At 42.3% G+C, this 144,179-nt stretch overlaps 1 long non-coding RNA gene across 1 annotated transcript; it reads left to right on the top strand.

The window, feature by feature from the left end:
• The first annotated feature begins 41,067 nt into the window (after positions 1 to 41,067).
• Positions 41,068 to 125,992, top strand: LOC132342282 (uncharacterized). The gene is made up of 3 exons (XR_009490596.1): positions 41,068 to 41,249; positions 79,773 to 79,894; positions 125,433 to 125,992. It is a non-coding gene; the product is annotated as an uncharacterized lncRNA (long non-coding RNA).
• The last annotated feature ends 18,187 nt before the right edge of the window (positions 125,993 to 144,179 follow it).

Here is a 144,179-nt window from a genome sequence, read left to right as displayed (position 1 = left end):
GCAAGTAGAGATGATCATACTAAGTGAAGTCAGAAAGAGAAAGACAAATACCATATGATATCACTTACACGTGGAATCTAAAAGATGACACAAATAAACTTATCTGTGAAACAGAAAGAGAATCACAAACATAGAGAATAGACTGGTAGGTGCCAAGGGTGGGGAGGGTGGATGAGGGATGAATTGGGAGTTTGGGATTAGCAAATGCAAATAGACATATATAGAATGGATAAACAATAGGTCCTACTATAGAGCACAGAGACCCATTTCAGTATCCTGTGATAAACCATATTGGAAAAGAATATGAAAAAGAATATGTATGTATAACTGAGTCACTTTGCTCTACAGCAGTAATTAACACAACATTGCAAATCAACTGACTTTTATACTTCAATAAAAAATAAATAAAATTTTAAAAAGAGCGTGATTCCTTTTCAACACTGATGAAAAGTCTTAAAATGAAACTTGAAGGTACTTTCCAATAGAATAAAAAGTAATATATTCCTTTTGAATGAGTGAAAAATAAAAAAGACATTAGTAGAAGGACTTCCCTGGTGATCCAGTGGCTAACAATCCACCTTCCAGTGCAGGGGACAAGGGGACAAGCTGCAACAGCTGAGCCCATGCTCTCTGGAGCCTATGTACTGCAAGCCCATGTGCTGCAATAAAGGGCCTGAGTGTCGCAATGCAAGATCCCATGTGCCACGACTGAGACCTGATGCAGCCAAATAAATAAATATTTTTAGAAAGACATTACTAGAAACAGCAATCATCAGTCATAGCTTCCCTTTTATAGGTGCCATCTCTGAAAACCAGTGCTCTGCCCAGAGCCCCAGCAGCCAGAGTATGCCACTGAACCCACACAGCAGGGTGAATACTGAACCAAGGATGCAGTTCAGAGGTAGGCCTGAACCATCCACATTTCTCTGCTTGGAAATTTGAACAATAAAACGTGAAGACTGGTCAGCACTCCCTCTGGACTAGCTCTGTAGGTCACCTCAGCCTCAGGTGAGCTGATCCGAGTGCTGTGTGTAAATTGGAGAGGTGACTTGCTGAAATAAGCTTCAGAATGGAGCAAGCACCCAGAAGAAAGAAGTGAGTGCTTTTATCTATAGATGTTGTCTTTCTATATAAAGACAAGAAAACTGCTTCACCTCTGAGAAAGTGTAGAGCTTTCTGTTCCTTATAAATAAGATTCTTAAAAGTCACTACACTTAGCAAAAGAAAAAGCAATGGAACATGAAACCAACAAATATTACAACATTGGTGATAGGAAGTTTAATAGTCCTCATATCAGATATAAATGGGTTAGAAGTTCCTAATAAAAAATAATAACATAAGTAACAATTCTCAGATTGCCCAGTCACCCCCATGAAAGGTGAAGAACCATCTGATTATAAGAAGAAGACAGAGATAACTTTGGAAATTAAGTGGCTCCTGCACTGTGGGAGAGCTGGTACCTATTTCTACTCTGCTGTCCACCCTGTCACCACTGTTTGGTATTGTTATTGTTAAGTGCAGGTGATCATCTTTTGAAAAGCAAAGAACATTTTCCTGATACGCTTCCTTCTTCTTGCCCTGTAATGAATTTGTGGTTACCAGTAAATAAGGTCTTTTGTGTATGGAGATGGATAGCATAGTGATGGCAAGGAGAAGAAGCAGAATCTCTGTAGATGTAGTTTATCTGGAAACAGAGTGAAGACTTTTCCATGTGTGTCTGAAACACAACCCCTGGGTCAGCTCAGGGGTTGCCAAGTGAACTTGGATAAGGAAGTAACATTTTACAGAGTGCCTACTAAGTGTAGGCTCCTTGCCTGGTCCTTTAAAAACTTGAAACTATTCCATATCAGTGATTTTAGGAATCTGATAAAAGGCTGCTGCAGCCATCCAAACTTTGGCTCAAAGATTGCTAAGGGATTACTTCCTATCTGTTTGCTTCGGGCCTTTTGAATTTTGTCTTCTTTCCATTTCAGTCTTATTTGCTTTTATATCTGGTTTCTCTCTGTCTATCTTGACTTGGATTAATGAACCTTTTACAGAGCATTTCCCCAGAATTCAAAGAAAAACACATTCCATTCGTTGAACAAAGCATGAACAAGCAACTAATGCATGTCATGAACATTTGGTGCATTTTTTTTCCCCCAAAAAGAATCCTCAAGTGTCAAGCACCACTGCTGAGAACGAGGCAGAGGGCCTCTCCTACCATATCCTGTCCCAACCTCTGGGTCTCCCCCTACTCTTAGCCAGACCCCTGCTTGCCAGGACAGGGAAATGACCACCATGGCATCTGCACTGTAGGTTTCTAGCCTCATGACATCTAATCCTGTAAGTTAGGTTTTAGTATCTCCCTTTTTCCAAGGAGGAGCATATGCCCTGCACGTAAAAGTCAATTGCTCATGGTTCCAGTGCTATAAAATAGAAGAGTCAGGATTCAAATCCAGATTTGCCTGATTTCAAAACGTGTATGCTTCATAGTCTACTGCAAAACATTCATTTATTTAAGAAGCCATGTGAGAGCATCAAATTAAAACAAAGAGTTGTCGATCCTCCTGGCCAAAGGGTGCTGTCAAAAGAGCTCCTTCACTGTAGAACAGCAAATACAAGCATTGGGGTTCCATGTTTCTGTATTGTCTTCCTACAAGAAGGTGGTACCAGAAAACCCAGCCCGTGTCTCATTTTCTCTTATGCCCTGGATGGTGCCTAGCTTCTGGCACTTGATAAATGCTCATGGATTTATGTGTGCCATAGGCACAGTGAGACATGGGACACACTGAGAAAGTGTAACACTGGGCCCTGGGGTTCAACCTTTCTCCTCTCCAATCACACACAGAACATGACCTGCCCCTCACCAGGCTGAGCACATTCTTCAAGCAATTAATTATCATGGTAGATGGCCCCCTCCCCACTGAGCCTTGTCTCTGCCCATTGGCATATTGTTGAATTATAATGCATTGCTAATTAGAGGTGACCTCACGCCAGGCTGCTGGGTCTCTTGGGTCAGGACCGACCACAAAACTGGTTATCACAACGTTTCCTACTCCCGCCACCCCCACGCTTCCCCTTTTGGGGGTGTGTGTGTGTGTGTGTGTGTGTGTGTGCGCTAATTTCAAATCCTTTCCCTGCATCAGTGAGCAGATGAGATCCTCAGCCAGCTTTCATCTTTCAGAAAAATGAATAGTGCAGAGAGAACATTATCAAATGAGCTGTTGAAGAAGTCAGTGAATATGTCATTGAGTGTGACTGCTTCCCGAATGAATTTAGATTTATCTCTGTTATCTACCCAGTCCCTCTCACCAGCCCCCCTTGCCAGGCTGGCCCTCAGGGCAGGCGGGTGCCCACCATGAATTCTGACCGACAGCTGTCCCTCCTGGCTGACAGGTCCAATAGGGCCTCTGAGCTTGTTCAGGAATTTGGTTTGTTAATATTATAAATGAACTCATTGGGCAGCCTTGTTAAACACCTTGTATCTCCTGCTTCTGCAGTTTCTTAGAGAATTCCATTTCCATTAGGCAGATGTGGGGAAGGGGCCACACTCTCTCAAAAATTGTTTTATCATGTCAAGAGATACTGAATGGCTGTGACAACACAAAAACAAGAGAGCATCTATTTTCTTCTTATCTGGCTGTTTCACTGAAATTAGGGAACTCCGGTTCTTACACCATTCAGTCATTCATTTGCCAAATGTTTTAGAACACCTAATCACGTGAGGAATCACATTAAGTGTATTTGTTGTTAAATAGAACAGACGTGGCCCCTGCCCTTGTGTAGCATATACTTTAGTCTATGATCTACATCAGGAAGCAGTTGCAATTGATTCCAGGTTTTCAAAGGAATAGACTTTGACAACCAGGAAAAGATAGTTTTGTTTTAGGTAGAATGTCATCATCAGAACATGATCTCTGGGGTCAGGCCGGTCAATCTTCTCGGATAGAAAACAGAAACCATTGCCTCTGGAACAGGATGCTATGAATAAGAGTAGTCACAAAAGAAGGAAACTTTAAAAATTAAAGATATAGTAAAAATAATATAAAAGTCCAATGAAAATGTTGGAAGATAAAAGTAAGAAAGTAAAAAAGAAAAGACAAAGAGATGGAAATTAGGAAATTAGAAAAGATAAGAAAATTAGAGATTAAAATACACTTCTAGCACTTGCTTAACATGAGTCCCAGAGAAAAGAGGGGAGAAGAAATTATCAGAAAAATCATACAGGAAAATTTTCCACCATTAAAAAATATGTTTCCAGATTAGAAGAGTTCACTGAGGGTTGAGAAATGGAATGAACAAAAGCCCAACCCAAGGGCACACCATTGTGAAATTTCAGAATACAAGGATAGAGAAGATTCTAGAAGCTACTGGGTTGCTATTATTTTCTCCCATTCTGAAGGCTGTCTTTTCACCTTGCTAATAGTTTCCTTTGATGTGCAGAAGCTTTTAAGTTTAATTAGGTCCCATTTGTTTATTTTTGCTTTTATTTCCAATATTCTGGGAGGTGGGTCATAGAGGATCCTGCTGTGATGTATGTCAGAGAGTGTTTTGCCTATGTTCTCCTCTAGGAGTTTTATAGTTTCTGGTCTTACGTTGAGATCTTTAATCCATTTTGAGTTTATTTTTGTGTATGGTGTTAGAAAGTGTTCTAGTTTCATTCTTTTACAAGTGGTTGACCAGATTTCCCAGCACCACTTGTTAAAGAGATTGTCTTTAATCCATTGTATATTCTTGCCTCCTTTGTCAAAGATAAGGTGTCCATATGTGCGTGGATTTATCTCTGGGCTTTCTATTTCTATGGGAGAAGCAGAAGAAAGTCACATACTGAGGACAGCAATAAGAAGGGCTTCAGGTGTCTTAGCAGCAGCCTGGGAAGCTGGAGAGATGCTAGAAATTCTGAGAAGAAAAAAGAAAAAAAAAATTTCAAATTCTGACCAAGCCAAGTGATCATCATATATAAGATGCTGCTACTGCTGCTGCTGCTAAGTCGCTTCAGTCGTGTCCGACTCTGTGCGACCCCATAGACGGCAGACTACCAGGCTCCCCTGTCCCTGGGATTCTCCAGGAAAGAACACTGGAGTGGGTTGCCATTTCCTTCTCCAAAGCATGAAAGTGAAAAGTGAAAGTGAAGTTGCTCAGTCATGTCCGACTCTTAGTGACCCCATGGACTGCAGCCTGCCAGGCTCCTCTGTCCATGGGATTTTCCAGGCAGGAGTACTGGAGTGGGGTGCCGTTGCCTTCTCCATTATATAAGATGAGAACAAAGGTATTTTCAGAAAAACCAGGTTTCAAAAAAAATTTGCCTTCCATGTGTCCACTCTCAGGGTGCTTCTGCAGAATGTACTTTGTAGAAGCAAAGGAGTAAAGCAAAAAATGAGGAAAACGTAGAATTCAGGAGACAAGGGTTTGTGAGAGAAACCATAGGATTCGGAGCATGGTCTTGGAGGGCAGTGGGTGCGGTATAAAGAGAGGTTTAGAATTCTGTCGGTCTGCAGATAACTGAGGGATATTAAGCACTATGGAAATATTTGTTAAAGAAATGTAAATAAGAAAAATAACACTCAAAAAGCTATAGACCCCACTTTACAGGTACGGTCTCTTCCCAGCTTCCAAAATCATCCCATAAAGGGCATATTCCACATGATAGAGGTAAGAAACATCATCTCTGCATGGCAGGTGGAGACTCTGGGGGACTTGGGCTTGCTATCTGTAGGACTAGAATCCTCTCTTCCCCTGGTATAGCCACCTTTGGGAGTGTAGACCCATAAGGGAAATATTTCCCTGAAAAAGAACAGATCTCAGCAAAGTGTCCCGGGTCAGAAAGTGACAATGTGACACACAGGGAATGTAGTGGCCTCATTCATTCATTTGCCAATTATTGAGTACCTGCTCTGTACCAGACCTCTTAGGCAGTCTGGTGACCTCAGCTCCATAATGCCTGAATGTCTAGATGGAAAGTGGGATTCATAGAACACAGTCAGCATGGTGGAAAGTCCCCTTCTTATTTTAGCCAAGCTGTATGTGGTCAGTGAAGATTCACAATGGAGAGACAGAAGGAAGGGATGGGGTAGAGACCCAGAGTAGGGAGGGGAGACCCAGAGTCAGAGAGAGGGAGGCAGAGAGATATTGAGAAAGAGAGAAAACAAGGATTTCGTTAGCAATGCATTCAGTAGTATAAGAGATAAAAAGGAATATCCAATTAACACACCATATAATTGCTTGCAGACATTCTTTTTTATTTAAAGATGAAATAGCTAAGAGTTCTAATCAAAACTAGGGTCACAGCCTACATATTAAATGAAAGAAATTGATTGGGTTTTTATTATGCCCTGACTACTGCCAATGCGCCTGGATCACAGATTGCCATAAATTTATACTTATAAACTACTAATTGCCCAAGTCATAATGGTAACAATGGGATAATGAAACCATCCTGATCAAGCTGAAGCCAAATTCTGCTTGACAACACGGGGGCTTTGCGAGAGGGGACAGTGAAGGAGGAATTGTGCACATAAACGCAGAAGGCTTTATCATAATAAACACCAGCAGCAGAAACACAAAGACCTCTGAAGGTCTTCAGTTCTTTGCTAAGGGGGCTTCCTTTCTAACAAATCACTTAAGAAGGGGGGCGGTTACGTTTATAATACAAGCACTTGTATCCTTTATTTGTCTTGAGAAACTAATGACTGACTTAATCACATTTGATTAAAGGAGATGTGTTGATGTAGTCATGTGTTTCTGATTGCATTAGGCTTGATTGAAAGTGGCAGGGAGAGTATGTAATAGTCTAACTGCCCCCTATATCTTGTCATTGGGGCTTGGCAGGCATGACGTGGGAAAATCCTGGGGGAATCATTGTAGTGAACAATGTCATCTTTCAACTTGGGGGAGGGGGCCTGTGGTAGTGAACTTAAACAAAAAATCAGGGCTCTCGTATCAGAGCTGATGAAAGACCTAAAATTCATATGCCAACACTTCCATATTTAGAGGACTGAAAAAAAATGAGGAAGAAACTGCATGCACATGTAAAAACATTCTCCTTCCAGAACATGTAGATATTGAATGACAAGCTGGGAGGGTGTTTAAATATTTTATATTAGTGTGCACAAGAAGGCAAGTGCTTAGATTCAGCAATTAATAGTCAAACCCATTTTTTTAAATGGATTTATTGAAGACCTAACCTACCTTGTTCCAAGAAAGATATACATAGATGCAAAAATAATAGATTAGTTAAGTCCTGCTGTGATAATACATAAGTGCACATGGTTGTGATAATTCAGAAGTTTAGGACTGTCAGCTCAACCAAACCCAGATGTTGGCATGGCTGGAGTGGGCTTCTGACAGCCATTCTCCCATTTATACCTTCTGAGGAACTATGATTCCCACCCAACTTCAGCCTGTCTTTGTATCTCACCTTGATGACTAATGCAGAGGCCTTGTTAAAAATCAGATTTTGGGATCCCCAACTCCCAGAATCTTGGATTAAATCTGGGGCAGGGTCTGAGAACTTGTATTTCTAAGTTTCTAAAGTTGTATTTCAGTCCCTCATACTGGTAGTGCAGGCACTACATTTTGAGCACATTGTGGGAGAAGAATCATTAATATGTATTTTATTAATACAGTCAGGTTTCACATCTGCTTAAAGTTCTTCAGGGTTTCCCAGTTGTTTACAGAGTTAAGTCTTACATGTCTTATCATTTCATCTCCAACTATCTTTGGAAGGAGACAGAACTTGGGAACAGATAAATATGCCAGATATATAACTAATCCTGCCATCAAAAGTTCTTTATCATCTAGCCCCAAATGACTTTTCTAATTAAAATTTCTTAATATAAAACATGGGGAAGGCAGTGGCACCCCACTCCAGTACTGTTGCCCGGAAAATCCCACGGATGGAGGAGCCTGGTAGGCTGCAGTCCGTGGGGTCGCTAAGAGTCAGACACGACTGAGCGACTTCACTTTCACTTTCCACTTTCATGCATTGGAGAAGGAAATGGCAACCCACTCCAGTGTTCTTGCCTGGAGAATCCCATGGATGGAGAAGCCTGGTAGGCTGCAGTCCATGGGGTCGCACAGAGTCAGACATGACTGAAGCGACGCAGCAAGCAAGCAAGCAAGGAATATAAAACAAATACACAGAATGTATGAAAAGTTTGCAATGTATAGGGAAATATAAAGAAGAAAACATAAGTGTATTTCCTGACCAAGAAAAAAAAAATATCTGGAGAGATAGACATGTGTGCGTGCATGCTAAGTCGCTTCAGTTGTGTCCAGCTCTTTGTGACCCCATGCACTGTAACCCCAGGCTCCTCTGTCCATGGGATTTCCCAGGCAAGAATACTGGAGTGGGTTGCCATTTCCTTCTCCAGGGGGGTCTTCCCAACCCGGGATCGAACTTGCATCTCTTTACCTCTCCTGCAGCGGCTGGCAGATTCTTCAGCACTAGCGCCACCAGACCCACTCCAGTGTTCTTGCCTGGAGGGTCACAACCTTGCCTGGAGGTTCTTGCCTGCTGCTGTCTATAGGGTCACACAGAGTTGGATACGACTGAAGCGACTTAGCAGCAGCGGGAGTGCCACCAGGGAAGCCCAGAGAGATAGATAGTCAATCATTATCAGTGAATACCACCTGATGGTGGCATTCTGGATGATTTCCACCATTCTATTTGAATTTTTCTATATTGCTTGATTTTTCTGAACAATATGGCTATTTGCTGTGAAAAAGACAAAAAAAAAAAAAGTTGAAATCTTCTACAACTCTACAATCTAGAACAAAAAACAAAGCTAGCTTTTTAAGCACTAATTCTTCTGCTTTCTCTTTCATGCAACCAGTTTTTCCAAGTGAACAATACATATTCTCTAAGTTCAACTTGACTCTTCTCAGCTTACCTTGCCCTTACCTCTCAGCTCTGTCCTGGTGGAGACAAGTATAAATATCAATAATGACTCAGTGCTAATTGTGGTCCCTTGGTGAAGTCTCTGAGCTTGTTTCCTGAGACACCCTAGAAAGGTTTCTGGGCTAGAAGACGAATCTTCAGCCCTGACTCCTCCACGGGCATGTGGCATCACCTGAGGGTTTGGCCACATCTCGTGAGGACACAGTTTTCGACAAGGCTCGATTTCACCTCACACTCCAGCTGAATACCAGTTAATTTTGCTGAACCTCAGGCTATAGAACAGTGTTATAAATACTTAATGGCAGGGCTAAGGATTACATAACATGTGGAAGTGCCTGATTCACAGGCAGTATTCACTAGACCTCACCTGTTTCATCAACTATGTACTAGAGATGTTCCTACCTACCTCACTTCTGGTAGGGTTGCATGAGGCTTGGATACCCTCTTACGTTTTTTTTTTTAAAGAAAAATATTTTGGAAATATGATTATCACACCAGAATTTTCTTGATAATGAACAAAGTCTATGGAGGTCAGAATTCTGGTGTCTTATTCCCATCCAAACCCCTCTCTGACCCACTCCCTGATCAGGTAGCTCCCTTACAAAATTGTTCACTGGCTTTCAGCAAGTTGCATCCTCTCGCAAACCCACCTCCTCTCTTACCCATCTATCTATACCATGAGGTGGTTGGATTTGATTTTTTTCCCAAAGCCCCTCCTCCAACTTTTAATCAGAACTCTCTGAATTCTGTAAGCATATGAAACTGATAGGTGAATTAATGCAGAAGGAAGTAGAGGATAGGATGATTGTTGAAGAAGGGAAGGAAAGTGGTCCATGGGAGAGAAAAAGAAGTAAAAGGAGAAATGGAAAGAAAAGGGAGCAATGAACAAACAAAAATGGAGCCTTGCATATCCGCAGAAGGAAGAGGCATAAGGCAGCCCATCAAAGAGAAGATAGACATATATTTTTCTGTAAAGCTATTTTTCACCCTCCCATACAATGAAGGCAGAGCCATAGTTAGAATTTTTAGTAGCTTCAAGCTAATTTAAACTTCATCTTTCTGTTTGACTAGCATTAAAATATCATATATATTTTTCTCCAGCGGGTTTGTACATCACCACATAATTGGCACCCTCAATACCTGCTATTACTCTCTCTTCCACAATAGAGATGGTCAGAAAGTTCAGAGAAAAAAAAAATTCCCCTTCTGCATCTACTTGATTTCACAACACAGAATGAATGTGATACATGGATCTGGTTTTAAATAAATTATTAGCACCATATAATTTCTTGTCATATAATCGAGGGTACATTTCATGTGAAAAAAAAAAAGTGAGAAAATAATTTGCAAATAGGTTTCAGCATGAAAACATGCAAGAAGAATACCTTCAACAGAACTTTTGGTGATGAAAAATGTTTTATAAAATATGTGTTGGCTTTCTCTTGTCATTTTTGCTTTCTCTCTCTCTTTCCTTAAGGAAAAAATCATTTATGTTGCAGATAACTTCCCCTTGGTTATTGTTGCCATTCCCTGCGTTTGGGGTCTCCACAGTGTATTAATTTCCGTTTTATGTTGTCGTTTGAGAATTAGATACTCAGAGTTAGGAGGAAGGTGTGGATTTTTCAGGGCTGATGTCCTGTCCAAAACCGAACACCTCTACAGTTTCTCCGGCATTTGGTGACTCTGCCTCTGATTGCATAATTCCAGGGACTGATCACCCACACACTCAGCAGGCAAGCATCATGCTGGGGTCAGGGATTGGACTTGGGTCCTAGAACTATCATTTACTTGTGTGACCATGGGCAAGTCATTTAATCTAGTCATCCCCCACCTTTTTGGCACCAGGGATCAGTTTCGTGGAAGACATTTTATAATGGACTGGGGTTGTGGGGGTATGATTTTGAGAGATTCAAGCACATTACACTTATTGTGCACTTTATTTCTATTATTATTATATCAGCTCCACCTCAGATCACCAGGCATTAGATCCTGGATTGGGTACCCTGGTTCATCCCTGTGGGCACTGGATGCCTCATCTGTGGAGCGGGGGTCATTTCCCTAATCCATGGAGGAGGTGTGAGGTTTCAAAGAGAAAGTGGTTATGAGAGACCTAGCACAGTACCTGGAATGCAGCAGGTGCTTAATAAATGTGCAGCCTATTCTGCAGGCTACACCATCCAATCCCTACTTGACAGGTTTCCTCTTCCCCAGTTAGTCTGAGATTAAGCTGAAATCTGTCCCCAGGGGACTTCTACCCACTGGCTGTTGTTCCTTCTTTGAAGACCATAGAACAAAGCTGCTTCTTCCATATGATGGAAATTGTTTGACAAACATCACATCCCTGTGACTCTTCTCATCTCACTGCACATCCCCAGTGCTGACTGAACGAGCACACTGATTATGTTATCACCACAAACCAGCCCGAAAGCCATATCTGAAAGTTCATCTGTGTGCGTATAATGGAAATGGATTGTTGGGGACGTCTATGAAGGTATATTCTATAGGCATGTCTGGTTTCACAGGCCCAGTCTAGGAGGTCTGATGGAAACTTCTAGTTGTAAGAAGTATCTGATTCTTTATCCTAACACATTTCTCTTGCCTCTGTAACAGTTTCATCCTCCAAGCACTTGCTACTAATGAATTATGCAACATACCTAAAAACAAACAACTAAGATATACAGTGACTTCTATAAATGGTTTAATAAATGCAGTATTAACCAAATGTTGATTAAAAAAACAACAACTCATTTTGGGTCTTATCTCAAGAAAAGAAGAATCATCTGGAGGAAGTAAAATCATCTGGTGATTAAAAGGTTGGGGCAAACAACCACCCACCATTCAGAAGCTTCTCAGGAAGCTTCATGGGGGTCTGTAGCTTCCCTCCGTGGGGGTTTCTGTGAATGTACCTGATGACCTTACCTCACTCAGATCTTTTGTATCTTCTCCATTCCCACTGTGACTGCTTTTTCTCAGGCCATTGTCAAGTTTCTCTGGAGGAATGTAATAGCCAGTCTCTCTGTATCAGGTGTAGCTGCTTCTAATCCACAAAGCCCCCAAATCATCTCTACATCCAGGTGCATCACTCTTCTATTTAAAATCCCTTGGCGGGTCTTGATGTCTTCACAAATGTAGCTGCTTCTAATCCACAAAGCCCCAAAATCATCTCTACATCCGAGTGCATCACTCTTCTATTTAAAATCCCTTGGTGGGTCTTGATGTCTTCACAAATGTAGCTGCTTCTAATCCATGAAGCTCCAAAATCATCTCTACATCCAAGTGCATCACTCTTCTATTTAAAATCCTGTGGTGGGTCCTGATGTCTTCACAAATGAAACACAACTTCACAGTCTTGCACACAGTATCCTTCAAGATCTGATTCTAGCTGATACTCTTGCCACCACTTTGCTTCCATCTAACTTTTTCTCCACTGCATACACCTGGCTTGTTCCTGTCTCTACTTTGCTCATGCCATTTGCCATGGGTGAAAGTCCCTCCCTTCCCCTTCTCCATATGCCTCAGTTCAAATGTCACTTCCCCTGGGATCTCTCCGTGACCTCTGCATGTGGCCAAATCTTTCTTCTCTGTACTTCCACAGCACCTGGTAGAATTCTGTATTCGAACTCAACACACCATAGCATGCAGCTGTTTCTTCTCTAACTTTGAGTTCTCAGAGGGCAAAGATGGTATTTTGTTCATCTAAATTCCCACCCATTTCTCATTCTGCTAACTTTAGTTTTGACTGCTAGAGAACAAAGAATTTGTTTGGGAAATTGAGATTAAGTGGTAAAATATGGATTTAATTTACAGAACATCTGTCCTGGTAGGCACTGTATTTGATGCTTTAGGTTCACATTCTCATTCAGTTTGCTCCAAGCCCATGAGATGGGTAACTTCCCACCATTTTACCAAAGAGGCCAGAGATGGGGGGTGGGGTGAGGGACGTCAAAGAGTAGGTGATGGAACACCTTGTTCAAGAAACTTGGAGTCCTGAATTGCCTGCCTCCCTTGGTATCTCCCTGGGTTCTTTCCCTCTCTCTTGCTCCCAGATTCTTGCTTCTTCTGTCCAGATTCGATTTTTCTGTCTAGATTTTCTATTAACTACTCTTCTCTATTTCTCATCCCTCCCCTCCACCTCTTTCTTTCCCAATCTTTCTCTCCACTGTTTTTTCCCTTTGCTTCTCTTCCTCTGATTCATATTTCCTCTTTTCCTTCCTTTCCTTTCAGTTCTCTGTTATATTTTTTCCAGCCCAGTAGTATTTCCCTAGGAAAACAGACTTAATCTACTATCAGTCCTTTGCGGCTCTGTGCCCAGTCTCCACCCACTCCAGTTCTTCAGCTGTGGATGAGCCTCTGATCGCTGTGCCCCACAGCCTGATACCCATTTCCAATACACACATGGTCCTCCTGATGTCTAGACAGGTGGGCAGCTATCCAGGCTGCTTATCAAGGAGTTACCCTCCACAAAGAGAAGAGGTCAAAGACCGGATCATCTCCCTTTACCCAGCAGTACCCCAGTCCACTTAGATGGCGAGACCTATGCTGTAACTTCCTCTTGGCAGCTAGAGTCTCACCAGAGTGGAGAATGAAACTTAGCACACAGAATGAGTGCCTGTCACTACCTGAGCTTCAGTGTAAACTTCCATGCAAAGGGCTCCACAAACCATTTACTCATCCACTTCTGAAGATGGAAAAGTAAAACCTGCTTTTGGAACTCACTTGCTTATATAAACTTTTCTGTGAGAAAAGCTTGAAGTCCTATATGTTTAAAACACGCTTGTTTCATGGTCTTTGAAATAAACACTAGAGAACCATTAAATGACATTTTGGGGGGAGATGTGTTGATTATTTGATTGCAAACAATTTTGTTCATTTAACTATTGATTAACATAAAAAGATGAAAAATTCTTGGAATGTATTTTGCATAGATTCAGAACTTAAAGAATTTAATCAAAAATAAATATAACTTTGAGAAATTAAGCAATTTAATATTAGAGAGCTAAACACTAGACTAGTATGATTAATACTTGTAAATTTATTTTTTTTCCCTTTTTCTGGTAGAGCAAGTCCTTGGTGATTAAAGCCCTATAGGATCATTAGTGATATAGCCCGAGGAGCTTAGTTCCTGTCATTCAAAGGTAGGAGCAGAAGTAAAAGACTTGGTCCTGAAGAGTCCAGCTGGGAGATGTTTGCAGACAGAATTTGGGGAAAGCAGAGCATCCCCCAAAGAATGGGGAGATGAGAGAAAACTCAGTCGTTGAAAAGTACGCTAAGGGAACTTTGGGAACTCTAGGAAAGGCAGAACATGTAGTTCTCGTTCTTGGGACAGTGATCTCCTTAAGGGCCAGCCTGGGTCTAATTCATCTTTGTTACCCCAAAGCCTAGCACAGAGCCTGGGCATAGTGGACATCCAGTGAATGTTTACTGAGTGAATACTAGCTAGTGTTTCGTGAATGCTTACTATATGCCAGGCTGGCCTAAGTGCTTTATATACATTAACTTGTTTATATTTTTATGACATCCCTAAGGCACAGGTACTTTCATTATTACCATTTTGAAAGGAGGAAACAGGCACAAAGAGTTTAAGTAATTTGTTCAAGGCTCTGGGGGTAGTAAGTGGCCCAGCCCAGATTTGAAGCTATAGAGTCTAGTTTTAGTGCTCACATTTTCGGTGATTTGTGGAGACTTGTCACCAAAATGCAGGGAGTTCATGAACCATTAACCTTCTTGGTTCTTTGCCAGAGAAAGGAGAAATAGAGTTCCATGATAACCCTGGGAGTGGGGGGTGGGGCAGTGAAATAGGGTCTTCCAGAGGCTATACCTTTTTTTCTGGCAGAAAAACAGTCAATTTAATCTCATTTAACCTTGCTAATCTTATGTAGTAGGCAACATTAGAAAGCTGAGACTCAGCAAATTCAAAGCCACAAGCTGGTAAATAGCAGAGTCAGTGTTCTCATTACGCCAAGGTTCTATATCAGGTAAGAAACTATAGTTCCTGGATTATGTTTGATAAGAAAATGAGGCTAGACCCCAGCCCTCCCTCTATCCCTTTATTCTCAGAGCATCCCGGCTGACACCCTCACCATCTTAAACTTGCTCAAGACAATCCAGGGGGTTAGAAAGTACAGCAAAGGATAAAGGGACATTCCTTTACTAAACAGAATCAGTTTGTTTACAATGAATGCCCTAGACACTGAGCCAAATGCTTTAAGAGACATGAAGATGATTCTAAGAAAGGAAGATTGACTTGCTGCCTCCAGGCTGAGCCATCATCCTATCTGAGAGGTCCTGAGACCAGGCTTCCAGCCTGTGTTAGAATCACAGAAGAGTTCAGCTTCCCCAAAAGAAGCTCCCAAGAGGAATCCTGGATGCCATTCTCTTTAAGCAGAGTTGCTTTCTGTTTTCAGCTTTCACACCTGGGTCTGAGGAAACCCTTTGCAAGTCTGGTTGACTGAGCCCAGTCACACGACCAAATCCTAGCTCAAAACCTGGACCTAGCCAGTCTCACAATCCTTGACTTCGAATCTAGAGTAAAGAATGCAAAGAAGCAGGCATCTTGGAGAATTTGCTGAGCCTGATTCTCCAGACCGCCAACAGCTTTCCGAGCTCCCACATGCTTTTGGTAAAATCCTCCCAAAGACAGAGGAGATGGTCAGGCTCATTCTGCAGCTCCATTCTGCTGCCATCTTTAGATTTTGGCCAGATTCTTGTCAGGAGTCACACAGCCTTTAAAGTCCAAGTTAAGAAATTGGGTTGGCAATTAAACAGGGAAACACAAGCATCAGCTGAAGGCTGTTTTGTTGCACGGTGATTCTCAACATCTTAGCCAACTTCTATCTGTGGGCTCCTTTTGGAGCTACTAGCCTTCACTCCTGGAACTCATCCCTGGGCCTTTGTTCATCCAGGATGCTCAGCTTCTGTCCTAGTTTTAGGATATTGCCCATATTGGTGTCTGAGTCTCCAACCTTCTGCTTACTCTACCTAATGGACCTTCAGGGGAATCTGATCCTCCTATGCATATCCACTTTCAGCCCACAAACAGCTCTCTTGAGAAGGATTAAGCTTAACCACAGAGGAAGAAGGGCTATAATCTTCAAAAGCCAGGATGAGATTTAGGTAGAAGCCTGCTTTACCTTAGCTGTTTGACCCAATCTCTCCAAATTTCAGTATTGGTAACATGGGAATAGAAATGGGACCTATCACAGGGTTGTAATGAAGCAAAAATGAGATAATGCATTAAGAATCTGTTCAATAAATGGTGCCTCTCTTTCACTTGAGTTTGTGTCATCCATCTCGTTTCTGTCCATTTGACACTAAAGAAACATTCATGCTCCTTGAATCCCATAACTAATTTACTTCATATATACTAATACATATTAGAATATATAATATACCAATATACTTAGTTATGATTTTATAACTATTATTTCACTGGCTCTTAAGACAATTGTTTTGAAGAAAACAGCAAAAAGAGTCATATCTGTTCTACTGATGTCTGAGTCTTTCAGTCTTTAAAATGCAAACGGTCTGCTCATGGGAATGACTGGTTATTTGCTTAAAGATGATAAACCACTCTGGTATTCTTGCCTAGAGAATTCCATGGACAGCAGAGCCTGGCAGGCTACAGTCCACAGGGTCACAAAGAGTCAGATATGACCGAAGCAACTGAGCGCACGTGCTCCGCATTCAGTCATTTCCCAAGTTACTCATACTTTGTCGGCTTAAAGTTTTAGTTCAGTTTTTGAACTGACAACTTTGGATTTAGTGACCCATCTTTGAAATATCTACTTGACTCATACCTTGACTCTACTTCTTGGGTAAGCCATGAATTGTCAAATCTTATCAGACCATCAGAATTTCCCTGTTAGAGGTCACCCAGCAGCTCACTAGCTCGACTAACAGCAATCTTGGAGAAGAGGTACCTGTCCCTTGGCAACCCAGTTTCCAGCCTGGCTTGGTGTTTCACCCCTGGTGACCTCATTATACAAGGAACTCTCTCAGTTTAGACAGCTTTCCTAAGAGTTAATGTTACTTTCTTATATTTCCTTATAGTTCTTATACTTATGTCTTTTAATTTTCTATAGTTAGATCTTACTGATTGGTATGGCACACACACACAATCCTTCCTTTCCTTCTCTGAGAGTAACCATATGGACTCTGATGGCCTGCAAGATCTTAGCACACTCAGTAAGAATTGGAAGCCTGTCCAGAAGATAGAGTCACTTCATTCTAAGGTCTAGATCTCTAGTGGTCAGTAGCTGGCATGAACAGTGGTCCTAGGCTAGTCTAGTTCTGGTCTAAGCTTTGTCTCTAACTCCATGGAGCTTGGGCACATTATTTCCCCTCTGTAGATTTGAGTGTTTTCATCTGTAGCACTAGAATAATTATATCTGTCTTGATTAATTCCCAGGGTAGTTGTGAAGATCCAAAGATATGTGAATATATTTAAAAAAATTATAAAGTAGCATACAAATGCATGATGTTCATATTATTAAATTTAATGCTAATCAGAGTAATTGACTAAGAATGAAAATGTACAGAGAGATGAACCATTTTAATTATTGGTCAGATGTTAACATTGCCAGTTAATCACTGAAATTCTGACTTTATGAAAATGCTTTGGGAAGACTGGCTGATACTGAGCTAGTATTTCTATTTTAGCAGAAATAACTAAGTAGATATTCAAGAAATAAGAAATCAGGATTTCCTCTTTTGTGCTCCTTCCTCATCAGCTAGGTATATACAGTATAATGAAATATTGCCCAGTTAAGAAATAACATAAAATTTTTTAATAGCTAAAGTCAGGAAGGAGTTTGTCAAATTCTATATGCCAGTGATGGGTTGGCTGCATGAATTATGTTACATCATTTAATTCTACTGTTCAGTAGGCACCTTTGCCCCCATTTTACAGATGAAGAAATTGAGACTTGGAAACAAGTGACTTGCTTCTAGTCACATTGTTAGTAGATAATAGAACTAGGATTCACACTCATGACCATATTTGCAAAAATTTCTGAATTTGTCAGCAACCCTTGGCTTCCCCCAACCAGGCACTTCAGAGCCCAATATGCCATGTCAGAAAGGATCTAGAGTGGTGTTTATTTCTGGAAAAGATAAAAAAGGACATCTGAGAGGACATCTGAGAAATCAGACAGCTGGACAGACACACACACACACACACACACACACACACATACACTTTTCCTTTCCTTAATCACAAATGTTCACTCTACTTACGTTCCAATACAATTGAAGGGAAGAAGCTTTTGTCTGTATTTTTTACTCAGGCCCTCCAAGTCTCGATTATAGACCAGCATCTAGTATATAACAAATCGCCATAAATATCTGCTAAATGGATGAATGAAATTTGTCAATTTACTTTGTGAATAGATGGACATGCAAATAGATTGGAAAAATAGATATCAGTCCCTGGCTGTATGTTTGCTTGTTTCTCTGTAAGACTTGGAAACGGTTAATGCCTAGTGCAGATGTTCCAGTTCAACAATATGCTGGTCCTTTTCACAGCTCTGTAATCCTTCTTCTGAAATTGTTAATGCAGGTTGGAGTTAAACAAACCACAGTTCAGTTCAGAATTGGCCTTCTCGGTCCCTTTGGTTCATTTCCTCCAAAATTCATGAATTCAGGAAGAGCTTGTCAACTCTCTGAATGAGACAACTGTGGCAAAAACAAATTTATGAAACTGATCAGAAATGAACAGAAGTGATTCCTCTGGTTTGATGGATGTACCTCAACAAATCCCTGCCTCCCCTGGAAGCTGGGCAATTGGAGGAAGTTTGAAGAGAGGACATGAGAAATCTATCTGTGACACACTATGGATCCCAAGTGAGTGGGCCTGGAGGTAGGGAAGGCAGCAGGCTGCATCCATCAGCATCGCCAACATCTGTCCTCCCTTCCAGCCACTCCACCGAGGCCCACTGACCACAGTCTGTCACCAGATCTAGTGCTCAGATATTCCACTTGAGCACGGGTGTCAGGGTAAGGCCAAACCTTACAGGGGGAAATAGAACTGGGACAGAGGAAAGGTGTAAGGCAAGGTTAGAAAACACCCCCAGTAATGGTCTCCAGATTGCTAAAGGCATCAGTATTCCAGAAGACTCGATTTTGTGCTGGAAGTGGTGTTGGTGTGTGCCTCAGTTCATTTTACCCCAGCTCAAGCACGCAGATTTTCCCATGCCTAGGTGGTGCCGTTCAGCTATAACCAGCTTCTTGGAAATCATAATCTCAGCCAATGTTTTGGGTACTTCCTGTGTACCAAGTTCTATGATGAGCACTTCAAGACATGATGTCTTTGAATCCCCATGATAAGATAGAAATCAGAATCACCCCTCTATTTCACAAACAAAGAAGCTGATGCTTGAAGAAGTTAAATAATATATCTAGACTACACAGCTGATAAGAAGGGGAGCAGAGACTCTGTCTTCCCTGGACCTGGAGCCCCAACTCACCCAGAATTTCCATTCTCTGAACTTGAACAACTATGAGAACACCCCATCCTCACCCTTAGTCCTTCAGTTTGACCTTTTAGCTTCTCCCAATTCCTGGTCTCCTTTGTCCCGATATGGGCACTCCAATGCTTTATACTTCATCTGCACCTATATTTATCTCAATAACCATAGGTTCTCTGAGGCTTCTGGCCAAATTTTTCATGCAGCTCTCAGTATTTCTGCACAGTAGAAAAGCAAAAGGGAGGCAGAGGACTCTTTGGCATGGGTGAATCAGGGCTTGGGGGAGTTATAGCACCATTAGGAGTGAGGTGATGGGGTCTCTGAGACATATGTAGTCCAAAGGGTTCTAGGAACAGTTGCAGAGTTCAAATCCTGATTTGACTGCTGTGTGACCTGGGCAAACTACTTCACTTCTTTGGTCCTCCAAAACCACATCTGCAAAATGAGAAAAATTGTTCCTACAAGACAGAACACAGAGTTCCTGTAAGGATGAAGTATGGGGCGTCCATGGCCCATTGCCTGCTGCTTAGAAGTTTAACTAACATTGGTTTCCTTGAATCCATATTATGAAAGGGATGGTTTCTAGAGAGTTTCTCACTGAGCAGTAATCCCAATGAACACTATGTTGAGTCTTCTTTGCTAGGCTGATTCTGTGGCCCCAGAATCCAACCCCGCAAATTACTCTCCAACCTTCCATCTGAGCTCAGAGCCTCCTATTTTCTGTGAGCACTCAAGAGCCAGAGTCCTGTGGCCCTCAGAGGACAGGCACTTCCTAGCCATTCCCTTGGTGCTGCAGCTCCCAAGATAGTCCCCATGGACATCTGCCAGCTCTTAACCAGACCTCCTTTTGTGGTCTGCACAGACTGAAGTCTCCCGGCTTCTTGGCGCAGAACCAAGAAACAAGAAATTTCCCTGCCATGGGAGCTCTGAGCCAGGTCCCAAGAGAAGGCAGGAGAAAGACACTGCATCCTGTTTAGTGCTCTCCTCACTGCTGCTTTATCTCCCAAAACCCTGACAAGTGTTGTGTGGTATTTGCTCCCACTTTTTACCAAGGTAGAAACTCAGAGGCCTTAAGTGACATGTCTAGATCTGTCAGAAGATGAGACTTCTCTGTTAGCACGCTGCTCGACATGGGAAGGGATGATAGGGACGTGAAGGGACCGAGAGGAAAGGGCCTCTGGATTCTGATCCCAGGGCAGAAAACTTGGAGCAGCAAGATCTGCGACTCTGAATGTCAGGCTCGGGTCCCAGATGCCTCCTTGCATGTGCCTCTGAGTCTTTGTTTCCTTCGGCCAAGATTTCAGGGAGACAGTTGTCAGGCGAGGGCTTGGACACCTGGTCTCCTCTGCCTGGAATCAGGGAAGGTCATCTCATAATTAACTTTGGGACACAACTCATTGGAATGAGAAGGATATTCTTCAATTGTTTTGTGGTGCAGAACAAATGCCTCATTAATCAGAAATGCATCAACCTGAGCCAGAACACTATTAATGTGAGGGAGAATAATGAGTTGGCATCGCCTGGGACGCAACTGTAGCCACACAGCTCATTCTTCAAAGGAGCCCATGATACTTGGACTTGCAAGATTGTCACAGGAGGAGTGAGGGGCAAGAGACGTGGGGAGAGAGATGCAGAGAGAAGAGGAGGGACTCTAGTAGATCTCCTTCAGAGACAGTGGGGAAGAAGGGAAAGCACAGCATTTTGAGGATCATAATCCTGGACTGATAGGTAGAGTTAGAGGCCAGACTGTTTTGGGGTAAGGGACAACCTTCCAGAAGCAAAAACAAAAAAAACCCCATAGGGCTGTACTGCCATGGGCTCTTGGTTCCAGTGTGGTCTTCCTGGGACCATCCTGACAAAAACATAGACATGAGACCTCTAGCTCATGTTCTGGTTTCAAATACATAAGCTATTATTTCGTTTGTTCCTTTGCTCATTCATTCATTCACTGATCTTCTCACCCGTTCAGTCAATAAGTAGTTATTGTGGAGGGTCTTGACTTTGAACCAGAAAGACATCCAATGAATGTGGCCACCCTGGTTATACCATACTCATTGAAACTTCTGAGCGGATCATCGTAGATGTCTTATGTGGTGAATCACAGGAGAATATCATCCCAACATCCAAATTAAATGAACCCAGTTTTAGCTACTTTTGATTTATAAAGCTGAAAATAAATTATTACATAATTGGTGCACTTTATTTGCAAACAAAAACAAATCAAAACATAAGATTCAGCAGGGATTATGAGAATAAGAGGTCTTTGGTGATTTTTTTTTTTAAAAATCAGAATCATCTGAATTAGCAATGTGTGTCTGTGTGTGTGTATGTGTGTGTTAGTCGCATAGTCATGTTTGACTTTTTGTGACCCCATGGACTGGGGCCTGCCAGGCTTCTCTGTCCATGGAATTCTCCAGGCAAGAATATTGGAGTGGGTTCCCATTTCCTTCCCCAGGGGATCTTCCTGACCCAGTGATTGAACCCGGGTCTCCCACATTGCTGGTAGATTCTTTACAGTTTGAGCCACCAGGGAAGCCCAAATTAGCCTTGCTGCTACTGCTGCTAAGTCACTTCAGTCATGTCCAACTCTGTGCGACCCCATAGACGGCAGCCCACCAGGGTCCCCCATCCCTGGGATTCTCCAGGCAAGAACACTGGAGTGGGTTGCCATTTCCTTCTCCACAAATTAGCCTTACTCCCTCGTTTTAAATATGAAGACACCAGTGCCTTCTGAGAAGGTTGTTTTGCCCTAAATCAATATGAAATCTGAGACAAAGAAGGAATGGAAACCCAGAGAGTCTTGACTCCTGGTTCCAGGCACCTTCTACCATATCACGTCAGGAAACCTTCTGGTGCCAGGAGTGATCTTCCCAGAAGCCCTTAGGAGAGACTAACTTTCCACAGCAGAGTACCCCCAGATACTTTCTGGGATGCCTGTATGCTTTCTAGTTGTGCAGGAAGCTGTTCTGAACATCTATAATGCACCCCTGGGTCTCCTCGGCCTTTCTTGCCTCATCCCAGGTCAGAAGCTGGCCCACCTCAGAATGAAGCCACCCTTCCCTCCAAATGAGAACTCAGTCTCCAGCCTGATGAAGATCCCTTTGAAAGAACGTGGGGCTCAGGAAAGAACTTAAAGACTGAGAAAGTGTTGAGAGGCTGATAAGATTTCACAGAAACATAAAGTGAAGTCAGCAGAAGAGAATCTTCAATTGAACAAAGAATCTGAGGAATAATAGATAGGCTCCTAAAAAATGCCTTTTTTTTTTGCCCCCCTTGGTCAGTTCCCTTCCTCTTTGGTCCCATCTTTCCCCATATTCTCCTTGAAACATGTCTAATATTTGGAATACACTTTTAAATTTATGGCATCTAAGCTTTTTCACATATAAGTCAGGCTTATAGATGAGGAAACCAAGGCTCCTAGAGATAACTAATTTACCTAAGGTCACATTATTGTCAGGAGGAAACCAGAACACTGCTTTGGGCAGCCTGGTTTCCTTCTTTGGAGTCTTGTGGGGTCATGTAGCATGCAGGGTAGAGAAATTTCAATAGCCAGGGTCTCATCTAGTATCGGAGAAGGCAATGGCAACCCACTCCAGTACTCTTGCCTGGAAAATCCCATGGACAGAGGAGCCTGGTAGGCTGCAGTCCATGGGATCGCTTAGAGTCAGATATGACTGAGCGACCTCATTTTGACTTTTCACTTTCATGCTTTGGAGAAGGAAATGGCAACCCACTCCAGTGGTCTTGTCTGGAGAATCCCAGGGACGGGGGTGCCTGGTGGGCTGCCATCTATGGGATGGCACAGAGTCGGACACGACTGAAGTGACTTAGCAGCATCTAGTATGGTTGGAGAAGAAAATGGCTACCGGCTCCAATATCCTTGCCTGAAAAATCCCATGGACAGAGGAGCTACAGTCCATAGGGTCACAAAGAGTCAGACACGACTAAGCAACCAGCCATGCATGCATCCAATATGGTAATACTTTCTCCAGTAGTACCCAAGATTCTTTGTCCTGCCAGCAGGTTAACTGACAGCAACCACTATGCCAGACTCCACACTGGGGAAGAGGAGAGAGGCTCACTGGTGCCACCTGGTGGTTATTATTCTACATCTCATTGTGCCCTCCAGGGCAGGGGCAAAGGGTTTCCCTGTGCTTGACTGACTCAAGTGTAAGAATAACTACCCATCTGGGCCTCATCTTCTTCCCCTCCTCCTCCTACTGCTCCTTCGTTTTACCTTCTGCTGCTTCTTCATCTTCTTCCTCTTCTGCTTTCATCTTTCTACTGTTTCTTCTTTCTCTGTATCTTCCTTTCTCTTTTTTTCTTCTTTGCCCTCTTTTTTAATTTGCTTTTTCTTTTGCCTGCAATCCCCAGCAGGACAGCACTTTTGACTGTGATTCTCATTGGTCCTTGGCATCTTGTTTGTTATAAGAGGAAATCAACAGCTCTCTCTTTTCTCCTCTGCCTTACATCCCCAGTCTTGGGCAAAGGTCTAATCCTACATAGCACCGTGCTCTGTGAGTCCTGAGGGTCTAAGTCAGGACACGTGTGTTTGATTCAGGGATTGCTTTAGTTAGAGTCTGTGAGACTTCAGGTAAGACATTTCACTACTGAGAGCCTTTGCTGCCTTACCTATTATTGTAGGGATGATCAAGACTACTTTGCTAGACTGGGATGAGGATTAAATGAGATAAGACACTGTGATGGCATCTTGTCAGCTACAAGTTCTCAAAAATCACAGTGCCTGGAAACCTGCTAATCCTGGGAGGTTACCGTCCTCCGTGTGCCCATCACCCAGGCTCTGATCTAGGTGCCTCTGGTCCCCTCCCTGCCACCCTGCCCCAACATGGCCTTCTGATTACTGCGTTTGCGCCTTAGCCCACATCCAGCTTGTGCATCTGTCATTTGCCAGAGACCAGCTCCTGTGTCAGTCTGGCCAGAGGCCTTCCCAGCTGCAACTCCTTGAACATCAGCGTTCCCTCCAGCACTGTGTTCTTCACTCTCTGCCTGCAGTGAAGGTACAAGCAAGAGGTGAAGGAGAAAGTATTTTCCTTTTAAATTCTCTATGACACTAAACTAGCTCTAAGTACAGAGGTGACTCTCAATCAGTATTTGATTTATTGATTTCCTAAAGCTCTCCAGAGCACTAGCTTATTTCTAGTGACCTGAAGGCTCATGAACCATGTCAACACCCCTCTGTTTTTCTGCAGAAAGCAGTGCATGAAATCATTATAGGATCAGACAGAAATGGCTTTGAGCCCCAACTTCACCACTTGCTGGCTGTGTGGGGTCAGGCATAATACTTAACTTCTTTGACCCTGACTGCTTTTTTTCCTGTATAATGGGAATATTACTAGTATCTACCTCATAGGGTTGTTATGAGGACTAAATAAGATAATGGTTATTAGATTCTTCCAAAAATTAGCAAGAGATTCATTTTAGCTCCACTTTCTCTACTTTTTCCCAAGTGATGCCTCTGTCCTGATTCCGTTCCTTGTCAGATGGATTGGAGAACTGAGGAATCTATAAGTACTGATGGCTCAAGAGGTCAAAGCTGTATTCACAGAGGCAATGACCTTCCATCCAGTCATTTAGAGCAAGCTTACTGCTTTTTAATGCTAGGGACATTTTGACACAGTTCTCATTTTCCCTTATCAAGTCATGGGTACAACAGATACTATTGTTTTCTCACTTGCTTCTATCTCATCCTTGCAACCCACATCAAAACAGCCTAAACAGAATCCCCACTTTCGGCCTAAAAAAGTCTGAAGATGCAATCCCACTGTTAGGGCAAGATAGAGTTCACCATACCACTAAGCAATTCTTCGTCATCAAGCCGGGTGTCCTGTAGTTCAACTCAATTCTGACACTGTCTATGAAGAGATAGCTCAGATTCTGCAGGTTAAGGGCTCAGTCCCACAAGATGGTCCCCACTTCAAATGCCAATTACTAGTCCATGTTGCTCCCTGCACTTCTGCCTGATTATACATCACAGTTCCTACAATCTCCTTTTGGGTTTGATTAATTTGGTAGCTCACAAACTCAGGACGCCCATTTACTCACTAGATTAACACACTATTACAAAGGACATTAAAAGGTACAAATCAACAGCCAGATAAAGTGACTCATAGCACCCTATGCTTCATAGGTTTCAAACAAAGGAGTTTCTGTCCTCATAGAACTTGGGGTTCAGCTGGTAGTGCAAGAGCTTGTTCTACTTCCCAACCTGAAATATCCCCACATGCACTCCTTTTGGAAATTATGGAGGCTCCATTACATGGGCATTGTTGATTAAATCATTGGCCAGAGGTGACAGATTCAACCTCCAGCCCCTCTCGCTTCCCCAGAGATCTGGAGGCAGAACTGAAAGTTCCACCCCTTTATTCATGGTTGGCTCACTTGAGAGCCAACCACCCCCTCCAACCCCATTCTTAGGTGTTTTCTAAAAGTCACCTCATTAACATAAACCCAGTAGGGGTGGAAAGGGGCTTATTATGAATAACAAAACACTCATTTCACCTTCATGGATCAAAAGAGTTTTCAGGAACTGAGGACAGAAGGCCAAATATCATAACAAAAGATTGTTCTTATCACTTGAAATTCCAAGGGTTTTGGGGAGTTGTGAGCCAGGAGCTTCAGACAGAGACCAAATAAATATTTCCTATTTAAGTCATAGTATCACCCCTGCCAGGGAAGTGCTGAGACCCAAAGGAGGCTGCTGGTGAGGGCTCAATTCTGTAAAGATACTTCAGTTCAGTTCAGTCGCTCAGTCATGTCTGACTCTGCGATCCCATGGACTGCAGCACGCCAGGCCTCCCTGTCCATCACCAACTCCTGGAGTTTACTCAAAATCATGTCTGTTGAATTGGTGATGCCATCCAACTATCTCATCCTCTGTAGTCCCTTCTCTTCCCGCCTTCAATCTTTCCTAGCATCAGGGTCTTTTCAAATGAGTCAGTTCTTCATATCAGGTGGCCAAAGTATTGGAGTTTCAGCTTCAGCACTCAGTCCTTCCAATGAATATTCAGGACTGAGTGCTGAAGTGCTGAGACCCAAAAGAGGCTGCTGGTGTGGGCTAAATTCTGTTGAGATAGGGACCAAGCATTTCTAGTAAGGGCCCCAGGCACAGAAACACAAACAAAAATATCAGTAGCTGTCAAAGCAGAAATAGCTGCCACCTAGGAAGGCAAGTTCTAGAGAAGGGAATGGCAACCCACTCCGATATTCTTGCCTGGAGAATCCCATGGACAGAAGAGCCTGGCGAGCCCCGGTCCATGGGGTTGCAAAGTCAGACACGACAAGACTGAGCAACTGATACTTCACTAACACTTCAGGAACACAGGTTAAGAAATGCCACCCTCCCTCAAAGCAAGTAGAATGGCAGATACCTCAGTGGGAAGGAAGGTATGGTCCTCAGAAGCCCACATCAACTTCTTTGGGCCCTAAATTACAATTTCAGCTAGGTTTTTAAAATTCATTTGCTCCATGAGAAGGAAAAAAACAAAAAATTCTTTTCTTAATTGGAGTATAGTTGATTTACAATGTTGTATTAGTTTTAGGTGTACAGCAAAGTGATACAGTTTATATATATATATATATATATATGATTATTTTCCATTACAGTTATTACAAGATATTGAATATAATTCCCTGTGCTATACAGTAAATCCTTATTTATTTTATGTATTATAGTTTGCACCTGTTAATCCCCATACTGCTAATATATCCCTCCTGCCCTCCCTTTCCCTCTTTCCCCCTTTCCCCTTTGGTAACCATAAGTTTGTTTTCTGTGTCTGTCTGTATATTTCTGTTTTATGTATAGATTCATTTGTATTACATTTTAGATTCCACATATGAGTGATGTCTTGTAATCTTTGTCTTTCTCTGTCTGCCTTACTTCAGTTAGTATTATATTTCTCTAGGTCCGTCCATGTTGCTGCAAATGTCAATATATCATTCTTTCTAATGGCTGAGTAGTAATCCATTGTGAATATAAATACAAATATACATACAAATACAAATAAATATAAATATATATATAGGATTCCCTGGTGACTCAGTCAGTAAAGAATCCGCCTGCAGTGCGGGAGATGCAGGTTCAATCCTTGGGTTGGGAAGTTTCTTGGAGCAGGAAATGGCAACCTTTTCCAGTATTTTTGCCTGGGAAATTCCATGGACAGAGGAGCCTGATGAGCTATAGTTCATGGGGTCACAAGAGTCGGACACAACTTAGCAACTAAACCACTACCACCATAGATATATTGAGAATAACATGTGTGTGTATGTGTGTGCGTGCTCACTTATGTCTGACTTTTTGCTACTCTGTGGACTATAGCCCACCAGGTTCCTCAGTCCATGGAATTTCCCAGGCAAGAATACTGGAATGGATTGCCATTTCTTCCTCCAGTGGATCTTCCCAACCCAGGGATCAAATCCATGTCTCTTGCATCTCCTGCATTGACAGCTGGATTCTTGATGTGTGTATATATATGTGTGTGTGTGTGTGTGTGTGTGTGCATATATATATATATATATATATAACTCTATGTGTGTGTATATATATATATATTACTTCTTTATTATGATTTTTATGTTTTATCATCCTCCACTAGAGCCTAAGCATATTTGAGTCAGGTCAGAGATATGTGCCTGGCATTTAGCATAACACTTGGCATATAGCAATACTTGTGGGGAAGAATGAATGGATAGATGGATAAATGAATGAATGGGGTTATTCTTATCATTTCATTGATGCAGAAACTGAAGCTCAGAGAGGTGAAACCCTACAGCCATGGTCAGTCAGCGAGGGCATGTCCAAGCCAGGATCTAAGCCCAATCTTCTCAGCTTGAGTGCAGCCACGGCCTAGGCCGCTCCATGCCTCCCTCATCCAGGCAATGAAACAGAGGCAACAGGGCACAGGATGTATCAGGCTGAAGTTAAGTGGGAAGGAGAAGCTGAGATGTTCCCACAGGACAAGTTTGATGAAATAAAAATTGGTGCATAGAATCCATTTATACTAACTCTGTTGGAAGGCAAACCTGGGGCAGCTAATGCCATAGCTTGTTTTCATACTGAAAGCTAGAAATGAGGTGTGAGGTTAATGGTTATGCAATCTACTTCATCCTCTACGAGAATTAAATTTTATCATCAGCCTCATTTTATAGGTAGGTGATTATATGCTCAGAGCGTCTGAAACACTTTCCCATAGTTGCATAGTCTGGGGCCTGAGACCTTCACCCCACACCTTCTTCTCCACTCTGTCTTTCCCCTGGTGCCTAGAACACAACACCTGGAGCACAGAGAGTGGTGTTCAGGACACCCCCCACGTGGCAAGGGTGGGCCACCAGGCTACCTCACGAGCTCACTCCTACATGACCATGTGGGCTGCCGGTTAAGCTCTGGGCTCCTAGCACGCAGCCTCTGCTGGCCTGGATTCCTGCTGGACTGATCAGCTGATAAACCTCACTTACAAGGCCAGAGAGATCTAGGTTCATGTCCTAACCCTGCCAGCGCAGTCACTGTATGACATGACTGAGTCACATGACCTCCAGAAGCCTCAGAGGATTTATCTGCAAAACAGAGACACTGATTTGAGCCTCAGGGGCTTTATGAATTAAATGAGAAAATGGACATAAAATCTTTGTCCCAACACAAAAAACAGCATGTGATGGCCGTATTGTCATCATCTTTTACCTCTAAAATATAAGAAGTCCTATAATATCCTGAGCTTTGATGTTATTCCCTTTAGCCTAGGCATGCATGTGCATATATAGAAAGATGATGTACACATATTTGTGTGTCAACACATGCATCTATCTTCACTATACTCAAATATACATGTCTGTGAACCTGCACAATAAGTATGAACATATTCACAGATGCACACGCATATCCACATGCATGCACACTTTATGGCCACCTTGCTCTTTCATGCTTTCTTCATCCCCGTGGACACTGGCCTCCTTTAGTTTTCTAAATCCCAAATATGAACAACACTGGCGAGGAGTTTCTTGAAGATCTTCTGTTTCTTTCTTTGTTGGCTTTCAGTCTCTTTTTTGTATGTATTTGTTTATTTTCTCCCCATAGCTTACTACCTTCCTCTGCTCCATACTCACTTCCCCTACAGGGAGATGGTTGACAGAAGATAGGCATTCCTTTAATCACTAGGAGTCAAGGGTTCTGAGTTGATTCAAATTGGGGGTTTATATTCCTGTTTTTCAAACTTTGCCTTTAGGATACCTTCTGGGATTGCCCAGTTTCTCTCCAGTAAACTCTAGGTTTTAGTTCTATGCTGGGAGGAGTTCGTTCAGCTCAATCACTCCCATCATTTCCCTTCATCCACGTTAACACCTTTGGGTTTCTTCAGAATGTTTGTAACTAAAGGTGGGCCATTAATCCTCTCTTCTCAACTCTGAAATCTGCAAAATGAATTCCCATCAGACCTTCATCCGTGCATGGATAGAAACGTATGCACTTGCACTCAGAGACTTACACATACATTCTCTGTACCTTCTTTATTTTATTGTGGTTTCTTTCTACAGCCCTTTTGCCCCATTACTTCATGTTCATGTACTAAAAGATAGAACTTAGGTAAAAGAGAAAGTTGAACGTTAATACTTCATAATATGTTTTATATTTTCTCATTAAGTGTTTATTTGCACCCAAATGAACCTGAAATCCTCACTGTTTTTCCTATTCCTTCCATATACTTAGTAGAGATTGACATGTGAGTGAAATGGACCTAGGAGGTTGGTGAGGGAAATAGAAGACTGGTCGCCTCTGCAAAGAGGTTCTTAGGATCTTCTCCAATAAGAATCAGGCTTGACTGTGAAGATTCCATGGATGTCCTCCAAACCCCTAGAGTTGGCTCATGTAAGACACACTTCTTCCCATGTAAGATAGGATGTAATTCTTACAACCAGTCTATTGGGCATCCAGAGTGGAATTCCAGGTCTAAACTGTAGGGTAGGGGTTAGCTCTAGGAATCAGAACAAGAAAGATGCCTTAACCTATTCAGTAATTCAGCAAATATTTCTGAGCACGTGTTTTGCAGCAGACATCGCACTAGGTATTAAAGTTGGTTGGCAAGACAGATTTAAATCCAGATAACTCTCACAGTCAAATGAGGTTGCTGCTGCTGCTGCTAACTCACTTCAGTCATATCTGACTCTGTGTGACCCCATAGACAGTAGCCCACCAGGCTCCTCCATCCCTCGGATTCTCCAGGCAAGAACACTGGAGTAGGTTGCCATTTCCTTCTCCAATGCATGAAAGTGAAAGTGAAGTCGCTCAGTCATGTCCGACTCTTCATGACCCCATGGACTGCAGCCCACCAGGCTCCTCCATCCATGGGATTTTCCAGGCAAGAGTACTGGAGCGGGGTGCCATTGCAAATGAGGTTACATGGCATTAAATGCAACAGGACACTAACAAAGTTTCAAGTACAATTGTGATAAACACTAGGAGGGAAAAAAGTAAGATCTGTGGCAGTGAGACTAGGGATCTTGACCTAGTAAGAGTAGTGATGGTGTGCGAGAGGTGTTACTTAGGAAAATGTCCCTGAGCAAGTGATGTTTTACACAGCAACTTGAAGGATACACAGAAGTTGGCCAGAGGAAGAAGTGAGGAGAACATTCTAGAAAGGGGAATTGCACATGCAGAGACCCCAATTCATTAGGTATCTGGCTCATCACAAAACACAGAAGCTAGAGTGGTTGGAGCATGGTAGCAGGGCAGAGTGTTGTGAGATGGAACTGGGGAGGGGAGCTGAGCACTCGGACACTTCCATAGTTGACCCTGATCCCTCCTGGTGCCATGCCGGCAACTATTAGACAAACAAGACCAAGATATGTGAGGAATAAAGGATGGCTTCTTGAATGCAAAAGTCTACCAGGATTAAAAAAAAGATACATACTTCATGTTTGCCTTTAGACTTTGACAAACTTATTTCTCCTTAAGGAAAGACTCTTCGAATGACAACTTGACATATTTCCCTGTGGCAAAAGAGCCATATGAACATATGTGACACCCCACCCCCCAGTTGTTGAAATGACCTTCTTAAATGGCTTGTTGTGATCTCAGAAATTCTGTCACAGGGCAGAGACACCTAGAAGCCAAACATTTTATTTCCCAAGTTAGTGTGTACCTTTAATCTTTGTTATATCAGTACAACTGTAAAACATCTTAAGTTGTTTTATGTCTGGTCAACTTGGTCTAATCTGCAAAGAAATCTTTAATCTGATTTACTCCCCAACAATCAGCAAACTAAAAACATTTGTTAATGAAGCTTTTTAGCTACTTGTCCGTGTGAAAGATAATTCTTTAAATTTATTTTGTTTGTATGATAAAAATGATAGAATAGCAGCCTGAAGAAGTTGAAATGCATTTTCAGGAGTTGGCTGCTTTACAAAAATCCGTGGGTTCTCTGAATGTGACAGTTAGGCCAATTGACGTTCTTCATGCAAATGCTGAAGAGATTGATGGCACTGTGAGAGAAGACAGCACATTAAACCCACACAGGCCCTGGGCATTTCCTCAGGCTCCAACTTCTCAGGCAACTCTTTCCCTTCCTGTCAGCAAAAATGAGGTTGTTGACACAAACCAGTAATTATAGAAGACACCTTAAGTAGAATAAAACCTGATCTATATTCACTCCTTAGCCATAGTTCTAAACCTCAACACCCATTTGAGTGTTACCATTTTTGACTTCAAGAACTGAAAGCCTTTATACAAAAGAGACATATGCTTCTTGGATTGGTTAGGAAAGAGCCGTTGAAATTTGTGGAGGGTCCAATTATTGATCTATTTTTTTAAGCAAAAGCAGTTTGATTCTTTAGAGCGCTGATGAGAATAGAACTGACCCATCGGAAATGAATTCTGTAACCTCTGCCCCTTTCTCTTCTGGTTTCCCCAGTCTCCTGGGTCATTTATCAGAGTCCATACTACTTTTTGTATATGATTTTTGGTTCACCTGTGTATTGGTCAGGAAAAAGATGAAACACTTGGAGTGGGTAATTTGAGGAGAATTTAGCAAGAAGCAAGCATTTACAAAGATGAGAGCAGGGATTAAGGAGAAGAGGAGAGCTGGTACAGGACCCCATGGGGTACTCTTACCATGCCAGGGCTGAAAGGGAAAGGGGAAGGCGTGGTTACCTACAGGAGTTTGACCTCTGACAGAGGGACTCAGCTGACTCTTGGCGTCTCTTCTTGGAGGGAGTTGGGAATAAATACCTGATCTCGTTTCTCTTCCACCATCTGATTTCCAGTGCTTCTTGTTGACCAAACCAAACCAGAAGCCAGTAGACAAGGGAACACACTGAAGTCCAGCAGCCTTCTGGAACAGAGTGGGGTCAGGAGTGGAAAGGAAATCTCAGGGGTGTGGGGGTGAATATCAGTGAATGCAACATTCAGAACAAAATGCTTGCCTCCTGCACTTAAGACTGTGAAAGCCTTTTCAACAGAGGATGTGTCTTTCATTTTTGTAGTCCAAGCTCCAAACTCAAGCCCTGGCAAATAGAAAGGACTTAATAAATTCTGAGTAAATGAGTGGATATAGGGATGGGGAATGGATGGGTGATTAAATGACTGGATGAATAAGCAAGTGACTAAACGAATGATGGTAGGATAAAGTTTTCCCTACTGGAGTCCTTTAGATGATCTGCTCTGGTAACTACCTAGGGACAACTTGTAATTAACATATCAAATTCTTCTAAAGGTCTTGAAAGAGTTTGTTTCTTCTGCTGCTTAAGCAGCCTGCACAGAAGCTTGCGTACTGGATGAAATTGCTTCCTTCATAGCAGAGACAAAGCACCGCCTACCTCCTGTTCCAAAGACCTCAAATTCTGAATTAGGAGAGACATGAATTAATGAGTTCTGCATGTAACAAGAAAAACCTCTTTTAATAACTGGGAGTTAAACAGAGTTTGGATCCCTGCTGATCTTATTGGCAAAATTAAATAAAAGTGACATTCTGCTGGCCCAAGCAAATTAGCAGCCAGCCTGTGTAAAGGCTCAGTTAACCCCAGACATTGTGTGATGTATTACCCATTGTTTGACGTACTTTCATAAGAGCAAGACGAAGTGTCCCATCCTTTAGACTCTGGTAATGTGCTTCATTGTTAAATTCAATAGGAAAAGCGATTCATACTGTGGTATGATTGAAAAGAAAATTGAATCCTTTTGATGTTATAAATGTGTCTATTACTGCGTGTGCACACAAATTTTCCATGGAAATTATGGTGAAAGTAGTGATTCTCCTAGAAAAATGCATTAGTGTTGACACGTTCAATTTTATCTGCATCAGAATATAAATACCCTTTAACCATGGTCAAATTGTGCGGAATGTATATACCACATCTGCATAAGTCACTTGTCTATCCATCTATTGGGAAAAAAGCATTGAGCTCTGAGATCTATCCTGTTTCTCCATTTGCAGTTTTGAAAATACATAATACTAAAAGCGTTGGTGCAGGATTTGTGTGAGGGTCTTTCTAATTTGAGAAACAGCTTCATAAAGCAGAGGTCTGTAATTTCATGTCTTAGTTACACAAAGCTAGTTTGTAGGCTTTGGGAAACTTGGCAAGTTGCAGTTTGAGTGTCATGTTAGCATTGGCCACCAGGCCATTATTGGCTATGCCCTGACCGAGTGGTCATGGAACCTTCTTACAAAGCGGTAGGTGATGTCAGGGACATACACTCAGCTTGGCTCTGTGATTTCAAATCCCGCTGCTTACAAGCTAAATGAGGACAGTAAAATGCCTGTCATCTCTTGCCTCCCTCCACCTAAGATCTACCCCTTTTCTGCTCTGCTGCTCCATCCTCCTGACTTTGTCCTTCTTTATTCAGATCTGAAACTCAAGGAAACACTTCTCCTCTCCAGGTTTCAGTCCCCTCTTCTACACACCAAGGTGGATGTCTCTTTGTCCTTCAAAGTTAAATGCTTGGTACTATTTGAACACAATATGCTCTTTTTTGCTTTCCTTCCTATATGTCAGGACTTTGGGGGTCACAAACAGTAAAAAAAAAATTTCAACACAAAATGGCCTAAGAAATACAAGAATTCATTGCTCCTCTACCGTACCACTTCACACTCTGAAAAAACTCTCAGAGGAAAATCTGCCAATGGGCATTGACAGCAGAACTGATATCCCCCTTAGGATTGAGTCCATTTGCAAATTCTCTTGGTGGTCTCTTCTCCTGGTGGCAACAATACTGACCAGGGTTCTTGGCTTTCCCCAATCAATAGAAACTGACTAGACGCCAGACAAATTCAGGTTTTACTGGGGCTCCTGTGTCAACTGCTGGAGAGACGAAAACAAGTTAACATGTTCCCTTGCTCACTCGCCAATGGGGAGTGAGCTCATTCCTTAAGTGAATGAGGGTAGGGGAGTGTCCAGAGGGTGGGCTGGAGGGGTGGCTTAGGTGGTCTGCCTGCCCCTTTGTGGTATTGAGCTCAGGGGGACATGCACAGTACCCTGTTTTTGCTCCCAACACCCAGTTCCTTTGCTCCCAGTTCTTCAGAAATGGCTGCTGAGTTTCCTGTCTTTTTGTATCTTGTGGTCCAAACTTTGTTCCAACTGCACATGCACACAGCTATCGTTAGTCCCATATAGTTTCTTTGTATTTTGTGTTTGAGGAGAAGTGTGTCCATATTTAAGCACTGCAGCACTGCAGTGAACCGTCCCAGGTCCCAGGCCTGTCTCAGCAAGATGGCCATATTACTTGTTCACATCCTTCCCACTCCAAAATCAACCACACAAAAAGTCATGAATGTATTTTTCAGCCATGTTCCTGGGCCGGACTCTCCTTGTTCCAAATTAAAGTCAGTACCTATCCATGAACCAGTCACTGCAGTCGGAAGCAGGCAGTGCTCTGATTAGCCAGGCTGCAGTCACATCTACCCTTGGAGTTGAAGGGTAGGCTAAGAGTAAGGAAGAGTAATCACTCCAAGAAAATTTATGTCCCTGTTCAAAGAAGGATAAACATGTAATGGAAGGGGATGGACAGACACATCTATTGTAATGTGTTCATGCAAGCAGTTTCTGCTGCCTGAAATAGTTCCTTTTTCTTGTCAGTGTGATGAATCCTTGCTTATCCTTTAAGACGTGGTTCAAAAGCCCTTCTTCAGTGATCCCTCTCAAATCCCTGTGTGTCTTTACTTTCTTAGCACTGAAACACATCTCTGTTACAGAATCTGCAATGCTCACCTCATCCGTCCACAAATATTTATTGAGCACCTACTAGGTACACAGAGCACTGCAGGCTTGCTTTTTCTAAGGACTTGAAATACTAGGCTCTCTGTGCCAACTGAATGATATAATAGAAAGAAATGTGGGTCCAATTTAAGGAGGAGAGTGGTGAAAGTGTTGGCAGGGGAACAGAGAAACTCACAGAAAGTTAACAGAATAACTTGTTCTTCTAGGAGGGCGCTGGCAAACCAAGGTCACTCAACACGTGTTGTTGCTGCATATCTACTAAGGACCAGATATTGTCTCAGTGCCTCAGGGGTAAATCAATTAAAAAAAAAAAAAGTGCAGTCATATCTATCTTTGTGGAGGGAATCTGGAGGAGGGAGTTCCAGGCTAAAGAAACAGCCAGTGCAAAGCCCTGAACTAGGAGTATGTTTGACTTATCACAGGATCAGCAAAATGGCTAGTGTGGCAGAAAGAGAGTATGGAGGAAGTGATATTAGAAAGATACCAGGGCCAGATCATGGAGAGGCTAATAGGACTTTAGCTTTTACTCTTCAACCCCTCTATCCAACTCCTGAAGCAATCCAGAACTGTACAAAAATACATTATCAGTCTGTGGAGATAATGGGGCTAGGATTAGACTTGAAACAGGGACCCTGGGTTCTCACCAATTTATCACCTTCCTCATTAATGTATCCCAAGTTATGAAAATAGACTTCTGTCTCAGTTTCCTATTAACAATTCCAGTTGACAAGCTAGCTCTGCTGAGACTCTGACACCTTCAGTAGCCTGCAGCTCCTTGTACGGAGCTGTATACAGGTTTCAGGGGGCAGGAGGTTGGAGGATAGTGAGCGAAGGGTAGAGGAAAGGGTAGAGTTTAATATTCAAGGACAGGGTCTGAGTCAAAGTGTTGTATTTGAACTATGGCTCTGCCACTTATTATGTATATAGCACTGGGTTGTTACTTGCTCTGAGCCTCATTTTCCTCATCTGTTAAATGGGAGCAAGAAAACCTATTCCACACCGTGCTATACAAGAATGGATATAAACTGCACAGCGTAGAATAATCCCTCACTAATTACTCTCCTGGATATTTCTTGCAAATCCTCTCCGCCTAGAGTTGACAGAGTTCTTTATTCTCCCTAGCACTGGCTGAGACCTGCTTTCTAAGAGCCATGAAGCTGCTGCATACTTGGACTTTCAGTGTCATCAGTCACCTGGGTTTTGACCCTTTATCACCCTTGTTCCATTCCTTCTCAAGGATGAATCGGATCCTGTTGGTTCTTAAATCCTGCCTGAGTTGATGACACAACTCCTGTTGACGTGTTGACACATCAACGCGTGATGGCACCGTACCTATCTGGACATGGACTATTTGGCTGCTGACCATTCCTCCAGTTGTGGAGATCAACCTGAGAACTGCCTTATTTATGTCCGCAGAAGTTCTATCCTGCCTTGTCCCCATTCCCATCCTACAAGACTGGCTGGTCCCAGTCTTGCAGCAGCCAGTCCTTAGTAGAATCGTGCCACATGCCCACCACATTCTTCCTCCTCCAGAAAGCAGTTTCTCCAGGTGCTACATAAGCAGCAGAACTCATCCATGGACTCTTTCATACAGATGTTGTCTCTAATTCACCTCCAGGGCAAAACCGACCCGTACAGTGGCCCTTTTCTAGGGAAAAACCCTCTGGTGTCATTTCTCTGCCTCTCACTCCTTTCTCTCTCTCACGTGGAACTCTCTGCCACTCTCGGCCTTGTATCATGTGAGTGTTGCCTTGTAAATCATTCAGAATCCAAGTCTGGGTGGGATATTTACCCAGAGCGGGTTATGACTGGATGCACTCCTATGTCACCACGTGCCATGCTCATTTCTTATAAAGTAGTTTATTATTCTGTGGGGCATTAATAGATTACCAGATTGATATGATTAAGGCTAGTGAGTCATTAATTAGCATCTAATTAAAAGAGATGAGTTACATACCCATGTACAGTAGCTAATGTTATGTTTTCCTTGAAAAAGAAATGATTCAATGTATAGCAATTGTGTTTTCAAAGAAACCACACCAAACCATATGTGTGGTTTTCTTGGGCTGCAGGGGCAATGTGTGCCTTAGGGCATCAGAAAATTGAATAATGCTCCTTCCCAAAGAAGTGGGTGCCAACACGGGCTAGGATCTTTCTGGTTACAGGAAGCTGGCTTGAGCTTTGCATGGTTTCCAGAAATAGCAACAGAGAAGTCATAGAGATAGCTTCCTAGAGCCAGAGCCTAGGTTCCAGGGCTATGTCTCCTGTTCAACTTTCTATCAACTCACACTGCCAAGTGTGCTTACATCCTTTATCTGATTTAATTTTCAAAGAACCCATATCCCCATTTTATAAAACAGAAAACTAAACCTCAGGCAGGACTCAGTTGTGGCTGATGTGATAAAACCAGCGAATTTCTGCAGAAGCACCAGGATACAAGCCAAGGCCTTCTGAAACCTGACTTTGATCCTCCATCTAGCCTTCCCTCTCTATTCCTTACTTCACACCTTTTCCTCCCGCTGAACCACTCTCCACCCTGTTTCTTCTAATGGCCTCATTCTGCTCACAGCCGACTGAGAAGGCTCTCAGTTTATCCTCCCTGTGTCCACATCCCACTTGAACTTCTGGATGCAGATCAATCCTAATTTCATCAACACTGAATGACCTGGACGACAGTCATTCTTCCTCTCCAAGAATTCTCGGTAGATTTGTATAATAGAACTCAAACTGGAAGACGATGAGCATTCATCTGACTGTAGCTCTCTACAGTGCAGACATTTCCATTATGACACCCTACAAATGTAGTCACTGAGCCTCACTGAGCAACTGAGTTTGTTGTGTGTCATTTCCATTTTTATAACTTGCTACCTCTAATTATCAAAATAATACATAAAAATGATCTGGAAAGAAGAAAATCATGGTTACTCCTATAGAAGGGATTAAGGTGGGAATAGGAAGGGAGCAGCTGAGAATATCAAAAGGAACTTTTATTATTGGTACTTGTATCTTTTACATCACTATTTTATTCATGTATTTCTTATGTAATAAAAAACAATAAGCAAAATCAACATGTTCCTATTGGAGGAATCTTGTATATTTATAGGAAGGATAAACAAATAGAACAAACTGTAACTCTCTTGTCTATAAGTTAACTGCTGTTATCTATATATCTACATTTGGTATCTTTATTCTACTTTATTTTTCATTACATTTATATTTAAATATTATGATACTGTATAAGAATTGGAAACCCTTATTTTTAATAGGTTAACATATGCATCTCCCAAATTATTAAAAAAAATTGATTCCTATAAAATGTAATTATAGCATGATATTCTATTGAGGGTTGAAACATCACTCATATAACCTTTCCCTGAGGTTGGACATATATGTTTCTAATATTTTCACAGTATAAATATTGCTGAGGAAAACATCTGTTTTTAATTGGAAAGTTTAAATTATTTATATTTCTTGTCATAACTGGAATGCTCGTTTGTTCTTGTTCTGTTATGTTTATTATATTTGATCCTTCCTTGCTGTTTTCTTTGGATCATCTTCTCTTTCATTATTTTTCCCCCATGGTAGTTTTAAAGGTATATATGTTGTTTTTAACTCTACTAATGTTTCCTTTTAAACTTAGTACTTAATAGAGAACTATTGAAAGTTCTCTTCTAAAGTTTCTAATCTTGCTTCTCCAGCACAATATGGCTAGCTAATCTTACTGTTAAACTCATCTCCTGAGTTCTTAAATTCAATGATTATATTGTTCTTGAGTCTATAATTTCAGTTTGATATTTTTTCATAGATTCCATTTCTCTGGAATCTTAACCAAATTGCTGCAAATTTTAGAAGATTTAGAATTTTTATATCTTCATGAGGGAATTTGTCATTTGCCATTATGCGTTATATATATTTAAAGTATATTTGCACTAAAAATTTCCTTGTCTGGAATTACTGTGGTTATATCAGATTTTTGTTCTCTTCTTTTTTGAAATACAAATGATATAGGCTAAAATGCACTTCAGTGTGTTTTAACAAGTTCGTATAAATATGATGCTTATCTCCTTAAATATATACAAAATATTTTCATCACTTCAGAGAGTCCTAAGTCATTTTTTTAATCCTTTACAACAGTAAAAAGAGATGAGTCATGTACCCATGTACTTATTGCTTATTTACATATTACAGTATATACTCTTTTATACAATGCACAGTCTTTTGTATCCAGCTGAGAGTAAAATCTGTGAAATTCATCCATGTTGGTGCATGAATAAGAAATATTTCTTTTTGTTTTGGCACAGTATTCCACTATATAAATAAACCACAATTTATATATGTACTCACCAGTTGGTAGACATTTTTACTGTTTCCAGTTGAGGCTACTATGACTAAAGGTTTTATGAATATTCTTGTACAAGCATTTGTACAGACCCGAGTTTTCATTTCTTTTGAGTAAATGCCTAGGAAAGGGATTGCTAGTTCATAGAGTATACATATGCTTAACTTTATAAGAAACTGCCAAACTACTTTTTAAAAAGGTTGTACCATCCAAATTGCTACCAGAAATATATAAGAGTTCTGACTGTTCTGCATTTTCAAGTTGAGGAAGTTCCTTCAATTTCCAGCTTGCTGAGAGATTTTATCATTAATGTATATTGAGTATTTCAAATGTTTTTCTCTTGTTATTCAGTCACTAAGTCGTGTCCGACTCTTTGCGACCCCATGAACTGCAGCATGCCAGACTTCTCTGTCCGTCACTATCTCCTTGAGTTTGCTCAAACCCATTCCATTGAGTCAGTGATGCCATTCAGCCATCTCATCCTCTGTCTCCCCCTCTTCCTCTTGGCCTCAGTTTTTCCCAGCATCAGGGTCTTTTCCAATGAGTCAGTTCTTCGCATCAGGTGGCCAAATTATTGGAGCTTCAGCTTCAGCATCAGTTCTTCCACTGAATATTCAAGGTATTGATTTCCTTTAGGGTTGACTGATTTGATCTCTTTGCAGTTCAAGGGACTCTCAAGAGTCTTCTCTAGCACCACAGTTCAAAATTGTCAATTCTTTGGCACTCAACCTTCCTTCTGGTCCAACTCTCACATCCATACGTGACCACTGGAAAAACCATAGCTTTGACTAATGGACCTTTGTTGGCAAAGTGACATCTCTCTGCTTTTTAAAACACTGTCTAGGTTTGACCTAGCTATTCTTCCAAGGAGCAAGTGTCTTTTAATTTCATGGCTTCAGTCACAGTCTGCATTGATTTTGCAGCCCAAGAAAATGAAATCTGACAGTTTCCACATTTCCCCATCTATTTGCCATGAAGTGATGGGACCAGATGCTATAATCTTCATTTTTTGAATGTTGAGTTTTAAGCCAGCTTTTCACTCTCCCATTACACCTTCATCAAGAGACTCTTTAGTTCTCTTCACTTTCTGCCATTAAAGTGGTATCATCTGCATATGCAAGGTTGTTGATATTTTTCCTGGCAATGTGAATTCCAGCTTGTCCTTCATCCAGCCCGGCATTTCACATGATGTACTCTGCATATAAGTTAAATAAACAAGATGACAATATATAGCCTTGATGTACTCCTTCCCCTATTTTGAACCAGTCCATTGTTCCATGTTCAGTTCTAATTGTTGCTTTTGTTAGAAACCTGTATGTCTAGACCTGCACACAGATTTCTCAGGAGGCAGGTAAGGAGGTCTGGTATTCTCATCTCTTTAAGAATATTCCACAGTTTGTTGTGATCCACACAGTCAAAGGCTTTAGCATAGTCAATAAAGCAGAAGTAGATGTTTTTTGGAATTCTCTTGCTTTTTTGATGATACAGTGTATGTTGGTTCCTCTGTTGGATCTCTGGTTCCTCTGCCTTTTCTAAATCCACCTTGTACATCTGGAAGTTCTTGGTTCACATAATGCTGAAGCCTAGCTTGAAGGAATTTGAGCATAATCTTGCTGACATGTAAAATGAGTACAATTTTACGGTAATTTGAGCATTCGTTGCTATTGCTTTTCTTTGGGATTGGAATGAAAACCGACCTTTTCCAGTCCCATGGCCCCTGCTGAGTTTTCCAAATGTGCTGGCATAATGAGTGCATCACTTTAACAGCATCATCTTTTAAGATTTGAAATAGCGCAGGTGGAATTCCATCACCTCCACTGTCTTTGTTCATAGTAATTCTTCCTATGGCCTACTTGACTTCATATTCCAGGATGTCTGGTTCTAGGTGAGTGATCACATCCTTGTGGTTAACTGGGTCATTGAGAGATTTTTATACAGTTCTTCTGTGTATTCCTGCAATCTTTTCTTAATCTCTTCAGCTTCTGTTAGATAGTGAAATTATCACTTTTTTCTTGTTTGTTCATGAATCTCCTTTAGTCTGCCAATTAATATTTTAAAGTTATATAACCTTGTATTCCTAGAACAAATTTCTCCTAGTTTTATATATTATTAGATTCAATTTGTTAATATTTTATTAATGATATTTTTGTATTTTTTGTGTTCATGAGGATTATTGTTCTGTAATTTTCTTTTCTTATGCCTGATTTTGGCATTAAGGTTTTCCTGGCCTCCTAAAATTACTTCAGAGGTGTTTTTGCCATTTTCTGAAGAGTTTTGGTCAAATTGGCATTATTTCTTTCTTTAAAATATGGTAAAATGAACTAATAAAGGTACTAAATCTGGAGTTTTCTTTAATGTCAGTTACATGTTCAGGTTATTTAAATAAGCATGGGACTATACAGCTATTTATCTTTTCTTGAGATAGTTTTGACAGTTTGCATCATTCAAGACATTTGTCTAATTTATCCAAGATGTAAAATTTATTGGAATAAAAATTTTTATAATATGCCCATATCCTTTGGATATCTGCAGAATCTGTAGTGAAGTCCCCTGTGTCATTGTTTATACTGGCAAATCGTGGTTTCTTTTTTCTTGATGGTTTAGCTAGAAGTTTGACAGTGTTTTTTTTCTTTTTTTGTTTGTTTTGTTTTAACCTTTCCTCCAAATACCAGATTTGGGTTACATTGGTTTTCTCTGTTGTTTATCTGTTTTATATTTCATTGATTTGTTCTCTTCATTATTTTCTTCCCTCTTAATTAGGTCAAATTTACTCTTCCTTTTCTAGCTTTCTAAAGTGGGAGCAGATTATATTACTAATCTGTTTTTCTTTTAAGTTAGCTTAATTAAGGTAGAATTTAAAACAAAATCCATCAAGTTTAGGGGGAGGGACATATAGTTCAACAAGTTATGAAATGTGTATACACCGAGGTCTCTAACACCAAAATCAATGCATTAAATATTTTCATCTGTTGAAAGTGTCCTCAAACTCCTTTTTCAGGAAATCCCCCAACTTTATGGCAACCACCATTGTGATTCTTTTCCATGATGAATAAATATTTTCTTCACTCAAAACAATCCTTTTGGGATTTATCCATGTTATTGTACATATCAATAATTTCTAATATTCTACTTCATCAATATACCAAAATTTGGGTTTTTTTTTTTTTGCTCACCTATTAACAGATATTTGCTGCTGCTAAGTCGCTTCAGTCCTGTCCGACTCTGTGCGACCCCATAGACCGGCAGCCCACCAGGCTCCCCCTTCCCTGGGATTCTCCAGGCAAGAATACTGGAGTGGGTTGCCATTTCCTTCTCCAATGCATGAAAGTGAAAAGTGAAAGTGAAGTTGCTCAGTCGTGTCTGACTCTTAGTGACCCCATGGACTGCAGCCTACCAGGCTCCTCCATCCGTGGGATTTTCCAGGCAAGAGTATTGGAGTGGGGTGCCATTGCCTTCTCTGATTAACAGATATTTAGGATGTTATAAAGTTGATATTTTTCTTTCCTACCTTTTGACCCCCTTATTTTTCCCACCCGCCCCCAAAACCTTGCATCTGGCAACTACCAATCTGATTTCTGTATTTATAAGTTTGAGGTCAGTTACTACTTTTATTTTTGTCAGAAAACATCCTTGAGCCTATACAATGAAAATATATGTAATTATTTACCTCCTTCAGTGAAGATGGATAATACATCTCTTCCCATTCTTATTTTACATACTACCACCAGTTTGTGGTAGTATGATAGTTTGGTGTAAGATAGTTTTATCAAGTTAATTATTGGTGTAAGATAGTTTTATCAAGTTAATAATTGGTGTAAGATAGTTTTATCAAGTTAATTATTGCTCCTTTTATAAAATAAGAATCCTCTATTTCAAGAATTATTTATGACACTTTCATTCTGTTTTGTAACCATGTTTACCACAGTTACTTAGAATAAATTACATGCTTGAATGCTTTTAGTTGCTCATTACCAGTTCTTCCACACCATGATGTTATTATTTATGATTTTTAAATTTTGATTCTTTTTTTTTTCATCTGCCTGAAATAGATCTTGAAGTAACTTTTCAGGAAGAATGCATGAGTCAAACACTTTGTTAGTCCTTCATAACTGAGGTTATTGGTCTGTTGACTTCATATATAAACCACAGTTTTCAACTATTCAATCATTTACCTAAAAAAAAGCAAATGCTAACCTGAGCAAAGTACGGTGCTGGATGCAGAATACAGCCATATGTAACCTGTGCACCGTTGACGTTTTCATGAATTTTACACTCTGGTGCAGGAAACAGACATTAACAGCTGATTCCAGAATTAATTACTGGTGATCACAGTAACAAAGGAGACTAACAGAGTTCTATTTAGGAGAGAAGCAAGGGGATGGAAAAGGCTTCTCTGAAAGGGTAATAATTAAATGAGGACACCTAAAATGAATGACTGATGTGGAGTGTTTTATTTAGGAAGGAATGATAAATTCTAGGGCTTCCCTGGTGGCTCAGATGGTAAAGAATCTGCCTGCAATGCAGGAGACCCGAGTTTTATCTTTGGGTTGGGAAGATCCCCTGGAGAAGGGAATGACTACCCACTCTAGTATTCTGGCCTGGAGAATTCCAAGGAGAGAGAAGCCTGAATGGGCAACGTACGTAAGAACTTGAGGATGGATGGAATATGAAACAAAGGCAATGTAGATGCTATGCAGGGTAGGGAGCAGAAGTATGATATATGGCTGGTAAAATGGCCAAAGGCTGATGACACAGAACCTCAAAGGTCTCATTCAGGGTTGGAATTTTTGTGTAAGACGAAATCACTGAAGTGGTTGGAGCAGAGATGTGGCATGATCACATGACTTAAAAAAAAAAAAATCACACTGATTGTGCTGTGTTGAATGATTCAGAAAGGGGTAAGGAGATGAAGATGGACCAACCAGGAGGCTATTTGCTGTTGCAAAAGTTCCAGTGAGACATGATAGTGGCTTGGATCAGAGTGGTGGCAGTTGAAACTGTAAGAGGTAGATGCATTTAAGACAGTGTAGGAGATTGCTTTCGTTCTTCTCACACACCCAACATCAAATCCATTAGCAATCTGTTTGCTATACCTTTGAAATATATCCAATCCAACCACTTCTTACCACCCCCTCCACTTTCACCCCAGTCCAAGTCCCCGCCATCTCTTATCTGCAAGGTATTATTATTGCATCATTATATAATCGCTGTAGCTTCCTAGCTATTCTTTCTGTATTTACTTTTGCTCTGCTTCACACAATGGCCTTGTTAAAATGTAAATCAAAGTCATTCATTTCAAAACTCTCTAACAATTTCCTATTTCACTCAGATGTTCTAACAATGGCCCACAAGGCCAAATGTAATCTGGTCTTGTTATTTTTGGTGTCTCTTGCCACTGTCTGATTTGCTTATTCTAGTTCAACTACACTCGCCTCCTTGTCATTCTCTCACTGTACCCAGGACCTTTGCACTTGCTGTTCTCATTGTGAGGAACACTCTTCCCCTAAATTTTTGCATGACCTGCTCATTTATTTCATGACTGGAATACATTATTCCAGTCTACTCAAATGTGTCAGCTTAAGAGACATCCTCCCTGACCATCCCGTGAGAACTGCTGCACTACCAGCCTCTGTCCTCTGATCCTGCTTCATCTTTCTTCCGAGCCCTGACACTTGGATAGCTTTGTACATTGTCTGCTTTTCTCACCTGGAATGTGGACTCCTCAAGAGCAGACATAGTGTTTTATTTATTGTTACATGGTCAGAAATACTCACCATATGAATGATTTGAAGAATGTGGCAGTGAGGAAGGAGACAGTGCTGAGCACAGCTCCCAGGTTTCTGGCTTATAACGTAGGGTAGCTGGGAGTACCGTTAACTGGTATGAGGAAGTTGGAGGAGGAGGGGTTGGGGAGAGATCAGGAGTTTGCAACTGGGCAGGCTGAATGTAAGATAACCTTAAAAACATCAAAAGGGGATGTCTAGTAGCCAAATGGATACATGGGTTTGTAAAATTATCCATGTACAGAAGCTCTAAGCCCTAGGTGACCAGCTCTTCCCAGTTTGCTTAGGGCTTTTCCTAATTTAAGCATTGAGTCCCAAGGCCTTGGAAACTCCTCGGCCATGAACAAGTTGCTGGGTGATCACCCTACAGTCAGCATGTATGTCATGGGTGGAAGTCATGGCATGACTGTGGGATCACAGGGAGAGTGTGCAGAGATGCCAGTCCATGCTTGAGCTCTGTGGCACTCCAGTGATTAAGGCGTGGTGAGCCTGTGCCATCTCCCATTGGGCTCTGGGCTCCCTGTGGGCTGGGAGGCATGATGCATGATAACTGCCCAATCATATTTGTTATGAATGAAAAAATTAGAGGTTGAATAAATGAGGCACAAAGGAGAATGAGAGAAATAGGAAGGCGTAAAGGAGAGTTTTAAAGTAAAGCTTTAAATATTGTATCACTTCTATCCTCTGCTCAAAACGTTTCAAAGATTTTCTCAGGTAAACATTCACAAATCTGATTTGCAAGGTCTTGTCTGCTTCCTCCATCCCCATCACCTGCTTCTCTTTATCTTGCTGCCTGTGCATCTCTGCCTGTTGTGCTCTTCCCAATACCTGCAATGCTGGAAGAAGAAAGTGGAATCAAAAGGGATTTTAAAAAATCTTTTAAAAACTCCCTCTTTCTCTTATGTGTGTGTGTGAGATAAGTTTCTGTAATTTTAGCCATCTTGGTGGGTGTGTGTGTATAGTGATATATCATTATGGTCTCAATCTGTACCTCTAAGACAAGAAATGATGTTGAGCGCTTCTTTTGGGCATTTGGCCACCCTGTTCTGTGAAGTGCCTCTTAAAGCCTTTTTGTCTATTAGATTATCTTTCATTTACTTATTGTTGTGTACAAATTTACATTTCTAGATATTAATCTTTTGCCAGATATGTATTATAAATATCTTCTACTCTGTGGCTTTCATTTCCCCCATTCTAATGGTATCTTTTTCTCCAATATCTTGAACCAATCTTCTTTGATAAATTCTTAATTTAAAAGTATTCCAGTGTACCAAACTTTCTTCGTGGTTTATGCTTTGTATGTCCTACTGGAAGAATTTTCTTTGCCTCCCTGAGGTCATGAAGACATTCTCCTGTATTTTCTTCTTGAAGCTTTATTGTTTTACTTTTCACATGTCGTTCTATGCTTTCTGGAACTCCATCCTTCCCGTATTCACTATAGTGCCACATTCTTTCAAATCAAGGGGCCATGTGTGCAGGTCTGTCTCTAGATTTTCTGTTCTGTTCCATTCGTTTCTTTGTCTATCTTTGGACTAATGCCACACTAGCTTTACTAGTGTAGCTTTATAGCAAGTCTTGTTATGGCACAGTGTGTGCTCACCCTATGTTGATCCCATTGTCTCTAGTGTGAAACTCAAACTCCTTAACAAGGTCTACAAGGCCCACATTCCCGGCCTATGTTCCCAGTCTCATCTCTCCACTCTCTTAACTCATTATGTCCCATTAGGCTTTTCTGTTCCTTTGAAAACAGACATTCCAGGCTTGTTCCTGTCTCAGTATCTTTGCACTTGCTGTTCTTTTTCTCTGGATCTCTCTTCCCCAGATCAACACAGGATTAGAGCTTTCTTGTTATTCAGATGCCAGATCAAATGTCCCTTTCTCAGAGACTCTCCTGATGACCTTTCCTAAATAAATTTTCCCTCTCCCTCCTGCCCTTGCCCACACTCTATCACCTTGCCTCATGCAATTATAAGATTTACCAGTATCTGAAGTGACATGTTTGTTTATTTGGCATAGTATAGTTCTTTCACCCACTAAAATGTAACTTCCAATGGCCGCAGGACCTCGTTAGCCTTTTATATCCTTGCTGGATGCTTAGCTACTAGAGCAGTGCTTGGCACATAGAAAATTCTCAATAAACTTTGGTGGGCAGAATTTGTATTTCTTTAATTCATCAGTCTCAGTATCCTCTGGAGACTTTCTTCCTCTTCTCAGTGAAGCTTTTAAATATTTGAAAAAAAAGTTTCTCCCTGAAATTTCTCTTCTTAAATGTCTTTAGTTGCTTCCACTTATACACAGAAGCATGTCTGGTTTAGCTGTTTGGTTTAATCATATAGTGAATTCATCAACACTTTAGATCACACTTTGTATGTTCTCTCTATGAACCTGTTCTACCAGCTATACACACAAATACATCTTGGCTTGCCCAATGCTGCTCATGGCTGGGAGACTCGGGAAGTGTTTGCTGAGTGTAAGACTGAACGCAATGTCCTACAAGCAGAGAATCCCTGGTGCTTGGGCCTTGGAGGGGAAAAAGATCAGCATGGCTTCCCTGGCCAGATTTATTACTCTCCCTTTCACTGCATCCTGTCGCCCACACTCCCAGGGCCTTTGTAAATCACTGGATGTTATTCCTTCACTTACACATTTTTTATGACTGTCCTTTTAGGACCACATAAATCAGATGTCAAATCAGGTTATTAGTGAGGGCTATTTTTTTCTCCCCTGTCAACAACCTGGTATTTTAATTCACTTTGGACTTTTCTATTTCTGTTTGCAACCCTTCTCTGGGATGGTGAATGCTTGCAGAGAGATTTGTTCTGAAGGAAAATTGAGGAGAGTTAGGTCAGATACCAGACAACAAGGATATAGTCTTAAAATTGTGAGACTGGTGGGGGAAAAGAACCTTCTACCTTTCTCACTGAAAAATGACCTTAATCCCTGGGTTAATCAGAAGGCTTTCCTTGTTAGCTAAGGAAAAATGAAGAATTTCTCCCAGGCACAAAGAGTTGGAGAAACATCAGGTTTAGGGTAGAGATTAAAGGTCATTCCATCATTCAGAATGTATTTGAGTGAACCAATAAGGAAAGATAAAGAGGGAGGAAGTTACTTGTTTAAGTTAACGGCAGAGATGTGCTCTGAACTCAGACCTCTTATCATTTTAGATGTGAAAAAAATTTTTAATGTCAAAATACTATAAAATACAAAAATTTAAAAATCCCTCATATTCCCTCTATCAAAAGTTGAATGTGTTAACATTTTCATGTACTCTTTACATCTACACCCGTTTAATTTCCATCTTCAATCTGATCTTCACTCCCTCTCCTATATGGGCTCATTATTATGCTTTTTTATGTTTTATTCCCAACCTTTTAAAATTTAACATACTTATGCATTTTTGTGGTATCCATAGAACTCTATAATATTATTTTGTGTGTATTTTTAAAGGTTGTAAATATAATCACAATGTTTATAGCAGTTTGCAACTGGATTTTCTCAATCCACAGTGTTTTTTAAAGATCTTTCCATATTGATTCATATTGACCTACATGTTTACTTTAATTGCTGCATGAAAGTTATGTACTCCCAATTTTTCTTCATTCCTTTTTTTTTTTAATTGATGCACACATAGATGGTTTCTGATTTTTCCAATTCCCAAATAATGATATTATGAACATTCATGTAATGGTCTCAGTGATTATATGTCTGATTATTTTTCTAGATAAATAACTAATGATTGAGTTACTGGGTCAAAAAGTATGCACATTTTTAGTTTCAATAGAAATAGTCAAAACTTCTCCAGAGTAGCTATACTAACTTACATTCCATATTAGCAGTGACTAGCAAATATTCTTTTCAACAAGCCCTTGTTTAAACACTTGGTATTATCAGAATAGTTTAAGTTTTCCATTTGACAGACTTTTAAAATTCTCATTTTTGTTTTAAATTCACGGAACTTGATATCTTTTCTTATGCTTATTGATGATAATTATATTATCCTTATATCCTTTGCCTCATTTTTTATCCTTTTATTAACTTGCTTTGTAAGAATTCTATGTATATCCTGGATCTTGAATGTTGGTTGGTTATTAGTCAATGAAAATAACTCCCCCCATTTTATGGCTACCTTTTTCCTTTGTTTATAGGTTATCTTATTAAATGGACATTTAAAATTTTTAGTGTAGTCAAATTTGTATTTTTTTCTTTATAACTTGGCACATTTGCTGTCTTTCTAAAGAAATTTTTCTCACTTCTGTATCAAATAAGCAACTGAATGAGGCAACTAGGATGCAGAATTTAAGGAGACATTTGCTTAGAATCCTGCAAGTGAGTGCTTTCTTAAGTTGTGTGCCTTAGGCTCATCATAGCCTAAACATATGCATGTATCACCAATTAGTTAATTTTTATTGCTCACTAGAATTCCATACTAGAATTTACCAAAAAATTATTTATTCATCTGTTGATGAACATTCGTATTGTTCCCAATTTTAGTTACTATAAATAAAGTTTCTGTGACTATTTTTACATGTCTTTTGTGTGTGTGTGTGAGTATATATTTGTACTTCTCTTTCTCTTGAGTAATGTCTAGTCATTAGGTAATGTCTAGTCATTTGATTAAACTACTAGTAATGTCTAGCCATTTGGCTAGACAACAAAGGTCCATCTAGTCAAAGCTATGGTTTTTCCAGTAGTCATGTATGGATGTGAGAGTTGGACTGTAAAGAAAGCTGAGTGCTGAAGAATTGAGGCTTTTGAACTGTGGTGTTGGAGAAGACTCTTGAGAGTTCCTTGGACTGCAAGGAGATCAAACCAGACAATCCTAAAGAAATTCAGCCCTGAATATTCATTGGAAGAACTGAAGCTGAAACTCCAATGCTTTGGCCACCTGATGCAAAGAACTGACCCATTGGAAAAGACCCTAATACTGGGAAAGATTGAAGGCAGGAAGAGAAGGGGACGACAGAGGATGAGATGGTTGGATAGCATCACCAACTCGATGGACATGAATTTGAGCAAGCTCTGGGATTTGGTGATAGACAGGGAAGCCTGGCACGCTGCAGTCCATGGGGTTGCAAAGAGTTGGACACGACTGAGCTACTGAACTGAACTGAACTGAACTGAGTAATGTCTAGGAGAGGAATTGTTGGGTCATAGAGAAGGCAATGGCACCCCACTCCAGTACTCTTGCCTGGAAAACCCCATGGATGGAGGAGCCTGGTAGGCTGCAGTCCATGGGGTTGCTAAGAGTCGGACACGACTGAGTGACTTCACTTTCACTTTTCACTTTCATGCACTGGAGGAGGAAATGGCAACCTACTCCAGTGTTCTTGCCTGGAGAATCCCAGGAACAGCGGGGCTTAGTGGGCTGCTGTCTATGGGGTTGCACAGAGTCGGACATGACTGAAGCAACTTAGCAGCAGCAGAATAGGTGTTTGCTTAACTAAAAGAAACTGCCAAATTATTTTCTAAAATGATTGGAAATTTTACTCTGCCACCAGCAGTTGGAGAACTCCAGTTTTTCCACATCGTTATTAACTAGCCATTACAGTGTGTATGAAGTTGCATTTCCCTGGCAGTTGAAGTCCAGAATCTTTTCATATGCTTATTAGTCATCATAACCTCTGTGAAGTATCTGTATTTTTATTGGATTGATTGTCCTTTAATTATTGATTTTTAAAAGTTTTTTTTTTAAATAGTATATTCTAGAGACAAATTCTATAAAATATTATTATGACTTTTTAAAAATCCTGGTCAGTAGCTTGAGTTATTTTTAATGATGTCTTTTGAAAAGTAGAAGTTTGTAATCTTAATAAAGTCCAATTTATTTTTTCTTTATAATCTATTATTTTTGTGTCCTATCTGCCTACATCCATGATTGCTAAGATTTCTCCTAAATTTTCTTTAGAAGTTTTATAATTTTAGTTTTTATGCTTTTAAGATCTGTATAGATCAGTCTTATGAACTCTGTGGGAGAGGGAGAGGGTGGGGAGATTTGGGAGAATAGTATTGAAACATGTATAATATCATGTATGAAACAAGTCGCCAGTCCAGGTTCGATGCACGGTACTGGATGCTTGGGGCTGGTGCACTGGGACGACCCAGAGGGAGGGTGGGGGAGGGAGGAGGGAGGAGGGTTCAGGATGGGGAACGCGGGTATACCTGTGGTGGATTCATTTCGATATTTGGCAAAACTAATACAATATTGTAAAGTTTAAAAATAAAATAAAATAAAATAAAAAAGATCTGTAATTCACTTTGAATTAATATTGAGTATGATGTGAGGTACAGGTCCAAGTCTACTGGTTTCCTGTCTGTGGATATCCAGTTGTTCTAGCACAATTTGAGGGAAAGAATTTTATTTTCCCATTGAATCTCCTTTCTTAAAAATCAATTGATTATACATATGTGTGCGTTTATTTCTGAACTCTCTACTTTGTCCCATTGATCTAACTCTCTAAACTTCCAACACTATCATACTGTTTTGCTTTTTAACAGTGATTAAATCAGGTAAAGTAATGCTTCCAATTTTGATTTTCTTCTTAGTGACTATTCTAGGTCTCTTACGTTTCCAAATACATCTTAGAATGTTTGTCAGTTTTTACATATATAATAAAATGCCACTGGAATTTTGAATGAGATGTCATTCTAGCTATACGTGAATTTGAAAAGAACTGACATCTTAACAATATTGAGTGTATCAGTCCATGAACATGGTATATCTCTCCATGTATTTAGGTATTTAAAATTTTTTTTCAGTAATCTTTGTAGTAGTAGTGACAAAGTCCTACACAACTTTTATTAATATGTTCTGAAGTATTCTATGATTTTTTGCTATTGTAAATATAATTTTAAATCTATATTTTCATTTTTATTGCTAGCATGTAGAAATGCAATTTATTTGTGTATATTGTTATTTTATCTGTAACTTAGCTATTGATTTACTTATTTATTTCAGCACTTCTTGTAGAGGTTTTAGATTTTCCATATATGCCAGTGATTTTCAAAACTTTTTTAAATCTCAAGAATAATTTAGACTCTTAAAATTTGGGGGAACCCTAAAGAGTTTTTTGTTGAGTTAGAAAAATTGATACCTAGTCATTTAGAAATATAATCAAAAGTTATTTAAATATGTGTACATTCATTTAAAATGGCAATAAATCCATTGTACATTAACATAAATAACACATTTTTATTCTTAAAAACTCTATTTTCCAAAACAAAATAGTGGAATTGTTTCATATCTTTGTAAATTTCTTCAATGTCTAGCTTAATAGAATTTGCATTTTGACAAACTCCAGATATTGCTGATGCTACTGGTCCAGGGGCCACACTTTAAGAAACTGCTATAGTAAAAATAAATAAATAAATAAATTCCTTCAGGTAAACATGAAATATTTTAAAAGGTTGAGCATCTGCTCGTCCACAAAACAGATCTCAAAGCAAATTCTAAGAAGTCAGCATCATATCCGCCATGTACTCTGACCTCTCAATGAGGTTATAGATCAGTTTACAAAAGAAAACCCAAAAGCACCCACAACAGACTTAAATAAACACATTAAAAAACAACAACTCAACTTATGTGTTGTAAAATAAATCATAATATTGAGAATTAGAAAATATTTAGCACTAAATGTTGCTAAATAATCTACATGTCAAAACTTGTGGGGTGCAGCTAAATTATAGGATAAATAAAACTGAAAATAATAAATTGAAAACTTTTCTGACAAGAAAAAGTGAAGAAGAGAAGGCATAAATGCAAAATGCCACAAATGAAAAAGCAGACCTAACAATAAATACAGTAGAGATGTAAGAAATTAGAAGAAAACACCATGACTAAATGCACGGGAAAACATTTGGATACAAGGTCAGCGCTTCCCAATCCTGCAACATTAGACTTACTCGGCCTTTAAAACAACAGTGATTTTAGACTCCTTACCTAAATGAAATAAATCAGAATCTCTAAGGGCCAGGCAGAAGGAAATTCTAATAGGCAATCAGAGTCCAGAGCTACTGCCCTAAGTAATTACAGACTCAGAAGAAAAGTCCCCTTATGCTGAGTGAAGTAAGTCACAGAGCCCCATCTTCCTCCCCATCAACAAGACTCATGTAGCAGACCCCATAGAACACTAAAATCTGTCACATGCCCTCCTCCATCTCCACTATGGGGAAATCTAATGTCACCATGATGCTTTAACAGCAGAGGCACTACTCTTCCTCTATGACTAAGATACTCCCACAGAAATGAGCATCATTTTCCAGTCAGTGGTCCTGGGTCTCTTATCCTCTGAGTCAACAGTACAATTTTTATTCTCTCCTGTGTGATTTATTTTTGGAATCAGAATTGAAAACACAAGTAGTACTTTCTTCAAAATAAACTTAATGATAGTTGCCACATATGGAGCATTGTATATATGTAATGTAGAAGAAGATTAAGACAGACAAGTGCCAAAGACCTCACAGTCTGATGGAATATAAAGGATTCAAATGCACACAAACATACATGAATTCACATGCATGCATGCACACATCAGCACACACACATTTTTATCAGGTTGTATAATACTGTCTTTGACTAAATGTTGAGTGGTGATATCAGTCAGGGAGTAGGTGTAGGGAAAAAACATTTTAATGATTTTATGAAAAGAGAAATTTAATACAAGGAATTAGGTGTTTGCAAAGTCACTAGAAGGTCTCAAGAAGGAGGTTCTAGGCTAGGTTAGACCTCCAGAGATGATTCTGGGGTGGCAATCCTAGAATGTCATCCATTGAGAGAGATTCCATTTCTGCTGCATAATTTGACAAAAAGGAATATCATGAAACTGCTGAGCCAACTGCCAGCCCTAGGAGCACACTTACACAGCAGAGATCTGTGAGTCATGATCCTTGGCCAGAAGTGTTGTCTCCAAAGCCAGGCTGTCTGTGCCTTCTAGATCTCCTTCAAAAAAAAAAAAAGGTGCTTCCTTGCCATACCTTCCTCCTAGTTACTGCTACTGCTGCTAAGTCGCTTCAGTCGTGTCTAACTCTGTGCAACCCCATAGATGGCAGCCCACGAGGCTCTCCCGTCCCTGGGATTCTCCAGGCAAGAGTACTGGAGTGGGTTGCCATTTCCTTCTCCAATGCATGAAAGTGAAAAGTGAAAGTGAAGTTGCTCAGTCGTGTCCGACTCTTAGTGACCCCATGGACTGCAGCCCACCAGGCTCCTCTGTCCATGGGATTTTCTAGGCAAGAGTACTGGAGTGGGGTGCCATTGCCTCCTAGTTAACTCAGTTCCAAATTCTAGTCTCTCAAGAATGCATTTGGGCTTGCCTGGTGTCTCAATTGGTAAAGAATCTGCTTGCATTGCAGGAGACTCGGTTTTGACCCCTGGGTTAGGAAAATACCTTGGAGAAGGGAATGGCTACCCTCTCTAGTATTCTTGACTGGAAAATTCCTTGGACAGAGGAGCCTGGTAGGCTATAGTCCATGGGGTTTACCAAAGAGTCAGAAATGACTGAGTGACTAACAAGAGCGCACCTCACTGTCAGAATCGGAGGCCCATGTGAAAGTGTAACTGTGAAGCAGTCTGGGATGCAGCTGCTAGCTTTCCAGGACTCCACAGTGCAGGAGGAGAGGGAGCTGGGCAGTCTCCCTTAAGGGAGGTATGGCGGCAGAAAGAGAAGAAAACCTGTGAACTAAACCCTTGAAAGCTTGATGCCTTCCTCTCTTGCTCTCCTTTGCAGAGAGCACACAACAAACTGGCCATCAGGAGCCATCAACTTCTGCTGCATAAAACATTTCACATGAGTCCCTTCTTTCATTTTCTTCTGCCAGTCTCTGATCAAATTTCCTTCATATTTTGACCTGGACAACTGCAAGAGTTTTGAAACAAATCTTTCCATTTGTAAGTTTATTACTATAAACCATTTTGTACAGTATTTCTATATGGATCTTTATAAATATATTAATAGTTCCTTGATCAATATATTCATCTAACTGTATTATAATTGCTTGAGGCTATAAGCATTGTCTTCATTGTCTTTTATTCTTGTACTTTCTTCTCTTGACATATAGTAAATACTCAAAATTATTGTTCAATGAATGAACAATAACAGTATTTCCCAAGTGTGGCATGTGTGGATGAAAAGTGATTTAGGGTGGTACAAAGGTGAATCATTTTTTAATAGATATATCACTATATTAAATATAATAGAAAATATAACTAATACATCAAGTCTATGATATTATAGATATCATTTAGGATTAGGCTAAAGTAAAGAGAGAGCACTTGTTGAGAACACAAAAGGACATCAGGGTTAAACATGGTGAGAAAATGTTATAAGAATTCATGATGATAGAGTATGAATAACCAATATTGGAAACAGCTACTAGTATTACTCTTTGTTTGAAAGATGGCCAAGATTCCCATCACCTTGAGAATAACACCCAAACTCCCCTGAGTGCAAATCTTCTCCCACCTGCTTCCTAACTACCTACTTGGTGTCACCTTTTGTCACCTCCATTTTATTCCAACTGTATATCCTATAAAGCCACATGAAAACCCTCAGTGTTCCCCCAATATTTTCATACACCCCCCTATCTCTACACATGGAGCTTTCTACCTGAAATGACTGCTCTCTATTGCTTCTCTGTTGAGTAGAGAAGTCCTATTTATCCTTTAAACCCCTATTTCATTCATTCAACAATAATTTGTTGAATAAGTCCTATTTATCCTTTAAAACCCAGTTCAGATGTCAGCATTACAACTATAATGAGCTAAAACAGAGAAGCCATAGACAGACACAAGGTCATTTCCAGAGAGGACTTCCATGTGAAGTAAAGTTTAGGCCAGTTCATCATGAGCTGATCAGGGGTCTCCCCACTTAGAGATGTCAAAACTCAATATTTGTACCTCTCTTAGAGCTCATTGCATTCAGAAAAAATGCCCCACATGAGCTCAATAGACTGTCATGATTCATCACTAGACATCATATGCATATACTTACGTGTTATCACTAAGTCTCTTTATTTCTCAGTGCACAGGCCCACACATGACCCAGTCATTTCTGCAAAGGCTGAAGTATCAGTGCTTAGAACTGGTATTTCATTGCTAGAAATAATACTAGTTTTATTCTGCTTATTTTTTTAGAGTGTGTAAGAGGCTTAATTGTAGAAAAACTGAAAATATAAAACTTATAATAAACAGAAATAAATGTATCACTCATAATCCCCCTACCTAGAGGCAAAAAAAAAAAAAACAAACTAACATTTTGTCACATTTTCCCTCAGTCTTTTTTCCACTCCTCTCTACCTTCAAGTTTTATATACTATACTTGTGTTCTGGTTTGCTCACTTACCATTACTCTTCTGTGTTATTAAAAATTCTTTTCAAACATTAATTGCATTAATTAACCATACTTTAACCACCAGCTATTTTACTATTTCCAGGATTTTTATTACACATAATGTGACAATAAACATTTTTGTGCGTAAATCCAGGGCTGCATTTTAGATTCTTTCCCTAGCATGGGTACATAATTGTGAAATCATTGGTTCATAAGTTATGAATATTTTAAGACCAAATTAGAAATACTTCTGTCTTTAGATTTCTATTTCAGAGCTTTTTCCACTTTAACAAATTATTACTCTCCTTTGTCAAAATCCATGTAAAACAAACAAAGAAAAAAATCTCAGGAAGTTTGTCTCCCCAGACTTACATAGTATTTTTAATATCACACAGTTGAAGCGATTGGCATTCTAGAAGTCTCCTTAGAATCCCCCATAATGTCCTGAGTCCCTCTTGTCATTATATGGGAAATCCAGGTGTCCGTGCTATTGGTTTCTGCCTGGATTATACCTGCCTCACCCTTTTGAGTTAGTATCTTGGTGAGACACTGCCATCTTTATTTCCCTGGGTAAAATTCTGTAGGAAATCGTGCAGTCTAGCAAGAATATTTTAACTGCTCTGCAGATACTTTGGAGCCTTCACGCCCTGATTTCTGCCGGAAAGAGCTCATTGCTACTGGATAAAATTACCATAAGAACGTGTCCTTTCATTTCTGGGATGTAGGTGGCATAGTCACACAGCTGATCCTGCACTGACTTCGTGCAAATCACAACAGATTCCTCCTCTGTCAGGACACATGCTTGATGAGTGTGTTGCATTTTTTGTGGGAAAAACAATATGTACCTTCCTCCTGGTGGCTGTAGCCCTGCATCAAACCACACGTGGAGCTCAACCCTGGCCTGCCTCCCAACTGGGCACCTCAGGGTCAGGGAAATCTGCACAGGCAGGTGGAATTCTTGGTATCATTCTTCCAGCCGGGAATTTTTTCCTGGGTTATCAATGTGGCCCTTCCTTTAACAACCTTCTCTCAACAGTCCTTCTCATATGTCTCCGGATAGCAAGGGACTAACTACCTGATTCAGGAGAAGGAAATAACATGTCTCCCCAGTAAAATGGCCAAGGTGAAAGAGATAAGGTCTTTCCTCCTAGTCCTATGCCAGAGAGGATTCTGTTGAGACTATAAGAGCAAGTGTAGCACTGCTTCTCCCTTATTCCCCTAGACCTTTCATTCTAGGGTCTGGCAGCCAGTCGCCAGCATCTACACCTCTTTATCTGAGTCTTTTCTTTGGTTATTGGAACCCCACCATACCCTTCTGCACATCAGGCCAGATCACTGGAGAATTAATGCTCCTCCTCCAGCAGTCCTTATCCAATGAGTGCCAAGATGAAAACTGGTGCCTGCATAGCCCAGTTGGCTGGTCTCTCTGGCACCATGACTCTAGAACAAGCCCTCTACACAGGCTCATAGGGCTCCCCAGCAGGAAGTTCAGTTCCCCACAATGGGCCCTCTCTCGGTGCCGTATTTTTTCTTGGCCTCTTCCATTTCTTATTTTACCATCTCCTTTATTTGTCTCCTGGAATTACCTCCTATATTAGTTTATTCAGACCACCACAACAAAATACCAAAGACTGAGTGACAAACAATAGAAATTTATTTTCTCACTGTTCTAGGGGCTGGAAGTCCAAGATCATGGTGCCAACAGGATTAATTTCTCCTGAGGCCTCTCTCCATGGCTTGCAGATGGTCACCTTCTTGCTGTGTCCTCACATGGTCTTTTCTCTGTCCATGTGCATCCCTGATACTCCTATATATGTCCTAATCTCCTCCTTTTATAAGGACACCAGTTACATTGGATTAGGGCCTACCCTAATAACCTAGATTTAACTTAATTACCTATTACTGTCGCATTATGGGATTAGGGCTTCAGGGCATGAATTTTTTGGAGTTCAGTTTACAACAGCTATCCTACTAAGCTACTTTATTTTGAATCCTTGTTCCAAAATATGACAGCAGATGAAATAGCCACTCTGAATCAATGACTCTGGAAGAGCCTTTGGATTTGAGAACAGTGGGGAGGGAGCCAAACACCTTGCAAGCATAAGCAAGGCCCAGGAAAGAAGCCCGTGTTGAAAATGTCTCATAACTCCTGTTATCCTAGAGAAGCTGGGGTCAGTGGAGACTTTACAAGGATTACACATGGGATATTGTTAATTATTGCACATTTTGGTTATAAGTCTTCCTAATATAATTCTACTGAGTAGCTCTTGCAAGATACGTCCTGGGGAAAGATCACCACCTGGTTTAGTGTAATAAATATTTTTTAGCATGTATAAACACACACACACACATATACATGTACACACACACACACACACACACATATATATAAACAAAACAGGATAATTACATACTTCTTCAGCCAAGTTCTTTGGAGACCCACAATGAATGACACAGAAAGAACAGATAATCAGTATGCCTGTTCTTGGCTAATATATTTAAAATGGGGTTAGACTCAATAAATAAATATAGTTGGGGCTTTCTTGGAAGGTACAAGACTTGCTGTTCTGAAAATTTTTTAGTAAGAATCCAATGGACCCTGACAAATCTGTACAGATGGCAGAAATACACAAAAGAAATAAAAAAGGGGCCCAGAATTCTGAAGTCAGAGGGGCAGAGTTGGGGAGCAGGCAGGTGGGCTGACTTGGTGGCCATGGCTGTGGCTGCTCAGATGCCCTGCCAGCCTCTCCCAATCCTGACCCTGTCGTCCATGTATAATGGTGCTCTGAGATCTGGAGGTCCGGCTGAGGTGCCATCCTTGCAATCAATGAGCTCATTACCCTGAGAAATGGTTTCTTATCCCTTCAGCTCCTTTGCAGATTTCATTTGCATTTCCTCAGACCTGTTTTTATTTCCATCAGCCTGGGCTGCCTCATAGTTAAGTCACCTCCTTGATATTGCTTCTGGTTGGGCCTGTTTGGGCTTGCTTTGGCAGCACAATCCCGAGTGTCATTCAGGCAATTAAATAAGGTATTTTATTTTATTCAAGGGGGCTGTATCATGCCTATTTCAGGAGCTATTTGATGGGAACTGGGGCAAAAAAAAAAAAAAAAAATGTCCCTTGAAAATGGCATCCCATCTGTAGCCCCATGCGAAAGGATCACAGAATTAGCTTTTCTTTAACACTATTATATTCTTTCAATAGGGTGTAAAGTTTTGGGAGATGAACTTTCATGCTCCATGTCACGGGAGCAGATTGGTTTTGCATGTGTGACAGAGCAGGCCGTGAGACTCCAGCCATGGGGGGATGGTGCAGAAACAGAATTCTTAAGTGAGTCAAATGTCTTTCCAAGGCGCGCATCTGTTTAAAAACTTTTCCTGGATTCCCTGTGTCTGTTTTCCCTGTGTCTGTTCAAAGTGAACAGAAATTTGTTCACTTTCGGTTAGCTCTAATTTGCAGAGTAGCTTTGGGCAACTGTTCCCTGTTCTTGTCTAGAAGTCCACTTCTTTGTTAAAATGTGAATGGAACCATGAGTCTATGCATGTTGACTGCCAACTCCAAATGTGGGCCATTCCACATCTTTTTGTCTTTACTTGCCTTTAGTTTTGTTGAAAAGGAATCTCTTTGGTTTAGATTAATCTATCAGTAGCCTGAGGTCCCAGACCTCCCTGTGTTTGAACTGAGAGAGTGATCTGTGAGTTCACAACTCCACCAACTATGAGATCACATCTAGAACATAGGAGTCATTTATTTTGTGTCCTTGGCTCCTCTCCACCCTTCATCGCTCATAGAATAGTGACTTAATTTTTAGACCAAAACTTAAGGTATTTTAATACGAAAGTTGCCTGGAATGTGGTAAAAAACAGAATATAATATCTAGAATAATATTCGTTAAACCTTCTAAAAATGGAGCACCTTACAATGTCTTCGTAACTATAAAAATCTTCTGTACAGCAAATATAAGTAAATAAAAACAAACAAAAAACTCTAAGCATATATAGGGCCAGCAACAGTAAAGTCAACAAAGAGCTATGAGAATAACAAAGAGGAACTATTTTAATTGACCTTAGAAATTTTGGTACGATTTGAAATCACTTTGTTGTTATACACAAAAAGCATGGCTTGCTTCCTTTCCTTTGTGAAGAATCACAAAGCATATCTGGATATATTAGCACTTGGTTTCCACAAATCTTTATGTTCTAATAGATGTATATTCGTATGAAGCACATCTCTCAACTCATGGTGAGATGCAATCCAACAGTGCAACCACTATTGTATAAGCATTACAGAGAAGAACATTTTTGGAGAATTTCCTGGCTCCAAGAAGAGCAGGACTAATGAAAGGCATAAAGCCCTTTCAGAGGGATTTGAAAGGACACATTGAACAGGAAAAAGCCAGAAAACAGTAAACTAAGATGGCAACACAGAAGGAAAAGAAAAATGAATTCCCCTTTCCCTTGTGTTTTTCTCTCATTTTCCTTCGTGTAGAGGAAGTGTAATTGAAACTCTTGGACGTTCAGTGTGTGTTTAGCATATCTCCACTGCCTTCTGTCTCTGGAGATTTGGTACTCTCTGGGGACTGGTTCCTGTGTTCTAGATTTCTCAGAGTCCTTCCCTGGGGCCCCAGATATGCCACCAAAATGGACCTGACTGATGACAGTTTGGAATTGGCAGTCCATCAATAAGAAATTGCTGAAATCTCACTTAAGGCAAAGCACAGCTAAAGATGGAAAGAGGTTTAAAGAAGAGGTCACTACATTCAAAAAGATTTCCAACTGATTTGGGAAGAAAAGGCTTAATCTTGTGGAAAATTAAATGTGAAAAAAATCATAATGAGTTTAAAATATTAGTACAAAAAGTGCCAGAGAGGGCTGGATAGAACACTGACCGTTCCCTATCAGCCAGAGTAACTGAATCAACAAGATGAGCTATATGCTTCAAAACACCTGCCTTCACACCCTGTCACCTATTCAGCTGGTGAAGAATCTACCTGAAATACAAATGACCCGAGTTTGATCCCTGGGTCAGAAAGATCCCCTGGAGAAGGAAGTGGCAACCCACTCCAGTACTCTTGCCTGGAGAATTCCATGGAAAAAAGGAGGCTACAGTCCATGGGATCACAAAGTCAGACATGACTTAGGGACTAACTTTCACTTTCTTTCATCACCTACTGGGGGCTAGTTGCCTATTCTTGTGCTGATTTATTAATATTTATGAGCCTTTGTTTCTTTAGGTACAAAATGAGATTATATTACCCATAAGATTATTACCTTGTGGGTGTTATAGGATTAATAAGGATTACTAAAATAATGTATATGAAGTCCCCCTGGGTAAAGCATGAAACATAATACATATTTGAGAAATGTGGAATCCAGAAAAATGATACAAATGAACTCATTTGCAAAGCAGAAGTAGAGTCGCAGTTGTAAAGAACAAATTTATGGTTACCCAGGTGAGAAGGTGGGCTTCCCTCGTGGCTCAGTTGATAAAGCATCTACCTACAACACAGGTGATCTGGGTTCAGTCCCCTGAAGATCCCCTGAAGGAGGGCATGGCAGCCCACTGCAGTGTTCTTGCCTGAAAAACCCCATGGTCAGAGGAGCTTGGTGGGTTACAGTCCGTGGGGTTACAAGAGTCAGACACAACTTAGTGACTAAAGCACCACCGAGAAGGAAGGTGGGGAGAGCATATTGGGAGTTTGGGATTGACGTATATACACTATTGATACTATGCATAAAGTAAATAACTAATGAGAGCCTAGGTATAGCACAGAGAACTCTACTCAGTGATCTGTGGTGACCTAAGTGGGAAGGAAATTTAAAAAGAGTGGAGGTATATATATATAACTGATTCACTTTTCTGTACAGTGGAAACTAACACAACATTGTAAAAAAATCAGATTCCAATAAAAATTAGTTTTAAAAAAGAAAAAAAAATGTATTCACCTTCTTCCATTTATCCATATGTTGTCTTCAAAGCCTTAGGACAGCAGAAACTATGCATAAAGATTAAAGTCCTGAGAAATAACACACCAGAGTCCAGCTATGAGCAATTTTGTAACTTCTAGTCATCACATGGAAAATTCTTAATTAAAAAACCAACCTTCCGTTCAGCTCAAACCTAACTTTCACCCAGCCCCACCTCACACTCACTATTTTACACACTTCAGCTGAGTTCAGGCCAAGAAGTACATTTGAGCTGACAGCTGAGATAGGGATGTAAGCAGCATCCCAGGCATCTAATCCTAATGGATTATAGGGTGGGGGAGGTTCTGGGGAAAGCGCTGCCCCAGGAAGAGGATGGGAATCAGCTCTGCGTTCCCATCCAAGCAGTGGGTTCACTGCAGCTCCTTTCTGGCCCTGTCTCAGCAACCAGCACAAGGCAGAGCCTCCAGGGCTATTCCAGCTTGACCTCTGCGTATTTGTACAGATCCATAGCCTTCCTCCACAGTCACCCTCTTGCCCACATTTCAGCCAGCAGTCTTCAATTTTGACTCTGCTGTTTGGTCACATTCCTCTCTGAAGTTCTTTTGAGCTCCTATCAAACCACAGTTAATAGACCCTGGGCCCATCCATAGACGGCCCATGGTGACAGGAGTGTGATTACCTGCCTTCCTGGGTCATGTCTCTATTTCCTTTGGTCCATATTTGAAAATGGGTGGATCATAGTTAGTAACTAACTAACGTGTTAGTTACTCAATCATGTCTGACTCTTTGCACCAGGCTCCTCTGTCCACGAAATTCTCCAGTCAAGAATACTGGAGTGGGAAGCCATTTCCTTTCTCCAAGGGATCTTTCCGACCCAGGGATCATATCTGGGTCCCCTGCATTGCAGGCAGAGTCATTACCATCTGAGCCACCAGGGCTTGGGAAATGATGACAATCACCAGACTGAAAGGGTAGAGAAAACCAGCCTGTAGCTGATGAATCAGATAAGCCACTTCTCCATGTAAAACCCTCCAGTGATTTCCCATGTACTTGACAGAAAACTTGAGCTACTTTTCACGGCCAGCAAGGCCTTAGGTGAAATTTCCTGCTGGCTTCTCCAAACCTACCTGCCATTTGCTCTCTTTACTCGCTTGCCAGCAGTCACACTGCCCTTCTTTCTGTTTCCTAAGCACTCTCTTCTCTTACAACTTACAGCCTTCACTATTGTTTGCTGTACCTGAAATTCGCTTCCCTGAGACCTTCTCATAACTGACTCCCTGTCATTCAAGTCTCTGCTCAAATATTGTGCCTCTACAAAGAACATTCCTGACCATTCTATTAAAGCTTATCTACCTGCCCACTTTTTTATTACCCTGTTTTATTCTCATCATTGACCGTATCCCTCTGAAATGATCTTATTTACAGTTGTATTCTTACTTAACATCTGTCTTCTCTATTAAAATGTTATTGCAGTGAAGGCTGGGACTTGTGTTTCAGTGCCCAGAACAGTGACTGGTATATAGAACAGTCTCCAAAATACTATCTGGATGAATAATACACGCCTTTCTAAAAGCACATTTGGGTGCCTTGTAAACTGGTACTGAAAGGACAGGTCAGATAACAATAAGGGCATCAAAGATTTCAAGTGGAACAATGGAGGGCTAGACAGGCAAAGTTATCCAAGGAATTTTTTCCTTTGGCAACAAGGTCCCAGCCAACAGCAATAGGCTTGGGATCTTGAATGGACCAGGAAAGAGCAAGGGGGCCCCCATTCTGGGTTAGGGATTTCAGTGGTCTCAGCCTATAGGAAGACTGGTATTAGGAAAGGGAATCAATCAGGACTAAGGAGAAAGAGAAAAGGTCTCATCTGGGGATGGACAAGCCAGCCTAGGAGAGGAAAAGGAAGGTATGTCCTAGGCAAGACAGCTAACCAGCAATCAGCCCTGAATATACAGATTTCCAAATCTGATGGCATGTAGCAACAGTTTGGTGAGGGTGAGCAGTGCCAAACCTCATCAGTATTAATTCAGAAAACAGTGACCTAATGCCCTACTCTGCCAAAAGGGGTCCAGGTGTTGAGGGCAGAAAGTGAAGGATCCTAGGGATGACAGAGACACATAGAGGTGGGAGCTGACAGCGTCTAGCAGCCAGTCACTGCAAGAGTTAATCAGCTCACAGTTCCCAGAGGCAGCCGAAGATGAATAGCTGTGTGCTGTGATTATTCTTCCTTTTAAACTGTCCTATGTCTCCATGTTACAGGCAACACTTTCTGGAGTAAGTAAATCATGCCCAGCATTCATCTCACACATACAGGTAAATATGAAATCAACATTTCTCCATGGTAAAAAGATCCTGCTGTGTCTGCTGCTGCTGGTGGGTATCCTGAAAGTCAGTCACTTCCTTTCTCTAAGGGAAAAATAGGCTCAGAAGAAGGATCTGCTTCCTTGTCAGGGGCTCACTTTAGGCATGGTTAGGAGTAATTGCCTAAAACAAAAACAGACTGTTATGAAATGGGATCAACTGTGCCAATTCCGGGTAGTTTGAAACCCCTCAGGAGAAAGACTGTCCGTAGCAGTATTCTGCAGTGGATCTTTATTCAGACTTGAAAAGAGCAGGATTAGGGACTTCTCTGGCTGTCCAGTGGTTCAGACTTCCCTTTCCAGTATAGTAGGTAAGTGTTCTGTCCCTGGTCAGGAAGCCATGAACTCTTCTTTTTTTTTTTTTTTAAAGCAGGGTTAGTTGAGAGGTATTAAGCATGTATTTAAAACAGTGTAATTCCCTAAATAGAGAGCTTCTCATGTGGCGCCAATGGTAAAGAACCTGCCTGCCAATACAGGAGACTTAAGAGATATGGGTTTGATCCCTGGGTCAGGAGATCCCCTGGCAGAGGAAATGGCACCCGACTCCAGTATTCTTGCCTGGAGAATCCCAAGGACAGAGGAGCCTGGCAGGCTATGGTCCATAGGGTCACAAAAAGTTAGACATGACTGAAGTGACTTAGCATGCATGCATGCAAGCATATATTAAAGACAGTATAATTCCCTAAATGGAAAACTTATGCATACATGATATTTACTTGCCGTTAATTTACCTGAATAAACAGGTATTTCAGACTCTTATGTCATCTGTCTGTATGTGAATGTTAAAATCATATACAGCCTCTAGGCTGGAATGGAGGCATGGCAAGAATACAATGTCATAGAAATTGCACTGGATCTTGCCCCAACCTGTGGCTCCAGCAACCCTGCATCTCAGATGGTTATTCCAAGAGTTCCTGGTGGTGTATAATGCAAGCATCAGTACTCAGTCACTTTATTCACATCCAACTCTTTGTGACCCCGTGACTGTAGCCTGCCAGGCTACTCGATCCATGGGCTTCTCCAGGCAAGAATACTGGAGTGGGTTGCCATTTCCTCCTCCAGGAGATCTTCCTAACCCAGGAATCAAATCTGCATCTTCTGCATTGCAGGTGGACTCTTTACCACTGAGCCATGAGGGAAGCCCATCTTAAGCAAGACTCACAATTAAATCCACTTTCACTGGGTATGGCCCTGGCTCTTTATCCATCTCCCAGCATCTACAGGGTTCTTCTGTATTCTGAAGAGTGCACTATCAATATGGCATGGATGGGAAGATGCCTAAGATGCTCAGCATTTTGTCTTGATGTCAAGAATGCTGCTTCCCCTCTTTTCTCTTGTAATTTCATGAAGGGTAGTCATCATAAAAATGATAATGATTATTGTAGTCATGATGGTGGTGAATTGTTGAATATGGTTGCTATGTATCAGGCACCATTCTAAGTGATTTACATGTAATTCATTTGATCTCCAGAACAACCCTACAAGGCAAAGCTATTTTACTGATGAGTAGACTGAGGAACATAGGAGATAACTTGCCTAAGGCTACTTGTAGCATGGTCTTCAAGAGTTTTAGTGAAAGAGCTGGGTTTTCTTACACATACACAGGCATAAAGGACGAGAAAGATATCCTCAGAAATAATTAGCATTTATCACCATATATGCAAATACATATATAAGGGAATGATATACTGTATAAAATGCTTTTAATGCAGTTTTCTCACTTCCAGTTTTGGAAGCATGATAGTATATAGTGAATATAGATCTCTCATCATCTTTTAAAACTACTACATGGTATTCTGCAATGTGATTATATCATAATATACTTAACGACTACTATACTTTGAATGATAATATGGTTTTCTAATTTTTCCTATTGTACTAATGCTGAAATGAATCTCTTTGGACCTGTATCTTCAGACAGTTGTCCTATTATTTTTCCCTAAGGTTACATTCTAGAAATTGCCTTGCTGTATAAATGGAAATTCATATTTTCGATTTTGATAATATGTTGTCCAACCATTCTCTAGAAAGTTCTTGTTTTATCAATCTGAATTTATACCAAAGCATATGAAAATGCCTATTTACATATGCCCTAGCCAACATTGAATAATACCAATATTTTTCATCATTTTGAATTTATTAATTATAGGCAAGAAACGGCATCTCTCATGTTTCAATTTGTGTTTCCTTAATAGCCAGTCAGGGTCAGCATTTTTCAGTGCTAAAAATGTGGGTATCTATTCTATGAATTGCCTGACCTTGGGCCTCTTGCTTTTGGAATATCCTCTTTTTCTTGAAGATTTGCATGAGCCCTGGAAAGATTAAGGAAGCTAAACCTTTCTTTGTAATATCTCTTGCAAATAATTTTCAGAGTTTGTCTTTTAATGTTGTTCATGGTATTTAGGTGAACAATTAGATCAGGGTTTATGTTAGAGATTCAAAAGTTGTGGCATTTTATGTAGTCAAAAACACTATTAATCTTTTCCTTTCAGCCATTGAGTCTGCACTTAAAACATTTTAAGTGTTTTACCACCATAAGATTACATAAATACTTATTTATATATCCTAGTGTTCTAATGCTTTCTCTTTTCCAATAAAAACTTTGAAACATTGAAATTTATTTTTGTATGAATTAAGGTATAAATTCAAACCTTTTTAAAAAATGGTATATACTTGCCCCTGATCATATTTTATTGAATAATCCATTTAATAAATAGTTGATTCTTTCCCTAATATTTTCAACCTGACATCATTAATATAGGCCAAATTATTATACATACTTAACTTCTGAATTTTCTTTTTAGTTTTATGGATCTGTCTGACTACTTTGGTACCATATCACAGTGATAATTTAATTTCTAATAGGGCAAGTCAATCTCATCACTCATTTTTCTTGGTCTTTTCATGACCATTCTAACACAATTATTCTTCTAAATGAACTTTAGAATCATTTGGTCAAGTTCCAAACAAAAATCTCATCAAATTTTAATTGGGATTGCATTAAATTTATAAATTAATTTGGGGAGAAGTGACATCTTTAAAATATTGAAGCTTCTCATCTAAAAACATGGAATGTCTCCTGATGTATTAACATCTTTTATGTCTGTAAGTTAACTTGTAATATTTCTATGGTGTATCTGTCATATTTCTTATTAAGATTAGCCCTAGTTATTTAACATTTTTTGTTGCTATTGTTAATCTGATTTTTAAATATATTTCTAAATAGCTAATTCTACAGTGTAAAGAAGCTGTTGATTTTTATGTTAATTTGGTAACTGGAAACTATGAAATGCTTTTATTCTGTTTATCAAATGATTCCCATTTTTTCTAGGTAGACAATTGTGAATAAATATAATTAATGTTGCCTCTTCTTTCATAATATTTATAGTACTTACGTTGGTTAAATAATTATTTTGACATGTATGTCTTAACATGGAAACTCTTTTGGAATTTTTGGAAAAAAATCAAGCTCCTAATAAATTATAGAATCATCACTTTCTTTTTAAACTAAGTATTGCCTTTAACAGACTCAGCTGACCATTAAATTTTCCCTAACTTTCATTCTAACTACTGGGGATTTACTTCCTACTGTATTTCTTCTTAAATTATTTTTAAATTTTAACAATGAGAAAGAGGGAGAACAAGAGATTGATATCGAAGTGGCCTAAATTGTAAACTCTGAAGCCAGACTGTCTAGGTTCAAATCTCAGCTCTGTTATTTATTAGGCATTGTTACTGAGGCTAATTATTTCATCTAGATGTGCTTTCCAAATCTGTAACATGCGGAAAACAAAAGCAGCTACTTAACATGTTTGTTGTAAGAGATTTGACATCCCCTGCCACACACACAAATAGTAGGCTCTAAATAAACATTTACTATGTTTGTATTTTATTTTGTTTAGTTCCCAAATCTTGCACTCATATACTACTTGCTCTCCATTGACAGCAATCTCTGCATGTCTTCATATCAGAAAATAGGACTAAAGACAAATTCAACTCCAGAATCACTGATGATTAATATTTATGTCACCGAAGTTTCATGGGAAAACAAAGTGTGTAAAACATTCCTAAATATCTTTAAATTTCCTACACTTTTTCCAAGGTTTTCCCTTGTGCAATAGCCACATTTCTCACTGTCTCTCTCTCCCTCGGTCTTCAAACTTCTCCTCCTTATTTTCAAAGCTTTTTTTTTTTTTTTAAGTTTTATAATAGTAAATACATTGAGACAATTTTGAGAAATTTATGTTCCATCCAATCTGAAAGTTGAAATCATACTGTAAACCATATCATTTCCTCATCCTCACCCCCACCCTCTATAACCCTTGATATTTAATATCCAGCCAAGCCAATTAGATGAACTCCTCAGATACCTTGAAACAGAAGAGGTCATGTTCTACATTATTAACCAACTCAATATATTTGTCTGCTGAATATTGTACTAGACACAGAAAATATGATACTAGCAAAGGATATGAAATATAGACCATTTATTTGAATTGTCAGAGAATGAGAAGACTGTTCCAAACTATTAATGTTTCTTTCTGAGGCGAACAAGGTGTGAAATTTACCTTTCCAGTAGTGCCCAGTCGCTAACCCATTCCTAAAGTGAAAATGGTTGTATTTTTGTTTCATATTAAAAAATTATTTGTATAAAGAGGGTGTCAATAGGACTTTGTCCTTTCCTATATTTTCTGATTGAATAATTCAGTTGCAGAATGGTACTTAGTCATAGTATGATTCAGAGGTCATAGTACATAGTATCAGTCAGAGGTCGTAGTACATACAGATATCACATCTTTGATAGGAATAACCCCGTGTCCTTCAACTGAGTCACGATGCCTATATGCCACCTCTTGATTTCAGATAGTATTTTTCTTTGCATGTAAATGAAATTAACTTTTCCTACTATGGCAAAAAGTTTAAAAGCAGAAATGGCTGTTGAATATGCCTTTTCACATGACTACTGATATGATTATATGGCTTCGTATCACTGACATTAACACGAGTCAGTATTGACTGACATGGGGCATCCCAGGTACACTAGGGTTAAAGAACTCACCTGCCAGTGCAAGAGACGCAGGTTTGGTCTCTGGGTTGGGAAGATCTCCTGGAGTAGGAAATGGCAACCTATTCCAGTATTCTTGCCTGGAAAATTCTGTGGACAGAGGAGCCTGCCAGGCTATAGTCCATAGGGTCGCAAAGAGTTGGACACAACTGAGCGAAGGAGCACATTGACTTTGTTATTCTAAAATCCTTTAATCCTCAGCTAGAATTTACCTATCATTCATTAACTTATCAAATATATATTGAATAGCCATGCTGCTGCTAAGTGACTTCAGTCGTGTCCGACTCTGTGCGACCCCAGAGATGGCACCCCACCAGGCTCCCCCGTCCCTGGGATTCTCCAGGCAAGAACACTGGAGTGGGTTGCCATTTCCTTCTCCAATGCATGAAAGTGAAAAGTGAAAGGGAAGTTGCTCAGTCGTGTCTGACTCTTAGAGACCCCATGGACTGCAGCCTACCAGGCTCCTCCGTCCATGGGATTTTCCAGGCAAGAGTACTAGAGTGGGGTGCCATTGGCTTATTATTTTTAAATACTAGTGCATTCATTTTGTGTATGTTTTATAGGATTTTAAAATCTGTATTCATGAATATAGTTGTTCTGTAAGATTGTGTGGTTATGTATTTGTGGTGTATGTACTATTTTCTCAAATTTTTGTCACTAAATTTTGTCACTAGCTTCATAAAAGGAATCGAGAAATGTTCTATATCTTTCAGTATTCTTGAGAAAAGTATTATATTTCCAATAGTCTATTTTCAGTGTGAATATATAATTTTAGAAATCAAAAATACTGAGGTTTTTAAAGTTTAATAGACTCCACACTGGAAATTAATGGCTCCAAGAGTCTCAATTTGTACTGCAGTTATTTATCTACTCTATCTTGATAAACTATTTTTAAGAACGGTTTTAGGCTTACAGAAAAATTGTTAAGAAAGTATAGAGAGTTACCATTTACCCAACACCCACCCCTTTTATTAACACCTTACATATATATGATACATTTATTACTACTAATGAACCAGTATTGATACATAATTATTAACTAAAGTCTGTACTTCATTCAGATTTCTTTAGTTGTTTCCTAATATCCTTTTTCTGTTCCAGAATTCCATGCAGAATACCACATTACATTTAGTGATTTTGTTGTTTTAGGCTCCTCCTGACTGTGACAGAATCTTAGACTTTTCTTGGTTTTACTGACCTTGACAGTTTTGAGGAGTACATTGTAGTCATGTATTTTGTAGAATATCCCTCTACTGGGATTAATCAGATGTTTTCTCTTATGAGTAGATAGGGTTTATGGGTTTGGGGGAGGAAGATCCCAGAGATAAAGTACAATTTTCATCACATCATATCAAGGATACATACACTATCAACATGACTTCGCACCATTGTTAACTGTAATCAACTGGCTGAGGCAGTATTTGTCAGACTCCTCTACTGGAAAGGTACTCTGTTTCCCATCCCATGCTGTCCTCATTGGAGGAAGTCCCTGAGGAATGAGGAGTTATGGTCCATCTCCTCGAGATAAATTATTTGAAATTCTTCTGCAAGAGAGATCTGTCTATTCTCCATTTATTTATGTGTTTATGCAATCATTTCTTATATCAGTAAGAATACATGCATGTTCATTTTATACTTTAGACTATAATTGAATTTATTTTGTTGCTCTAATTATTCCCCACTTCTTGGATCATAGCCTTGTGGTGAAGGCGCTTGAGTAACTCAATGTAGCTATGAATCATGCCTTGCAGGGCCACCCAAGACAGACGGGTCATAGTGGAGATTTCTGACAAAATATGGTCCACTAGAGGAGGGAATGGTAAACCACTCCAGTATTCTTGCCTCGAGAACCCCATGAACAATATGAAATGCCATGGAATGTTCAAACTACTGTACAGTTGTGCTCATGGCACATGCTAGCAAGGTAATACTCAGAATCCTTCAAGCTAGACTTCAGTAGTACATGAACTGAGAACTTCCAGATGTACAAGCTGGGTTTAGAAAGGCCAGAGGAAACAGAGATCAAAGTACCAACATTCCCTGGATCATAGAGAAAGCAAGGGAATTTCAGAAAAGCATCTACTTCTGCTTCATTGAGTACACTAAAGCTTTTGACTATGTGGATCACAACAAACTGTTGGAAATTCTTAAAGAAACGGGAATACCAGACAACCTTACCTACCTCCTGCGAAACCTGTAAGCAGGTCAAAAAGCAACAGTAAGAACTGGAAATGGAACAACTGACTTGTTCCAAATTGGGAAAGGAGTACATCAAGGCTGTATATTGTCACCCTGCTTATTTAACTTATATGCAGAGTACATCATGCAAAATGCTGGGCTGAATGAATCACAAGCTGGAATCAAGGTTGCCAAGAGAAATATCAATAACCTCAGATATTCAGAAGATACCACCTTAAAGGAAGAAAGTGAAGAGGAACTGAACAACTTCTTGATAAGGGTGAGAGAGGATAATGAAAAAGCTGGCTTAAAACTCAACATTCAAAAAGCAAAGATCATGGCATCCAGTTCCATCACTTCATGGCAAGTAGAAGGGAAAAAAAGTGGAAACAGTGACACATTTTATTTTCTTGGGCTCCAAAATCACTGCAGATGGTGACTGCAGCCATGAAATTAAAAGACACTTGCTCCTTGGAAAGAAAACTATGACAAACCTAGACAGCGTATTAAAAAGCAGAGACATCACTTTGCTGACAAAGGTCTGTATAGTCAAAGCTATGATTTTTCCAGTAGTCATGTAGGGATGTGAGACTTGAATCATAAAGAAGGCCGAACGCTGAATAATTGATGCTTTTCAATTACACTGGAGAAGACTCCTGAGAGTCCTTTGGACTGTAGGAGATCAAACCAGTCAATCCTAAAGGACTTCAACCCCGAATATTCACTGAAAGAACTGATGCTGAAGTAGAAGCTCCAATACTTTGGCCACCTGATGTGAAGAGGTAACTCATTGGAAAAGACCCTGAGGCAGGGAAAGATCGAAGGCAAGAGGAGAAGGGAGTGACAAAGAATGAGGTGGTTGGATGGCATCACCGACTCAGTGGACATGAGTTTGAGCAAGTTCTGGGAAGTATTGAAGGACAGAGAAGCCTGGTGTGCTGCAGTCCATGGAGTCACAAAGAGTTGGATACAATTTAGTGACTATAAACAACAATAACAACATACTTATTCCAGCTTTGGCCATTGGGAGCTCTTTCAGTTGTCCTCTGTGTCCCTTTGATGCTTCCACATCATTGCGTGGTTTTGGTTTTGCTTTTGCTTTATTAATAGCATTTACATATTTTCTGGTACAGCAAGATGCTCCTGGTTCATGATGTAAGAAAGTATTTCTTCTACTTTCTCAGGGAGATTATGGAAAATTGGTATCTTTTTGCCCTTAAATGGTTGTTAGAAATTCATCAGTGAAACAATCTAAGTTTGATGTGTTTACTTTTAGAAGTTTACTATTTATTCATTCAATTTCTTTATTAGATGTGGGCTTATTAAGATGATTGATTTCTCCTTGTGTGAGTTTTGGTAGTTCGTGGTTTCCAAGGAATTAGTCTATTTCATATAAGTTGTCAAATTTGTGCATAGGGTTGTTCATATTAATAGTATTCTTTATTACCCTTTAAATGTCCATGGTGTCAATAGTGATAATTTATCTTTCATTCTGATGTTAGTAATTGTGTCTTCTCTTTTTTATTGGTCATTATATCTAGAAACCTTTCAATTTTATTGATCTTTTGGTTTGTTGATTTCTCTGTTATTAGGTTGTTTTAAATTTCATTGCTCTCTAGTCTAGTTCATATTGTTTCCTTTCTTTTACTTGTTTGAGCTTTTTCTTTTTCTCTTGTTTCCTATAGCGGAAACTTAGAATTTTAATTTTAGGCCTTCCTTATTTTCTAATACAGATTTAAGTCTATAAATTGCATCTCAAGCACTACTCCTACTATATTACACAAATTTTGTTAAGTTGTTTTTTCCTTCTCATTTACTACGGACTCTTGAACTAAACATGTTTGAATTGTCTGTGTCCACTTACATACAGATATTTTTCAATAATAAATACTACAGTACTACGATACTACTTGTACTACAAGTCTATGATTGGTTACATCCCTAGATGCAGAGGAGCTGTAGAGATGGAGGGCCATATGTACAGATGTATAACTGCGTTCAAGGGTCAATTATAGTTGAAGATATTTTAAGTCTTCTCTTGAGACTTCTTCTTTGATCCATATGTTATTCAGAAGTATCTTGTTTAATATATAAATATTTGGGAATTTGCAAGCTACCTCTCTACTATTGTTGCTGTTTAGTGACTAAGTTGTGTCCAACTCTTTGGCCACCCCATGAACTGTAGCCTGCCAGGCGACCATCTGGGAGATAGTGAAGGCCAGGCTACAGTCCATACATATTAAAGACTGTGGTATCTTGTGGAAGAACTGGTCACTGTATTATTATGTAACGCTCCTCCTTTTCTCTGATAATTTTTCTTGCTCTGAAATTGGCTTTGCCTCTAATTTATAGAACTACTCTAGATTTGTTTTGGTCAGTTTTTAACACAGTATATATATATATCTTTTATTACTTTAAACCCTCTGGAGAAGGAAATGGCAACCCACTCCAGTATTCTTGTCTGGAGAATTCCATGGACAAAAGAGCCTGGTGGGCTATAGTCCATGGGGTTACAAAGAGTTGGACAAGACTGGACACAACTGTGTGAAAGTGAGTTTCACACAGGTTGGGTCCTGTTTTTTTATGTACTCTAGCACTCTCTGTCTTTGAATTCATGTGTTTAGACTATTAATATTTGAAGTGATTATTGATACAGTTGGATTAATGTCCACTGTTTGTAATTGTGTCTATTCATTGTACTTTGTTTCCTTTCCCTTGTCTTTTTATGCCTCCACTTATTTTAATTGAGCACTTTGTACAATTTAGTTGTGTCTTCTCTCTTAGTATATCAATTATATTTCTTTAGTTTTTTTTTTAATGATTTCCCATAACACTTCATATGTAGTGTAAGTACTCAATGGAGTATTCCCAGTTCCTCCCTCCTGTCTCCTAGGACATTGTTGTCTTACATTTTTAGATTGTACTTATTCTGTTATCATCCAAAATATTACATTATTACTGTAAACAAATTATTACCTTTTAGATTAATTAGAATAAGAAAAATAAAATATTTAATTTAATCTTCATTTATTCTTTCTCTAGCATTCTTCCTTTCTTTATGTAGATCCAAATTTATGATCTATATTATTTTTCTTCTCTTTGAAGAACTTTTAACATTTCTTTCAGGGCAGATCTTCTGATACTGAATTCCCTCAGTTTTGGTTGGTCTAAGAAAGTCTTCATTTTTCTGCTTTGAGAAATACATTTTTCTGGCTATAAAATTCAAGATTGATGATCTTCCTTTCAACACTCTAAAATATTCCACCCACTTCTTCCTTTCATGGTTTCTGGTGAGATTTGTTAATGTCTAGTTTTATTGCATTGTATTTTTAGAAGACAGAATGTATAGTTTCAAACGTGAACAATTTGTTGAGGCTTTACTAGTAGATTAGGAGAAAACTATTTTTGTGAAAATGTGATGAATTTTGGAAAATAATGAGTCTTCTGTTTGTAGTATATATATTTCTCCATTTAGTTTAAGCAACTTTTTCAACTTAATTTTTACTTTGTTCACTTGCTAAGTACTTACACTATTAAAAAAATGAGATTTTTTGAGTCACACTACAATTTTATTAACTTCTCTTCATAATTCTAACAGCTTTTAAAATATTTCAATACTAAGGTATTTAGTAGCTTAAAATGGTAATAATACTTAATTCTAGGTTGTATAGTCTAATCAATATTAAGTAACATTCTACTTTCTTTTATCTTTATGTTACATGAATTTTAATTTGAGTTCTAATAGAACTATTTGTGTGTGTGTTTCCTTCAGTTCAGTTCAGTCGCTCAGTCGTGTCCAACTCTTTGCGACCCCGTGAATCGCAGCACGCCAGGCCTCCCTGTCCATCACCAACTCCAGGAGTTCACTCAGACTCACATCCATAGAGTCAGTGATGCCATCCAGCCATCTCATCCTCTGTCGTCCCCTTCTCCTCCTGCCCCCAATCCCTCCCAGCATCAGAGTCTTTTCCAAAAAGTCAACTCTTCACATGAGGTGGCCAAAGTACTGGAGTTTCAGCTTTAGCATCATTCTCTCCAAAGAAATCCCAGGGCTGATCTCCTTCAGAATGGACTGGTTGGATCTCCTTGCAGTCCAAGGGACTCTCAAGAGTCTTCTCCAACACCACAGTTCAAAAGCATCAATTCTTTGGCACTCAGCTTTCTTCACAGTCCAACTCTCACATCCATTAGTATATCTCTATTCCTGAGAACCTTTCTAGATCCATCTAGTTTTAGAACATTACCTATAAATAGTATTTGGATAACTTCATTTCTATTTCTATATATCAATAGAAAAAATTTTCCATTGATTAGATAACTATCCATTCTATTATTCTAATAATGATTATCTGTATTTTTCTTAAAGTATATTGAATTTTTATTTCTCCATGATAGCGAGGCACATGAACATTACATAGCAATTCCTCTATCCCATCCTCACCTGTAAATTCTAGTAGCCATGAAGACAGGCACTGTTCTCTGGTGTCTTCCACAAGGCTTGTCATATAAATCAAGACTTGTAACCCCAAATAAGACAAAATAATATAGCCCCACCCTTCTCCCATTTCTGCTAAACAGAGGCACAACTTTAAACTTTTTAAACTGGTTTTAAGAAATGTACTCTATAACTTTAAATAGTATGAGTATATGCTATTTGAATTCTTAACAGAATTTAGCCAGTCCTTATTTTAGTCTCTTCTTAACACCATCTACCCAAATCCCATAAGTAGCTACTGATTCTTGAGATTTTATAGTGTCCTATGGTATATTCTCTTGCTGGCAGTTAGGATCCAGCTTTCCTGTCTGCGGTGTCAGTAACACTCATCCATCTACTTCCTTAGCTTCCCAAATTTCATTGCTATTATTTTTATCATTATCTTTCTATGTCATTTTAAACTTTGTTTTTAAACATTATTTGACTCTCATTTTAGTGAGATTTCAAGAGGAAATAAAACTAAAGGCAAGTGTTCAATCGGCCATTTTTTAAAAAATCAGAAATCTTGAGCTTTTTAATTTTTGTTTTCTACTGCTGGAAATTCAAACATGTTGCCAAAATATACTTTAGAGCATATCTCCTTTTATCATTTCTACCAGGGTGTTCAATCACGGATTCGGTTCTACAGGTCTAAATTTGACCTTATGTGACTGCTGCTGCTGCTGCTGCTAAGTCGCCTCAGTCGTGTCTGACTCTGTGTGACCCCATAGACGGCAGCCCACTAGGCTTCCCCATCCCTGGGATTCTCCAGGCAAGAACACTGGAGTGGGTTGCCATTTTCCTTCTCCAATGCATGAAAGTGAAAAGTGAAAGTGAAGTCGCTCAGTCGTGTCCGACTCTTCGCGACCCCATGGACTGCAGCCAACAAGCCTCCTCCATCCATGGGATTTTCCAGGCAAGAGTACTGGAGTGGGGTGCCATCGCCTTCTCCGCCTTAGTGTGAGGAAGTCATCGATTGTTTCTTTGATCATCCATCTGCTTTGTTTCACTTTTTGGAATCCTTTTATAAATGATGTCTTAGTCTAGTTGGACTGCTATAACAAAATACTATTGACTAAGTAGCTTATAAACAACAGAAACCTATTTCTCACAGTTCTGGAGGCCCAAACTCCAAAATTAGAACTTTTCCCTGCTTTGTTCAGTTTTCTTCCACTAGTTATTTAAAAATACAGTAATAAAACCTGACCTGGGAAGTAGAACAAAAGAGACAACAGCATCTCCCAGCAAAAAGTTGAGGTTAAAACCATATTTGGAAATATCTTTCTGCTTATTTTCATTGAATGTTTCTTTCCAGCAGCATAGTTTGGGATAATATACTCAATTATCATCTAATGATATGAGACATCCTGATGTGTGACTGGGAGAAGGAATTTGAGCTCTAGGGACCAAGAAATGTGTCCCTAGGTGAGATGGGGCTCACAGGAAAGGTCTCCTGAATCTACAGAGATTTCCTTTGGGCTTCACCTTGTCTTTTCTTCAACACTTCCAAAATAATCCTCAGTGTTAGCAGTTTTAGCTCTTAGGCCTAGAAAGGACTTTGGTTCAATTTTCATTATAAGTCATTCCCATCCCTGGGGAATGTTTTCCGACAATCCTCATTAAACTTGCTATTTACAGATCAGATGGTAGAGAAATGATTACACATATTTAAAAAACCCCAAATGAAGATTGTCAGATTATTTCTGGAGCTGGGGGAGGAGAAAAGTTGAGAAGAAAAAGAAGGATGGAAAGAAGGAAAGGAAGGAGGGAAAGATGGTGGCATCACCGACTTGATGGACATGAGTTTGAGTAAGCTCCGGGAGTTGGTGATGGACAGGGAAGACTGGCATACTGCAGTCCATGGTGTCACAAAGAGCTGGACACGACTGAGTGACTGAACTGAAGAATGGTGAGGTATTTCCTAACCTAATTCATCACTTTCTACAAATCAGTTAAGAAAGCCCCAGAAAGTTGAAGATCAAGTCTGTGGTTTGAGTTCTAATCTCAGGGACCAACAAGTCTGGAGTCTCCAGCTTGCCTCCTTATCTGCCCCCTTATTTCCTCCCACTTTTTTTGGGGGGGGGAGTTTGCAGAGATAGGGTATTGAATGGACTTACCCTTGGGAAGTCTCACTGGCTCTTGTTCAAATAAAGTTTAAGGATATGGAGTGGTTCAAGGTTCTTGTTTCCAGCAATGAAGGAAGTGTTTGAATCTTGATTTTACCACTTCAGTCATGTCACTTGGTGGCTGCCACCCTGAATAATTCCTATCATTTTCAATACTAATCCACAGGAGTCACTTCCTGTTCTTTCAGGAAGAGGCAAGAAGGAGAATCAAAGGGAAGCTTATCTGTGTCTTTTGCAGTCTAGCTTAGCTCAGGCACAAGGAACCCACCCCCCAGCTGAGCTAGGCATGCCCATGGCTGTAGGAATTAGCCACTCTGCATTCTGCTTTCTTACTCCTGCTCTGCCCTTGCTTTGGTCACTGATTCTCCCGGTTCAAAATCCAGCCCCTGCACCTCTGAACCTAAACCCAGCACTGCAAAGTTTGCACCTGTGGGGCTCTCCCTTTGGCTATCAGAGTCTTCCCTCTGAGGGAGTCCTTGCACACAGTCCTTACCACTAGAGACAGAGGCAGAGCTGGCAGAGAGCGGAGAAGGCAAGCGCTCCCTTGAGCAGTTTCTTCAAAGGCAGAATCTTTTCAGACCTTGTGACATATATGAAAGATGGTAAAAGTCTACATCCCTTTCCTCCCCTGCCCGTCAGGTCAGGATGGGAAGATGTGCCTGGGCTTCCACAGTGCCTCTGTGAAAGAAAAACTGAGACAAAAAAGAAAAACTGAGACGTTTCCTCCAAGACGTTCCTGCTCTCAGAAGGGGAAGGAGAGGGTAAGAGGACACTCCTGCTGCTGTGGGTACAAAACAGAGTCTTGATGCCATCCCCTCCCCCCAGGGAGAGTACAGCTCTAAGAGGCACCCTCACACCTGCCTGCATTTTAATTAGTATCATCCCACCATCTATCAACAGCAAGTCAACATGCTTCACACCAGGGGAGAAAAACAATCCTCGCCTTGTCAGCCCTGCTTCTCCAGGAGCAGCTGAGGGTCTCAACCCCCCTGACTCTCTGCCACTTCCTTTTCCCTGGGGGCTGTTGACAGTGTGTGGTGCAGCTTGCCATGGAGAAGGCTTTGGCATCAGAAGGTGGCAGCATGGGAACATGGCAGAATGGGCTGGGCTAGCTATTAGTCAGGCACAGGCACTCAGCACCAACCCTGTGCTCATCCACCCTGTGTACAATCTTTAGAGCAATGCTATGTGAAAGGCATGTCTGTGCTGTGCTGTGTTTAATCACTCAGTCATGTCCAGCTCTGCGACCCCACAGACTGTAGCCCGCCAGACTCCTCTGTCCATGGGGATTCTCCAGGCAAGAATACTGGACTGGGTTGCCATGCCCTCCTCCAGGGAGGATTCTCCTCCTTGGTTGATGCCATGCCCTCCTTCTAGGTTGATTGCCAACCCAGGAATCAAACTGGGGTCTCCTGCATTACAGGAAGATTCTTTACCAGCTGGGCTACCAGGGAAGCCTGATGAGCATGTCTATCCCCTTCTTAATAATAGAGGCACTGTGGTTTGGAGGTATTCGGGTACTGCTCCTCACTGGTCACACTGCTAATCCGAATGCACACCTGACCCATGGATCCCTCAGGGTCTTTCTGTCTCATTTCCCCTTGACCCCCAGACAGCAGTCTGGACAGGGATTGGCCTTGAGTGTTCTCTGGTCTGCAAAGCTGGTGGTGGCAGGGCCTTGCCTCACTGCCCTGGCTCCCTCACCCTCATCCATCACAGCCTACTGGATTTTAGAAGATTATCCCAGATGATCAATGCCTTTTTCTGAGATGTGAGACAACTTTCCTGACTTTAGCAATGAGGTGAGAGGAGCTCTGTCCATTAGACAGAGACAGGAGGTAAAAATATGCAAGACTGCAAGGTTATAATGTGGAAGCCCCATAACATGTATGTGCACATGTGCACACTCATGGGAGTATGAGTCAGAGCAGTATATGATTGTGACAAGTGTGTTTTTGGTGTGTCTACAGGTGTAAGGAGAACAGCAGGCACTGCGTGTCTACCATTCTAGACTGTAGACAACATTATGGAGTAGTGTGGCCCAGAACCACCTGGGCTGCCCTGAGTTTACTAAACCTCTCTGAGCCTCACTTCCCTCACTTATAAAGAGGTAGTGAGATGATTCAGTGGTGCCATGGATGGAAATCTCAGTATGGTGCTTGAAAGTGAAAGTGTTAGTTGCTGAGTTGTGTCCAACTCTTGTGACCCCATGGACTGTAACCCCAGGATCTTCTGTCCATGGAATTCTCTAGGTAAGAAACTGGAGTGGGTAGCTATTTCCTTCTTCAGGGGATCTTCCGGACCCAAGCATTGAACCTGGGTCTCCCACACTATAGGGAGATTCTTTACCATCTGAGCCACCAGGGTACTTGGCACTCAATAAATTGTAGGTAGTAACTAGTGCTAAATCCCACTTGTTAGCCTAGCATCCATCTCTTCCAAGAAGATAAAAAAAAGGTACGTGCATACTCAGTTGTGTCCAACTCCTTGCGACCCCTTCGACTGTAGCCTGCCAGGCTCTTCTGTCCATGGAGATTCTCCAGGCAAGAATATTGGAGTGGGTTGCCATTTCCTCCTCCAGGGGATCTTCCCCACCCAGGGATTGAACCTGTGTCTCCTGCTTTGGCAGGTGGATTCTTTGCCACTGAGCCACCTGGGAATCCCAGAAAAGATAGAAAGACTTTGTCAAATGTTTTGCTGTAATCAGGACTTTATGTGCTCTCCTATATTTCCACAGTCTACCGGCCTAGGAAGCAGAGAGAAGAGAGTCTGGTCCTTTGTAGCTAATCGTCAGGGAGCCCATTCTCAGTCTCGGAGATCACTACCTCCCTAAGTTGCCCACGGAGACTATGCCTTTAACAATACTGCCCCATGTGAAATGCTTCCACTGCCTCTAAGAAAGACCCTCACTGTGCCTTCCTCTTCATGAGAATAAGAGAGACGTCCTTTCCTGGGTCAACCTTCCTCTCCTGCTCTTCCTAGTGAAACCCTAGATTCTGGAAAATCTCCATCTGCCTTTAAAGCTGGCATCTATCATCCTTATTAAGGAAAATCCCATTCAGCTGGGTCCTCAGCTACTTAGTAACAATTGTCCAATTTTCAGCCTCACTTCCTTTTATCACAGAATTGCCTGAGCAGGTGTCCTCCGCGCCTCCTCTGCTCCTTGCAGGATAATGCCTTCCTTTGTGCTCAGCCTGGCAGGAGTGGCTGTCATGGGGATGATGCTGCTGAGGACTCTAGGGACTGAGTCTTTGCCAGCCCAGGATTTCTCTCCTGGGTGGTGTCGATGAAGAAGCTGGGCCTTTCCCAAGGATATAAGCCAAAGAAGCAGGTCTAAGTGTTGTTGTTTAGTCGCTAATTCATGTCTAACTCTTTTGTGACCCCATGGACTTTAGCCCACCAGGCTCCTCTGTCCATGGGATTTCCCAGGCAAGAATACTGGAGTGGGTTGCCATTTCCTTCTCCAGGGGATATTCCTGGCCCGGTGATCAAACCATATCTCATGCATTGGCGGGTGGACTTTTTACCACTAAGTCACCAGGGATGTCCTATAAGGTCTATGTGTGGTCCCCCTAAAAGGCAGAAGTTGGAAAGAGCAATGGGGAACTCAAGAGTCAGAGAGAGGGATCTCACTTTCTCCTGCAGAACATCTCAATATTTCCTGACCTGAGTAAAGTTGGCCTTCTGGAATCCCAGAACCTTCAAAGATTAGATCTTAACTCCTATTGCCCCATTACCTTTGTAGAGAGAATTTTGGTTTCCCAAATTTACAATGCCCTCTCTCCTCTTTCTTTTTTCTTTCCTGGATCCTCTTTGGTCTAGCTCCCTTGGAATAAAAGAGAACTTCTTAGTTCAGGTGAATAAAAAAATGATTCCTAGAGTAGGAAGGTTATCACAATGGCCCTTTGACAGTGCCAGAGCCCAGGATGTGAAAAGACAGGAAATGTCCAGATGCTCCAAAATACGGAGGACAACAGAGGCAGGAGTGAAAGTGGTAAAGATGATGGGAACAAGAGGAAAACACTTTCTCGTTCCGCTTTTTCCTCAACCCAGAGATCTTTCTGGTGCAAGTCACGGTGCTGGGGATGAAGGAAGGAGTGGGGCTGGAGCACTGTCAGGGAAGTACAGACAATGGTGGTCAAAAAAGTGGTGCTGGGGATTGGGCTGATGAAAGCGGTGGTGATATTAGTGTTGCTGAGGGTGGTAGGGATGGTTAGAGCCATCCCTGGAATATTCTCCCAATTCCATGTCAAATCAAGCCCTACATCTCATAACACATAGTGGGAAGGAATCTGGATTTAGGAGTCAGAATTCCTACTACTCTTATAAACATATAAATCTTACTTTTTAGGTTCTCAATTTGCTTACCTATAAAATATAGAGATTGAAAGAGGTAATTCAAATAGCCCTGCTTCTTCAATAATAGGATTTCAGAATTTCAGAATTTCTGTTTTCTCAAAAACATACTAGGCCACAAATCTGCTGATCTGTGTTCTGAGAACATTTGATGCTTCGACTGTTCCTTTGGTCATTCATAGGCAGCTGTGCTGATAGCAGTGTCTTGGTCCTAGGCCTTGGATTCCCATATGGCAAAGGACATTTGTTTCATGCATGGAACAAATCTCACATACCATAGATGTTCAGTACATGTCTGATGTTCCTTGAGGATAAAGAATCAACCAACAGTTACTGAACACTTCCTGCATTACAGGTCTTCACCTAGGTCCTAGGGATAAAGAGAATTAAAGGCACGTTTTCTGACTGTGAGGCCCCCTGAGTAGAGGCAGAAGACATGTAAAGCATAAAGTGAAGTTTTAGTAAAGTCAGTTTTATAACACACAGATGAACAAAGTGAAATGGGTGCCCGTGAAGGGTTTTAGGCAGGAGAACCATACGTTCCCAGCCTTTTCAGAAATGTCCTCTGAAGGCAGGATAGAGAGTAGACTAAGATCCAGTAAGAGAGAGGGAAGCTGGAATATGTAATAGGAAGAGCTTATGAGTCCAGGCTCTTTCTTGAGATCTGGCTGAGGGGACAGAGAGCAAAGATTAAGGGGGACTCAGGAGAAGGAATCTATAAAATTTGACAACTTATTGGATCTAGAGAGTGAGGGGTAGGGGGAATTTGGAATGGGTCTAAAATTTTGCTAGGGTGAGAAGTCCTAATAGAAGGTATGGGAAGGAGGGTTGATGATCATGGGATTAGATGAGACCATTTCTCTGCAACTTTGATCTCAGTGTGGTGCAAATGTATATGTAGTAGCTATTTGGTGTGTCAACTTCTATTTCATCCTATCTTTTCCTTTCCCACATCTCAGCAGCGCTAAAGGTTCTACCAACGTGCAAAAGCCCAGAACAGGCTGGAAGGAGAGAACAGAAGGGGGCCTCATGGATCCAAGAAGTCATTGGTTTTATTTCTCAGTGACCAAATGCCTCTGTCCCAATGAGCCCCGTAACTAATCTGCTTTCAAAGGCCCAGTAGAGGTCTGAGTTTGATGCAGTTGAGTAGTGGGCTTCACTTTTTTGGTTTTTTCTTTTATTTTTTTTGGACTAAAAGCAGTTTCCATTTTATGCCTTTTGTCTCTTCATCCAAGCAAATGCCGATGGGATCTGGCAACCTGAGTTCAATAGCCAGTCCTTTTGGTCTTTCAAAGGCTATGAATGTAATAAGAGCACTCAACCCTTCTGAAGATATGCAAATCTGTGCATTTAAAAGATTTACATTCATCCTTCACAGGCCCTGAAATATAAATATGAAATACCCAGAACCTTGTCACTTCAGTAATAATTAAGCTGATGGCCTATTATGTTCGATTGCAAATCAATATAGTATCTTTTGGTGCCACTTGAGTTCTTGAGGGTTGGCATGGGGCCAGCTCCAGTTATACAATTGAATTGCTGCAGCTGCCTGGGAAACTTCGCTGCCGTTCCCATTCAGGAAGAATAGGCGGGTAACAATGGTGACCAGCCTCCCTGCAGTAATTGTGTACGAGGACACATTTCCAATGGGGTTTTTGTTCAGCAGGTGCTGTTATTTTAGTTTAATTTGAATTCTGAAATATGGAGGAGAGAAGGAGACTAATCTTAACAGCAACTAACCTACAGCTGTTCGAAAGAGGCCAGCAAACAGCATATGTTGCTTAGATGGAAATCATAATTGCTCATTCTCCCTGGGCTGTTGGCCCACCAACGTGGAGCCTCTGAAATTAGCCGGCATTTTTCCGGCATTTTCCTCAGTGGCGAGGCCTCTTGCAGAGCTTGGGAAGAGCTATTCTAGAGTGGCTCGCACCCAGGAGGCTTTTGCGGCTTCTGCATCTCCTCCTTCCTTTCTCCTTCTTGGTCAGCTGAGGTGAGTTCTAAGAGCTACACAAAACGCATCCTGGGTTGGCTTCCTCATTTGAGGCTGCCATGGGAGGCTTGAGGACATGGCCCCTGAAGAAGGCAGGTGGTTACCCTTGAGCCAGATTCCCGGGAGGGCAGTGACTCACATCGCTCTGCCTCCGAGGGAGTCGGACGTGATGGAGACACTCATTGGAATAAGAAACAACATCCGCATGGTGTGCTCCCACCGCAGCACACTTTCACACGCTTTGTATTTTTATTTATATCCTCACCACACTCCCTGGAAGGAGATGACACTATTGCCCTTTTATAAAGAGGGAAGCTGAAGGGCAGGGACAGATCCAAAGTAAAAATGGCTGGGACTGGGACATAAATCTTGAACCTTAAAATTCCATGTCCTTTTCCTACCCCAGCTGCCTCTCTTTTACCTCTAGTGACTTCCTTTGGCTCCCTGGTGGGTAAGAAGTTCTGAGAGATGTGCTTCCTCTTGATTTCCTCTAAATCTAGAGACATGAACACAAGTCAAGACCAGATTCCACGTGGGTCCGTATTGGGAACTGAAGTTTGGGTGCTGAGCATAAGAAAGGTCAGAGGTATGGCATAATAAATGCCAAGGCCTCTTCTCTTTTCCCCTGTCCCTCCCTCCTTCTCTTCCTTCTTCCTTCTCTCTTTCTTTTCTTCTGCTCTTCCCTCCCTCCTCCCTTCTCACTTCTCTTCCCTCCTAATCTCCTTCTTTCTCCTCCACCCCTTTCCTTCCCCCCTTCCTTCCACATTTACTGAGCTCCTACTCTAAGGCAGGTAATGAACTAGGCACCATAGCGGATGCAACAATAAACAAAACATATTCTTAGCTGTCAACAATTTAGTCCAGAAGTGATTGAAACCCTACAAAATAGTAAGAGTTTGATTGCTGCCCTAAGAGTGGGATGCATGAAGTGCTGGGGTCCTGGAAAGAGAGGAATTTTTCACAGGGGATGTGACCTTTGAGATACTAGATCACGGAGGATACACAGAAAGCTTGCAGGTGGACAGAAGGGATTGGGGATTCCAGACAAGATGTGGGTCACTGATTTCATCCTATCATGGGCATATTGTTAGTAGGGTATGAGGGGGTTAAGAGCTTAGAGAGTGAACTGACCTAGCGGGGTTGCCTTACAGCATCAGTTTCAGGGCTAGCAGTGTTGGGATGAAGAGTGAGTGGGAACCATGACCTGAAGAGGGCAGGGAGGGGCCAGCAAGGATCTGCCAGGTGTCTATTGTCAATATCTCTCCTGGTCTGAGAGGTTGGGACTCTGCTAGCTTATCCTGTGTGTGGCTGGAGCAATGCTTTCCACTCAGATACTGCTGCATCAGAAGTGTGGGTGGTTCCCCAAGCTCAGGGACCTGGGATTCGCTGTGGGTCTCTGCTCTCTGTCAGCAATCCTTTCACCTTCCTTTTTTGGAGGTCAGAGACTGTCACTTCCTCAGCCTAACCTTTTATGCTCATTTCCTCTTTGCTCTGGAATGTTCCTGGCTGGGAGGTGCACTGTGATCCCTGAATCCATACCAGCTTCAGGCTCAGCTCCCAACATTTGCATATCTCATGGACTTGCCCCCTGCATTCTGTACTTGAGACAAATCTCATGGTCAGGAGCATGGCTTTGGACTCATCTAGCTCTGGGTGCTAGAGAGGAATCTAGAGAGGAAGTAGAAGATGGTGTTGAAGGGCAGGGGCTTTCACATATTGCCCGGACCCGCAGTTTGATTTTGTCACTTGTAGCTATGTAACTATCACTTAATTATTTCATCTGAAAATAGGAGAACATAATCTCTAATGGATCAGGTTATTGTGATGTTTAAATTTATAAATTTAATATATTAACACAGGGCTTGGAACAGCCAATGAGTTTTAGTGGTTAGTGATTCTTCCCTGGTGGCTCAGAGGGTAAAGTGTCTGTCTGCAATGTGGGAGACCTGGGTTAGATCCCTGGGTTAGGAAGATCCCCTGGAGAAGGAAATGGCAACCCACTCCAGTATTCTTGCTGGAGAATCCCATGGACAGAGAAGCCTGGTAGTCTACAGTCCATGGGGTCGCAAAGAGTTGGACATGACTGAGCGAGTTCACGCACTCACTCAGTGACATAGAAGTGGTAGTAGCTGTAGGAAAGTAGCAGTGGTAGTGGTGGTAATAGTGGTGGTAATGGTAGTTCTGTAGTAATAGTAGTGGTAATGGTTAATAGTGCAGTAAGAGTAGTAGTAATGCTAGTAATGTTGTTGTTGTTATTCAGTTGCTAAGCCGTATCTGACTCTTTGTGACCCTATGTACTGCAACACACCAGGTTTCCCTATCCTTCACTATCTCCTGGAGTTTGCTCAAACTCATGCCCATTGAGTCAGTGATTCCATCCAAATATCTCATCCTCTGTCACCCCCTTCTCCTCTTCCTCAGTCTTTCCCAGCATCAGGGTCTTTTCCAGTGAGTTGACTCTTCACATCAGGTATCCAAAGTATTGGAGCTTCAGCTTCAGCCTCAGCTTTTCATTCCTTCCAATGAATATTCAGAGTTGATTTCCTTTAGGATTGACTGTTTGATCTCCTTGCCATGCAAGGGACTGTCAGGAGTCTTCTCCAGAACAATTCAAAAGCATCAGTTCTTCTGTGCTCAGCCTTCTTTATGGCCCGACTGTCACATCCCTACATGACTGCTGGGAAAACCATAGGTTTGACTATATGGATGTTTGTTGGCAAAGTAATGTCTCTGCTTTTTAATATGCTGTCTAGGTTTGTCATAGCTTTCCTTCCAAGGAGCAAGCATCTTTTAATTTCATGGCTGTAGTTACCATCTGCAGTGATTTTGAGGCCCAAGAAATTAAAATCTGTCTGCTTCCAGTTTTCCCTCTTCCATTTGCCATGAAGTGATGTGACCAGTTACCATGATCTTAGTTTTTTTAATGTTGAGTTTTAAGCCAGCATATTCACTCTGCTCTTTCACCCTCATCAAGAGGCTGTTTAGTTCCTCTTCACTTTCTGCCACTAGGGTAGTATCATCTGCATATCTGAGTTTGTTGATATTTCTCCCAGCAATCTTGAGTCCAGCTTGTGATTTGTCCAGCCCAGCATTTTGTATAATGTACTCTGTATATAAGTTAAATAAACAGGGTAACAAACAAGTCTTGACATACTTGAGTACTTGATGCACTCATTTCCTAATTTTGAACTAGGAATATGGTAGTAATAGTAGTGCTAATGGTAGTGGTATTAATAGTGGTGCTCATGGTAGGGGTAATAATAGTATTGGCAATGGCAGTGTTTAATAAAAGTAGTGGGAATGACTGTTTTGTGGATACCATAGGAAAGTTTCTACTACACCTCATCTTAACCGAACACTGGGCAAATAATACCTCTCACAGCTGTAATAATGTTAATGAACAATCAAATTCCACAGACATTTACTGAGCACTCTGAATATGTGAAATTGTCTGTAACCCAGAGTCTGTCGCATGGAATTTCACTAAGTGTTGATAAGTTTAAATGTGAATCCCCTCTTATGGGTTGAGGAACTGGCATTTTTCCTTTGTGATTCTTTTTTACAGACAAAGCACAGGCATCAGAGGGGAACGAAGCCAAACTATTGTGTGTAAACAGGTGTAAACCAAGGGCAGGGACTATTTTGTCTCTTTCACCACTGGGTCCTCATGGCCCAGCACCATGCCTGGTATGACAAATATTGGCAATATTTAAGTAACACATATGCATAATGAGTATTTGTTGAATGTGGGATGAATGAATGTACTGCACTGCCCAAGACAAAGACCAGGGAGACTCTAGAAGAGTGTCAACTTGAAGCAGTGATGACCATTTGGCTCTTAGCCCTTGGTTAGGATGGGAAGGGAAGAAACTCAGCTGGGGAGGTGGGGGAGTTGAGGGCCACCTAAGATGAAAGAGCTCTGGCCTCCCTTGGTAAATGTGGAGAGACTGCTATAGAACAGCTCCTCTGCCTCTATTACTTTAGGCAAGCCAGACAGACCAAGGATGTGTGTGGGTGGGAATTTATTTTGGCAGCTCAAGTAAGGAAGCCAAGCCAAGAGCCTGAGGCTCTTCAGTGAAACACCACATGTTAATCGCAATCTATCCTGGGTAATCCCAGCAAGCATTTTGATCTCAGGGAAGAGTAACCCAAGATCAAACAGCTTCTGTAAGAGGCTTGTTCTTGGGTGGTTCAGTGATAAAGGAGGATGTGAGTAAGGTCTGGGGAAGAAACAATTTGTTCATGTGGGCTTTGTCAGACTGGGAAGCCCATTCCACCTCCCAGATTATGACAGCAGGGGAGGATGGGTCCCCTCACCTGCCAATGGCTGAAGTGACTTCTTTGCCACTGTAAAAAGTACACGGACATTTGGAACACATTGTAAGAAGAAAACAAAGAAAAACATTATAAAGTAGAAGGAGCCTCTAAGAAAATAGCTCTAGTAGGCTCTGGTAGGTGGGGGTCATGAAGATACAGCCTCTGAGAGCAGGCTGTCTCCACTAGGAACAAGCAACCAACTCTAGTCTCTGAGTCACGTCTCACAGGTGTCAGCTTGGCAGAGGTGGACCCTGACTGCTCTGGGAAGAGACTCACGAGCGCTGGTCCTCTACTCATTGGTATCTATCCCTCTGGATGTGCATCCCACCCTCCACCCCAGGAGATGGATACAGCCTCACCATTTCTCAGTTAACCAATCACCAAAAAGTCTGTAGTTCTGGTCAAGGTGGAGTTACTGGCCGATGGCCATATATTTCTGTAAAAAAAAAAAAAAAGTATATATATATATGAATGTACATATAAAAATATATGTGTATCACAGCATTGTCAACATTTTAATCACTTAAAATATCAGATTCTCTCTCTCTCTCTATTCCCTCCACCACACACACACCCAAATACACACACACCATTCCACATGCTTACATCCACCAGATGCTCTGGTTTTAGACAGAAGAACCATATATTCCCAGCCTGGGGATTTGGGTAGGAAGAGACTGAAGGAGTGAATGGGCTTCAGGTTCATGACCAGGGCTTCAGTAAGTGCAGCTCTTCTTCTATCTCTTTTGTATGTTGGGCTTTTGGAGAATTATTCATGTGGAAAAAATGTTTCTTTGCAAAATAACCCCCCAAAACAAACAAAAACCACCCAAAGAAAACAACATTAGAAATGATCACTTAATGTTTAGCACTCAGTAGATATCAGGCACTTAATAAATAGCCCCTTCTCCTCAACATCTTTTCCCAAAAAATGGCAATTGCTATTTCCAGTGGCTTTTGCTTCATGTGCTTTTAAAAGCAGGAAAAAAAAAAAAAAAAAAACACCACTAAGTGCTTGCCACTTGCATCTAATTATGAGAATGGTTGGTCCAGTGATTCTGTGTGTCGAGATCACAACTCCGGTGCTTATCTCTTAATCCATCAGTTTCAAATGACTGTCCGGGGACTCATTTTTCTTTGGTGTGACTTCTGTCTGCAGCCAAAATTTCCTGGACCTGCCTGAACTCCCATCTCCACACAGCTCCCCTTTCACTTAGCTGACCTGATAAATAGCCAACAAGGTCTGGTTTCACAATGGACACATTTCGCTAGAAAACAATTAAAGTGACCAAAACCTGTTGAGATCTGATAAATATTCACTCACCCACCTGAACAGATGCCAGTTACAGCAGAAGAAAAATACAGCTCCTGGAGTCAGGGGACTTGCCCTGGTCTAGGTCTTCTAGCACAAGTGTCAAAAGAAATGGGATAAAACAAATATAATCTTACAATAAGAAAGACATCAGGGAATGAAGAAAGGCAGAGTACAGGTTTCTATCCATGTGAAAGTGATATTCAGGGATCCCATGCATCAGTGTGTCTCCCTTTTAGCGGAAATGGTGACTTGGATGTGTCCGCTCCTTGTTAAGAGTAGCATAGCACATCTTTGGGTTTCTCCCTAGTGTCTGGAACAGGAACCTAAGATTCAAAAGACACAGGGCCACTCCTCAGACTCCTCTGATCCCTTAGGAGGGGTAACAATTTCAGCACAGTCTGGGAAAATCCACCCGGGGTGGTGGCTAAAACCAGAGATTCTGGAATTTCATAAGGGCAACCACCTCTGCCAGTAGGGGATTAAAGAACTGTATGGCAGAAGTGGCATTTCAAATGGGTCCTTGGACGTGGAGGTAAGGGAAGGGCTCTTAAGGATGAGAAGATTATGTGAATGAAAATTGGGAGAGAGGAGAATGTAGCAGTGCTCAGGATTCTGGAAAATCCCATGGTTTAGAGAAAGAATATCAGGCTCTGATCCAAAGCTCTATCTGTTCATGAGGAAACTGAGGTTCAGAGAAGGAAAGTTATGGGTGCAAACTCACATAGCCCATTACAGGCTGCTAATGAAGCTCCATAGTGATAGCTAAGAGCACATGAAGTCTCAGTGGGCAATACAAGAGTGGTTAATCACTCGTTGACTGAAAGAAATTTTTGAGTTAGGAGGAAATGCAGTGCTGTAGGTGATAGGAGAAGCCTTCCTGGAGAAAGTGCAAGGAAAGTTTCTCAAAGACAAGAGCAGCAGAGAAGAAAGAGAACAAGAACTTCTGACTGTGGGGCTCAGACATTGGGTTAGGCACCATGCACTCTGACTTGATAAAAAGATTAATTGCAGTTACTATTTTTGTTGACTGATTCTATGCCAGGTGTTTTATTTATATCACCTCCAATCAATGAAATGATTCTTCTGGATAGGAATAATTGTCCCAGTTTTACAGATGAGAAAACAAAGTGTGATAAGGAACTTCCTGAATCCACCCAGTTGGCTGGAATCAGAGCTAGGATATAAAAAAGGCCTGCTTTCTATAACAGATTGAGTTTTATGATGTCTTTGTGTATTTATTTACTTAACAATTACAACATAAATAGCATTCCATTTTACATATGTGAAAACAAGTTCGGAGTAGTTATGGCATATGCCCAAGATCCCACAGCAAGAGTGTGATGTCTTTTTTTTTTAATTTAAATTTATTTATTTTAATTGGAGGCTGATTGCTTTACAATATTGTATTGGTTTTGCCATACATCAACATGAATCCACCCGTAGTGGATTGTTGACGTATGTTGTTGTATGGCAAAACCAATACAATATTGTAAAGCAATCAGCCTCCAATTAAAATAAGTAAATTTAAATTAAAAAAAAAAAAAAAGAACTGATGTCTTTTTTTTTTTTAAACCAGAGAGTACAGTCTTTCACCAGTCTGGTTTTGGATGTGCCTAGTAGGAAGGGACTGGAGAAGGCAATGGCAACCCACTCCAGTACTTTTGCCTGGAAAATCCCATGGACGGAGGAGTCTGGTATGCTGCAGTCCATGGGGTTGCTAAGAGTTGGACACGACTGAGCGACTTCATTTTGATTTTTCACTTTCATGCATTGGAGAAGGAAATGGCAACCCACTCCAGTGTTCTTGCCTGGAGAGTCCCAGGAACGAGGGACCCTGGTGGGCTGCTGTCTATGGGGTTGCACAAATTCGAACATGACTGACGTGACTTAGCAGCAGCAGCAGTAGGAAGGGACAAGGCAAAAACGTAGAGACATAGAGGCTGGAACAAAAGCATACCCCTGCAGGATGTTAAGGCAATGTAACCCCTGTCCATCAAAGTCTAGATGGATGTTGTTGTTTTTCAGTCCCTAAGTCATGTCCAACCCCATGGACTGTAGCACACCAGGCTCCTTTGTCCTCCACTGTCTCCTGGAGTTTGCTCAGACTCAGGTCCACTGAGCCGGTGATGCTGTCTAACCATCTCATCCTCCGTCCCCCACTTCTACTCTTCCCATCAATCTTTCCCAGCACCAGGGTCTTTTCCAGTGAGTTGGTTCTTTGTATCTAGTGGCCAAAGTATTGGAGTTTCAGCTTCAACATCAGTCCTTCCGATGAGTATTCAGGGTTGATTTCCTTTAGGATTGACTGGTTTGATCTCCTTGCTGTCCAAGGGACTCTCAAGAGTCTTCTCCAGCACCACAACTTGAAAGTATCAACTTTCCAATTCTCAGTCTTCTTTATGACCCAACTCTCACATCCATACATGACCACTGGAAAAACCATAGCTATATGGACTATATGGACCTTTGTCAGCAAAGTGATGCCTCTGATTTTTAATACACTGTCCTGTGTGGATGTGAAGGGTGCAAAGCCTTGATCTTGGCTCTACTTCCTGTTCTCAACCAATATCTTCTCAGGCCTCAGCTAGGCATCTTTGCTTTTCCTACATTGTGCTTTGGGTGATAAAAGAAAAATTCTCTTCCTTTACTCTATTGATCTTAGACAGAGTTTTGTAACAACTCTCTAGCTCCCTAATCTCTGGGCAAGCCATTTCCTTTCTCTGAGCCTCAGTTTCCTCCTCTGTAAAATGGGAGCTTCAATCTCTGCTTCAAGAAATGTGTGGGTAATAAACTAAACAATATTAACTGAGGGTTAAGGATTATGTCTGGTACATATTTGGCACCTGTACACAGTTGTCATAGCAGTAATATTATCGTGGATGGTGCAGTTGTTAATATTATTTTTCATCTACCTCAGCCACTCAGTCCCCAGCCCCCAGAATCCACTGAACCAGAACCAGCTGGCCAACAACCCTACTATTCTTTCCCTGCTGACAATACTCCTTTTTGCTATGTGGGAAAAAGGACTGAGCTAGAAAGATGGGTGGGGGTGATAACAGGAGTGGGATATACCAGTTGTTTCTTGGCAGTAATTCATGGAAGTGATGATGGAACCTGGGGTAAGGGACAGCAGATAAAGGAAGGTTTGCCCCATGGCCAACTGAGAGTCCCTGGGGAAACCAATTTCTAAGAAGAAAATCAAGTCTCTTTCCTCTCCACTCTCTTCATTCCTGCCCCACCCTCCTCTGCCAACTCTGGGCTCCAGCTGGTCTGGGAGGCAGCTCACCTCTGCCTGGTCATTAACAGTTCATTTGCTTAAATACCCATCATCATTACTGCCAATGGCTCCTCAGGGCACCATCGCATCCCAGGAACTGCTGCAGACACTCTCCTCTGACTGATGGCCCCACACTCGGCCCTGCCACCTGCTAATGACTCCTGGGCTGACAGCCCAGCTCGGAGGCAGCAGGATGTGGAACTATGAAGGGGGTCTGCCTTTCTCCTTGTGAGTCCCTCTGACCCTCACAGTCCTGGAAAGGACTTGGCCTGAAAATGATGATGCCCCCTATGCTCCCTGGAACCAGCAGAGAACCCGAGAGAAACAAAGTCCTCTGTGAGGAAACAGAAGGTATCCTCACTGCCGTCCTTCTCCAGTCTCACCTCCAGAGAGCTTGTCTCTGCTCATGCCCCAGGATGTCTCTACCTTCCTTTTGCTTGCAGGGTGCTCCTCTTAAATGAGCTGGTGGATGCAAACCTGAGAGCAGGAAACTCCTCTGACATGAGCACCATATCCTGCCAGTCCATGAAGAAACTCTCCTCTCTCTTCATCTCCACTCGCGAGTAGGTGGGCTTGCACCCTCTTTGCAGATAAAGAATCTGAGGCTCACAAAGTTCGAGTGAGCTTCCCATGATCACACAGTTAGCAGGTGGCAGAGTCGGTGTTCAAACTCAGTTTGGTCTGAATCCAAAGGCTGTGCTTTTGTTTCTGCCCTCACTCTTCAGAGTGAGGGGAACTTGGGGATTTAGCAAAATTCAGAAACTGACAGCAACAGACTAGTTGAGCAGCTGCCCTATCTATGGAAGCATTTTCTCTTGAGACTTTTTGCTCAACTCTGGAAACAGTCTGTGGTTTTGTTTATTTGAGGGAAATTCCCTACTTTTCCCTTTCCCCAGCACGCTGAGCCCTGCCCTCTTCTGCTTTCTGCACAGCCTCATAAACAGGATGCTGAAGTAGGCCTTGTTATTTACCCATTTTCAGGCGAGGGATTTGAGGGTAGAGAGGTTAAATAATTGACTCACAGTCAAAGCTACTAAGCTAGACCCCTCAGAGGGCAAGACTTGAGGGCTGTCTCTTTCCGAACATCTTTCCTATGCTCTGCCATAGTGAAACTTCTGAAACCAGCTGTAGTTTAAGCTGTGGTATTGGAAGTTTGGAATCAGAACTCTGTGGGATGAAGCAGATTTAGAAGGGCCTAAAACCTAGATGTGCTTTGTTGTAGGGCCACAGCACGGAGCTTGATCTGGTAAAGTGGGGAGCAAGCATCTCACTGGGCAGATGGAACATCAGGAAGAGGCAGAAGTGATGCTGAAGTCAACTGCCAGTGGCAGGAGGGGACAGGGCAGGAAGCAGGATCTAAGACAGGTTTTGAGAGCTGTCTGAAGGTCAGTCACAGGGCTGGAGGTCAGGCTCAGTGGAGGCCTGGCAATCTGGCAGCCTGGGCTAGATTCTGGGTGAAGAAGAAATGCATTCAGAAGGAAACCTTGGGTCCCATAAGTGAATTTCTGGTCTGACCCCCAAGCCAGGCAGAGTCAGCCACCCTCTCCTCTGGCTCCCCAACTTATCACCGATATTCCTATTATCACACTTCTTCATCAGTGTTGAAAAGCCATCCATGGCATTCTTTGGCTTAAAACATTTTAGTGGTTACCTAAAGATAAATGCCAAACTCCTTACAATGATTTACAAGGTCCTCTATAATCCAGTCATGGATTGCACTCCAGCCTCATTGGTCACCCCCCGCTAGTAAGTTTTATTCCATTGACATAGTACAACTTTCAATCCATATCTCAATAGATTTCCTTTCATCATCTCATACCTAATACATATGGTTCCCTAGCTTGGAAAATATCCCCATCGCTCTACCCACAGCCCCACCACCTCATGTATTCACACTTACTTCCTATTGCCTGGTGGACTCCTATTTATGCTTCAGCTTAGACATTGCTGCTATGAGGAGCAATTCTTAGACAGCTCCCCCTGCCCCCAGTCCTAATGTCCAGGTCAAATTTAAATGCCCTTGTATTTCCTCTTAGTCTCTGGTATTTCCCCTGGCATAGCTCTTGCCCACTATGATTGTTTATTTGTTTTTAATGGGCCTTACACTCTCAGTTCCATGAGGGCAGGCCCTTTTTCTTTTTCACTGTTTTAACACTATCTGAAAGAAAAGAAGCGAAAGACAGAGGAGAAAAGGAAAGATATACCCATTTGAATGCAGAGTTCCAAAGAATAGCAAGGAGAGATAAGAAAGCCTTCCTCAGTGATCAATGCCAAGAAATAGAGGAAAACAATAAAATGCAAAATACTAGAAATCTCTTCAAGAAAATTAGAAATACCAAGGGAACATTTCATGCAAAGATGGGAACAATAAAGAGAGAAATGGTATGGACCTAACAGAAGCAGAAGATATTAAGAAGAGGTGGCAAGAATACACAGAACTGTACAAAAAAGATCTTCATGACCCAGATAATCACGATGGTGTGATCACTCACCTAGAGCCAGACATCCTGGAATGCAAACTCAAGTGGGCCTTAGGAAGCACTACTACAAACAAAGCTAGTGGAGGTGATGGAATTCCAGTTGAGCTATATTAAATCCTAAAAGATGATGCTGTGAAAGTGCTGCAATTAGTATGCCAGCAAATTTGGAAAACTCAGCAGCGGCCACAGGACTGAAAAAGGTCAGTTTTCATTCCAATCCCAAAGAAAGACAATGCCAAAGAATGCTCAAACTATTGCACAATTGCAGTCATCTCCTATGCTAGCAAAGTAATGCTCAAAATTCTCCAAGGCAGGCTTCATCTGTGAACTTCCAGATGTTCAAGCTGGTTCTAGAAAAGGCAGAGGAACCAGAGATTGAATTGCCAACATCTGTTGGATCATTGAAAAAGCAAGAAAGTTCCAGAAAAACATCTATTTCTGCTTTATTGACTATGCCAAAGCCTTTGACTGTGTGGATCACAACAAACTGTGGAAAATTCAAGAGATGGGAATATCAGACCACCTGACCTGCTTCCTGAGAAATCTGTATGCAGGTCAAAAAGCAACAGTTAGAACTGGACATAGAACAACAGACTGATTCCAAATTGGGAAAGGAGTACATCAAGGCTGCATTTTGTCACCCTGTTCATTTAACTTATATACAGGGTACATCATGAGACATGCTGGACTGGATGAAGCACAAGATGGAATCAAGATTGCCAGGAGAAATATCAATAACCTCAGATATACAGACGACACCACCCTTATGGCAGAAAGTGAAGAAGAACTAAAGAGCCTCTTGATGAAAGTGAAAGTGGAGAGTGAAAAAGTTGGCTTAAAACTGAACATTCAGAAAACTAAGATCATTGCATCTGGTCCCATCACTTCATGGGAAATAGATGGGGAAACAGTGGAAACAGTGACAGACTATATTTTGGAGGGCTCCAAAATCACTGCAGATGGTGACTGCAGTCATGAAATTAAAAGATGCTTGCTCCTTGGAAGAAAAGTTATTACCAACCCAGACAGTGTATTAAAAAGCAGAGACATTACTTTGCCAACAAAGGTCCGTCTAGTCAAAGCTTTTCATATAGAAGAGAAAAGCAGGAATAACGTTTGTTCCTATGTAGATTTGATGTTGATACATAGTAGAAAACCTTAAGAGATGATTGATATTTGGTCTTGGTTGCAGAGTGCTCATTTAAAATGCTGAATTATGTGCAAACTACATTTTACATGGAAATGTATCTCAAATAGTTCCCATTTGTGTTCTCTTCCATTAGAGGTCATTTCTATGTAAAACCATCAAAATTGCCTTTATAGGTCATGTTCATTTGACGGCCCCTAAACCCTTCAGTTCAGACGGTAAAGCGTTTGCCTGCAATGCAGGAGACCTGGGTTTGATCCTTGGGTCGGGAAGATCCCCTGGAGAAGGAAATGGCAACCCACTCCAGTATTCTTGCCTGGAGAATCCCATGGACGGAGGAGCCTGGGGATCTACTCCACGGGGTTGCAAAGAGTCGGACATGACTGAGCAACTTCACTCGCTCACTCACTCAAAGCTATGGTTTTTCCAGTAGTCATGTATGGATGTGAGAGTTGGACCGCAAAGAAAGCTGAGTGCCGAAGAATTGATGCTTTTGAACTGTGGTGCTGGAGAAGACTCTTAAGAGTCCCTTGGACTGCAGGGAGCTCAAATTAGTCAATCCTAAAATAAATTATCCCTGAATATTCTTTGGAAAGACTGAAGCTGAAACTCCAATACTTTGGCCACCTGATGCGAAGAACTGACTCATTTGAAAAGACCCTGATGCTGGGAAAGCTTGAAGGCAGGAGGAGAAGGGGACGACAGAGGATCAGATGGTTGGATGGCATCACCGACTCAATGGACATGAGTCTGAGTAAACTCTGGGAGTTGGTGATGGACAGGAGGCCTGGCGTGCTGCAGTCCACGGGGTCTCAAAGAGTCAGACATGACTGAGTGACTGAACTGAATTGAACTGATGTGTAGTAAGTGGTCAAGCAATTTTACTAAATGATTGAATGGCCTCCATGTTTTTGCATAAGGGATTGTTTCTTTCCCAGACTGTCAACTTCAGGCTTCAGGAGCCTCCCACAGTGTGGGTCCAGAGCAGCCAGAAATACACTTTGACTTGACTGAAGGCAATAGGAGATGTGGGCACTGGATCCAAGGCCTGTCCAAGTCAGGCTCAGGTCATGGCAACTGGAACCGGTTTGTGCTGGGTCCTGATGTTAGTGTCAGGCTGCAGACAGAATGGCCATGCTGAGCCACCTCATGTCCCCAACAACAGCTACTTAGAGTACCTCTAGCTGAGGATGGGACTGCTCTCTGAGCCTCTTTTGGAGCCAACCTGAAATTGGTATCATGTGATCCCTTTTGTGGAAAAATTGGGACCATGGGAGTTGGGCTTATGGAAGTTTCCTGGTGGGAGAGACTGACTGAGGGGGAAACGGGGTGTTGTTCTGATGGGCGGGGCCGTGCTCAGAAAATCTTTAATCCAATTTTCTGTTGATGGATGGGGCTGTGTTCCCTCCCTGTTGTTTGACCTGAGGCCAAACTATGGTGGAGGTAATGAAGATAATGGTGACCTCCTTGAAGAGGTCCCATGCACGCACTGCTGCATTCAGTGCCCCTGACCCTGCAGCAGGCCACCGCTGACCCATGCCTCTGCCAGAGACTCCTGATCTCTTCCAGAGATGCCAGAGACTCCTCCACTAGGACTTAGTCATGTATGGATGTGAGAGCTGGACTATAAAGAAAGCTGAGCACTGAAGAATTGATGCTTTTGAACTGTGGTGTTGGAGAAGACTCTTGAGTGTCCCTTGGACTGCAAAGAGATCCAACCAGTCCATCCTAAAGGAGATCAGTCCTGAATATTCATTAAAAGGACTGATGCTGAAACTCCAATACTTTGACCACCTGATTCAAAGAACTGACTCACTAGAAAAGACCTTGATTCGGGGAAAGATTGAAGGCAGGAAGAGAAGGGGATGACAGAGGATGAGGTGGTTGGATGGCATCACTGACTCAATGCACACAAGTTTGAGTAAGCTCTGGGAGTTGATGATGGACAGGGAGGCCTGGTGTGCTGCAATCCATGGGGTCACAAAGAGTAGGACATGACTGAGGGGCTGAACTGAACTGAACTGATGGGAGCTGGGACTGAGACAGAGTGGGCAATGGGACCCAAGATGGAGAAGTCCATGAGCAAGAGAAGGCAACTAGAAGGAGAGGAAGCTGACTTGTATAGTCACCAGCTGACAATGGGTGACCAAGAGCCAAAATGGCCTTTCCTCTTGCCTTCCCAAGGGAGAGTCTAGGCTGGAGGGACCCCCAGAGGAGAGGTCCCAGGAAAGGCTCAGTCCAGGGAAAAGTACACATATCACCGTGAGGGCCCAAAAGGAGGAGGGACTCATCTTGAAGCAAGTCAAAGAGCTGATGCAGCTGAAAGGAGACTGACAGACATGTTCTGGCTCAGTCTCTGGCCAGAGTAAGCTGACAAGCCTCTTTCCATCTCTGAACTTCAGTTTCCATCTCAACATAATGAGAAAGTTGGTCCTAAGTTTTGCAATTACATAACCTGCTCAGACTGGCATCTGACAGTCACCTGCGTTTATGCCAACTTCATCCAGTTATATCCACCCAACTTTACCAAACACTAATGTGTGTAGAGATTAAGAGCATAGGCCCTGAGTCAGATCACTGGGGGCTGAACTCCAATCTTGCTACTTGCTACATGTGGGACCTTATTCTTGACTTGTCTGTGATAAGCTTTCTCCTTCTGTAAAATAGGGATAGCAGTTATACCAACTTCATCAGAATACTGGGCTTCACAGGTGGCTCAGCTGGTAAAGAACCCACCTGCCTATGCAAGAGATACAAGAGACACAGTTTTGATCTCTAGGTTGGGAATATCCCCTGGAGTAGGAAATGGCAACCCACTCCAATATTTTTGCCTGGAAAATTCCATGGGCAGAGGAGCCTGACCATCTATATATATTATATATAGTCCATGGAGTTGTGAAAGAGTTGGACATGACTGAGCACACACACACACACAAACACACATCAGAATGTTAATGGTTCCATGAGACAATGCAGACAAAGCAGAGCCTGGTACATAATATGTGCTCAGTGAACATTAGATAATATTACTCAGAGTTAAGGTTTTATGAAAACACCCATGTGATTTCCATTCATTTTCCTTGGCCTCACCCTTGCCCTACCTCCACATCTATCTACACCTAACCCATCCCTCAAGTTTGGTGCATTAGGGATTTTCAGAGAATTAAAATCACCAGTAGTTGAGGAAGCTAATACTTAGAGAGTTTAAGAATTTACCTAAAGAAGTAAACTTCACAAGTAGGGGATCCAGGATCCAAATATAGATCTGTTGTCTCTAAACACCTGCTTTTGCCAGTAGATTAAGCTATTTCCTTAACTGACAATATGTAAATAATTCACCCCTGTGTGTTTGCCCTTTTTGGTTTGTAAGCCGCTAAAAGGAAGGGATTTATGTTTCCCTCGGTCTTTTTCTGAGCTTAGGATCATGGCTGCTGCTGCTGCTGCTGCTAAGTCACCTCATTCGTGTCCGACTCTGTGCGACCCCATAGATGGCAGCCCACCAGGCTCCCCCGTCCCTGGGATTCTCCAGGCAAGAACACTGGAATGGGCTGCCATTTCCTCCTCCAATGCATGAAAGTGAAAAGTGAAAGTGAAGTCGCTCAGTCGTGTCTGACTCTTAGCGACCCCATGGACTGCAGCCTACCAGGCTCCTCTGTCCATGGGATTTTCCAGGCAAGAGTACTGGAGTGGGGTGCCATCGCCTTCTCCGAGGATCATGGCTAACACTTGCTAAAAAGGAGATATACCTGGTAGTTGGAGGTTGGACACAACTGTGTGTGTGAAAAAGGGTTGAAGTTTTTCATGAAGACTCCAGGTACCTTCTTGGGAAGAAAGGGTAAGGAACTAAACCTCTGCATGGGACAGATTATGAGAATTCAGTGGATACATGACCTTGAGAATGGGCGATAGACCCAGAACTGGCCTGGCTAGTCCCTTGGCAAGTTAGTACCCTAGGGAAGTGGCTGAGTGACTGAATTTAAAGAGGGGATCCTAGGCCAGGGGAACAGGCTGAGCAGACCCTCACCCCCTTGAAGAACCACTGCTTCTGGGGCAGGGTCTGCTCTAACATCCACAGCAGACTGTAGCAGGGCACTCAGCCACATGACTTCCAGCTCCACCAGCAGGGAGAGCTTATCTCAGCAGAGGACAGAGGAGTCAGCGGTGGAGAGAGGGCAGCTGTTTAAATTGCCCACACGTCTGCCTGGACAGAGGGCCTCCAGGTTTACACCTCCTTTAATGTTTAAAGGCTAACACAGATCACGAAACAAATCTCACTCTCCATCCTGTCGCGTGCAATGTAATGGCAGAGCTGTCAGAAAGACACTTGGCAGTACACATCCTTCTACTTGGCATGATATAATTTGCACCACCTCTACAAACTTTTCCTAACTATTTCCTAAAAATAGTGCTTCAATTAGAAACTGACACAACTTCTGTTGGAGAAGGTGTGAACAGCCGTGACACCCTCCATAAGGGAAGGAACAGGTGAGACCCCAGTAGATCATCAAATGCCAAATGATACACTATAATGTATGGTAATTGGTTATTATTAAAATAGTCTATTGCTTATCACACAGTAGCTAAATTGCCTTTCAGTTGCTCTATAATTAACCAGTGATGGGTGATCTGTTTTCTTCTTTGGGAGCTGGGTACCAAAGGTATCAGAGCAGAATCTGTCACAACAGAAAAAGAGAGCATGGAGAGGGGAGGGTTTCTGCCCAGGTGGGGCTGAGCCAGGTTCTTTTAAAAGTCCCTGGCAGAGCCAAATGCCCTGAGGGGTCCCCACAGGGCCAGGGAACAGAGGAGAAGTTCAGCCTTGTCAGGCCTTCCTCTGACTTGTGTGGCTTCTTAACTTGTCTGCCAGCAGAGACAAGACACATTTGTGTGGAGTGAGGCAGGGTTGGGGATGCAAATGCCTGTTGCTATTCCGCCACTGAAGCTGGTAGAGGATTCTGAGGCTAGTGATGTGGTGGGGGGCTAAGGCTGAGTCTCTGAGGGTACGAAGTGAGACTCAGCAGCTCTCAGGGAAACCTGGATTGGACCCCCAGGGAACTAGAGACAGCAGGTGTATTTGAGATGAAGACTTGGCCCAAGATAGCATGAGAGAGGAGAAGGCAAGGCCAAAGAATCCAAGAGATGGAAAGTACAGAGCAGCTGGAGTCTCATATCTCATTACTCAGATGAAAAAGAGGGAGCAAGAGAGGGAGGAGCTTGTTCAGATACACATGCTGCAGTGATGTGGTGCCCAGAGCTTCGGTGAGAGATCCCAAAGAAAGGCAATGCCAAAGAATGCTCAAACTACTGCACAATTACACTCATCTCACATGCTAGTAAAGTAATGCTAAAAATTCTCCAAGCCAGGCTTCAGCAGTATGTGCACTGTGAAATTGCAGATGTTCAAGCTGGTTTTGTTTTTTTTTTTATGGCTTATTATTGTTTATTTATTTATTTATTTATTTTAATTAGAGGCTAATTATTTTACAATATCGTATTGGTTTTGCCATACATCAACATGAATCCGCCACAGGTGTACACGTGTTTCCAATCCTGAACCCCTCTCCCACCTCCCTCCCCATACCATCCCTCTGGGTCATCCCAGTGCACCAGCCCCAAGCATCCTGTATCCTGCATCGAACCTGGACTGGCAATTCGTTTCTTATATGATATTATACATGTTTCAATGCCATTCTCCCAAATCATCCCCCCACCTCCGCCTCTCCCACAGAGACCAAAAGACAGAGGAGAACATAGGCAAAACACTCTCCAACGTAAATCACAGCAGGATCCTCTATGACCCACCTCCCAGAATATTGGAAATAAAAGCAAAAATAAACAAATGGGATCTAATTAAAATTAAAAGCTTCTGCACAACAAAAGAAACTATAAGCAAGGTGAAAAGACAGCCTTCAGAATGGGAGAAAATAATAGCAAATGAGGCAACTGACAAACAACTAATCTCAAAAATATACAAGCAACTCCTGCAGCTCAATTCCAGAAAAATAAATGACCCAATCAAAAAATGGGCCAAAGAACTAAATAGACATTTCTCCAAAGAAGACATACAGATGGCTAACAAACACATGAAAAGATGCTCAACATCACTCATTATCAGAGAAATGCAAATCAAAACCACAATGAGGTACCATTTTACACCAGTCAGAATGGCTGCGATCCAAAAGTCTACAAGCAATAAATGCTGGAGAGGATGTGGAGAAAAGGGAACTGTCTTACACTGTTGGTGGGAATGCAAACTAGTACAGCCACTATGGAGAACAGTGTGGAGATTCCTTTAAAAACTGGAAATAGAACTGCCTTATGACCCAGCAATCCCACTGCTGGGCACACACACTGAGGAAACCAGAATTGAAAGAGACACGTGTAACCCAGTGTTCATCACAGCGCTGTTTATAATAGCCGGGACATGGAAGCAACCTAGATGTCCATCAGCAGACGAATGGATAAGAAAGCTGTGGTACATATAGACAATGGAGTATTACTCAGCCATTAAAAAGAATGCATTTGAATCAGTTCTAATGAGGTGGATGAAACTGGAGCCGATTATACAGAGTGAAGTAAGCCAGAAAGAAAAACACCAATACAGTATACTAACGCATATATATGGAATTTAGAAAGATGGTAATGACAACCCTGTATGCGAGACAGCAAAAGAGACACAGATGTATAGAACAGTCTTTTGGTCAAGCTAGTTTTAGAAAAAGCAGAGGAACCAGAGATCAAATTGCCAACATTTGCTGGATCATTGAAAAACCAAGAGAGTTCCAGAAAAACATCCATTTCTGCTTTATTGACTATGCCAAAGCCTTTGACTGTGTGAATCACAATAAACTGTGGAAAATTCTTAAAGAGATGGGTATACCAGAACACCTGACCTGCTTCTTGAGAAACCTGTATGCAGGTCAGGAAGCAACAGTTAAAACTGGACATGGAACAACAGACTGGTTCCAAATAGGAAAAGGAGTACATCAAGGCTATATATTGTCATCCTACTTATTTAGCTTATATGCAGAGTAAACCATGAGAAATGCTAGGCTGGAGGAAGCACAAGCAGGAATCAGGATTGCCGGGAGAAATATCAATAACCTCAGATATTCAGATGACACCACCCTTATGGCAGAAAATGAAGAAGAACTAAAGAGCCTCTTGATGAAAGTGAAAGAGGAGAGTGAAAAAGTTGGCTTAAAGCTCAACATTCAGAAAACTAAGATCATGGCATCCAGCCCCATCACTTCATGGGAAATAGATGGGGAAACAGTGGAAACAGTGTCAGACCTTATTTTTCTGGGCTCCAAAATCACTGCAGATGGTGATTGCAGCCATGAAATTAAAAGATGTTTACTCTTTGGAAGGAAAGTTATGACCAACATAAACAGCATATTAAAAAGCAGAGACATTACTTTACCAACAAAGGTCCATCTAGTCAAGGCTATGGTTTTTCCAGTGGTCATGTATGGATGTGAGAGTTGGACTGTGAAGAAAGCTGAGTGCCAAAGAATTGATTTTTTTGAACTGTGGTGTTGGAGAAGACTCTTGAGAGTCCCTTGGATGGCAAGGAGGTCCAACCAGTCCATCCTAAAGGAGTTCAGTCCTGGGTGTTCATTGGAAGGACTGATGTTGAAGCTGAAACTTCAATACTTTGGCCGCCTGATGCAAAGAGCTGACTCATTTGAAAAGACCCTGATGCTGGGAAAGATTGAGGGCAGAAGGAGAAGGGGATGACAGAGGATGATATGGTTGGATGGCATCACCAACACAATGGACATGGGTTTGGGTGAACTCTGGGAGTTGGTGATGGACAGGGAAGCCTGGCATGCTGCAGTTCATGGGGTCACAAAGAGTCGGACACAACTGAGCAACTGAACTGAACTGAACCCATCTGGCGGGCCCAGAGCTGAGAGCACTGCCAACAGGTTTGTGCTGAGGCCAGGATCCCAGAAAGAGCCCCTGATTCCCTCCTCCATCCCTCCCTGTGCTCCAGCAAGGGGCAAGGTGAGAGGAAGGAAGAGTTTTTTGGAAAGAAGGACAAAGTAATTCAAAATCTGGAGGTGAGGCACAAAGGGGATTTCTGTGGCTTCCAGGCTGGTCCCTCTCCTCCTGACTGAGTAGCCAGAGGGATGGTTGGAGTGCCTCAGACCTTGCCCAGTGAGATGCGCACAAGTCAGGAGAAAATAACTCAGGACGTCTCTGCCATCTCTTGCTTACTGGTTGTTTTTATGTACAGTGGTGGTCATTCTTTTCAATCCTATAAACTCGGAGTCTCACACACTCCAGGGGCCTAATGAATGTTTGTTGAATGAATTTATAATGAATGGGAGGATATGTGAATGTTTAGCGTTACAAATGAACCATTTCCATTTCCATTGTTCTAGAGCTGAAAGATCTGACTTGTGTCACTTCTTCTGGAATGTTTTGCTAGACTTTATCAGAAAGAGTAGGACTGTTTTCCACAGCCCTGTGTGCATGTGTATATTGCCCATATTGTATCTTAGCTCTTGAGACTCATCCTTCCCCTTCTACATAGTTACTGTCTTCACCACTACATCGCCAGTAGTTAGCATATGCCTGGCAGAGTGTAGATGTTCAGAAATTGTTCACTGAGATTGGGTGTTCAAACCACACACACACACACACACATGCCATTCTAAACCATAAAACCAAACATAGAGAATTTTAGGAGAGGGAAAGCTTCCATTCCCTACTTCAACTAGGAGCTTGGTTTTTTTGGAGAAATTAATTCTCCCTGGTTATTTGCAACCTTGATGGGTTGGTAAATTCAGATGCCTGTTCTCCCACCATGGGAGTCAAAGGAGTCCCCGAGGGCTTCTCAGTTAGACCCAGGGGTAAATAAAGTGGCCAGTCGATGCCCTCTCAGAGTCATCTGGTTTCTGAGTAAATAACTCAAAGATGAAAGAGGTGGTCACAGATTCCTGAAGATCCCTGACCCAACTGCTCCCACTATGAGAATGTACTTGTAGTTCCTCATTCTGCATTATTTGCTTCGAACTTAATTTCTAAATTCAAGTTTCCAGCTTTCCCACTGATTCATTAAGTTCCTGTTATCCTTTCAATAAATCCTCTTATACTTACATCAGCAGGAGTTGGTTTTGTTCCTTGCAACCAAGGTCTTCTGGCTGATATAGCCATAAATTCATTTCTGAGCATGAATGAATGCCCAACAGCGGGTCTAGCCTATCTATGAAATAAATTATGCCCACTGGGTATTTGTTTACAGCTGCCACTCAGAAATGTTCACTAAAGATACTTTTTTTTAACAAATATTATTGAAGCCCAAGGGTTTGAAAACAAGTCCAGATTTCTCTCTTGGAATCTCCTAGGCTGGGAGGAATAAGATACAAGTTCTGGAACCTGCCAAAGACATTTCAGTGGACATTTAGACGGGGATGCTTGGGCCTGCCAACCTAGAAGGCTTTTTCTGCCTTTGCCAAGGGAAGGGCGCCAGGCTACTCAAACAGACACACCTGTGGTCAACACCTCCCTGCAGTGTGGGTCTTGGTGACCAGGAAGGCGGTGAGTGAGGAGGCGCCACATCTACACACACCAGGAAAAGAAAAGGAGGTGTGCGTAGGAATTTCCCTTCAGCCAGAGCCACTTGATTTCCCCGCCAAGCGCTGACAATAAAGGAGTTTGGAAAACAAAACTTCCCAGAGAGCATTTCCCCTGGCCTCCACCCCAGGTGTGGAGTGGTGACTGTTACTAGTGCTAATAGAATGTCCAGAGCAAGAGTAGTTTTGTTTGTTTTTAAAGACACTAAGTATGTTGGATAGGAGCATCCCATTCTCTCTGTGAAAATAATGAGAACCAAAGCAGATGGGTGTAGACAGAGCACTGCTTCAGGGGCCAGCATGGTCTTTGCAGGGCACGTCTCAACCCTACAAGGCTGATGCTGGACTTTGGGGTTCAGATGCTGAGTGACTACCAGGGCCCTGGTGAGGCTTGACTTTCGGTATCCCCAAAGTGTATTACTGGAAGCCAATTGTTCAGGAAAAAGCAAGGTAACCAAGAGCAGTGAAAGGAACATGAGCTCATCCAGTATACCCCAAAGCTATGGGGTAATGGGAATAGTTATGCCTCAATGCGCTGTAGAATCTCTATGTCAGCTCATTGGCTCTAGTGGTAAAGAACCCACCTGCCAATGCAAAAGATGTAAGAGACATTGGTTCGATCCCTGGGTCAGGAAGATCCCCTGGAGAAGGAAATGGCAACCCACTCCAGAATTTTTGCAGAGATAATCCCATGGACAGAGGAGCCTGGAGGGCTACAGTCCATAACGTTGCAGAGTCAGACATGACTGATGTGACTTAGCACTCACAGCTCAGTAAATCTAACAGTCTCTGAGTTAAGGGTTCCTATAACCATTTGACAGAGGTGAAAGTTAAGGTACAGAGAGATGCTCAAAGTCACAATGATTAGCAGAGGAGCTCAAACTTGAGGATTATTCTCTTGTTCCAAACCGTCTGTTCTTTCTCAGCTGCTGTGCTGATTCCCTCTGGCTTTGTGACTTGGGGGAAATCATTTTTGTTTTTGGACTTCTACAGCTGCCTCAGTACAATGGAGAGACTTGTTCAATTTTCTTGGAATCCTTTTATTTCTTTAGCACTGAGGATTCAGAACCTCTGTAGCCATATAAGACAAGACAACCACCTCCTGCTTGGTTCAAGCATCATAGACAAAGCTGAGCCCTCACTTCCAGATGGACAAAAGCAGATTTCCCCAGGAAGTAGAAAGACACACAGCAAATGGTCTGATGAGCTCACAAGCTCTGATGCCACAGAGAATTTAGGGGAAGGAGAAGTTTAGCTGTAGGAAAGTTGCAGGGTGGTGGAGATAGAATGTAGGATTTTAATTGACTCTTAAGATGATGAGTAGAAATTAGAAAATAAAAAGCAACTTTAGCATTTTCGTCAATGATAAGTAATAATAATTGTGAAAGAACAAGCAACTGATCACTGAAGACCTTTGCATATGCTAATGGCATTGAGTTATCACAACAATCCCATGGAAGGTGTGATACTATTATTTCCATTTTACAGATGGAAAAATCAACCCTTTGAAATCTAAAGAAATTTGCTCATGGCCAACATAGATGTTAAGTGGCAAGTTTGGTGATTGAATCTCCATGATTTTCCGAGCTCATGATCAGTGATGAAAGGTATAAGGAACAAGTGATGAGCAGAAAGGTCAAACCACAAGTCGTGAAGGAGGGGACTAGAACTGAGGAAGCCACAGCAGCAAAGGAGACCTTGGAGGTGTGAAATCTCAGAGGAGTTCGAAGGTGGAACACAGGGGAGTTAGTGAAGACAGTTCCACCATTTCTTCACATTCCCAGGCTCACAACTCCAGCTTGAGTCAAGATAATCAGAACAGAGCTTGTTTTTCTTTTTCTTTTTTTTTTTTGTATAGCTCTTACCATGTGCCAAGCAGGCATATATCTAGCACACCTGAGGTTTTTCTATTCACTAACTCTATTAATTTTCACAACAGCCCTATGAGACAGATAAAGTTATTAGCCCCAATTAGATGAGAAAAACAGTCATTAGCCCCATTTTGGATGAAACACAGAAGGTTGAGAAACTTGCTTGGGGTCTTTAAGCTGAACGGCTAGAAGTCTAGCTGCAGAATTTGTGGCTTAATGACACTGCAGGCTGCTTGGGCAGGCCAGGGAGGTGAAAAGTCCGTGAACCTCAGCCCAAGTCCTGGTGTTATCACTTTCTAGATGGGTTGTCCCTCAGAGCTTCAGCTTTTGCAAACCAGGGGTGACACCACCTCCTCCAAGTGTGAAGGGTAAATGAGATGACCAAAAGAAAGTTCAACCCAAGTAGGCTTGAGGTCAAAGGCAACCTCCCTTCCAGCCCTTTAGTCCACTCTTTTTTCCTGGAAGGTCACCTCCCTTAGGAATCTTTGGATTTCCAGTTTTCTTCACATTTCTTTCTGGGATTTTTCAAGACAAAATAGTGTGAGGCATTTCAATGCAAGTTTCACTGCCCCGGAGGGGCCTGATTGACACTTTCTTTCCCCACTCAGCTCAGAGACGCTGAGAGCTTTGAGGAAACATCTGGGATTTTCACATGCTGCCCATGTCTTTTAAAGAACAGTTCTAAAATGTACTGGAGACTCCAAGGCTTAAAATAGGGCCTATAAATTCTCCAATGCCTATAATTGAATAGCAGTTGAGAGGAAAATAACTTCAATAACATTGCATTTTAAAATTATAGTATTAATTGTGCCTAGGAGTCTCCATTTCCATTCAAGAAAGTGGCCTCCTTATAAGTAAAACAGGAAGGATGCAAAAGGGAAAATGCAAAGAAGTCATTTTTTCTCCAAACCAACGGAAGTTCGAGGCATAGTCTGTCCCTGGCAGAAAATGGACCAAGTTTCAGAGGAAGGATTTCAACCTCTTTGGCCTGGGGGCTCCCTGGGAGAGATCCATTTGCAGTCATCCTTGTGTTGTAGAGAACAGAGGCCCAGAGAAAGGCAAGATCCATCCAATACAAACCTCCAATGATGCAGTGATATCCTTAAGCCAAATGATTTTTAAGTTCTTCTTACAACTTGGATGTCCCTCATTATACAGATAAGAACGTTGAGCTAAGGAGAGGAGGCATCAACCTCCTTGGTTGATGGAGAGGATCCTACCAACCATATACACTTGAGCTTATCTGGGGGACAAAATGAGCCCTAGACTTGAAGCTCTGTTTTTTGGTTGTAGCATAAGCATCCAGGTCACTCCAGGAAAATGACCACCAGCTGCCTGAAAGCCATTTGCACTTACCACCTACTGCTAGCACTTTGGACTCCCCATATCTCTGGTTTGCCTACAACACATTCACAGATATCTGGCTAACTATCAAGTCCACAGTTAGACATGTGGGTACCAGATGTGCGCAACACTGCAACAGCTGTGCTTTTGCCAGATGTGGGAGGTACCATATGTCAATTTCTACCCATATGACATCTGGGGAACAGACCCCACAAGAGAAAAAACTCCTAACAAGGCACTAAGGCAAAGTGTCCATCTGAGTGACAGTCACAAAGCCCTCCACACTCACAATGAACCTAAATAAAAGTGAAGGACTGGATTCCGGCCAAGACCTTCAAGAAATATGTATTGAGTGCTTATTCTGTGAGAAGTAAGTACCATGCAAAGTGCTAAGACAAGTGAAAACCAGAGAGGAAGGGCCCCACTTTGGGGGAAGGGGGCACCTGTGATTCTCAATCAGCCAGAACGATCCTTGAGGAAAATCAATTGGACCATGTGTTTGCCAACTAAGAGTAAAAGCCACAGTCTTTACCAAGGCTTACAGAAACTTATCTTCCTTTACCTTCCTAGCTTCAACTCTATCACTCTCCCTCTTGCCCAATCCACACCAGCCTCAGAGGCCTCTTTGCTTTCCTAAAACACACTAAGCATATTTCTATCTCAGGGCCTTTGTACTTGCTCTTTTCTCCAATGTCAGGCATAGAGCAGTAAGTCTTAGTTGCCTTCCCTTCCTTTTCTTGCCTTCCCTTCCCACTCCCATCCCCACCTAATACCTAAATGTTTAGGAGCTAGTCATTACAAGTGCTCAGAGAGGAAACAAGGGTGGGTGGTGGCTTAGCTTCTTCTCTGCTCTACTTAACCTCAATGTTCTGACTTTTGCCCACACTCAGTCCCAGCTTCAGATCCAACCTTCAAGTTAGAAAGCAAACTGACCATGGGCTGGCCTGAAATTCCCACCAGCATAAACAACTATCCTTCTTCCTTGTCCCTGAAGGAGCGGGTTGGGCCACAGCCACAGTCCAGATACATCCCAAGCAACAGGCCTGCTCTGTGACACTGTCAAGAAGCGAGGAGCCTAGGGAAGGTCACAGACATAAACAAGATAAAGCCTGGGACCTTCCAGGGCACTCGGGCCTGTGGACCAGAAAACTGTCAATGGCCCAGCCTCGTCCTGATAACAGAGGGCAAAACATTCTAGGAGATGCATCTGTCCCTGAGCCCAAAGGGAAGGCAAAGATTGAGCATCCTTGAGCAGCTGGGGGTGAGGGGAGGGGGAGGGAGGAGAGAATGCCTCTGGAACACTCTCCAGGGCACACAGCCAGCCCTACTGCCCTGGCTGTCCCTGCAGCCCAGGCATGAGGCAAGGAATTCAGTCAAATCTGAGAAACATGAACCAGCATCCCCAGTGTCTGGCACTTCTTGGGGCAGGGATGCTGGAGGAGAAGCGAGAGCTGAGATCCCAGATCTCCAAGGGCTCACGAAGGCTAAGCAAGACGGGGGTGTCAATAACGCACATGGAAAACAGGCAGGAAACAGAGGTTAGACTTAAGGTTCTGCCTGGGGTCATGGGAATCCAGGAATATTTCAAGGAGAACAGGGGCCCTAAGCAGGGCTGTGAGGGTCTGGTATGATTGTAACAGGTGGAGAAGGCAGGGATGGACACTGTCAGGTGGAGACTGGTGTGCTCAGAAGCACAGAGGAAGGCAGTGGCAGGTGTGTGCAAACTGATGTTAAGGCCTCTGAGGAGCTGCATTGGGGGCTGAATCTGGAAAGGCAGATCCAGGCTGCCCTTGCCAGCAGGGCAGTAGTAGAGCCAGCTGTGCTTGTCGTGGTGGAAGGAGGTGTGGAGGTGGGGCAGACAGTGATGGGTTGTGATATACAGTGTAAGACAATGGTGAGGGCTGGATTCCTGCAGCAGCCATGTGGTTGCTGGGAAAAGTTGCTATTTCTTCCCCCTCTCTGAGACAGTCATTCCCAGCTAAGGGGCCACCTGAGTGTGTACTGAATACTTTGAAAATGGCTCTGAGGCAAAAAGAGTTTCTAGGTATAAGTCTGTATCCCACCTCTGGTCAGGCAGAGGTTATCAGGAAACACAGGGGCCCAGCTAGGTGAGGGCCTGGCATCCAAAATGCCCTGGGACTGCCTGGGTGATCCTTTTATAACATGGCTTCAAATACATCCTCTTCCTCCTTAAAGCCCTCCACTGGCCAATGTCACTTTCAGAATAAAGTCTAAGCTCTCTGACTTGGCATTTAAAGCTTCATGAAGCCTGTACTTACCTCCCTCATCCCATCTCTTGGCCCTGGTCTCCCCTATGGCATTTGTCTGCACATTCACCTCACCTGGGGATCTTTCAGGATTTCCAAAGCCCAGACCACACTCTCGACCAACTGAATCCCAATCCCATGAGAGACCCAGGTGTCCTCTGGTGTCCTCAGGCAAGCCCAGGAACCTAGTTACAAGGCTTCCACCTAAGGTCTAGTCCCATCAAGTATATTAGCAAGCTATTTCTGTCACAGACCACTTCCAAATCTCTGCAGCTTACAACAAACATTAATGATCATTTTCACAGAAGTGCAGATGATGGACTGTGATTTGACTGATAAAGGCTGGTGGCAGCTCTGCTTTAAGCTTCAGGTCTGCTGGTGTGGACTCCCAGCTGCACAGTACATCTGGGGCTTGCACGAGTTTCTCATCCTTCTGGGAGCAGCAGCTTCCCTGGGGAAAATTTTCAAGATGATGACAGAAGTGCAAGCACCCCTTGTTGTGGTTGTTCAATCTCTCAGTTGTGTCCAACTCTTTGCCACCCCACCCCACGGTCTGCAGAATCCCAGGCTTCCCTGTCCTTCACTGTCTCCTGGAGCTTGCTCAAACTCATGTTCATTGAATCAGTGATGCCATCGAACCATCTGTCGTCCCTTTCTCCTCCTGTCTTCTATCTTTCCCAGCATCAGGGTATTTTCCAGTGAGTTGGCTCTTCACATCAGGTGGCCAAAGTACTGGAGCTTCAGCTTCAGCATCGGTCCTTCCAATGAATATTCAGGGTTGATTTCTTTTAGGATTGACTGGTTTGAACTCCTTGCAGTCCAAGTGACTCTCAGGAGTCTTCTCCAGCACCACAATTCAAAAGCATCAATTCTTTGGCACTCAGCCTTCTTTGTGGTCCAACTCTTACATTTTTAGATGACTACTGGAAAAACCATAGCTTTGACTATATTGACCTTTTTAGGTAAAGTAATGTCTCTGCTTTTTGTTGTTGTTGTTATTTATTTTTAATTGAAGGATAATTACAGTATTGTGGTGGTTTCTAATAAACATCAACAGGAATCAGCCATAGGTTTACCCATGTCCCCTCCCACTTGAATATCCCTCCCACCTCCCTCCCCATCCCACCCCTCTAGGTTACTAATGAGCCCCGGTTTGAGTTCCCTGAGTCATATAACAAATTCCCATTGGCTATCTATTTGACACAATGTAATGTATGTTTCCGTGTCACTCTCTCCATACCTCCCACTCTCTCCTTCCTCACCCACCTGTGTCCACAAGTCTATTTCCATGTCTGTGTCTCCGCTGCTGCTCTGTAAGTAGGTTCATCAGTACCGTCTTTCTAGAGTCCATATGTATGTGTTAGTATAAGATAGGGCATGGAAGCAACCTATCCATCGACAGATGAATGCATAAAGAAGCTGTGATATATACATACAATGGACTTTTACTCAGATATTAAAAGGAATACATTTGAGTCAGGCCTAATGAGGTGAGTGAACCTATTATACAAAGTGAAGTAAGTCAGAAAGAGAAAAACAATTATCATATGTCTCTGGTTTTTAATACACTAATTTGTCATAGCTTTTCTTCCAAGGAGCAAGTGTCTTTTAATTTCAGGGCTATAGTCACCATCTGCAGTGCTTTTGGAGCCCAAGAAAATAGTCTTCCACTGTTTCCATTGTTTCCCCCATCTATTTGCCGTGAAATGATGGGACCAGACGCCATGATCTTAGTTTTTTGAATGTTGAGTTTTAAGCCAGCTTTTTCACTCTCCTCTTTCACCTTCACCAAGAAGCTCTTTAGTTCCTCTTTGCTCTCTGCCCTTGAGATCCTGGCTTTTAGCTGGCATCCTGTGCTACCACTCACATCCCACTGGTCAAAGGGGTCATATGGTCAAGGGTATCATCAGGGGGACTGGGAAATAAACTGCCACTCTCCTGCTCAGCAAGTCACATGGGAGAGGGAATGAGGAACTAAGAATGCATCAACCTACTTTAGAGGTTATCTTGTGACTTTGAACCTGTCCCCTCATTTGTAGAATGGGAGTGTTGCCCTAGATGTTCCATAAATGCCCACAAAAACTGCCCATCCCAGCTCTTCTCATCCATACATTTGCAAACATATGCACAACCATCTGCTTGTGTCCATACACTACGTTTTAACCATGACTATTATTTTTAAATGCTTTGTAATTTCCAAAATGCTTCTGTACACTCACATAGGCCGTGTACTTCTCTGCACATGCACATACTTGTATACAGTCCTACAAAGGCATAGATTAACCTCTATTCAAACACACATTTCCACGTGGACATATCACACACGTTCAAAAGCACACAGATCACACCACATGCTTGTATGCACTCACGCTCAGGCACGTATCCCCTCAGACATGCTTATTTCCAAACACACCTTCCCCCACACTTGTTCACCTTCGCTCACAACTCACATACATTCTGTTCCTCTGTGAGCACAGCTGCTTAATCAGCATCAAGGCCTGCTGATGAGGCTGCCGCTGGCCCCCTGAGAGCTGCTTTAACTCTTTGCTGCTCCCATCAAGGCTGCTGTGCCAAGTGTCTTCCATCTGGGGATGCCAGGGAACAAAGGGGCAGCAGAGGAGACAGGCAAGGCTGCTTTCTCTGCAGGTCTGGCACTTGTTAGGAGAGAATGGGCCAGGGAGGAAAAGACAGAGAAGAGGCAAAAGAGCCTTCTGGACCTTCTGACTTTGCTTCACACTTTCTTCTCCAACCCCATCCCCCACTCCTCATGTCCAGTGTATCTTGTAAGTAGGATAACTGAAATTCGTCATCCAAACCAGGAGAGTGCTGAGAGAGACAGAGTTGTTATTAACAACTACAGCACTGTGGATGTGAGAGTTGGACCATAAAGAAGACTGAGCGCCAAAGAACTGATGCTTTCTAATTGTGGTGCTGGAGAGTCCGTTGGACTGCAAGGAGAACAAACCAGTCAATCCTAAGGGAAATCAACCCTGAATACTCATTGGAAGGACTGGTGCTGAAGCTCTAATACTTTGACCACCTGATGCAAAGAGCTGACTCATTAGAAAAGTCCCTGTTGCTAGGAAAACACTGAAGGCAAAAGGAGAAGGGGGTAGCAGAGGATGAGATGGTTGGATAGCATCACCAATTCAATGGACATGAACTTGGGCAAACTCCAGGAGATACTGAGGGACGGGGAGGCCTGACGGGCTGCAGTCTGTGGGGTCACAAAGAGTTGGACATGACTTAGTGACTGAACAACAACAGCACCCTGAACAATAGACCTACCTGAGAAGGTCACAAACACAGATGTGTGGTCCCCCTGCTGAGAAGATACCAGATCTTGCAACGCTGTTTCAGCCCAACTTGAAAGGAACTTTAATGTCAAATCTGCTCAGAGAGGTATTCAAATTTGTCCCAAATGAGGAGAAAGGGGCCAAGGCTTTGTGCCTCCCTGGTGGAGATGTGACCTGGCATGTAGTGGTACCCTGTAGCTGAGAACAGTCCCCCGAGAGGAGCTCAGCCGTGAGCCCAGCAGACACATCCAAGAGAAAGGACTTGGCCCTGAGAGGGGATGTGGGCAGCACACCCAGTGTCCACTCCACTCTGCGCCTGGTGTCCTAGCACAGCAGCTGGGATCTGGCACCCATTTCACCAGCTCCACAGAGGTTGCTGGAATGAACCCGCTGGGAAGGTGGTCTGCCCGGTTCAGGCAGGGAGGGTGGGAAGGCTGTTTGTCTGGAGCCTCAGTTCTCTGGCAGCCCAGCACTGCTATCTCTGCTGTTGCTATCTCTGCTGTTGCATCAACAGAACAGTCACTTGTCACTGACTTTGTTGTCCCCCTCGGTTCCTCTACACTGTGTGATAAGGAAAAAGGAGAGCTTAGGAAGCTGCCGCTCTGTGGGGAGCAGATCAGATTCCTGTGATGAAACTGCCTGGGCTTGACATCTGATTTGCGGCATCCTCGTGTGGAGCTTAGTCAAGGGAGCCAGCCAGCGAGAGGAGAGCTGAAAGGGGGTGCATGGAGCATGGGCTGAGAGGTACTCTGGGCAAATCCATTGTAAAGCTAAAGATCAGGATCAAAATGAGACATTTCAGACTTCCCAATAAAGGAGAGACACCTTTCACAGGCTTTGGATCCAACAAACCTGACTTCCCATCCCAGCTGTGCTGCCTGCCTGCTGGGGGACCTTTTACACACTCCCAAGTCACAGGCTGTGAGGATTCCATGAGGCAACATGGAAACCAACCTGGGGTAGGGAGTGGCAACTTGCCAGTCCTCTGCCAAGTCTCACTTACCCTGACCGGGGCCTGCAAGGCGGTCCCACAGCCCATTTTACAGATGAGCACACTTGCCCTGGGGACAAGGTATACCAAATACTTGAGTACTAAGTCGTTGCTCTTTCCAGGGTTCTCTACTGATGATTCCTGATGCAGGGCCGCTCCTTGCATCAGTAGGGCTAGAATTTAAACAATTTGGCCTCGAGCAAGTCTTGGTATTTTATTATATGTTTATCCTATTGGGGGCGGTCATCAAAAGGAGCAAAATCCTCCCTCTTTAAAAGCCCAAGAACTTCAGTGCCAAAAAAGGATGGCTTCAGAGTTTTTTTCCCATTCATTCACACACGCATGCAGGTACACACACACACACACACACACACATAAACACATGTACACACACGCGCAAACAGCCTCAAACTTTTTTCCTGAGGGCCCTCTCGAATTGTTCGTCACAAAAGAGGGTTCATGGATATTTGGGTGGAGGAAGGGCCCTCTAATTTTCTGAGTCAGCGGAATGCTGGCTGGGATGATGATAAAGGTTACCAAGGGTTACCGACTATAAATGCAACTTCTCAAATATGGATAGCTAACTCCCATGTGCCAGGCTTCCACTAGGGAGTTCTTAGGCTATTAGGGAAAAACAAATGTAAAAACAGGAAATTACAACATGTTAGTAAAATTATAGCATGGAGTCATAGAAGCAAGTACAAAGTCCCCAGATAACTTGGAAGTGATGCTAGCTGTGTGCTGGAGGCTTAAGGAAATTTTACTGAAATAAGGTACAACTAATCTGGGTTTTGGAGGATGAATAAGAGTTTGTAGAAACTATTTAATTTTAATGATTTATTTTTCTGTTTAAAGAGTAGGGAGGAGGAAGCCAAGGAAGGTGGCTTATACATACTATATACATATTATTTGTATATATGCATTTGACACTTTGTACAGATTTACATATTTTAATTTTCTTAACAGTCTTGTGAGATGGGGTTTTCACAGGGAGAAAACTGAGGATCAAAAAGGGTGGGTTAAGTCAATTACTCAGGGTCACACAGCCAGCAAGTGCTGGGGCCAGAAATTCATTGCAGTGTCTTTGGCTCCACTCCCTGGCTCTTTCCCTGCTGCTGGCTTCGGTAGCTGACAGGAGGTGGACACTAATGGAGTTTATTTGTGGAAAACTATGCACTTTTTGAGATAGAATGATATTAGATCATTAGAAACTGATTTAGCAAATGATCTTATTCAGAATCCACCCTACAAAATTTCCTCATTTGGAAGCTTCAAGTCTCCAAAGCCTTGTCCTACCTACCCAGTCTTCAGCCCAGCCCTGCAACTTGAGCAGGGAGGTCCCTGGTCTGGTTCATCTGGTTCATCAGGGCAGAGCCAGTCTCTCAACTCCCACTCCACTGCTCTCTGTGTAACATCAGGTTTACCCGTAACTCATCCATTTAGTATACCTGGGACCGTGAGGGAGAGTCCTGAGGCCCTGGCAGATGCTGGGTACTTTCTACACCCTTGTGAAAGATAAAATGCCCCTTAGCACAGGTTTGGCATCAACCATATTCCCAGGTGGCACTAGTGGTAAAGAACCTGCCTGCCAATGCAGGAGATGTGCTTTCTATCTCTAGGTTGGGAAGATCCCCTGGAGGAGGGCATGGCGACCCACTCCAGTATTCTTGCCTGGAGAATCCCATGGACAGAGGAGCCTGGCTGGCTACAGTCTATAGGGTGGCAAAGAGTCAGACACAACTGAAGCAACTTAGCACAGCACATATTCCTTTGTATAAAAGTGTGTGGTTTGCAATTCCTGTGCTGATCATTTGCTGATTAAATGCTGTGGGGTCATGTCACTTAACCCTTCAGAGTTATGTAATCTGAGAAATGGGATATGGGGATAAAGTCCTACTTCAAAGGACTTGTGTGCAAAATAATTGAGGCAGTGCTTTCATGTACAAAAAAGATACTTTGTACCAACTAGGTGCTCAGTAAATGTGAGTTCCCTTTTCCTTCCTCAGCCTTTGAAGAGGCGTGGCCTGTGTCCAGGGTACACAGGGTTAACCTACTCCACGGGGACCTAGACATCCCAACAAAATTAGGGCTTTTGTGTCCTTGTGTCCTAATTATTTATGTATTAGCATCATGGGACAGATCCTTGGTTTTCAGTCTGGATTCAAAGAAGCCCTGAGGTCCTGGAAGGTGGTTCAATGGAGGAGGACTCAGTGGTTAGGACCTCTGGCTACACCACTACCCTCCAAGTCAACAAAAATAGCATCTCTTTGATGTGTTTTATATGTTGGGCTTCCAGGTAAAATTTCATTTTAAGAGTTATATCTAGTGTTGAAAACAGAAAATTGAAAACCTCTGCTGGAGAGTAAGAGAGAGTTTTAACATCTCAAAGTGAGTTGCTTTCTGGCTCATGTTCCTTCCCTGTTGGCCTTCCTAACAGGGAAAGCCCTGCTCCCGCGTCCTCCCCTCCTCCTCCCCCACATGGAGACCAGTCTCAAAAAGAAAGATGAGCTGAGGTCTGTGCTGAGAACTGGGCCCCGATGCTCTGAGCACTTCACAAACACACAGAGGAGCTACTGCCTGGGTTGCAGTTCTGGAATGAGGTTTTCTGTCCTAACTTGAGCTATGGGGTCTTGCTGGCTGATGTGGGCTAGAGACGGGGAAAAGGGAGGACATGGGGCTTAAAACGACAAGGTGAGGGCAGAGAAAAGTGTTGAAAAAAAGTGTTGAAAATGAGTAAGTGCCTGTGGGGAGACGAACAGTCTTTTTCCAGGTGAGGGCAGAGAAAAGTGTTGAAAATGAGTAAGTGCCTTTGGGGAGAAGATCATATTCTTCCAGGTTGCTCCTCTTCCCACCTGCCACCCAGTGAGATGAAAGACACACTGATTTGGGAGCCAGAAAGAGTTGAGTCTGAATCCCAAGTTTGCTGCTGATTAGCTGCATGACCTTGAGCAAATCATGAACTCCTTCCAGTCTTTCCTTCCTCATCTACAAAATGGGAATACTAGAGCTCTCAGAGAATTAAGGGAGTGTATGTATCTTATGTGTGCTTGCTAAGTCACTTCCATCATGTCTGACTCTTTGCTAGCTTTGGCTATTATAAAATATCATGTCTGACTCTTTGTTACCCTATGGACCATAGCCCACCAGGGTCCTCTGTCCATGGGATTCTCCAGGCAAGAATACTGGAGTAGGTTGTCATGCCCTCCTCCAGGGGATCTTCCTGACCCAGGGACCAAACCCGCATCTCTTACATGTCCTGCATTGGCAAGCAGGTTCTTTACTACTAGCATCACCTGGGAAGCCCCATCTTATGTGTACACACATATATATATTTAAAAGAATACATAAGATATTGTATGGAAGGCAGTAAGTACAAACTAGCTGCTACTTAATAGATATCAGTCTCCTTTCCCTATCCAGCTACTGTATCTACATTTTCCAGACCATACATTGGGATACTGGGTTGTGGAAAGGATTGAATGAAATGATGTCCACCAAATTCTTTGTGCAACTCCTGGCACACAGAAGGTGCTTGTGTTTGTTTTTTAAATTGACTTCACTGGGTCTTGGTTGCAGTGTGCAGGATCCCCACTGTGTAATGCAGGACCCTTTAGTTGAGCAAGGACTCTCCAGTTATGGCCTATGGGCTCCAGAGCATGCAGGCTCTGTAATTGTGGCAAAGGGCTTAGTTGCTCCTTGGCATGTAGGATCTTAGCTTCCCGACCAGGGATTGAACCCAAGTCCCCTACATTGCAAGGCAGATTCTTAACCACTGGACCACCAGGGAAGTCCTGATGCAGGTTCCTCAGTTGTGGCATGAGAACTTTCAGTTATGGCATGAGGGATCTAGTTCCCTGACCAGGGATCAAACCTGGACCGCCAGCATAAGCGCCAAGTATTAGCCACTGGACCAACCAGGGAAGTCCCTAGTAGGGGTTTAACAAGTGTTATCTTCTCTACATGCTCCCCTCCTTCTATACAACCTGTTTGCAGAAGGAATCTTAGGAACAAGTCCTTCTTGCTGTTCTTCCATTGCTGACTTTGCATCCCCATGGGGCTCAAAGGCCCTGTGCTCTCAGCATCACAACCCTATGCCACATAATCTGAATCTAACCCTGAGAATCAGCCTTGGACCTTGGTTCCAAGGCTCTGTGACAATTATTTGTCATAACACCAGCCTTCATCTGGGATACGGGCCCTCTCGTGATCTAGTCAGGCCTATTTCAGGCCAAGGAGTTCCACTCCTCTCCCCAAATCCTGACCCCCCCACCCACTTGCCACCTGCTGGCTTGGGTATTGCCCTTGGACAGGCCCCTCAGATAAGACTATCAACTAGGCTTCCATGTCTCTGTGTCCCACCCATCTGCTAGGTCAGCCAGAAGAGGGTAACCTATTGTGCCAGGATTTCCCCAATGTCAGGAGCTCCTGATGTCAGCTCCTACCCAGTCAGATGCCCCAACACATCCCCAGCCCTCACGTCATTCCCAGGCCAATGCTCAACCTCTTTCTGCATTCCAGACAACCCTAGTTAGATCTGGAGATGAATGGGAGAGGGCAGGCCAGGCCAGGGATCACATCCAGTGAAGGTCCAGATGTGAGAGTACGTACTGGGTATTCAAGCTTGATCAGGCCATGGAAAATAAAAGACCACATGTGGTCCAAATCAGTCTGTGCGTCTTTGGACTGCTCATCTTATTTCTCTGTGCCAAAGGGTTTTTCATCTGCAAGCTAGAGTTCAGAAAACACAATAACCACTTCAGGGTATTGTTGTGAGGAACAAATTAGATTATATATATTAACCCCAGTGCCCAGTGAAGAGCAAGACTTCAATAAAAGTGCGCCTTTCTCTACGTTGCTCTGACAATGTCCTTGTGCTGTGGTTGCTGCTCCTTCCAGTAAGATGTGTGGCATCCCCAGGTAGGTCTCCTGTGCTTCTCCTTTTCCTCCAACTCTTCATTAATATTCTGAAGACTAAGTCAGTAGCAGTAGCAACACACCAGGCTTAAAACTAATCAAGTTCCTGTCAGTCCAAATGAACTTTTCTCACCGATTCTCAGATCTTCTGCATCTTGTCACTGGTGCATTTTCCCCACATAATGAAGTTTGGGCAGCCCTGGCTGGTCACTGCTGGCTCCTGCCTGGTCCCGAGTGTGACCTCCAGGCAGTCACAGCTGCTCCCAGCACTGCGGTGCCCCCTCCATCGCCTGTCTGCCTTCCCATCAGGGGGCGATGAGACCCCAGCAGATTAACATGATGTCCTTGTAATTCTACATCCAAGACACATGCCATTTTCCTTCGACACATTTGGAAAGGGGGCAAGTTCCACTTTGTAAGAACCGTCACTTATTTTGAACTGGAAGAAAATAATTTATTTGGTCAAAAGTTGTGTCTTTTCATCAAGGGCACATATTTCCCTTTTGTAATGGGAAGCGGGGCCTTTTGGATCTCCACATAGTCAATTCTCCAAGTTTACTCCAGTGTAAGGCTTTTCTTTTTCAGTTTATTTCATGAACTAATCCAACAACTAAGAAAATACATTCAAAAATAATCACACAAATGATGGTGCAAGGCAAAAAAGGCAGGTGTGTTAGCACGATTCTTCCATCTCCAGTATTTCTGAAAGAACCCTAAGAATGCCCTTCATCTGACTGGAAACCTATTCAAGTTTTTCTACCACAGAAATGAATGATTTGAAAGACTCTTTCCAAGACCTGGTCCCTGGCTTTCTACTTAGAAGCCCTGCTGGAGCTGCCAGTGCCACCTACCACCCAACTGAGAGGGTTCCCCAGTCTTGTTTCCTGAGTGCTGAACTGCCTGGCCTGGGGCCCCTAACTTAAACTGGAAGATTCAAGGCCTTGAATGAAGCTGCAAAATCTCAAGCCCTGGAAGATCATGCCTTCAGGGACCACCATAGCAGGCCCCTATCCCTTCTTCCATCTCTCATGGACCATTTCCAACAGATGTTAACTTCTTGGATCTGGAAGGAATGACCTTTAGGCCACATCTTCAAGCCTGTGGATGGTGAGTTTGTGCACCATGGGAGGCCGCCTCAGACATTCAGACATTCTCAGTATGACTCCAAGAGAAGGGACAGAGGAGGGACCTCACTGAGGATCACATAATAACTATCGTAACTGAACTTGAATCCAAGTTTGTATGACTTCAAATTATGCCTCTCTGCTCTGTTGCTATCTGGAAAGCAGGCTCCGTGCTGCAGGGATCCGGGCGAGTATCTACTTTCCCCAAAGACTGAACTTGGCAGGTGACAGCCGAATCCCCTGCCATCAGCTCACTTTCCTGTGGCTTCTCCAAAAGGCAGGCATCCCACTGGGTGGCTTTAACTTCTTAACGTCTTCCTGACATTCACTCACTCACTTGCAAAGAAAAACTGGTCTCCAAACCCCACATCGGACAGACCTCATAGGAACTTTATTTCCAAGTCTCAGAGAAAATGAAAAAGCATTAAGGCCAGGGTAGCTTCCATCCCAGAGAGGGAGCATCACCACTCCCACCTCCCTCATGGGCTGAGAATTGCATTTGTGTTTAATAACAACTTTGATCCCTCTGCCAGAGCAGCGGTCATTGAGAAATCCTGACATAAAGAAGGTATCTGGGAGATAAAGTTCTGCAAGCGATGATTACTAGCACTTAAGTTCTCTTTTTGTTGAAAGGAAGAATCCCAGAATGAACAGTGCATTGAATGATATGACAAGCAAGTACTTGATCCCTGTCCAGCTGGAGGGGGATTGTACCCATCAGCAGCTTTTTAGCTAAGGACGTCTTTATATTTCCCTTCTTTGTCTGGGCCTCTCTAGTTCCTCCTTTTACTTCATGTCAGCACTATATAGTAGGTATGCCAAGTGGTTTTGAAATTTAAATTACAGTCTCTTTTTCAGATGTTATTGGAAAGAACATGTAATTTATAACCACGTGTTAGGAGTACAGGATGTTCATGGTCCACTGCCAATTTTTCTTTTGTAAAGTTAATAAAACTTTCATAAAACACTTATACACTTGTATATTTCATGGTAAAGATTTTTTTTTATCTCATAGGCTAATGTAAAGATTTATTAAAACCATTTTTTTGTTAAGAGGAGTGTCAATAGTTTGCAGCTGAGTGTAATTTTGAATCCGTGGAAGATGACGGTCTGATGGAAAATGACAGTAACAGCTTTGTTGATTTAGCACTAAAAATAAAGGAGCCTTTCAAACGAGAGAATGCTCTAATATCCAGAGTGGGCTAGGACGCACTCAGGCCAATGGAGGCGAGCTGGAGGAGCCGGCCACCAGTACTCCAACCCCTGGCAAGAACAGGGGAGGACTGGATAGAGCCCAGGTGGGAGGGTGAGCAGTGCCCCCCACCCCCCCAGGGATTAGCTGGCACGCAGGCTCTGGTTGGGGAGGGAGGGAGGAGCCAGGAGGAGCCTTTAGGGCTTGCAATGACTGCTTGTGGCCGAAAACTCAGATCTGCCTGTCCCCACAGGTACTCCTAGACCTTCTAGGTCTCTCTGGGACCCCGTTTTTCCTGAAGGTTAAGGGCTACAGAACATGAACTAGTTTAATCCATCCCTTCCTCCTCTCCACTCTACTTAACCCCCTTCAGCAATCCAATCAACCCCAAACAGGTCCTTATCAGAAAATTGTCTGAAGGAACTTCATTTAACTTTTTTCTGCCTAAACACCCCAAGGACTTCCCAGGCGGCGCTAGTTGTAAAGAACCTGCTTGCTAATGCAGGAAAGGTAAGAGACACCGATTCAGTCCCTGGATTGGGAAGATCCCCTGGAGAAGGGCATGGCAACCCACTCCAATATTCTTGCCTAGAGAATCCCATGGACCAAGGAGCCTGAAGGGCTCTGGTGCATAGGGTCACAAAGAGTCAGACATGACTGAAGCGAATAGCATGATAAACTCCAGGATCTTGCAAGACCCTTCTCTGATATTTTTTTTTTTTTTTTGCAACTGATAAATGGGTATATTCTCTTGCAGAATTGGATAGAATAAATAAAATTTAGTAATTTGGAGTAAATAGATCTCTCTGAGCTTGTTTTCTTCTCCATAAAATGCAGATGATAACTCCCATCTCCAGGTCTGTTTTTGAGACCATTCTGAGATTTGCAGTTTGTGAAGCATATGGAAGGACTTTGCAAAGTGCAGACAGTGGACGTGGGAACTCTTCATCTTCCGGGTAGACCTGTGCTCCTTTAGAAGGAACGTCAAGAGGATGGCAAACCACTGGTACAAAGACCCTCATTCTCTCAAATATCGACATGGGCTCAATTTACAAGCGGATTAAAACGTTAAGAGAAAATAAAGAGGAATATAATTATTAACTGTGTGCCAAAGCCTTTTCCATAGCCTCTTCCTATCATCCTCATTTTATAGATGATGCAAGTAGAGCTACAAAAGGTTAACCTATCAGCTTGAGACCACAAAACTAGCGAGACAAGAAGGTTTTACACTTAGGTCATTATAACTCCTAAGTTTTTTTCCTCCCCATTCCATAATATTAGAAGGAGCTGACACTCTTGACTGGTTCCTACCTGCTAAGCACCCTGTTAGGCACTCTGCAAGCCTCCCCTCCCTTAATCTTCATGCTACTCCTGCAGAAACCACTCGCATCTTCATGCAAGGCGAGAGTACTGACAGAGCTACACAGGACACAGGGAGCAGCCTTTGCTCATGGCTGGCCCGCCCTTTAGGACTGATTCCCCTAAAGAAGGGGTGGCTGTGCTTCTGAGGAAAGGCTGCCGAGGGCGTGGGTGCCTTTGCTGAGGTCTCTAAGCTCTACCTGCTACTTCTCCCCCAGGGGAGGGTTGGCCCTGAGGTCTGGCGTAGGAACTGGGGCTTCAGCGCTCTCATTCCTCCCCATGGGGCTCTTCCCTGTTTCCCTGGCTCTGCTGTCCCCTCCAGCCCCACTCAATTCAGGCCCCTTTCTTGTTTTATCCTACTCCCCCATCTTCTTTTTCATGCTCCCTCTCAACTGAGCCAGCACTTTCTGAAGCAGCATTTCTTCCAGTGACCCTCTTTGGAAGCACTAAGGCAAGCACCAGCCACATTCCTGGCTTAGGGTCACTGTTTCCTTTCTTAAAAAATGTGTCTGTAAAGCATAGTATTTTTCTGATTTGCATTATTGTGCATGCTCAGAGGAATACAGTCTAAGTACAATGGGAGTTACAAAGAAACCTTAGATATCATATAATAATTTTTTTCCTAGTAGGATCCTCTCCAGCCACCTCTGTCACCCTATTTATTATCCAGTTTCTATTGATCATGGAGGTTTCTGCTTTATGTCATTTCTTCAGGCATTTCCTGACTTCTCTGACTAGAGCGGGCCATCTCTGTGCATACTTTCATATCATCTTGTTTTCCCATCTCTTCTCACAAGTATTACTAAGTATTTGTCAAATTATGTATTTGCCGTCCATCTTGTCTACTAGACCATGAGCTCTAGGAGGAGGGGAGCCACGTCTGTCTTGTCATTGCTGTATCTTCAGCGCTCAACAGATGACCAGGTTAACCCTGTGACCTCACACCACTGCCAAATCTTCCTCCTCTTCCGGATAAAAGCCGTGATAGCCTCCTGCCTTTACACCAGGTCCAGTCTGTGACAGTGCCCCGTGTCACATATGCAGTGGCACAGAATCCAGTTAGTGGGCATTCTGGTGACAGCCTTCACCTGTGTGCTTCTGAGGGGAAGATGCAAGCTCCCAGATGGCAGGAGGGGAGGGGAGGTAGCCCACAGCCCAGGCTCCTTCCACATCTCAACAGCTCTGAGATGTGGAGATATAGAGAGCTCTAGCTCTTGGGATAAAAATGTAGATGAGAAACTGGGGCTCCAGGACAAGAAATTTCAGAGAAAGAAATAGAAGACCCCTGCACAATCTCTGTCATTGTCTTTCTGGAAAAACAAACAAATGAGCGATTGGAGCCATGGAAGCCAGCAGGTGCACAGCCTGGAGAGGGGAAATGAGAGTTTGGTGGGGTAGGGCCCCTCTTCATCAGACCAAGGGGAGGCTGTGGTTCAACTGAGCAAGCCATTTCCAGGTGCGCAGGTTCGCTCCTGACTGTTACTGCTGATCTTGCAGATATTGTTGCCTCCAGAATGAGGCAGTGTGGTCTAGTATGAGGTGCTGCCTTGAGAGACTGAGAGGGCAAGCCTGGGTGGTAAGCACCGGTGGCTGGAACCCTGGCTATGCGCATAGCTTCCTGAGCATGCTTACAACACAACCAGGCTGAATGGGATCAGCCAGCTCCTCCTGCAATTGCCTAGAACAAGGAGAGTTGGCAAGGCTGAGGGTTCACCATTCACCATCTGTCTAGCTGGAGATAATTTAGCATAGTGGTCGAAAGTTCAGGCTCTGCAGTTAGATAGACCCTCAGCTTATTAGCTTCTTGCTCTTGGGGAAATTACTTGACATCTCTTTATCTTAGTTAAAAATCATAAGAGGGTTAGTTTCATGAGCATGTAACCTCTGCATCCACAAAGTGTCCCTTGCTTAGAAGGACCCTGCCTTCACTTTAATGCTCTGCTCTCGCCATCCTAAAATTTTTCATTATTTTTTTTAACAAGGCACCTGCATCTTTATTCTGAACTAGGCTGGGCCTTGCAAATTATGTAGCTGGTCCTTATTATAATTTAAATATTCATCACAAGAGTGAGGGTGAGGAACAAAGAGATAAGACAGCATACGTTGAGGACCTAATATTAAGAGCCATTTTTATTGCTGCCTCCTGGGTTACCAACCAAGTAGTTCACGCCTCTCCAGCTTTCTGGTAGGTGGTTGGTGAGAAAAGACATCACTAGGCTTCAGAGATGAATAGAAGTCAGGCTGAATAAAAAACCAGAGACCTTGGTTGGCCTCATGGCATAGTTCTCCAGGAACCCCACGGGATATGAATAGGACCTGTAGGTGGCAGGCTGTGGGGAGGACACCAGGGTTCTTCACGTGACAGGCTGCCAAAGAAACAAGTTCAAACTTTCCTCGTGCCTCATTCTTAGTAACAATGCCACTGATACACCCACCAAGTTGAGTGTTTCTGATGCTGTTTTGCAAGACCAGACTCTAATCTTTCCTCTCCTGTGTCTGGGAGTCAGCAACTGGTTGCACTTCCTAGCTAGGTGTGACCAAGTTAGCAGAAACAGGTGGCAGAAAATTGGCCCCACTCATTCACCTGCTTGGTAAATTACAGTAGCTGCATCTCCCCCCAGGCCTCTCTGACCACCTCTGGTTCTTCTAACAAGGGCAGCCATCAGTCAGTTCAGTTGCTCAGTCATGTCCAACTCTTTGCAACCCCATGGTCTGCAGCATGCCAGGCTTCCCTGTCCAACACCAACTCCCAGAACTCATTCAAACTCACGTTCATTGAGTCAGTGATGCCACCCAACTCTCTCATCCTCTGTCATCCCCCTCTCCTCCTACCTTCAATCTTTCTCAGCATTAGGGTCTTTTCCAATGAGTCAGTTCTTCACATTAGGCGGCCAAAGTGTTGGAGCTTCAGCTTCACCATCAGTCCTTCCAATGAATATTCAGGACTAATTTCCTTTAGGATTGACTGGTTTGATCTCTTTGCAGTCCAAGGGATTCTCAAGACTCTTCTCCAACACCACAGTTCAAAATCATCAATTCTTCGGCACTCAGCTTTCTTTACAGTCCAACTCTCACATCCATACATGACTATGGAGAAACCATAGCTTTGACTGTAGGGTCCTTTGTCAGCAAAGTAATGTCTCTGCTTTTTAATATGCTGTCTAGGTTGGTCATAACTTTTCTTCCAAGGAGCAAGCGTCTTTTAATTTCATGGCTGCAGTCACCATCTGAAGTGATTTTGGAGCCCAAGAAAATAAAGTCTGTCACTGTTTCCATTATTTCCCCATCTATTTGCCATGAAGTGATGGGACCAGATGCCATGATCTTCATTTTTTGAATGTTGAGTTTTAAGCCAGCTTTTTCACTCTCTTTTACCTTCATCAAGAGGCTCTTTAGTTCCTCTTCACTTTCTACCATTAGGGTGGTGTCATCTGCATATCTGAGGTTACTGATATTTCTCCCGGCAATCTTGATGCCAGCTTGTACTTTATCTGGCCTGGCATTTCACATGATTTACCCTGCATGTAAGTAAAATAAACAGGGTGACAATATACAGCCTTGATGTACTCCTTTCCCAATTTGAAACCAGTCCATTGTTCTATGTCTGGTTCTAACTGTTGCATCTTGACCTGCATACAGATTGCTCAGGAGGCAGATAAAGTAGTCTGGTATTCCCATCTCTTACAGACTTTTCCACAGTTTGTTGTGATCCACACAGTCAAAGGCTTTAGTGTAGTCAATGAAGCAGAAGTAGATGCTTGTTTGGAATTCTCTTGCTTTTTCGATGATCCAGTGGATGTTGGCAATTTGATCTCTGGTTCCTCTGCCTTTTCTAAATCCAGCTTGAATGTCTGGACATTCTCAGTTCATGTACTGTTGAAGCCTGGCTTGGAGAATTTGAGCATTATTTTGCTAGGGTGAGAGATGAGTGCCATGGCCAGGGCAATTCTTTCCTTTACTCTTCTGATCTCTTTATACCGCATTTCCTAACCTCTGTCTTAATCCAAGTACTGGAGCGCCTTCGTTCACTTGGTTCTGACATCCATCACCACTGCTCTGTCTTCTTTGCTGTGTCCTCTATAGCAGCAGTCCCTAACCTTCTTGGCACTAGGGACTGGTATCGTGGAAGACAATTTCTCCATGGACTGGGGCAAGAGGGCTGGTTTCAGGATGATTCAGATGTGTTACATTTATTGTGTACTTTATTTCTATTATTATTATATCAACTCCACCACAGATCGTCAGGCATTAGATACTGGGGGTTGGAGATCCCTGCTTTAGAGAATAGAAATCCTTTATTGAAAGGAGACATTTTCTATTATATTGGACCCAAATTTATTCCTTTATTCATAACAGCTGGAAGCATGGCACAACCCCCGCCATGCTTTTTACTCAATCATAGGTGTTCTTTAACAGAGGGAGGGGCCAGGAGGATCAGGTCTCTTCCACTGTCCGGTATCTGGGTATCTGAAAAGCCAGGGAGGCGTAGCAGGTATCTGTAAAGCTAGGCTTTCCAAAAGGGCCTCTGAAATTCAGCCCAGTGCTTTTTCTTCATGCTGCACGATGTTGTCTCTATTGAAAGATTCTCCTTCCCCAAACACACAGAGTACAACAATCCCATTGAAAGCATTGCCAATGATAAACTATGTACGGACAAATAACAAACAGTGACAAAACCGCACACAGAGAGACAAGGCAGTCTGTGTCGGGGAAGAAAGAGAAAAATAAATGAAATTAACAGTGGGAGACAAAAACAGAGGAAAACCCAGCAATTAGATTAATCATAGACTTCCAGGAAATTGGCCCAAATTTCTTTAAAATCTTGTTGATTGTTATTCAGATTGAAGGGTTCCCTCAGCAAGATCAGCCAGAGCCCACCAAGCTTGCATACCAATCTGCAGCATCCTACAGGTGAGTGCTCGGATCCTAGGGCTGTGTTCTGGCAACAGAGAATCCCCTGGGCAGGTGTGAGGTCCAGTTGGGGTCAAGAGTCAATATTTTTAGTCTGGGCTCTCTGGGAAACTCTATTTGGGACTTTAAACAAATCATATCACTTTCTAGATCTCAGTTTCCACATCTGTCAAATAGACAAATTCTATCTTTCCTTCAGGAGGGCCCTGGTGACTCAGACGGTAAAGAATACACCTGCAGAGCAGGAGATCTGGGTTCAATCCCTGGGTCGGGAAGATCCCCTGGAGAAGGGAATGGCAACCCACTCCAGTATTCTTGCCTGGAGAATGCCATGTACGGAGGAATCGGGTGGGCTACAGTCCATGGGGTCGCAAAGAGTTGGACATGACTAAGTGACTAACACACATCCTTCGTTCTTAAGTCAGTGGGTTTTGAGAGGCTGAAGAAAGAAAATAGATGTGGGATTCCTAGGTAGACCAAAAGCACTACGCAAGCATAACATAGAGCATTTTCAGAGGCAGAAAGAAAGCAGGATATTGCCCAAGATTCAAATACCCACCCCTCCAAACACTGGGGTAGAGAAAATGCAGTGTGGGGCTGGAGCAAGTGAGCTGCTACAAACATGTTCCAAAGCCTTCAGATTCAGTACATCTTGACCCAAATATCCCTCCCTCTTTTATGATCTGCATTTAAAAGAAAATTGAATGACCTATCTCTGGATTTATTAATGTTTAAATCATTAGGATCTTGGCTCCAGAATGCTCCTGGGTTGCCAGAGGAACATCAGAGCTTTCAAATGCCTGGAAGTCGCCCTTCACCCAGGGTGAAATAGTCCAAGCATAAAATGGTTTAGGTTTGGTTTGAAGGATTGAATGCTTGAATTCCTCTTAGAACCGACTTCTTCAAATATGACCATTTTTTGTTCAATGTGAAAAAAAAGATATTTTCTATTAGGTACTAGTCTCTGTGCTAAGTGCTCTGCATACATAATTTAACATAATCCTTACAACAACCCCATGTGGTAAATTTTATTAATTTTCCTATTTTCAGTTCAGGTCAGTCACTCAGTCGTGTCTGATTCTTTGCAACCCCATGGACTGCAGCATGCCAGGCTTCCCTATCCATCACCAACTCCCAAAGCTTGCTCAAACTCATGTCCATCGAGTCAGTGATGCCATCCAACCAACTCATCCTCTGTCATTCCCTTCTCCTCCCTCCTTCAACCTTTCCCAACATCAGGGTCTTTTCTAATGAGTCAGTTCTTCACATCAGGTGGCCAAAGTATTGGAGTTTCAGCATCAGTCCTTCCAATGTATATTCAGGACTGATCTCCTTCAGAATGGACTGGTTGGATCTCCTTGTTGTCCAAGGGACTCTCAAGAGTCTTCTCCAACACAGTTCAAAGGCATCAATTCTTCGGCACTCAGCTTTCTTTATGGTCCAACTCTCACATCTATACGTGACTACTGGAAAAACCATAGCTTTGACTAGACAGGCCTTTGTCGGCAAAGTAATGTCTCTGCTTTTTAATATGATGTCTAGGTTTGTCATAGTTTTCTTCCAGGGAGCAAGTGTCTTTTAGTTTCATGGCTGCAGTCACCATCCGCAGTGATTCTGGAGCCCAGAAAATAAAGCCTGTCACCGTTTCCATTGTTTCCCCATCTATTTGCCATGAAGAGATGGGACCAGATGCCATGATGTTCGTTTTCTGAATGTTGAGTTTTAAGCCAACTTTTTCACTCTCTGCTTTCACTTTCATCAAGAGACTTTTTAGTTCTTCTTCATTTTCTGCCATTAGGGTGGTATTATCTGCATATCTGAGGTTATTGATATTTCTCCCTGCAATCTTGATTCCAGCTTGTGCTTCATCCAGCATGGCATTTCGCATGATGTAATCTGCATATAAGTTAAATAAGGGTGACAATATACAGCCTTGACGTACTCTTTTCCCTATTTGGAAACAGTCTGTTGTTTCATGTCCACTTCTAACTGTTGCTTAAGAATGTTAAAAAAAAAAAAAAAAAATAGGACACCCTTCAAGTATTATGGAAAAGATTTGGACCAATTTTTGTCAATCTGATAACTGAAGAGGACCAAAACAGCCATTCAGTATTGCATGTCCCAAAATATGTCTCCATTAGGTTTAGTTAAGTGTTAGCACTGGGCATCAAATTAACCTCAGAAAAAAAATAAGTAGAGTGTTAGCACTGGGCATCAAATTAACTTCAGAAAAAAAATAAGTAGAATTATTTGTGGCAGGACTTTTCAGGGCCTTTGAAATGAATGCTCAGTACAACTCTCGAAGAAGGGATAGTTCATGGCATATTTTCCACTTATTTGGAGACAGAAGATCTTTTCCCAAAGAATCGTAATAGTCTTCGGAAAATCATTTATCATGTATAATCATATCATTTTGTAAAGCAGCAAACCATGGTTCAACCAGGAGAGGTAACTTGCCCATGTCATAGTGTCTTCATGGTAGAGTCAAGATAACAACCCAGATGTTCTGAGTCCAGGCCTGGGGTGCGTTCCAGATTCCACTGCAACAAAGGCAGGTGGACCCAGAGGGCCAGTTGTGAGTCTTCCATAGGTTCAAGCCACAAGGGCTATACACAGCATCATTGACCACAGATCACACATCTGAGATCCAAATGGTCACAAGTATTATATGTTAGAAGAGAGGACATTATCTCAATAAACTCCTTTGTGCTTGAAGGGGTTGTACTAGTTAGGGTTCTCTAGAGAAATAGGAAAAAAAGTCAGAGAGATTGGGAGATTTATTTTTAAAAATTGGCTCATGCAATTATAGAAGCTGACAAGTCCAAAATCTGTAGGGCAGGCCAGCAGACTGGAGACCTGGGGAGGAGCTGATGTTGCAGCTTGAGTCTGAAAGCAGTCCAGGGCAGAATTTCCTTTTCCCTAGGAATCTCAGTCTGTTTTTCCCTTAAGACCTTCAACTGATTATATGAGACCCACCCTAAGCGTGGGCGGTAATCTGCTTTACTCAATGTCTGCTGATTTAAATGTTCATCTCATCTTAAAAATTACCTTCACGGAGACATCTACACTGGTGTTTGAACAAATATCTGGGTACTGTGGTCCAGCCAAGTTGATGTGTAAAATCAGCCATCACAGGGGCCATGTACCTTCCTGCTCTTAAAATGTGGGTGATATCTTTCTACATTATCCTCATCGACAGAATGTGAAAAGCACATCTGGAGATCACTCAGTGCTCTGGGCTTCCGGCTGTGACTGGTGTAGACTCAGAGATACTGTGGAAATGCCTTGTGTGTTTCCTCATCAGTGGATGAGGCCAGTGGCAGAGGCAAAGGAGGAAGCCTGAGCTGGATATGTTCAAGGATTTCACCGTGATACCCTGCCTCAATCAGGAATAATTCCATTTTTGCCTATTACATATTAGACTTTCATTTAAACTGATGTTAAAATCTGTTACAAATTATCTCAATCTACATCAGTTTACTACCCCCTTCAGACACTTTCTAGCACACAGGAGCTTGTTAGAAATACAGAAGCTCGGGCCCTATCCTAGGGTAAACAAACCAAAATTTGCATTTTAAAATGATCCCTGAGTGACTTGTAAGCACTCTAAAGACTGAGGAATACAGCTTTAGACCTTGAACCATGGGGACACAGCTCAACACAGCACCAGACACATAGTAAGCAGTCAAGAATTAGTTCTTCCCTGAATGATGGCCTGACTTACGAAACTGAAGCCCAGAGATGAGAAAGTATCATGGTCAGTAGAGTATTGGTACCAGAAATGAGATTTTCTGCTTATGTGTCTGTTGTGCAGTAATATGATTCCTCCATGGAGAGCCCAAGTTATTGTTGAAAATTTCAGTCTCCAGTCTGAACATTTAAGAAATCAAGATATTCCAGTAGAAGCATCCAAGTTCTTTGTGTTCATGGGAAAACTCCTCATAAGGAGTTCTGTTCAGCAAACAAAATCAATTGGCAAGAGTAGGCAGGGTCCCCTGAGAGGCTCCTTGGCATGGAGGAAAACCAAACTATTATCTTTACCTGCAGGTACATTCAAACTGGGGAAAAAATCCCCTTCTCTGAAACCTTGGGTCCATCTGAACTGCCCTTCCTACAAGGATGGGAGAGATTCTGAGCAGATGATCCATTGAGGAGTTAATTTGCAGCTATGCTAAACTGTAGCACTGAGGCTGTCATGGGGGAAAAGGAGAAGCTAGTAGAGAAATCTTTGATCCTTAGTTCAGCCAGCTTCTTCCGGAAACTTGAATGGGAGATCAAACATGAACAGCAGTGCAGACTCTGGGCTCTGTCCAGGGCTATAGGAATCCAATACTCCAATAATCATCCAAGTTTGACAGAAGTCAACCCAGGAAGCTGGCCAAGCAAAAGGCTTGACTAAGAAGAGGACAGAAGCCATGACAAAGGAGGGAGAATGAGAGAGGGTTGCAAACAGCCTTGGGCTGCCTGCCTTGTGGTACTCCTCCTGTGCATTTCCTCCCTTACACAGCCAGTCTTTCTCACAAAACTTAAAAGAAACAAAGATGAAGTTGAATAATCGTGTGCATTTCCAGATTTGGGTAGTGGTTCAAAGGTCTGGTCTTGGATTTTCAGTGCTAAGGATTTACACAATTTTAGAGCAAGGGGTGGACTTACTATGCCATGGGCTGCACCAATACTTCTGTCTAGATCACATGTGATATTCACCATCAAGACTGTCATATTGGTTTAGCACCTTACGGTTTACAAAGCAGTTTCACACTCATCTCATTTGCCCTGTGGTAGGTAGGGTTATGTGTGTGCCCGAGGGGATCTGGATTGCTTGTTGGATGCTTCTTCATCCCATTTCACTCCAAGAATCCTGGTTATAAGTGATATGCAGGACAACTTGATCAAAGTCCAGCAAATCATCCAAGTGTGGGCACTTAGGGCTACTATCAATGCAAAGCCTCATTATAGTCACTGGAGTACAGCTAACCACACTAATATTTGGCAGAAGTATATGAGAGTTGGACCATAAAGAAGGCTGAGTGTCGAAAAATTGATGCTTTCAAATTCTGTTGCTGGAGAAGGCTCTTGAGAGTCCCTTGGACAGCAAGGAAATAAAACAAGTCAATCCTCGAGGAAATCAACCCTGAATATTCATTGGAAGGATTGATGCTGAAGCTGAAGCTCCAATACTCTGGCCACTGGATGTGAAGTGCTGACTCATTGGAAAAGACTGTGATGCTGGGAAAGACTGAGGGCAGAAGGAGAAGTGGGCAGCAGAGAATGAGATGGTTGGATGGCATCATTGACTCAATGGTCATGAGTTTGAATGTACTCCCGGAGAGAGTGAAGGACAGAGAACCTGGTGTGCTGCAATCTATGAGGTCACAAATAGTTGGACATGACTTAGCCACTGAACAACAACAACAACATGGCAGATAGGCAGAAAAGCACCTCTCATAATGGTCTCACTGTCCAGACTGACACCACCTTACACCTTGACACACCCAGACCCATTGCACGGAGCAGATACTAAGTAAAAGCTGTACCTTGGAACATTATCTGTGCTCATAGACTTGGTCCTGAATCATGCCCTTCAACCCACCTAGCTCTCAAATATCCAGGCCACCCTCTGCAATACTGATTCTTCCTTTCTTTCTTCTCCCTAGAGTTTTCCTCTGCCCCTCTTTAAGATGTGCATTACAACTCTGACCTCTTATTAATGTCAACCACACCCTAGCTACCCTGCTTGAAGCTTAGTTCAAGTATCATTCTCTTCCAATTCAATCTAGCCTACAGGACATTATGCACCCCAAAAAAAAATGTACACATCAATCTTTGGGGTAAAGGAATCCCACAAAATTGTGAGAAATCTCCATAAGCCCACAACTTGGCATGGTCTACTGCAGATCCACCCAGAAAAGAGCACCAAACTCTAAAAAGAGAAACTGACAAGACTCAAGGAGCTCTGGAGTTGGTAAATGTGGTGGGTTAGCCAGTCTACTCATCATTAGGCAAGTTGATACAACTAATACTTATGAGTAATAAATAAAACATAGTCCCTTTCCTCAAGAGGCTTCAATTCAGTTCAAGTCACTCAGTTGTGTCCAACTCTTTGCGACTCCATGGACTGCAGCACGCCAGGCTTTCCTGTCCATCACTAACTCCTGGAGTTTACTCAAACTCATGTCCATTGAGTCGGTGATGCCATCCAACCATCTCATCCTCTGCTGTCCCTTTCTACTCCCGCTTTCATTCTTTCCCAGCATCAGGGTCTTTTCAAATGAGTCAGTTCTTCACATCAGGTGGCCAAAGTGTTAGAGTTTCAGGTTCAGCATCAGTTCTTCCAATGAATATTCAAGACCGATTTCCTCTAGGACAGACTGGTTTGATCTCCTCACAGTCCAAGGGACTCTCAAGAGTCTTCTCCAACACCACAGTTCAAAAGCATCAATTCTTCAAACTTGAGGCTCAAGAGGCTTAGAGCCCATCTAGGAAGATAGACATTCAATGAGCAATTAGTCCTAAGGGATGGTAGTTACAGTAGAGACTTCCCAAATCCTTTGGAGGATGTTGCAGGTAGTACTGAACAACTTCAGTAGGCACTATTCACATTAGAGGTGGCTACTGTAATCTACTGGGAGGGGAAGTTCTTAGCACTGACTCTACAGAACCTGACCATGTAACACTAGTGTTCACGACACATTATTGTATCTGGCAAAGCTCGAGACTTTTATCCTTATATGTTGAGGTTACTGAGCCCAATGAGGACCTTCGAGTTTCCCAAAAGCAGTATAGCTATAAAGGGCTCATAGAAAAACAGGACAGTTATAGTCTCTGAAGCATATGGTCTTTGTAGGGCAGGCATTATTGGAGAGCCCATTTGGCTTTAAAGTAGAGACAAGTTTGCAGGCTCTGTACTCAGGATCAGAATTCCAGATCTGCTGACTGCAAGCTTCACAGTCTTGAGTAACTCGACTTGTTAATCTTCAATCCTTCTTCTGTTCAAAGGGTACAGTGATACCCTTCTCATAAAGTTTCTTGTGAGGATTAAATGTAAAATGCCTGACATGCCATCTGGCAGACAGTCGAAGCTTTTAAAATGTTTCTTCCTTTCTGTTTTCTTTCCCTTTTCCTAAGCTTGGTAGAGATGATAGAATTCAAGAGTTGGAAGGACATGAGACCATCTAATCCAAGTTTTCTCATTTTATAGATTTGGAATCTGCAACACACTTTGGAATTAATCTACTTATTAATCATCAAAACATTCCAAAAGTCGTATTGAGCAACTATTATCTCCCTAAAATGACACCACTCTGACTATGTGGATAAGGCTTAATTGTCCCAATAGTTTTATCATCTATAAAATAAGGATGGTAAAATTCCAATCATTAGGACTAATGAAAGGTTTAAATTAGAAAATATGGGTAAAGTAACAATTGTTGTTGTGTAGTTGCTAAGTCATGTCTGACTCTTTGCAACCCCAGGGACTATAGCCAACCAGGCTCCTCTGTCCATGGGATTTCCCAGGCAAAAATACTCGAGTTGTTGCCATGTCCTTCTCCAGGGCATCTTCTCAACCTCCAGATCAAACCTGCATCTCCTGGTTTGATGGAGGAGGGATTCTCCTCCATGGGAAGGAGGATTCTTTACCACTGAGCCACCAGGGAAGCCCAAAGTAGCAATAGTGCTGTTAAATTTAAGCTTGTGTAAGGGTACAGCTGCCACAAGCAAGAATGAGGTAGAGAAAATAAGAATTTGTATGTCTTCTAGCTAGTATTTTAAAAATCCAGGTGTTTTTTAGAAGTGGATGATCTAAAGTGTTGAGAATTCTCACCATCACCCTTTTGGAATAGCGAAAGAACTCAGGGATAGGAAACCTCTCTTCTTATGCCCGATGGACATCTCAGAACTGAGGAGAGGCTACAGGCTCTCTGTCTCTCCCTGCTCAGCCCAACAGAGAGAGGCTGACTTTGGGGGTGAATTCATGCATTCAAAAGGAGACAGAGCTGATGGCAGGGACTGAGTGCTCACTTTATGAAACTCTGGGGGAAAGCTTACCTTCCTGGGGCTTTATCTGAGTCCCAAGGCAAGAGCCCCCTGAGATTTTGCCTGTCAACAGTTTACATTTCACTCAAACTTTCTCCAGGGAGGACTACTGTTGGGATGTTCTTTGTGCAGTAGCCTGAAATTATTATAATAATGGCAGAGGTGTCCATTTTCATGATAGTCTGGCATCTAGTATTTACTGGGTAACTACTGCATGCCTGGCATTATGCTAGGCATATTGTATACACACTTTCATTCATTTATATTCACATCAATCAGTAAGAGAATCATTGTTTCCCCCGTTTTCCAAATGAAACTCAAAAAGCTCTACCTGCACATGGCCACACAGTCTGTAAGGAGATCTGCAATTCTGAGTCTAATTGGATCCCCAGTCCTGTCTGCCTTCTCAGGTCAGCTCCTGTAACTGGCTTTCTCTGGCTTTATAGCCCATTGTGCTGACTGTCTGATATCAGTGGATAGAAAACACAGAAGCTTTAAACTTCAACATGCAAATATTATGATTATTTATTTTTTTAAGCTTTTTATTTTGTGTTGGAATATAGTTGATTAACAATGTTGTGATAGTTTCAGGAGGACATCACAGGGACTCAGCCATATATACATGTTTCCATTCTCCCCCAAACTCCCCTCCCATCCAGGCTGGTACATACACTGAGCAGAATTCCGTGCACTGGACAGTAAGTCCATTATTCATTTTAAATACAGCATGTATGTGTACATGACCATCTCAAACCCCCTGTCTCTTCCCTCCATTCTCCCCCGCCATCCCAGCAACCATGTTTGATCTCTAAATCTGTGGGTCTGTTTCTGTTTTGTAAATAAAACAGAAATCGTGTCTTTTTAGATTCTGCATATAAGCGATGTCATATATTTCTCCTTCTCTGTATGATTTATTTCACTCAGTATGACAATCTCTAGGTTCATACATATTGCTGAAATGGCATTATTTAATTCAATTGATTATTCAGTTCTTTTTGCACATCAAGTTTTACCCACTCATGAAGAAATAATCCAGAACAAGAACTAGAGGCCCAGAATGAGATCTGAATTAAAATTCTGCGTTTGTCACCAAGCCACGTGATTGGTCAATCTGTCAAGACCTTAGCTTCCTTATCTATGGAATAGTATGCAAAATCTCAGAAGATTCTTAACAGATTTAAATGAGAGAATGTCCCTGGAATATTGTGGGGCTAGAAATATGATTTCCTTCCCTCTCGCAAAAGCAGGCACTGTGGAATGAGTCTGGTTTATGTTATGGCTTTTTCACTATCTAAATATAGGAACTTAACTACCTTGTAAAATGAGATAACAATAGGATTTACCTTATAGAATTGATTAAGCATGGGATAAAAAAGGGTAGACTATTAATATATGTAAAGTACTTAGAATAGCACCTGGCACCTAGTAAATTCTATACAAGAGTTAGCTATTTTTATGGTTTCTTTCTTTCTTTCTTCTCTCCCTCCCTATTTTCCTCTCCTTCAGTCTACAAAAGGACAGCAGTTCTCTTCCTGACAACACAATCCATTTGGAGTGATCAATTTTTAGACCACTCATTTCCCCTCTGCATCAGAAGAGTTAAGATCCTTTCAAAACCAAATGCAGAGCCACATGCCGCTCCCTCTCCTTTATAGAGGCTAAGGCCTTGATCATTTCTTAATGTAACTACTTCAGGAAATTTGTCGCACTAATAATGTTAATATGCCTTATTTCCACACTGCTCACGCCCTGAGCTCTCAATCACTTCAAAACACAGTGATTGAAATTTTTCAAAAGTCTTTGATTTGGAAGTTGTTATGTAGAACACTAGTCAAGTATAAATATGGCAGAGTGATTTAAGGCAGTTGTTGCAATCCAAATGTTTAAGCTTGTTTCAAATAATTATCAATCTCTCTGCGCTGGGTTTACAACACCCTCCTTCATTTGGAGGAGTGGCCCTCGCCGAGGCCGGGAGCACGTTGTTGAGGCTGCTGAGAGCCTGTCTGTTCCCCGCACTGTGTCTCGTTGTCATGATCATGCTACTAGATCCTGAATGTGCTGCTCCTGGTAACAGACTCAGGTCATGGAGAGAACTGGTCATTCCAGATTCAAAAGCTCATTCTACGTCTGCATCAATCCAGGCAAACTCTTTCTAGGCCAGGGCTTTGGGGTTGTACAACCAAGGGGATAGTGCCCTCTGATGGCCTCATGCTGGTCAGTTCAGATGCCCACACAGAGTCTGGCCAAGCATTTGCCTCGAAATTACAGAAGGACCACATGATACTATTCTGGCCTGCAACCCCTTTGTACACTACTTCTTACCTTATCCCAGCCATGCCCCCTCCCACATTCTGCTTGGATGGTGATCAATTCTTACAGAGTTACCTCCTCTCTGCACATCACACACCTCTGTCTCCCTGCCCTGGGACTTCCCTGGCATGAAGGTAAGAGGTAGCCATGCAGCTTGCTAGCCATATACACACACCACTGGAAGCACAGACAAGCAAATGTCCTGAGGACCACCCTCCACCAAGGCAGGAGAAACGCTGATGGACAAACATACTCTTCCTTTGTGCTGTTGAGTTTTCAGTTCTGAGACACATTTTCCGAGGCTCTTCCAAAGGCCCTGGTGAGATGAGAGTCAGACGCTTACCACAGTGGCCAGTTCCAGAGCATACCCTCCTGTGGCCTTTCCTTCCAATGCTGTTTCCCTCCTTCAGGCCTCTCTAGTGCTCTCTGCCGAAATAAACCACCTGCACACAACTGCTTCTGCCTCAGACTCTGTTTCCAGGGGAACTCAGGAATCACCTGTACCCAGAAGTATTAAGCCCAGAAAAATCCCAGGCCCCCCAAAAATGCACTTGGAAGGACAAGAGCACATGGATTCCTGAGAACAAAAGGAACGGAGCCAGAGACACTTCAGAAGGACAAGGTGACCCAGCTGCCTGAGCACAGAGTGACCAGAAGGCAGCACTACCTCAGCATCAAGGGTCTGCTTGACACAAATGTTTTTCAGCACTGGAAACCCAGCAGATAGTATCTCCACATTGAAGTTAGTTCAGAGGACACTGTTACCAGTGCACAGGGGGCCAGGGGCCTGAGCAGGGTAAGACCAGTGAACATCATCACTTTGGAACAGCAGCTGCAGGTAGAGCAGTTGCCCTCATCTACATGGACCTAGAGTTTCCCCAGCTCAGAGGAACCAGGCCCAAGGTATCCAGCCTGGAGACGGGCCATGTCGTCCCTACCTCTCCCTGCACCTCCACACACACGTGACCACCCCACCATTGCTCCCACTCTTACTCATGGAGAACATATGAGGGACAATGTGGGGCTGGGCTCAGAGGCCCTGAGTTACGACTCCACTCTACCCCTGCACTGCCTGTGTGAGTTGGGTGATTCACAGAACTGGGTGAGAAATACCAGCCTCTTTCATGAATGGAGGATAACAAAACGGGAGAGAGTGGCTATCAGCATCCTCTGTGAACTTGTAAAGTGTTGTATACTTAATATTACCATTCCCTGCAAAACAAGTGTTTCACTGAGCCCAACAGGAATGCAAATATATCATTATCTTTATTATTATTAACTAAAACTTACATAGCTTAATTGACAAAGCAGGGCTTCCCAGGTAGTAGTAGTAGTAAGTCTCTGCCTGCCAAGGCAGGAGACACAAGAGGTGTGGGTTCAATTCCTGGGTTGGGAAAATCCCCTGAGGTAGGAAATGGCCACTCACTCTAGTATTCTTGCCTGGACAATCCCATGGACAGAGGAGTCTGGTGGACTCCTGTCCACGGGGTCACAGAAGAATTGGACATGACTGAGCATTTGGGCATGTGCACACGCACACACATGCACACACACACATTTTTCAACCTATTGGGTCACTTGATCCTCTTAAGAACTCACCAGGCAAGCTGTATCATTACCCTCACTCTTGAGAGGAGGAAGTTGCAACTCTGAAGGGGACTTTCTCAACACACTCAGGCAGGGAGCTGCGGACCTGGGGCCCAAAGCTGGACTTCTGGGTCCATATCCTTACTGTGTTTCTGCCAACATGCCAGAAAGGAGAGCTGGGCACCATGGCTCCATGTTTTTCAGCTTTAATTGGAATAAAGCCTGGAGATAGGAATTCTGCTTGAGAACGCTGAGATGATAGTGTTCTGTCTCTGTGTTCTATGGGGCCAATCCTGGGTAGCATTCATATTATGCTGCCTCATGGAGAAGCTTCTCAGACCTATACTTAAGTAATAAGACATGACAGGTCGTGTACTTCTGTGGCATTATTACATGCCCAGGGTGGTGGTAGGAGGCTGAGGAAATTTCTTTGAGCATCGCTTTGGCTATTATAAAATATCATGTATAAATCAAGGTGGGGTAGAGGCTACTCAAAGAGGCAGATGGCTGCTTAGAAGGTGGTGCTGGCATGGCTATGACATCACCATCAGGCAATCCCACAGCTCCTCTGCCTTACTGAATCCCCAAGTGACTTGATCCTTTGAGACTTCAGACTCATTCAGGTACAAAATCATCCTCAGGGTCCTGCAACTGTTGAGGTTGGTGACACTGGAAGGTCAGTCCTCCCACTGTGTCCTCCGTGAGTCAGTGCAATGTGATCCAAAGTGAATCTGGACTTAAGGATCTGGAAGAGACCGCCTCCCGGCACACTCCCATACTTGCCATTGGGTAATGGCTGGATTTGCACGTCTCAAGGTCTTGTGGGTTGTGGTTGTGGTTTTACACTCTATTTGGGGGAGAGGCCTTTACTCTCTGCCAGGTTAAATGACTAGCAGGCATTCAAGATGGCTGTCAAGCTAATCAGAAACAGACCTCTGAGCTGATCTGCAACTGAATCCCTGAGCTCTGAAGTTCCAGCCAAGGTTAGGCAAATCCAGGCCGCACGCCTGGCCTCTTAGAGTGTTCTCCTGCACAGCATCCAGGCCGTGATTAGATGCAGTAACATTTTCCAGAGACTTTGCCCTCAGGGAACTGATAATCTGGAAAAAGGTATAAAACAAACACACTCAGATAAATCCAATACAGGGCAATAAAAAGAAATCTTAAGACCAAGTCATATTTACTTATATCCTCAGTGTGTGGTACAAGTTGGGGATAACTGTTGCTCAGTCAATGCCTGCTCAAGGGACAAATATGCCTTCAGAACACAAAGCGCTGAAGGAATGTACTTACTCTAAGCCTCAGTTTCTCCTGCTGTAAAGAACAGAAAGTGAGACTTGCTCTTCCTCCCTTTCTAGTGTGGTTAGAGTGAGAATTAAAATA

The sequence above is a fragment of the Bos taurus genome, chromosome 15, assembly GCF_002263795.3.
Source record: "Bos taurus isolate L1 Dominette 01449 registration number 42190680 breed Hereford chromosome 15, ARS-UCD2.0, whole genome shotgun sequence".
NCBI lineage: Eukaryota > Metazoa > Chordata > Mammalia > Artiodactyla > Bovidae > Bos > Bos taurus.
This window is presented reverse-complemented; position numbering and strand designations above follow the sequence as displayed.